Below are 138,786 nucleotides of genomic sequence, written 5' to 3'. Positions count from 1 at the left end.
GGTCCAAATCCCAGCTCTCTCGCTTCCTGGCTGTGTGGCCTGGGGCAAACGACTCAGTCTCTCTGAGCCTCAGTGTATCTTCAAAATAGGGAAGCTAATATCTACCTCGTAGGATTATTCTAAGGATTAAATGAGATAATGTGTGTGAAAGTGCCTGGCATTTGGGAGGCCCTTGTGGCCACTAGCTATTCCTATTATTAGCTCTACTTTTCGGAAGGGGATGACTCAGGTACCACTGCCCTGGGGGTTCTGGGAAGCACAGAGGGGTGAGGCGAGGGGGGAAGGTGAGACTGAGGTCTTAGTGGGAACAGGACCTGTCTGTAGAGCAGTGGGAGGGCCAGACACCTGGTCCCGGCTGTGGCCTCAAGGGGTGAGCAGCAAAAATGAGAGCCTCTCCTCTCTCCCATCCCCCCTTGCCCAGGTGGGACCGTCTGTTGGGAGGCCTGGAGCCCAAGGGTGAGAGTGGGGCCCACAGAAGAGGCCCTAGTGGCCAATGGAGTAGGCGCCTGAGTCCGTGGACTGCTTCTCCTCTGTGGTCTGGTCGCTGGGGTACACCGGGTTGGCCGAGGCCGTGACCTGCAGCGTGGTCTCGTTCACCTGCAGGCAGAAGGGCTGGCATGATCGTGCTCTGACTGTGGGCAGGGTCCTCCTCTGGGCCCCCGTGGGACAGACTCAGCCTTTGGGGCTCACAGCCCGGTCATAAGGGAGCTAGAGCGAGTCTGTGACCCCAAGACTCTTCCCATGCACCTCAAGGGCAAACAGACCTGAGCCAACCAGTAGCAGGATTTGTCCCTCCCCGAAGCAAAGAGGGGACCGTGAGTGGATGCGGACGATGACCACAGAGCCCACTCTTGGCCAGACCCCCTCTTCGCACTGAGGCCCAATGAACTCCCCTTCAGAGGCCCCCAGAAAGTGGGTCCCTGAGAGTCTGGGGTCCAGCTCCCCTCTTCCTCTCGTGGGTGCACCCACCCCCCCGACTCACCTCCTCAAACTTCTTGGCTTTGTACTGGTCGGCCCCCTTGAGGAAGTTGAGCAGGATGATGTCGCAGAGGACAGTCCCCTGGAGGAGGAGAGCAGGGCGGCTCAGAGGGGCCGCAGGGTGGGAGCGGGGCGGCGGGAAGCCCGGGCAGCGGGCAGGACTGCCCTCGGGGTCGGGGTGAGTCCTCCAGAGACACCTGACTGATGGTTCCTCTTAGGAAAACATCGAGGGGCTTTGCAGAATATCTCCAGAACCCACCTCCCCAGCTCCTGGGGTGAGCCCAGACCAGAGCACAGAGGGAGGACTTGGTGGGAGACGCAGAGGGACCGCGGGGGTCCAAGTCCCTGGGGACGGGGCTCTGTCCCCACCTTGCCAGCTGGGCTCTGTTCCTCGACCGGGCTCTCAGGTCTGGGGACCCTGGAGTCTCCTTGCCCCCCTTCACGGTGGCAAACGGGGACTTTGTAGCAGCGGGGGGGGCTGCCATGGAGGGAGTGAGCTCTCCAGGACTGGAGATGTTCACGCAAGGGCTGGCCCAGCAGGGAGGTGAGGGCGAGAGGTTGGGCTCACGGTCTGGGAAGGAGAGGGTCATCGCTTGCCCAAACCCTGCCAGGCCGGGCTGCACCCTGAGTGGCCTCCGGACTGAACCCAGAGGGGCTGCACTCACCACTCCCACAGACGTGAAGGCTGCCACGGAGCTGATGATCGTGGGAATGATGTCAAACTTGCCAGCCTGTGTGCGCAAAGACCCGGGTGGGTGGGCACAGCTCCAGCAGGGCCGGGGTGAGGCCTGACGTGGAGCTTGGACTCCCAGCCAGGGAGACCCTGGAGCCAGGAGGGCTCTTGGTGGATCAGCAGGCCTCACCTGCTGTGGACATGTGACCAGCGAGGGTCTCAGAGCTGGTCAGTGGCAGGACCCTGCCCCCAGAGGAGCCTCTTTAGGGCCCAGGATGGGTCCGGGTTTCCTCCCCTATCCCCCGTGTCTGCCTGGCCCAAGCACTCACATTCCCATACACCAGCACGTCGAAGCGGATGCCAAAAGCCTTCAGAAGCGTGCGGTACTCACTGCCGTTCTCCATCTTGTAGTACTTGGCAAACCTGGAGGCCAGAGGGGAAGGTGGGTCCCACTGTGGGCTCCTGTCTCTCTTGCCTGAAAATCCAGGGGCCTCTAGAGCCCTATGACCCTCACCTACCGAGCAACCCTTACTGATGGTTTGGTGGGACACCCGCCGTGGTCCTCCCTGTGTGGTGAGCTGAACCCCTGCACAGGCATCACCTTGGGGGTTTGTTAATAAGGCAGATTTCCAGGCCCCACCCTGAACCCATGGCATCAGCATCTCTGTGGGTAGAGCCCAGGACTCTGTCTTTTATTGTGTTTTTTTTTGTTTTTTTTTTGCGGTACGCAGGCCTGACACTGTTGTGGCCTCTCCCGTTGCGGAGCACAGGCTCCAGATGCACAGGCTCAGTGGCCATGGCTCACGGGCCCAGCCGCTCTGCGGCATGTGGGATCTTTCCGGACCGGGGCACGAACCCGTGTCCCCTGCATCGGCAGGCAGACTCTCAACCACTGCACCACCAGGGAAGCCCAGTCGTCCCTTTTGAGACCACTGACTGTTTCCTCCCAGGACACTGACCCTTACCATCCCCGTTTTTACAGAGCAGGAAGCTCAGGCCTGGAGATGTTTAGCTGGGTCAGGACGGAGTGCAGGGGGAGGGCGACCCATCTTCTGTCTTGCCTGTGCCTGAGCAGGGCTGTCGCCACGTGCCCGAGTAAAGCACCTGTTACCTGGCTAAGGCCTTAAAAAGGCCTTCCCTGGTGGCGCAGTGGTTGAGAGTCTGCCTGCCGATGCAGGGGATGCGGGTTCGATCCCTGGTCCGGGAAAATCCCACATGCTGTGGAGCAACTAAGCCTGTGCTTCACAACTACTGAGCCTGCGCTCTAGAGCCCGTGGGCCACAACTACTGAGCCCCTGTGCTGCAACTACTGAAGCCCGTGCGCCTAGAGCCCGTGCTCCGCAACAAAGAGTAGCCACCACAATGAGAAGCCCGTGCACCGCAGCAAAGAGTAGTCCCTGCTCGCCTCAACTAGAGAAAGCCCGCGCGCAGCAACGAAGACCCAACACAGCCAAAAATTTTTTTAAAAAAAGAAAGACAGAAAGAGGTAGAGACAAATACCGAGAGAAAGAAGGAAGGAAGGTAAGATGGGAGGGAGGGAGGAAGGGGAAAGGAAAGGGAGAGAAGAGAAGAAGGGAAGGAAAGAGGGAAGGAATGAATGCATGTTTGAAGGAAGGAAGGAGCCTCTTTAACCTTCCACCACCCTGAGATTTCCGTTCCCCACCTGCAGGGATTTGCCTGTGGAAACCTCAGGGTGACTTGAGCCAGGAGGCTTTGGAGAAGTTTGGGGTATTTCTGGGAGTATCATGTTGGGGGAGGTGATGAAATAAAATTTATATTTTATGACAAGAAAGATTTAAACATAAAAATGTTCTCAGCCCATTTGGGCCTCCTCCCTCTCCTAATGAAGATGTGTGTTGTGCATCTGCATTAATCAGACCTCCTTAGGAGATAACCTTCCTTCTTGATCTTGTAAGGGGTCACAATGACCCACGACCCACTACTCACTGTACGTGTAGATCTGGATGGTGTAAACTGTCAATAATACGTCATTTGACATATAACCCTTTGTCTCAAAAACTGATGTCATTGCTTTGATCCCTAACAGGTGGAACAGACCTCAGAACTTTCTGAAAGACTGTCTCCTGGGTTATAACCCTCAGGTTGGCTCGAATAAAATTTTCCATTTCTGGAACTTCCCTGGTGTCCTGGTGGCTAAGACTCCGCGCTCCCAATGCAGGGGGCCATGGTTCGATCCCTGGTCAGGGAACTAGATCCCACATGCCACAACTAAGAGTTCGCATGCTGCAACTAAAGCAAAGATCCTGCATGCTGCAACTAAAAAGATCCCGCACGCTGCAACTAAAAAGATCCCGCATGCCATAACTAAGACCCAATGCAGTCAAAGAAATAAATATAAAAAAATTAAAATTTCTATTTTTTTCTTAGATTGGCTATTGATTAATTTCTGTCAACAAGGGGATGGAAAGATGCATCCATCCTTAGCATCAGAATGCCTTCCCTCCACAGCTGGTCAAGAGAGAGGAGGTCTATCTGGGGGGAAGACCCTGAGGTACACAAACCCTCTCCCACCGCAGGACCCCTCAGTCATCTCTAGGAGTCTTTCTGGGGCCTGACAGAAGCTGCTTCAGGGTTGGTTTGTGTGTCCAGCCTGACGCTAGACCAGCAAACGTGAAAGCCCATTACGCCAATCACCATGACCAACTGCCTTTCCCACTCATTACCAAATCAGCGAGTCAGCTTGTATCCATAGGCCCTCACTGCACAGGCACTAGCTCCCCTGCTGTTTCTGTGAGACCCCAGTTCAGGGCTCTTCCCACCAACTGAACCTCCATCATGGCTCTGAGCTTCCAGCTGGGAGAGCAGAGCTATATCTCCAGGTGCTCAGGACCTGGCTCCTCTTGGTGGTGTCTGTGATTGGTCCCATGCAGTGTTGAGTACGTCGAAGATGCTCAGAAAATATCTGCTCATTAGAATTCTCTTTTTTTAAATTTATTAATTAATTTATTTATTTTTGACTGCGTTGGGTCTTCGTTTCTGTGCGAGGGCTTTCTCTAGTTGCGGTGAGCGGGGGCCACTCTTCATTGCGGTGAGCGGGCCTCTCACTGTCGTGGCCTCTCATTGCGGAGCACAGGCTCCAGATGCGCAGGCTCAGTAGTTGTGGCTCACGGGCCCAGTTGCTCCACAGCATGTGGGAACTTCCCAGACCAGGGATCGAACCCGTGTCCCCTGCATTGGCAGGCAGATTCTCAACCACTGCGCCAACAGGGAAGCCCCTAGAATTCTTTTTTTCAAGTTCCGTCGTTTGCCAGTACATGAAATTTGGACCATCACTTAACCTTTCTGAGCCTTGCTTTCTCTATTTCTAAAATGGGGAGAGTATTTAGGATTGTTTGTTCAGGACCTACCATGTGTCAGATTAGATTCTTGTGCAACCACCTACTCAGTGAGTCTTCCCCAAACCCTGTGAGTTTCTCATCCTTAACTTGCAGATGGGTAGACAGAGAACGGGAGATGAGGCACCTACCAAGCTCACGTGGTGGGCCAGCTCACGAGTGACAGAGCCAGGAATGGCCCCAGGATCCTTTGAATCCCAAGGAGCACATTCTTCATATTTCCTATATTATCACCTGCCCCACTAACTTACAGGGTGGCTTGAGTGCCACTCACGTTGCTTTGAGCTAATTAGTCACCACTATGGGGAAGTGAGGTGTGGAGGATAAGAGCTCAGGCTCTCCGTTCAAATCCTGGCTTTGATGCTTACCTGGTAGGCAACTTCACCATCCTGAGCCTCAGTCTTTTTGTCTATAATTTACAGATGACAGTGGTACTTGTCTGATACAGTTGTTTAGAAGATTAAATGATATGGAACACTCAAAACACTTAACACATAGAAAGTGCTTCCTGGGACTTCCCTGGCGATCCAGTGGTTAAGACTGTGCTTCCACTGCAGGGGGGGCAGTTTCCATCCCTTGTCAGGGAACTAAGATCCCATATGCCACGCAGTGTGGCCAAAAATATTCAAAAAAGAAAAGAAAGAAAGTGTTTCTTAAATGTTAAATGCTGCTGCTGTTATTGTTCTTAAAATTCCTGCTTAAGATCTCATTTCAGGGAGCATCTGCTCAACTCATCTTAAACAAAAATTTCTTTTCATCATTCATTCGCTTATTCAGCAAACATGAATTGAGCCTTTGGTATGTTTCCAGGACACTGCAGGTACCAGAGATACACAGGTGAGAAAGGGAACGCTGCCAGTCTTCTGGGGAGACAGCAAGAAGACAGTTGCCATGAGATGGGATAGGGGCGGGGCTAGAGTTAAACCCCATGAGGTTCCTTTCTACTTCTCTCTGGGAGAATCAGGGCAGGCTTCCTGGAAGAGTTGATCTTTGGCTGAGACTTAGTAGAAGAGGAGGGTTAGCACAGTGGTTAGAGAGGAAAGGGCATTCAGGGCAGATGAAATGGTATCTGAGAGCTCACAGAATATTAGGGAAATAGCAGGGCGTTCAGTATGATTGGAGCAGAGTGGTGTGTGTGTGTGTGTGTGTGTGTGTGTGTTTGGAGAGTTGAGGTTGTAGACCAGTGGCTCTCAACTAGGGGGCAAGTCTGCCCCCAAGGGGACATGTGGCAATACCTGGAGATATTTTTGATCGTCACAACTTGGGGGGAAGGTACTACTGGCATCTAGAGGGTGAGGACATTGTGCGAAACACCCAACACTGCACAGGACATCCCCCTGCAACAAAGAAGTATCCAGTTCCAAATGTCAATAGTGCTGAAGTAGAGGTAAGGAGGGGCCAGATCAGGAAGAAAGTATTTGCCCAAGAGCAAGAAGAAGTGATTGAAAAGTGTTTGTGTGATGAGCTCCGGGTTTTAGGAGCTCATTTTGGCAGCAGACAGACAATGTATCAGAGACGTGGGGGTGAGGGGTGGACTTCCCTGGTGGCGCAGTGGTTAAGAACCTGCCTGCCAATTTGAGGGACATGGGTTCGAGCCCTGGTCCGGGAAGATCCCTCATGCCGCGGAGCAACTAAGCCCGTGCGCCACAAGTACGGAGGCTGTGCTCTAGAGCCCATGTGCCACAAGTACTGAAGCCTGCGTGCCTACAACCCATGCTCTGCAACAAGAGAAGCCACTGCAATGAGAAGGCTGCGCACTGCAGTGAAGAGTAGCCCCACCGCTCGCTGCAACTAGAGAAAGCCCGCGCACAGCAACGAAGACCCAATGCAGCCAAAAATTAAAAAAACAAATAAATAAATAGATAAATTAAAAAAAAAGAGATGGGGGAGGTTATGGTAAGAGGAGGAAGGGAAAGTGATTTGAGAGCCACTGAAGTGATCCAGGTGAAAGACAGTCAGCAGTTGGTTAGGAGAGCAGCAGGGGAAGTGGGGTTGGGTGGGTAGACGAGATGCGGAAGGAGGACCACTATGACCGTGAATGTGTGGTGATGAGAAGATTGTGGAAGGTGGCCCCAGAGTCCCGGCTTGGGGGTTTGGGTGCAAGGTGATGATTCCTCCTGAGAAAGGGACCAGAAGAAGAGGAGCAGTTTTGTGTAGGGGTGTGTGTGTGTGTGTGTGCACGTGTGTATGTGACGAGTCAGTCTGACGTGTTGAATTCATAATGCGCATGGGACATCCAAGTTGGGAGGCTTATTTGGTGGCTGTATATGTGAGTCTTCAGTTGTGGACCAAACCTGGTGAGGAGCAGGTCTGGAGCTGGAGATGAAGGTTTGGGAGTGATCTGTATATATTTCATAGCTTGAGACGTGCGGGTGGATGAGATAACCTATGGAGCACGTGTAGAGTTAGGAAAGAAGGGCACCAAGAGACCAGTTGATGGGGCTTCCCTGGTGGCGCAGTGGTTGAGAGTCCGCCTGCCGATGCAGGGTACATGGGTTCGTGCCCCGGTTCGGGAAGATCCCACATGCTGCGGGGCGGCTAGGCCCGTGAGCCATGGCCGCTGGGCCTGTGATCTGGAGCCTGTGCTCCACAATGGGAGAGGCCACAACAGTGAGAGGCCTGCGTAACGCAAAAAAAAAAAAAAAAGAAGAAACCAGGTGATGGCCAACATTTAAAATTCCAGAAGAGGAAGAGGAGCCCACCAGCAGAAATTGGGAAGGCATGGCTAGAGAAGTTGTTAAGAAAAGAGGCTGTTTTTAAGAAGGAGGAAGTAAAGAGGTATCAGACACTGTAGAGGTCAAAGAAGACAAGAACTGAAGAATGTCTGTTGGGTTTGGCAATTAGGTGGTCAGTGGGGACCTTGGCAAGAGTAGTTTCCGTGGAGCGATGCGGGGTGGGCAGAAACCAGATTACTACGGTGTAAGGAGTCGAGGGGGTTGACGCACTGGCCAGCAAGTCTACACTGCTCATTGGAGGAGCTTGGCTTTGGTGCCGAGAAACGAACCCACCTCGTTCTTTGACAACCTCCAGGAAACACCAATCCTCCATATCCTGGCTCAAATTCCAGCAGTTCAGGGCCATGGTTTGGCTCCTAGAATGCCTCCTACTTCTCTTCTGCCTCTCCTCTCCTGTCTGTCAATCCTTCAGAGCCCAGGCCAAGGAACACCTTTACAAGGAAGCCCTCTCTGCCTGCCCTTGCCCTTAATGTGACTCTGGTAGCACGGAAACTTGGTATCTTCTAGCAAGTGAAAGTTTTATCCTTCTAAGTGTCCACTCAATACAGTGCCTTGTTTTACTAAGAGGTTCATTTTGTTTGTCTTGCTTTATCAGCTACATGAAGCCTCCCTGAGATTAGAGACCACCTCTGAGTATTTACTGAATGAATGAATGTATGACCCAGTGCACAGAGCCTGGCCCACGATTGTGTCCATGGCAGGTGGGGCTCAGAAAGACACCTGTAGAATTGAAATTAATGGACTTTGACTTTAACTCAGCTGGACTTTCTCCAGGAAGTAAATTTCAAGTTGATTAATCAACTAATTGAAAAACTCCTTCTATGATCTGGGTAGAGTTCTAGACAGTGAGCAAGAAAGATGAGGTCCCTGTTTTCTTAGAACTTACTTCCTACTGGGAAAGACAGACAGTAAACAAGAAACCAGTGAAAGAGCAAGATTGTATCACTTTGGCAAATGTTCTGATGGAAGTAAATGAATGGTGTGCACCAGTGTAACTAGATATGCGAATGGGTTGGGTGGGCTTTTTTAAAAAATTTAATTAATTAATTAATTAATTAATTAATTTTACTTTTGGCTGCGTTGGGTCTTCATTGCTGCGCGCGGGCTTTCTCTAGTTGCAGCCAGCAGGGGCTACTCTTCGTTGAGGTGCACGGGCTTCTCATCGTGGTGGCTTCTCTAGTTGTGGAGCACGGGCTCTAGGCGCACGGGCTTCAGTAGTTGTGGCTTGTGGGCTCTAGAGCGCAGGCTCCGTAGTTGCAGCACAGGGGCTTAGTTGCTCTGCGGCACGTAGGCTCTTCCCTGACCAGGGCGCGAACCCGTATCCCCTTCATGGGCAGGTGAATTCTTAACCACTGAGCCACCAGGGAAGTCCCCAGAGTGGGCTTCTTTAGAAAGAGTCATCAGAGAAGACTTCTCTGAGGAGGCGACCTTGGAGCCGAGACCCGCTAGATGAGAAGGAGCCAGTACCAAACTTTAACTTGGCCAATGGAGCAGAAACCAGTATGACAAGGGTCACACACACCAGTGAGGCTGGACAAGTAGACAAGAGCCAGACCATGGAGGCCCTTGAAGGCAATGGTAATGAGTTTGGGTGAACTCCTAGCACAGAAGGAAGACACTGAATAGCAAGCATGGGGATGATGGGCTCGGATGTACGTTATCAAAGGTTGGCAGCTTGGGCTAAGGAGGTGGCAGCAGAGATGGAGAGAATTAGATGGTCTGGGGAAGTATTGAAGGTGGAAGGTGGGGTGGGGGATGGGCACTGACTGCAAAGACGTATTCCTTCTAACCTTGCTGTGTGTACACAGTCCCTGGGAGAGGAGATGCCTGGAGGCCAGGGGGGGTTCTCTCACCAAGGGCGAAGGAAAAGCACTGAACTGGGAATCAGGACATCTGAGTCCTCCATATCTTAGGCATGGAGACTGGACTGGGTCAACTCTAAAGGCCCTTGCAGCCCTAGCAGCCCAGGCCTTGGTCTATGTCAATTGTTGGGGCATCTAAAGGGGGAAGTGTCAAAGGAGCTGTAAATCAAGGTTGATTTCACAGAGCAAAGGCCCAGGTCTCTGTCTCCTGGGCTGCTTACCCTGGGATGATGTTAGTCCTTTCACCACCTCTTATCTGCCCCCAGGGAGATGTTGGCTAAGCCCAGGCAGCAGGCAGTTGATCAGCTCTGAAGTTCTGGCTCCTGCAGCTCATTGCTTCTCTGAGGGCAGAACTTGGAGCTAGAAGAGGCTAACCAGCCTCTTATGGCCTGAGGGGAAGGGTGGTGGGACCTCTGGCTGGAATCAAACCTCCCTTTCTCCCTGTCCATATTTCCTGACCTTCTTTCCCTGGGTTCTTTAGAAGGTCCTCCAGTCCATTCCTTTGGGACACTCCCCTGTGCCAATCAATCCCCCACCATCAATTGCACTAACTGTAAGTTTCATCCTGGGAAGGAAATGGGCCTCGAGGGTTGTATGTGTCTTCTACGCCACATAACAAATTGGCACAGATTTAGTGACTTCAAACAGCACACATTTATTAGCTCATAGTTCTGTAGGTCAGAAGTGTGGGCATGGCAAGGCTGGATTTTCTTTTCAGCATCTCTCAAGGCTAAAATCAAGGTGTTGGCTGAGCTGTGTTCTCATCTAGAGTTCAGGGTCCTCTTCCAAGCTCACATGGTTGTGGTAAAATTCTGTTCCTTCTGCTGTTCCTGGCTGGCTGTCACATGGGGGCTGCTCCACATTCCTTGCCCTCCGTCCTCAAAGCCAGCAATGGAGAGCCTCCCTTGGGTTGAATCCTGCTCATGTTTGTAATCTCCGACTTCAGAAGGAGCCCAGTCACTTTAAAGGGCTTGCCTGATTAGATCAGACTCATCCGGGATATTCTCCCTTTCATAAGGTCAACTGTGCCATATAATATAACACAACCATAGGAGTAAAATCCATCCTCTGTCCCTATGTGCAGTCCCAGGGATTATGCACCATATGTGCACGGGAGTGGGAGAAGGATCTTCAGGGCCGTCTTAGAATTCCGCTGATTACGAGAGCCAAGGAGGACGTTTTTGGTGGAGAAGGATGGAGGTCATTCCTGGCAATTTGAGAACAGATCATCCAGTAAAGTGAGAAGTTCCTTTGCCTTTTGGGAGGCCATAGAGCCATCTTATGGATGGTTTGAACACTCACCCGAGAAACATCACACCATATGTTGTCTATGTTTGCAGAGTTCATGGCCCCTTGAATCCATTCATCGTTTCTAGGTTGATAAACCCTGGGGCAGGGTGTGGGGAGGGTGCAAGTGGAGATGAGGGCTGAGTAGTGTGAGTTGGGTATTTGGAGCTGCAGTGCTTTCTACCTTCAAGCTGCTCTGTGTTGGTCATGGGAGGGACATAAACCAGACCTCCTTGGTATTGGCCACCTTCGCCAAGGTGACCTCTGCTCAGCGCCCTGTAGACACGTGTGCACATTTGTGGCAGGGCAGATGCCTCAGTGCCAGGTCTGCCCCTGCACAGGCTGTACCGGGGCTACAGCAAGCTCTCCCATGAGCCTAAAGTTGGGATGAGTCCCTGAGAATGAGATCAGGAAAGATGAAATACAGGGGTTGTCTGCTGGGATCCCCCATGGGAGTGCTGATAAGGAAATGGATGACTGAGTCTGTTTAGGGTCATCCAAGCTCTGGAGTAACTTTGGGAGGTAGAAAGGGGGATTCCTAAGACTCAGGATCTTGCAATGTTTGTCCAGCACTTCTTGGGGGAAGAAGGCAGGCCTGAGGCTGAAAGGCACTGGGCCCCGAGACCTCCAGCTCTCTGCTTCCATTCAAAATCCAGGTAAACTGAGCACACTGTAGCTTGGGATGCAGGGAGAGAACATGCTGATCAGAGGGCCCTAAGTGGGTCCCTTGCGGATATAGGTCAACCTAAATTATATCATCGGTACCGGATGTAGACATGGGTCTCTTGAGAACTTGATTAATGTGGGTCAGCCCAAAGACCTCAGTCACTTACACAAGTAGCTGTCATTTGTTGAGCAATAACTGAATGCCAGTTTCTGTGCTAAATGCTGTATCTGTTAGGGCTTTTAGTGGCAGGCAAAAGAAACTCTCCCTGGCTGATCTGAGAGAAAAACGAATTTATCAAAAGGAAATGGGGGGCTTCCCTGGTGGCGCAGTGGTTAAGAATCTACCTGTCAATGCAGGGGACACGGGTTCGAGCCCTGGTCTGGGAAAATCCCACATGCCACGGAGCAATTAAGCCCAAGCGCCACAACTACTGAGCCTGCGCTCTAGAGCCCGTGCTCCGCAGCAAGAGAAGCCACCGCAATGAGAAGCCCGCGCACCACAACGAAGAGTAGCCCCTGCTCGCTGCAACTAGAGAAAGCCTGCAGGGAGCAACGAAGACCCAACGCAGCCAAATAATAAAAATAAAAATAAGGAAATGGGGTTGAGACTTCCCTGGTGGTCCAGTGGTTAAGAATCTGCTTTCTAATGCAGGGGATGTGGGTTTGATACTAAGATTCCACATGCCCCGGGGCAACTAAGCCTGCGTGCTCTAGAGCCCGCATGCCACAACTAGAGAGAAGCCCGTGTGCCACAACGAAGTGCCCATGCACTGCAATGAAAGATCCCGCATGCCTCAACAAAGATCCTGTGTGCTGCAACTAAGACCTGATGCAGCCACATAAATAAATAAATATTATTAAAAAAAAAAAGGAAAGCGGGTAGATCATAAGTTTGCAGGAAGGGCTTAGAGGACCAGGTGTGAGGCCAAAACCAGGCCACAGATCAGGTCTGGGGAAGATCCCACTGCTGCTGCTGAGATTCAGACCTTGTGGCTGGCACCCGGGGTGCGGTAAGGCTTGGACCTTGGGTCCATCCTCTAGCCCTATGACCACTGCAGCCCCAGGAGCTCAATCTCTCTTTTTAAAAAAATATTTTATTTATGTATTTTTGGCGGCATTGGGTCCTAGTTGCAGCACTTAGGCTCTCTAGTTTTGGCGTGCGGGCTCAGTAGTTGCAGCGCGTGGGCTTAGTTGCCCCGTGGCATGTAGGATCTTAGTTTCTCGACCAGGGATTTAACCCACGTCCCCCACATTGGAAGGTGGATTCTTAACCACTGGACCACCAGGGAGGTCCCCAGGAACTCAGCCTCATCATTACTGCCACCAGAGAGCGGTCTTCCTGGCCCCCACTGTTTGGTCCCTAGCTCCATTCGAAGTCTTGAATAGACGCTTCTATTTGATGGAGCCTAGTCGTGCCTTAGCTATGAAGGAAGCTGGGAGTCTATCTGTCACATCTGTCTTCCATACTAAGAGGCCTGGCCCCCACCGAGATCCCTAGGAAATGGAACCCCAGAAGCCAGAAGGCAAGGCGGAGGCTGTGCAGCTCACGGCGTGTCTGCTGCAAACGTGCTATCTCATTCGTTCCCAGCGAGGCAGATGTTGTTATCCCCACTTTATGAACAATGACAATGAGGTACAGAGAGGTTAAGAAGCTTGTCCAGTGTCACACAGCTACTAAGTGGTAGAGTCTCAATTCAAACTGGGACTGTCTGATTCCAGAACCGACACTCTCAGCCACTGCTCTATACCTCCACTGGATGTCGAGGAAATGGAATTTCTGTGTTCACTGAGCCGTGGATTTCAGACTGTGGATTGTGTGACCTAAAGGAGAACTTCCCAGGACTTCCCCGGCGGTGCAGTGGTTAAGAATCCACGCTTCCACTGCGGGGGGCACTGGTTCGACCCCTGGTCGGGGGAACTAAGATCCCGCAAGCCGCATGGTGTGACCAGAAAAAAGCCAGCGCCAAGCCACCAACTGGGCTCTAAGAGTCGGCTCCATCCTGTCCTTGTCTGCCTGTAATAGCTCTCTCCACATACATGTAAAGTGGCCCTGCCAGGGCGGCCCGGGATGGGAGTGAACAGAACGCAGCTCAGAGCTCCTGTCTTGGCTCTCGTTGAGTCGTCCCCTTATTCCTGTGTCTGTCTCATTAAGTCAGTGGATACAGGAGAAGGATATCTCCATCCTTGGCTCAAGATGGGATGTACTGGTTCCCTGTTTTGCCCACCCTCTTCCAAGGTGCATACTATTATTGACTTGAGTTATGAAAGGACCCTGTCCTGTGCACATGCCAATGTCACACCACTTGCACACCTTGCTCATGCCCTTCTTTCTACCCGGACCACCTGTTTCCTTCCCTTCGATTCACCACAAATCCATCCAGATGAGACTCAGCTCCTTGTTTTCCTAGAGCCTTACCTACACTCTTCCACTCTGGAATTTCTTCTGAATCAGCAGAGAGTGCCTCTTAGCTTGGGTCTTAACCCATCTCCTCTTGTTTTATCGGGATGTGTCTCCCCTTACCAGTTAGATTGCAAGCAAATTGAGGGCAAGGATTATAATTTACTGTGTTTTGTCTCCACCTAGACAGCCTAGTTTTTGACATACAACAGGCACATGGAAGGGAAGAGAAATTTGGTGCCAGAGAGAACTGGATTTGAATCCCAACTTATTTACCTGAGCAATTTGCTTAACTATTCATTCGTTTATTCATTCAACAATGTTTATTGAGGACCTACTATGTGCAGGCACTACTATGTGTAGGCACCAAGGCTACAAAGGTGAGTAAACGGACATGGTCTCTGCTATCCAGGAACTTGTAGTCTAGGGAGGGAGATAGATGTTGACCCATTGACCAGATAATTTCACAATAAAGAGAGAATGACTAACTCCAGAAAGCACTCTGAAGGACAAACACATGGAGTTTGATCCAATATGGGGAGGGGGTGTGGGGAGTGGGTTAGGAGCCGCATGGAGCCTTGGATTTCTCACCTGAACCACGGAGATATCACCTACCTAGCACACTAGGCTGTTGTAAGTGAGGTAATAGATGCAGTGCACAGAGGTTTAAAATGTGCAGTAAATGTTACCATAATCAAGGCTGGTACACTGGCCAACTGAGTGGCTAAGTTTTGAAGGAAAGTGGGGTTAGGCAGATGTGAGCATATCCTGTGCTCAGACATCCCCAGGACAGTGATTCTCAGACACATTTTCCATCAGAATCAGCTGGGAAGCTTTTTAAAAAGGCATACGTCTGCCCTGCACTCTAGATCTACTAGCCAATCAAAATTTCTCAAGGTGGGGTTTGTGTATTTTTAAATTATTTATTTATTTATTTAGTTGCAGCAGGTGGGCTCCTTAGTTGTGGCATGTGGGCTCCTTAGTTGTGGCATGTGAACTCTTAGTTGCAGCATGCACGTTAGATCTAGTTCCCTGACCAGGGATCGAACCTGGGCCCCCTGCATTGGGAGCTCGGAATCTTAACCACTGTGCCACCAGGAAAGTCCCTAGGGGTTTGTGTATTTTTAAACTCTTTAATAAGGTCTCTTGCAAAATTTCAGAGTGAGTACACACATCGTAACCATTGAAACATGCAGAGCTATAAAGAGAAGGAAAACAACAATCTCCCTCCCCTTTCTTCCCTCTGCTTCATCTACTCTTGGAGGCCACCAAAGTAAGCAGGCTGGTGTGAATCCCGTTTAGTACGCCAGCTCTACAGTCTGTGGTTATGTAAAGGAAACTCACAGATAGATACTCACATATGTTTTTATTCTTTACAAAAGTATTCTCATACTTTTGTAAGTATTTCCCTGTATTTTGCTTTTCTTTTTTCACTTCACAGTACAGCATACACATCTCTTCAGGTTTACAGATATAGGTCCATATCTTCTTTAAAGAGTCACATTATATTCTGGGGAATTCCCTGGAGGTCCAGTGGTTAGGACCCTGCACTTCCACTGCTGAGGCCTGGGTTCGATCCCTGGTCGGGGAACTAAGATCCCGCAAGCTGCGCAGCACGGCCAAAAACCAACCAACCAACCAACCAACCAAACAAACAAGAGTCACATTATATTCTGTAGAATAGATGAGCCACATTTTACTCAATGCTCCACTGATGGATATGGGTTGTTTTGATGTCTGTAAATGGTAAAGCAATACCCAACTTTGTAAAAGTGTTTTTATTTATAGGTACTTTTATCTCCAAAGGATAATGTCCAAAAACTCAAATGGATCAAATGATCTATGCACGTTTTTTTGTTTTGGCTGCCCCTTGCGGCATGTGGGCTCTTAGTTCCCCGACCAGGGATGGAACACCCACCCCCTGCAGTGGAAGCATGGAGTATTAACTACTGGACCACCAGGGAAGTCCTGATCTGTACACTTTTAATTTTAATAGATATTGACAGATGTGTTTCCAAAGTATCTGTGGCAGTCACATCCCCATCAGTAAAGCCGGAGAGCTGTGTATTTTGGAAAACTCCCTAGGAGATTCTGAAGTGCAGCCCAGGATAAGAACCACTGGCCCAGAGCAAGCCCAGAATGGCCCCCAGGTTCCTGAAAGGGGTGTCAGGAGAGAATGAATGGGCTCCCCAGAGATGTGAAGAAATGGTTCTTTTCAGCCCTCCCATCTCCCTCAGGCTGTGAGGCAAACCCTCCTGCCTCTGGAGAACTTCCTAAAAAGCTCCTATATAAAGCATCATTGTGGGATGGAGTGAAGGAGGACGGAGTTTGGGGTGCGCCTCGGGACCCAGGAGGAGCTCTGGGCTAGTGCGTGCCTTCCCTGTTGCAGTGGAGCTGGTCCTAAGTAAATGTTCAATCTCCTGGGAGGTGCCTGACTCAGGCTGAGAGGTTCTAGAGGGCTGGCTGGGACTGTGTGTGGCTCTCAGATGTCAGCAGGGTCAGGACTTCTCAGCCTCAGCCTATCACATTTCTTTTGAGCTCTGTGAAAGCTCTCCTTGGCTGGGGAAGGCAGAGCATGGAGGATGCGAGGGTGTGTGTGGCTTTCTGAGCTTTGAAGAGGAGACATGCTTTCCAAGGGCTGCGAGTTCCTAAGAAGGCCAACAATCATGTTGTCTTGATCCTCTCTTTTTTCGTAGACTCTGCGGAGACCATTAAGTACAAACAAAGAAAGGTAATACTCCCTTCTTCCCATCCAAGCCCACAGGAAAGTCAGCCTTGGCTGCCCCTCATGGTCTGCTTCACTCTATTCAGAAAGAGGTCTCAGTGTCCTAGAGCATCAGGGCGTGGGCACAGCAGTAGCTTTTCCATCCCATCTTGACTTCTATTCATGCTTTCTCTTTCTCCACCTCCCTCTCAAGGTCCCCTAATGGTGTGGCTCTTGTGTATGTGTGTGTGTGTGTGTGTCCAACTCTGTTCTCCATTGCAGGATAAAGCCAAAATGAAACTCCACCTACTTCTGGCTCTTCTACTTGGGAAAGTTTCAGCTCTTCATCTGAGAAAGTCTCCTTGACCGTGAGCCTTTCTTTCTCTACTTGACTCCTTTCTATAGTTTATACGGTCAGAGTCACATAGCCACCTTCCTCTCTGGCCATCCCCTATTTCAGGATCTCTGCACAGAAAGGAGCGGGGACTCTAGAGCTGGAGTTGAAGGGATTCCTCAGGGCATCTGCATGTCTGCAGTCTTGGTTCTACTGTGACGTTCTCAATGTTGTCCTTTCTGCAAGATGCAAACGATGATCAAATGATCACTTCTTTTACTTTGAGCTCACCGAGTGTGCTGTGCTAAGCGTCTTCTATGCCTTATCTCCTTTAATCCTCATAGCATCCCCATGAGGTATGTGGTGTGCTATACCCATGTCACAAATGAAGAACTAAAGCTAGTAGATGATGGAACCAGAACAAAACCCACAACTGCCTGACTCTAAGTTCATGCCCGTCACCACCAGGACCTCATGTGGGAGGTTGGCTTCTCCTGGGGTGGGGTGGGCTCTGTTCCGGGTTCTTCTTCTTCCAGGGCTCAGCTTGCAAATGCCTGGGGCCAGGAGGGAGCTGTCCGTGGTTCTGGGGAGGAAGAGGGGAAGATGTGAAGGAGGGGCACTTGGCCTTTCTTCTTGCCAGGAACTGAAATGTCCAACATTGAGAGCCCCTTGGGAGATGACACCCTGCCTCAGGTTGGGGAGGTGCCAGAAAGTGAGGCAAAGGGGGTCCCTGTGGAGGAGCCGATGCTGCTAGAGGAAGAGGAAGACAGGGGCTCTGGAAGTGAAGATGCCCCCAGGGAAGAGGGGGCTGTTGAGTCCATCGCAGCCTTGGATGAGGTAGACAGGGACCTTCAGTGTCCTAAGGATGAGGACACAGTAAAACTGGAGGGCATCCCTGGATGCAAGACCTGCCGCTTCCTCCTGGTGGGGAGGCCCTGAATTTTATTCATGCTCAGGTGAGTGGCCAGTGGCTGAGGCTGAGGCCCAGGGTGGCGATGGGGAGCTGGTGGCTCCAGCCTCTGTGTCGCTGGTCATTTTCCGCACTGAGGACCCTGGGGGTGTTAGCAGAGGCTGAGACCCGCAGAGGTGTTGGGGGTAAGAGGTGAGGGTCATGCGGAAACAGAAGTTTCATCTTAATCTCTAGCCTTCAAATGTCTGTGGGGCTGGTGGGGTGGCGGGTGAGTTTTGGAGACTTAGACACCCAGGACTAAGGTGACGTGAATTCCTGTGGGACAGGCACTCCATTCTTCCTCTTTCATTCTGCCCTGCAGTTGACTTGCCAGAGGTGCTACCGGGGCAGACTCATCTGCATCCACAACTTCAGCCTGAATTACCAGATCCAGTGCTTAGTCAGACAGATCGACCAGGGCCAAGTCTGGATCAGAGGCCAGGTCACCGGCTGGGTAAGAGGGGTCCCAGGTCTCAGTGGGGAGCACCCCCTGACCCCAGCCCATGTTCAACCTGCTGCAGATTTGTCTGTGCTTCTCCTCTACAATCCCCTGAAGAACTGGGGATAGATGGACACCTGGGTGAGACAACAAGGGGGCTGCCTAGGCATCGGGAACAGCCAAGCATTTAGAACCAGGATGTTTAGGTGGGAGTTCTGCTCAGTCTCTGACTGTCTATAGGACCTGGGCAAGACCGTGAGCCTTGTTCCTCGTCTGTAGGGTGGGGTTGGCACTCCTGCCCTACCTCTTGTTAGAGCCAAAAGGATGGGGGTGTCACTGGAATGCATAGAATGTGATGGTGACAAGCACTGTGGATCTACATTTCAGTTGACCAGAACTGTGTCCATTGTGGTCCAGCGGTCCTTTAAGGACCAATGTCTGGCAGGCAGCGGGAGGGTCAGGTAGGGATAGTCCCAGCTCTGCCTACCTGCTTTCCCTTTGCCCATGTCCCAGCCCACCTCTTTCCCTCTTGCCTCCCCTAGGGTCGCTGCACACGCTTTTGCTGGCTTGATGGCACTCTCTGGAATTTTGCATACGGGGCTGCTGGCCAGCTCTGGGGCAGTGCTGGTAGATGTGTGATCCTGTGCACCGGAAGTGAGGTGGGGGGAGTGGGGATGAATAATGGCAAGGCCTGGCAGGGAGGAGGCTCCAGGAAGAGCCAGACCCTGCACAGGAGAGGCCTCCTGGCTCTTTAGACTCACCTCCACTGAGGTGTGGGGTAGGGAGAGGGGAAGGCCCTACTGGTGCTGAGTCAGGGAGAACAAGAGGCTGAGACTCCTTCCTGTTGCGTCTTCACAGGAGGCCACTGGCGTCGAGCTCCCTGTGGCGTGGGCCTCCCGATCATCTGTTCCTACTGAGCTGGAGCTTTGTGGGCAGCCTCCTCCCATCCCCTCCCCTCCAGCCCCCAGCAATAAAATTGTTTTCCTGAAACTGATTTCTTTTTCTTCCAATCATTGATCTACTCTGCTTAGCCCCACCCACGAGCTTTCTGCCATACAAGGACCACACCTCCCCACCCTACTGTCTTTCATGAAAAGGAACAGAAGTTATCACCCTCAAGGAGGATGGAGCATGGGGTGGGGTCTGTGTGGCCCGAGACAGAGGAATGGGCTCAGGTGGCTCTTTTCATAGGACACCCAATTACCGGGCTCGTGCATTGCAGGTGCTGCCAGGACACCACGCATCTCTCTCCAGACTTTCAAGGTGAATTCTCAATGTACTGTATTTGCATCTCCACGTCTGAGGGCCTTTTCTTCCTCTCCCACAACCTGTGATCGCCTTAATGTGCCAGGATATTAACATGTCCCTGGGAACAGCCCACAACTCTCAGGAGTGGGTGTATGAGTACCCCAGTCCTTTGCCCCCTCAAGTGGAATAATTCTGGGGCAAGTATCGGGCACTGCTTCCCAGCGTTTCCCAGTGGGATTAACTTCCAGTTATCCACTGAGGTAGCTGGCTTTATAACACACATTTTATTGGCTGTCTTCTCTTCCCCACATGAACTCTCCTCTTCCCTACGACTGTCCCAGCACCTCCCATATAAACTACTTGCACTCAAATCCTTGCCTCAGGGTCTGTTTCCGGGGAATCTCAATATAAGACAAACTGCTATAGGTCCAACTCTGTGTAAGGTTTGGGAATATGACAAGACACAGCTCCCTGCCATTCGGGAACATACAGATGTTTGTAATACAAGCACAACAGCATCTACTAATTGTTACCTCTTATTGTGCACCCACAAAGTACCCCCTGCTGTGGCAGGCATCTTACAAAGATGACCTTGTTTTTTTTTTTTTGGTTTTTTTGTTTTTATTTCCGGTACTTGGGCCTCTCACTGTTGTGGCCTCTCCCATTGCAGAGCACAGGCTCTGGACGCGCAGGCTCAGCGGCCATGGCTCACGGGCCCAGCCGCTCCGCGGCCTGTGGGATCCTCCCAGACCAGGGCACGAACCCGTGTCCCCTGCATTGGCAGGCGGACTCTCAACCACTGCGCCACCAGGGAAGCCCGATGACCTTGTTTGATCAGTAATTATTATCCCATGGTACAGAACCAGGCTCAGAGGAGTTATGACCTGCTTTTTTACCCAAGGCTGAACATCTAAATGTGACCCGTGCTGTGATTCAAGTATCTCCAGAGCGTGTTCTTTCAACCATTAGGATTTCATGTCTGGAAGTGTCGGCTGCTTCCAGGACATGATCATATGGGGACAGAGCACAGAGGGGAGGCACGAGAGACTCATCTACCCTTGGGTTCATCTTGGGGCATCGGACTCCAACCCAGCTGGAGATGAGGGAGTCCCAATCAGAGGTGAGGAAGGAAGGCATTCTGAACCCTCCCTCTAATGGGGAGGTGAGCAGAAAGTAAGGCATCAATGCTCCGAAGCCCATTTCCTCCAGGGCTCCTCAAATTCTTAGAAGTACAGATGGCCCCAGGGATTCCGTTCTATCTGGTGGCCCAGATAGAAGAGGCTACTTATGCAAGGTTGCACAGGAAGTTGAAAAAGATAGAAATCACACTGAGGTCCTTTGTAACTGCTGTTCTCTTGGTTTCAGTGACGGTGGAATTCTGACACACTCTTACGAGTTCAGCCCTGTGCTGTGTGCCGTGGAGGATGCACTGGGAGAACGTTCCCTCCTTGCCCTCATGGACTTTGTATTCTGGTGTGGGGAGGCATTGCTTCTCTTTATTCCAGTACTACTAATAAAGAGTAACAAAATCTCTCATTTAATTGTTTATTGATCTTTATTGGAGTATAGCTGCTTTACAACGGTGTGTGAGTTTCTGCTGTACAGTGAAGTGAATCAGCCATACGTATACACACATCCCCTCTTTTTTAAAACCCCTCATGTATTAAGCACTAAATAGGTGCCAGTGTCTGTATCAGGAGACTTTGTGCTCAGGTGAGACCTTGTTTTATTCCTCACAAATCCCTCTTGTTGGCAGTGGTTTGTGACAGAAGCGTGACTTCCAGTCCACAAAGGTCTCCTTTGGGGGATTAATGTCAAGAAGGGGACATGAAGGAGCATTTGGGCTCCTGGTAACATCCTGTATCTTAACCTGGCCTGGCTTACGTGGGTGCATCCCCTCCGTGACAACGCCTCAAGCAGTGCACGCTACAGTGCACATTACAGGATGCATGTTAAAGATGCATCCTCAAGAAAAGCTTTAGGGCTTCCCTGGTGGCGCAGTGGTTGAGAGTCCGCCTGCCGATGCAGGGGACATGGGTTCGTGCCCCGGTTCGGGAAGATCCCAGATGCCGTGGAGCGACTGGGCCCGTGAGCCATGGCCGCTGAGCCTGCGCGTCCGGAGCCTGTGCTCCGCAATGGGAGAGGCCACAACAGTGAGAGGCCCCTGTACCGCAAAAGAAAAAAGAAAAAAAAAAAAAAAGCTTTCAATGAAATAAGAGGACTGGCCTTATGTCCCCAAATAAGGGCTTGTGTGGTATTTTTCCTGTCCAAAATGACGCTAACGAAGCTCTGGGAAGCTCAGCTTGTGTCTTTACAATGGTAACCCTAGTGTTCCTTGCATCGTCATGCCGGACACAGAGCGGGAGCTCAAGCAGCTCTCAGCGCTTACTTGCTGATGAGGGTCACAGTTCGGTCTCAGTTTCCTGACAAGGGCTACCCCCAGCTCCACATGCCAGGTGCAGTTCTGAGGGCTTTACTGGAGCTGATCTCATTTGAGGTAGGTCCTGTCCTTAGCCTCAATTTACGGATGGGAAAACTGAGACCCAGAGGGGCTGACCCTGGAATGGTGATTCCATTCTATCAAGACGTCACACTATGCTGCCCTCTGCATAACGTGGGGCTGGATGGACATTTGAGACGAGAGACAGAGTTTGAAACCCCTGTGAAGATAGATGCAAACAGTAAGCCAGAGAGTTGGCGTTTCATGGATGCTGAAAAGGTGGGCACCATTGGCTAGTCTGGGAGTAACACATTTGGGTGAATCAAAGAAAGCAAGGATGTAGGAGTCAAACAGACTAGGGTCAGACATGCCACTTCTAACTAGTTGTGTGAGCTTGGGCAAGTTATTTCACCTCTCTGAGCTTGTGTGGTAGGTCTGCGCGCTGGGATGGCAGTGTCTAATTGGCAGGATGATTGTAAAGATTAAGTAAGTAGGATAATGGATGGGAAAGCCTTAATGAAGCATAGTGTTTGGCATGTGGTAGACCTTCAAAAATGTCATTTCCGGACTTCCCTGGCGGCCCAGTGGTTAAGACTCCGCGCTTCCACTGCGAGGGGCGTGGGTTCAATCCCTGATCAGGGAACTAAAATCCTACATGCTGCACGGCATGGCCAAAAAAAAAAAAAAAAAAAATAGAGTTATTTCCAGTTTTACATCAGACATCACCGTGGTGACTGAGCAGGGCCCTGAAGTCCCTGGGATGTCTTTGCCCAAGGTCAACCCCGGGGAGAGGCAGGCCAGAGAGAGGAAGTAGAGGGAAGGCAGGCGTGGGGGTGACTAGGGAGCCGAAAGGTCTTGGTTTAGGCCTGTCTCTGACTTGCTGTGTAATCTTGGGTAACTTATTTAAGTTCTCTGAGATGCCGTTTCCTAATGTGTAATACAGGGACGTTTAAATGAAACAACGCTTGTAAAGCTTATCGTGGTGCTGGCTAACGGGAGTAACCAACCTTATTGCTCATCCCAACCACTGAGTGAAATGAGGCCCCTGGCCTGGGCCCCAGGACTGGGGAGAATAATGGGGAGGGGGGCTAGTTTTCCACCCCTCCCCAGCTAAGGAAGTCTCCTGCTTGAACTCTGGAGACCAGGCTTTTGGGCCCTGGAATTAGACAATCAACCGCCAAGTCAGGTAGATAAGCTGAGGGTTGCGTCCGTTGGGCCAGGGAGATAACAGCCGAGACCGTTACTCTGAATTCAGGCCCAGAAGTGACCACTCAGATACTTCTCCATTTGTAGGTCCCCTGAGAGGGCAGAGGAGTGGAAGGAATCCAGGCCTTTTCACCCTCTGGGTGACCTGTCCCTGATGCCCTGAGCGCTGGAGGGCTGGGCTGGAATCCAAGGAACAAATATGCACTGCCCAGCTAGGATATCACAGAGTGGAGTCACCCACCCTGACAGGGCCCCAAGCTCTTGGCAGTGATGTCTGGCAAAATCAAGGCTCAGCACTTGCTGGCCTCTCCTTGGATTGCAGTGAATGTGGCTGGAACTTGGTTGATTAATATTTTGACGTTTTGTTCATCATGGTAGCTTTACATCGATTCTGATTTTTAAGAAAGATGGCATTAAATATTTATTTATCTTGACTACTGAGTTCTTTAGCGTCCCCTTAAATTTTGCAACTGAGGCAAGTGCCTTCCCCTTAGTCTTGACCTTGGTCATGAAAGAGGGCTGGTGGGAGATGGGGAGTCGGGGTGGTGTGGGGAGGCTGGCCCACAGAGCATCTGAATGACTCTGCAGGAAGGTTTCCATTCCAGCTGCTGCCTCCCCACCAGAAAGATATGCCTCAAGGTTGGACAAAATAGCATGTTCTAGATCAGTGATCCTCAACAGGGGTACTTCTTCTTTCCAGAGGACATTTGAAAATGTGTGGAGACATTTCTGAGTGACATGATCTGGGGAGGCACGGTTGACATCTAGTGGGTAGAGACCCAGAGATGCTGCTAAACTTTCTACAAGACACAGGACAGCCCCTCCCCCAACCTTCAACAAAGAATGATTTGACTCCAAATAGTAACAGTGCAAGGGTTGAGAAACTTGATCTAGAGCCACAGCATAAAGGAAGGAGCATAAGTTTTTCACATATTAAAGATAAGAAAGAGATGGAGAGGGAGAAGGAGAGAGAGAGGAAGAGAGTGAAGGAGGGAGGGTGGGAGAGGGAGAAGGAGAGAGGAAGAGAGTGAAGGAGGGAGGGTGGGAGAAAGAGAGAGAGAGAGAGAGAGATGGGGTGGGTAGAGAATGTTGGGAGCCCCAAAGACTTAGAAATCCCAGTTCCCCCACTTCCTGCATAACCTTGGCAAGTCACTTTCCCTCTCTGAATCTCATTTTTCACATCTGTGCAGTAGGGCTAATCATACATTTTCATGGGACTGAGGTTAGGAAGGTGAGCTTTCAAGGATGCAATGCACATAACGTACTTGGTCTAGATAAGAGCTCAGAAGGGCTGAGTCTCCCCTTCATCTCCCACCTCCTCTCCTGTGGTCTCCCTCTCCCTGGGATTCTCCACTTCATTTGCTGGAATATTGACCAGAGGAAGACTGCTCCTGGGGCTAAAGAGTATTGTTCAGACTGGGACCCTTTAGGGGTGCTGATAATCATGCCTGGACAGTAGTCATCTGGGGCTTTCTCGAGCATACAAGGATGTTTGGGCACCTGCATATGGCAGGAGTCAGGTCCCTGATGTCCCAGCAGAGAGCAGGGCCCAAGGGTGGGAGGACAGAGCAAACCTCTTATCAGCTCCACTGTCCCCCCCACCGCCCCCACCAGCCCAAGCCTGGGGCAATCGTCCTGGCTTCTTCCCACTTCCCCAAAAGCCCAGTATAAGGGTTGCCTCTGGCACCCAGGAGCCAGAGGCACTGCGAGTGGAGGCTCCAGACTCTGAGGACGTAAGTGCTCCCTCGGCTGCCCGGGAAGGAGAGGGCCAGGGCTGGGGGAAGCAGGACCCTATATGGCAAACACCCTGGAGGCCTGTCCTTAGGACCATTATGGCCACTATCCTTCCCCTTTCACCCCCAGTGTGAGTGAAATTGGCCCTCAATGTGAGCAGACCTGTTCCCATGGCGGCTAGCATCTGAGCTAAGTGCTGCCCCAGGGAGCAGTGATGGAGCTCTCAGGATAAAGGGTCTTTTGTACTTGAGCTGACAACCCCCTGTTCTTTTCTTGACTCTCCAGCTCAGGGTCTGTTCACGGGGGGAGAAGGAAGCTCTCTAGTTTGCCCTTTAATCCACCAGTGAAGCAAACACTACATCTCCACTGTGTGCCAGGGGCCGTGCAGACACGTGAGAAGTCCCCAAGGAGGAAAGGTGAAGCTGTGTCCCTGTCACAAGACTGAGGGGATATGAAATGCCTCCTGCTTCTGCCTCTTGTCCTGCTGGGGACAGTTTCTGCTCTGTATCTGGGTAAGTCCTCCCCTTCCGCCCTCATCCATTTTTCTCTTTTCTCTTCTTTCCTGCATCTGTTTTTGCTCTTGTGAGCCAGGGCCACAGCCTCCCCTCTTCAGCTGACCCAGCCCACCTCTAGTTAGATTTCTCCTGGACTCAGAACTGTGACCTGAACTTTCCGTCAGGGCTCTTCTGCAAGGAAAAACACCCACCTGTGAAGATGAGGGCTTCTCACAGGTGCTGCCTCCCACTCCCAAAATACCCCACCTGTGGTGTCAGCCAGGTTCTCATGCCTTTGGGTGTGTGATGCAAGAATTCTGGCTTGCCCAACCCCCAAGGGATCCTTCCAGTCTTGGTTCCAGATGGCGTCCCTCGGAAGGCTGAGTGGGGCCATCAGAGCTGTCCGTGGTCCTGCAAGAACAGAGAGCCCGGCCTGAGGGCAGGTTACCTCTTCTCTTCTTTCCAGAGAATGATGCCTCCCATCTGGGCAGCAGAGAGACACAGGCTGACCTGAGCCAGGATCTGGAAGGTTCGGGGGAACAGGAGGGAGAGCTGGCCCTGAATTATGGAGTGCTTGAGTCGGAGGAAGAGGACGCTGTGGCTTCCAGCTATCAAGATGCGTTTGAGGATGAGGGGGCCATGGAGTCAGACCCAGCTGCCCTAGACAAGGATTTGCAGTGCCCTAAGGAAGAGGACACAATTCAGCTTCCAGGCGGTCCTGGGTGCAAGACCTTCCGCTTCATGTTGGTGCGGACCCCGAGGAAGTTTTGGGAAGCTCAGGTAAATGGCAGGGAGGTTACTATGGGGGACCAGGTGGAGGAGACAAGAGTGGAGGCAAACTTCTGTCCCCTGTCATTTGGACCAATGGTTCTCCAAGCCGAGTATGCATCAGAGTCTCCTAGAAATCTCATTAAAACACAGATTTCTGGGTCCCATCTCCTCAATTTCTGATTTAGCAAGTCTGGGGCTTAAGAGTTTGCATTTATAACAAATTCACAGGTGGTGATATTTTTGGTCAGGAGACCGCACTTTGAGAACCACTGGCTTAGATAAAAAGCTTTGGTATAAGATATGCCTGTGCTAAATCCTGGCTTTGCTTGTCACCAGCCATTTTATTTGGGCAAGTCACTTCACCTTTCAGGGCTCCTGTATCTTCAATTTGTAAAATGGAGGTGTACCGTACCACCTGTTGGAGTTGTGGAGAGGATTTAAATAATACATGGAAAGTATTTAGAATAGTCCCTGGGTCATTGTAAACTCTCAGTAAATGGTGGCTGTAGTTATTCTGAATATTATTCTTTTCTGCAAGAAGTTCCTGACACCAAATAAAGGAACAAGAGACGGGATTCAGGGGGGCGATAGATCCCTGATTTCTGACCTGGAAAGGGATGAGGGGGTCTCTCCTGGAGACTCAGGGACTTGAGAGAATACAGTGAATTTTCTACCCCACCTCTTCTCTCTGCAGAGTATATGCAGGCAGTGCTACCGAGGCAACCTCGTCTCCATCCACAACTCCAATTTCAACTATCGCATTCAGGTCTCGGTCAGTAGGATCAACCAAGCACAGGTCTGGATCGGAGGCTTCATCAAGGGCTGGGTAAGCGAGGGCCCAACTCCCAGGTACACGAAGGTCTTTCTGATTGCCTCAAGGGACCACCTGCTGGCATAAAGCCTCATCCCAGCAGCTGAAGCTGGCTCATACCGGCTTAGGAGAACTGATGATTGAGTGCTTCTCTTCCTAACTCCATGTTCAGTGGCTTCATGCTTGTAGCTTGAAATCTGCCATGGTGGATGCATTTACACCAAGGAAATTGACAATTATTACAAATCAGGTTTCTTTCTTCCCTCTAGCCTCTCACCTTCCCCCAAAGCTGGTTGTTACACGTTTACCAGCACACTCCCGGCGTCAGGAGATAGATTCTATATCTAGTTTGGTCCCTTACTAGCTGAATGACGGCCTCCAAATTTCAGTTTCCTCATCTCTAAAGTAGGGTCCTTCTCTCAGAGTGGCCTTGGGATTGTGGACAAATAAGTGCCATTATATTTGCTACTCAAGTGTGGTTCACGGACCAGCAGTATCAACATCACCGGGTAGCTCATTAGACATGCACGATCTTGGGCCCCGCCCCAGACCTCCTGAATCAGAATCCGCATTTTTCACTAGATCCCTAGGAGATCTGTGTGCACAGTGAAGTTGGGGAAGCCTACTCTGTGTGATAGCCGGAAGTGATGTTTGCTCTTCCATTGTCATTGCCTGCGAACGCTCAGGGATGGGTCTCAACGGGATCCTAGGCAGGTAGTCAGTGAGAGGAGATTATATATACAGTGTTCAGGAAGGGATACCCAGTGGGCTTTCTGGAGACCCAGAATCTGTCTGTCTCTCTGGACCTCTGCCCTCTGACCCAGCCTCTCTTTTCTCTAGTTCTGGTGGAAGAAATTTCACTGGACTGATGGCAGTGCCTGGAATTTTGTACACTGGGCCTCGGGACAACCTGGGAATGGGAGCGGCCACTGTGTGGCCCTGAGCAACAGAGGTGAGGGGGGCCGGGCACCAGGACAAGGGGAAGGGGTGGCAAGGTGGACTCCCACACATGTCCCTTTGAGCTGCCTGAACACACCTCCCCAAACCCACACCCTCCCTCCAACTGGAGAACCAATGTCCCTGTCTGTGAGCAGGGCTGAGATGTAGGGATTCCTTAGAGCAAAACCAGGTGATGAGGCTCCCAGTACAGGGGCTAGATGGGGACTCTCCATCCTCCCAGGCAAAGCTGGGCTCGGGGCCTGGGGGCTCCTTTCCTTCCTCTGATATGATGGCGACAAGGAGTGAATATGGGACAGATGGGAGGAACAGATGTGAATGTAAGGTGTGGACGAGGCATGAGGTGAAGATGCGGGCATTAAGGATGGCTGACATAATTTGCCAGCTTTGAACAGCATGGCTGCCAGATGTGAGGGAACTTATTACAATGGCTGGACCATATGGGTTGGAGTAAGATGGCCGAGATTCACATCCCAGCTGTGCCACTTGCCAGCTGAGACACAGGCAAGTTTTCACTCCCACTAAGCCTCAGTTTCCTCATCTGTGAAACGGGAGTGATGACAGCACTGACCTCTTGGAGAGTCATTGTGAGGATTAAACGATAGTCCATATAAAGCACTTAGCACATTGCCTCTGCAAGGGAAGAGATCAATGGCTAGTCCGGATGTGTGGGAAACCTGTGGCCATCGGATCATGACTACGGCAGGCAAAGGTGACATATGAGGTGCCTGAGGAGGGGAGGAGGGAGCACAGGCCACACACGCAGGTGGGCAGCTGACATCACTGTGCTCTCTACCGCTAGGGGGTCACTGGCGACGAGCTCAATGCAAAACACCTCTGCCCTTCGTCTGCGCCTTCTAAGCCAAGCCAGAGGCACGGAGATCCTCCCTTCACGCCCTCCTGGTGGCCTCTGTCCTACCCTTGGCACTTGTCCCCAGCCTCTCCGGATCATAAAGCCAGACTTCCCACAGCATCTCCTGACTCTTGTTTCTTCATTGAGCACTTTAGAGGAGTTGGACTCTGGGTTGGAAAATCCTGGAAGCATTCACTCCGGTTTCGTGGGGAGTGGGGTGGGACTTTGAGGAAAGGAAAAGATGTTGGAGTAGGGCGCCGGATTGGGGGGGGCGGGGGCGGGGGCGGGGCCCCGGGGTGTGTCTGCAGCGCCACCTGGGGGCGGAGTGCGTACCAGGCGGCGGTCCTTCTCGTTCCGGCTCCGAGGATTCCACACCGCGCGCCCCACCTCCCCCAGGTTCTGGGAGGAAGAACTCCTTTGGTGAGGGGGTGGGGAACTGACCCTGTTGCTCTGTTTGGATTCAGTAAAGTGTGCGGGGCGGGGTGGGAGTGGCGGCTTTCCAAAATGGAGGCTCTGTGGCGGATTCAAGAATTGGATGGACCACTGAGGTGCCACCTGGGCTAACCACGTAGCGGGGAAGAGAAAGTAGTCTGTCGGGGCAGCCGGCTTCTCTAGACCTGTGTCTGTGTCACTTATGACAATGGCCCCTATTTTCCACTCTCCCAGCCACCTGTGTGTGAGTTCAGAGGCCCCAACTTCTTCTGAGATGGTTCTCCACCCCATTCCCAGGAGGGTGGCTATCCTCCTCACTGCACCCCGAATCCTTCGTCCCCTCCCCGGTCCCCAGCCTACCTCCCCTCCCTAGAGGGGCCGCATTCTCAGGAAGGAGCTGCCTCTCATCCCAGGGCCCTTTAAAAAAAAAATATTATTATTATTTTTATTATTATTTTTGGCTGAGTTGGGTCTTCGTTGCTGCGCGAGGCCTTTCTCTGGTTGCAGCGAGCAGGGGCTACTCCTCGTTGCGGTGAGCGGGCTTCTCAGGCTCTAGGCGCGTGGGCTTCAGTAGTTGTGGCACACGAGCTCTAGAACGCAGGCTCAGTAGTTGTGGCGCACGGGCTTAGTTGCTCTGCGGCATGTGGGATCTTCCCAGGCCAGGGCTCGAACCCGTGTGCCCTGCATTGGCCGGCGGGTTCTTAACCACTGTGCCACCAGGGAAGCCCCTCATCCCGGGGCCTTGGGCCCAAAGTCAGGGCATCTGTAGCTGTGTGGCTCCAATGCTGGTTCTACAGCCCCAGGTCTCCTCTGCTTCTCCCATTTTCTCACATCCTGGGGACATTGAGAGAGAACACTGTTGCTGCTCTTAACTTTGCTCCAGGCTGGGCTCCAGGAAGGATCTGGGCTTGATGAAGCGAGAAACTCAGACTGGAAACTGGGTATTCAGAGGACAGAGAGCCCCGGGTTGTGAGAGAGAGAGAGGGATAGAAAGAGAGACTTCTTTGGGGGTGTAGTTCTACATGGGGCACAGGGAGAATGTACAAGTATTTCTGGGGGCGCACACATACACGTGTGTATACGTATCTTGGTGTGTACAAGAGTCAGTCTTTGGATACCTGTGTATATGTGAATCTATATTTGTAAATATGCATAAATCTGTGCGTGAGTCAGCATGTATTTATGTGTTGTGCGTACGTTTTATACATCTCTATTTATGGATATGCCTTTATGTCTGTGTCCATCTTTGAGTGTGTGTATCTGTGTAGCTTTGTACCTTATACTCCTGAATCTGTATATGCATACATATGTGTGTACCGCTGTGTCTTTGGCCAGTATCTTTGGGAGTATGTGTACATGTCAGTGTGTCTGAGCATACCTGTGTACAGGTCTACCTTTGTGCATGTATGTGTGTGTGTATCTGTACAGCTACCTGATGAAATGTGGAGTTGTTTTTTTTTTAAATTGATCTTTATTGGAGTTTAACTGCTTCACAGTACTGCGTTAGTTTCTGTTGTACACCAAAGTGAATCAGTCATATGCATACATATGTCCGCATATCCCCTCCCTCATGAGCCTCCCTCCCACCCTCCCTATCCCACCCCTCTAGGTCATCGTAAAGCACCGAGCTGATCTCCCTGTGCTATGCTGCTGCTTCCCACTAGCTAATTATTTTACATTCGGTAGTGTATATATGTCGCTACTACTTTCACTTAGCCCCAGCTTCCCCCTCCCACCCCGTGTCCTCAAGTCCATTCTCTATGTCTACATCTTTTTTTTTTTAGATTCCATATATATGCGTTAGAATACGGTATATGTTTTTCTCTGACTTCACTCTGTATGACAGACTCTAGGTCCATCCACCTCACTACAAATAACTCAATTTTGTTTCTTTTTATGGCCGAGTAATATCCCATGGTATATAGGTGCCACATCTTCTTTATCCATTCATCTGTCAATGGACATAGGTTGCTCCCATGTCCTGGCTATTGTAAATAGTGCCGCAATGAACATCGTGGTACATGACTCTTTTTGAATTATGGTTTTCTCAGGGTATATGCCCAATAGTGGGATTGCTGGGTCATATGGTAGTTCTATTTTTAGTTTTTTAAGGAACCTCAATACTGTTTTCCATAGTGGTTGTATCAATTTACATTCCCACCAGATGTGGAGTTTTTGGAACAGAAAATCCAGTTTTGCCAGATGTGCTTTGTTTCTAAAGATGCTGGAGTTGATGGAGCAGGACAGGATCGGAGAACCCCAGGGGAAGTGGCTGGTGACGAAGCAGCAGGCTTGAGTCCCTTGAACATGAGCAGGCCTCTGGCAGCAGGAGAAGGAGCCTTGACATTGCTATGAACCTCACCAGTGCTGGGCCCTGGGGACTGCCTCTAGGTGAAGAGGCCTGTCCTCAGTAGAGGGGTCTGTCCATCTGCCTTGGATAGAGATTGGGTCAGGAAGCTCTTAATCACAGCATGTCAGTCTCCCCAAGGGCATGGAAGGGGAGCTGCCTGGAGGTCAGGCTCCTACCCAAGTCCCTGCATTGTGTACTGCAACAAGCTAATCTTGGTGCTGTACTTCTAGAAGCAGCAGAAGCAGTGGGGGGTGGGAAGGATGAGCTCTGCACAGGTAGCTCTGGGACTGGTATTTCTGGCACTTGCTGAATGGCAAGCCCCCTCTTATCAGCCTCCACTTATCTCCTTGGTGGGGAATGGGCTCTAGCTAATCCCAGTAACCAAATACACTGCCAGCCAAGGCCAGAGGTAGAGGGAGGGAGGAGAAAGGGGCGGGGTAGGGTGGTGCTCAGACCCTTCCAGACTGAAGCTTGCTTGAGGCAGGCCAGGGTAGAAAAGATGTCCTTCAAATATCCAGTACTGTCTGTTAGTGGGCCTCCGGTTCAACCATTATATATTCATTCCTTTGGCTGCTTAAGGCCTTTCAGACTTGAAGCCCTTGATTAAAAAGCAAATATTCTTAGTACAAGAAACTCCTGAGTGTGTTGTCTATCAATACCCTGGAAGATTGATTGGTAACTTGCCGAGAACAAGGTTTTGTGAGGAGGAACACAGAAGGGAAAAATGTGTGTAACTGTTAGCGTGCATGGGTGGGGGGTTGTGGAGAAGAAAAGCTATTAAAAAGGAGATAATGAAGCAGAGAGTGCTGTGCTCACAGTTTTCTCTTCCTGGGGACCTAGGAAGACTATATTCCCCAGTATTCCTTGCAGTCAACCTGGGCTCTGCAGCATGATACCGAGTCTGGCCAGTGCAATGTGGTTGGATGTGATACAAAGGCCAGACCTGGCCTTTATATGATCCCCTATGATCGTCCATGATCCTCCAGTTCTCACTTTCCTTGCCACAGTGATCTGGGGGTCCATGTATCTCAGATGGCATAGCTGCCAGGTGGAAGGGGCTGACTGACCTACGTTGTTGTATTAAATCCTGAGGTTTCACAATTAACTTGTTACTGCACAAAAATCTGCTTTAGCCTAACACATATAGAAAAGAAGGTGCCAACAAATTCCCAGGCAGATATGGCCCAGAAGTCAAGATCCCAGACTCTGGAGTCATAACGGTCTGGGTTCAAGTCCCAGCTCTACCACTTCAGTTTTCAAACCTTACTCAGCCTCAGTTTCTTCTATAAAATGAGGGTTGAATGAGACAATGCCTGTCACACATTTAACTGATTGCTTGGCGATGGTGAGTTATCACTAAATGTTAGCTTTGATGCTGCGCTGTTAGGCATGAGCGTGGGTTTCAGGTCAAATGTCCACATATTGCAAATTTCTTTTTCTATTTCTAGGATTAACGACAAACCATAGCAAGCTTACCAGGGTTGGTGTGAGGGGTCACGTGATTATGTTGGTGACTGTGCTGAGTACACATGATGCAGCGGAGGTGAGTCAGTTACTGGGATCAGCCCTAAGTCTTGCACAGGGAGCCATAACCTAGTTCAGCCGCGGGGAAGACAACATCAGGCTCACACATACAGAAGCTCAGGCTCGGGATGGGCTGGCAGTCTCAGGACGGGCTGATGCGCCCGTAGGAGGACCACCCCAGTCTGGAGGAAAGGGTCCCCCCAGGACGGAGCTGCCTCTGTCTCCTCCTCAGACAGTATCCCTGTGACCCCAGCCTCAGCCCATCCTCCTGAGAGCTGGATTCACCGGGGCTCCTGGTGGGAGAGCTCAGCGCTGTCTTCACTGATGTCTCTGCTGGTCAGATCTCCAGATGCTGCCTGATTCCCTAGGCCACCCAGGGGGAGGTGTTACCCCATCCTCTTGAGGATGGGGCTGGGGGTGAAGGCAGAGTGGGGAAGGTGGTGATGGGCCTCATGTGGTGTAATCTCACCCCTTCTCTCCCTGGGGTGGGGGATCAGAGGGGTTGGGCCTTCCCGAACTGCCCCCCAAGCTGCCTGCACCTTCTGTAGAGGGGCCAGCCCTCCATGTACAGTTAAGCTCGTCTCTGCTAAGACCTCATGATCAGGCCTGTGAGCCAACCTTTCCAAGGGATTTACCACGAAGCTAGTGAAACTTACACTCCACGGCCGCTCACCTGCCTGAGCCCCTTCTGATCCTAAAAGATGACCCACATTGCATATGCTTCAGGCTTCATAAAACCTGGATCTGCTCCTGGTGAGATTTCTGGGCCTCCACTGTGGAAGAGCCCAGAAGGGGAGGGGGCGTCGGGGCAAAGGAAGACGGGGCGGGCTTGGCGTGCTCTCAGCAGCCTTCCCAGCTGCCTGTTCCTTCCTCCTTCCCTGAGTGGCGGGACACCTGCTTCTCTTTGTGCCACTAACTGTGGGACACTGGACGAGTCATTTTCCCTCTCTGGCCTAAGTCTGCTCATCTGTAAACAAGAGAATCAGACAAGATGGTTCCTAAAGCCCCTTTAGTTTCTGACATTAGAGGACCGACCACCTCATCAGGGCCCCGCGGGGACTGGCCTGCAAGCCGGCTGCTCGCCGGGCGCTGGGTCTCACCGGGCCTTTCCGTCAATGTGCTGGAGGAGACCTGCTGACTTCCTGGAACAGGGCACCAGGTTGGGGAATCCTGTCCCGCCCTGGGGGAGCCTAATTGGGCTCCCGGAGTGAGGGGCCTGGAATATGTATGAGCACGTGGAGGTCCCCAAGAAAATGAGAATGGTCTCTTCTCTCGCTTGGGGTGAGGGAAGGAAAAATTCACTGACAGTTACGCCTCCTATTTCCTTCTGAATTTGGGACCCACCCATGTCAGAGAGAGACCCCGCACCCCAGTCCTACTGATCTCCCCTAAAACGGGGCCTGCCTGCGTTCCTGGGGACAGCATGGGGCTTACTCTTGACTAAGCTGAAACGAATCATGGTCAAGGTGGAGGAGGCTGAAGCAGCAGGGCAGACGGCCCCCGGGGGTTCATTCTCTCCTTGTGGGGTGTGGGCGGTGGAGTTAGTCAGACGTGGGTCCAAATCCCAGCTCTCTCGCTTCCTGGCTGTGTGGCCTGGGGCAAACGACTCAGTCTCTCTGAGCCTCAGTGTATCTTCAAAATAGGGAAGCTAATATCTACCTCGTAGGATTATTCTAAGGATTAAATGAGATAATGTGTGTGAAAGTGCCTGGCATTTGGGAGGCCCTTGTGGCCACTAGCTATTCCTATTATTAGCTCTACTTTTCGGAAGGGGATGACTCAGGTACCACTGCCCTGGGGGTTCTGGGAAGCACAGAGGGGTGAGGCGAGGGGGGAAGGTGAGACTGAGGTCTTAGTGGGAACAGGACCTGTCTGTAGAGCAGTGGGAGGGCCAGACACCTGGTCCCGGCTGTGGCCTCAAGGGGTGAGCAGCAAAAATGAGAGCCTCTCCTCTCTCCCATCCCCCCTTGCCCAGGTGGGACCGTCTGTTGGGAGGCCTGGAGCCCAAGGGTGAGAGTGGGGCCCACAGAAGAGGCCCTAGTGGCCAATGGAGTAGGCGCCTGAGTCCGTGGACTGCTTCTCCTCTGTGGTCTGGTCGCTGGGGTACACCGGGTTGGCCGAGGCCGTGACCTGCAGCGTGGTCTCGTTCACCTGCAGGCAGAAGGGCTGGCATGATCGTGCTCTGACTGTGGGCAGGGTCCTCCTCTGGGCCCCCGTGGGACAGACTCAGCCTTTGGGGCTCACAGCCCGGTCATAAGGGAGCTAGAGCGAGTCTGTGACCCCAAGACTCTTCCCATGCACCTCAAGGGCAAACAGACCTGAGCCAACCAGTAGCAGGATTTGTCCCTCCCCGAAGCAAAGAGGGGACCGTGAGTGGATGCGGACGATGACCACAGAGCCCACTCTTGGCCAGACCCCCTCTTGTCGGGATCCCCAGTACGCACTGAGGCCCAATGAACTCCCCTTCAGAGGCCCCCAGAAAGTGGGTCCCTGAGAGTCTGGGGTCCAGCTCCCCTCTTCCTCTCGTGGGTGCACCCCCCCCCGACTCACCTCCTCAAACTTCTTGGCTTTGTACTGGTCGGCCCCCTTGAGGAAGTTGAGCAGGATGATGTCGCAGAGGACAGTCCCCTGGAGGAGGAGAGCAGGGCGGCTCAGAGGGGCCGCAGGGTGGGAGCGGGGCGGCGGGAAGCCCGGGCAGCGGGCAGGACTGCCCTCGGGGTCGGGGTGAGTCCTCCAGAGACACCTGACTGATGGTTCCTCTTAGGAAAACATCGAGGGGCTTTGCAGAATATCTCCAGAACCCACCTCCCCAGCTCCAGGGGTGAGCCCAGACCAGAGCGCAGAGGGAGGACTTGGTGGGAGACGCAGAGGGACCGCGGGAGTCCAAGTCCCTGGGGACGGGGCTCTGTCCCCACCTTGCCAGCTGGGCTCTGTTCCTCGACCGGGCTCTCAGGTCTGGGGACCCTGGAGTCTCCTTGCCCCCCTTCACGGTGGCAAACGGGGACTTTGTAGCAGCGGGGGGGCTGCCATGGAGGGAGTGAGCTCTCCAGGACTGGAGATGTTCACGCAAAGGCTGGCCCAGCAGGGAGTTGAGGGCGAGAGGTTGGGCTCACGGTCTGGGAAGGAGAGGGTCACCGCTTGCCCAAACCCTGCCAGCCCGGGCTGCACCCTGAGTGGCCTCCGGACTGAACCCAGAGGGGCTGCACTCACCACTCCCACAGACGTGAAGGCTGCCACGGAGCTGATGATCGTGGGAATGATGTCAAACTTGCCAGCCTGTGTGCGCAAAGACCCGGGTGGGTGGGCACAGCTCCAGCAGGGCCGGGGTGAGGCCTGACGTGGAGCTTGGACTCCCAGCCAGGGAGACCCTGGAGCCAGGAGGGCTCTTGGTGGATCAGCAGGCCTCACCTGCTGTGGACATGTGACCAGCGAGGGTCTCAGAGCTGGTCAGTGGCAGGACCCTGCCCCCAGAGGAGCCTCTTTAGGGCCCAGGATGGGTCCGGGTTTCCTCCCCTATCCCCCGTGTCTGCCTGGCCCAAGCACTCACATTCCCATACACCAGCACGTCGAAGCGGATGCCAAAAGCCTTCAGAAGCGTGCGGTACTCACTGCCGTTCTCCATCTTGTAGTACTTGGCAAACCTGGAGGCCAGAGGGGAAGGTGGGTCCCACTGTGGGCTCCTGTCTCTCTTGCCTGAAAATCCAGGGGCCTCTAGAGCCCTATGACCCTCACCTACCGAGCAACCCTTACTGATGGTTTGGTGGGACACCCGCCGTGGTCCTCCCTGTGTGGTGAGCTGAACCCCTGCACAGGCATCACCTTGGGGGTTTGTTAATAAGGCAGATTTCCAGGCCCCACCCTGAACCCATGGCATCAGCATCTCTGTGGGTAGAGCCCAGGTCTCTGTCTTTTATTGTGGTTTTTTTTTTTTTTTTTTTTGCGGTACGCAGGCCTGTCACTGTTGTGGCCTCTCCCGTTGCGGAGCACAGGCTCCAGATGCACAGGCTCAGTGGCCATGGCTCACATGCCCAGCCGCTCCATGGCATGTGGAATCCTCCTGGACTGGGGCACGAACCCGTATCCCCTGCATCGGCAGGTGGACTCTCAACCACTGCGCCACCAGGGAAGCCCTCTGTCTTTTAAATAATTTCCCTAAATGATTCTGACGTGTATGAAAGTTGGAGCCCAGCTGGACTCCAAGCGTCTTCAGTTCTCTTTGTTTGGGTATCCCAGGGCCCGGCAGGGGCTCCTCTCTCCACAGGCTTCTCAGCCTATTGGGTTCAAAACCTTGTTCTGCCACATGTCAGCTGTGCAACTTGGGCCAGTTGCTTAACCTCTCTGATACTCCATTTCCTCATTTGTGAGTGGGAATAATACAGAAGTCCCGCTTCAAAGGGTTGCCATGACAATGGAACGAAACCACATGTGTCAGGGGTTTAGAACAGTGTCTGGAACAAAGTAAGCACCCAGGAAATGCTCGCGTTGATTTCTAGAGCAGTTTCTAGAGCAGTTTAAGCAAGGGCCTGTAGACACCTCATCTCACACACATGTGGGGTAGGGATGTGGCTGCTCTGTGTCTCAAATGAGGCTCCAGGGGCTCAGTGACTGGTCCAGGTTACCCAACTGGCTGAGACCTGGTGCTGGATTTGCCCCAGTTCAAGGATTTGTCCCCTGTACCTTCTCTGCCTGGGCTGCTGGCTGCCAGGGACCGTGCTGGAGACTGAGAAGAATGATCGCAGGTAATTCTCACCAAACACAGTGAGGTGGGTGTTCATACCCCCACTTGGAAGATGCCTGTGGGGTGAAGGGACCCGCCTGTAGTCTCACAGTCAGTAAGGATTCGAATTGCATTTGGCTTTTGGCTTCTAAAGCCAGGGCATTTCCCCTTACACGGCTCTGCCCACCACGGGCCAAACTCTAACATTAGCAAAGTGCAATCTCTTTGGGCTACTGTCCCAAAGCTGTAACACAGGCTCCTGAGGCCAGCATCCCAGGAAGGTGGTGAGGATTAAGGGGGAGGATGGTCGAGAACGAGCTCAGAAACCTCCGTAACTGTGTGGCATCGACATCGGTCTCATTCGGTGCCTCCCTTTCAGTGTTTCCAGTCCCCAGAGATTCCCAGGCCAGTCCCAGGCCTCTCCCAGCACAAAGAGGGCATCTGAGAAACTCCTTCCCTGGAAGTGTTCCGTGATTGACGTGACACCCCTCCGAGGGATGTTTGCCTTCGAAACTGTCCAGCAGGGAGAATGAAGTGCTGAGCCCAAGGGGATGAATAACGGAGAGCTCACGGGCAGAGGAGGAAGGTCATTTGTGGCGGGGAAGAGCCTCCTTAAACTGTGAGTATCGGCCACTGTCTGCTCTGGCTGCCAGGGAACTTTGGGGTCAAGCAGAAATGGGTTTAAATCCTGGCTGCACCACTTGCTGGCGATGTGGGGCCTTTTAGGGGACTTAGCCCTCAGGGTTTGACTTCCCACGCCTATAAAATGGGGGTGCTCAGGCCCCCTTTGCAGGTCTGTTAGCGAGAAGGCTGAGCCCTGAGACCAGCCCTTCGAGGCAGGTGCTCCCCTGATTCCCACGTTGGACATTTTGCCTGCCCCTCCACACCCAGGCTTGGCCCTTCTCTGCAGGGCCTGGGAGCCTGGTCTGCAAAGACTGCTTCCTCCCTGCGCTCTGGTTCCAGCTGGGTTCAGCCAGTGGGAGGCACCCACAGGAAACCAGACGGTGGGAGGGAAGAAGGGCGAGGGCTTTTCCTCTCCCAGTTCCTCTGCTGGGCCTCTAACAAAGCTGACTTCCCTCCTGAGGCCCAGAGCCTGTCGGGCGCGCCCCTCTCCAGTCCTGTGACTGCTCTCTCCCCTTGCCCTGCCAGCTTAGCTGGTAGCAGCCTTCCTGTGGTGGCCGCTCTGGTCCTGCCCCAGGCTCCTAGCTTCCTTTAAACTGCCTGCACCTTTGCACACAGCCGTCCCTTTTTTTTTTCTTTTTCTTTTTTTTGCGGTACGCGGGCCTCTCACTGTTGTGGCCTCTTCTTTTGCGGAGCACAGGCTCCGGACGCGCAGGCTCGGCAGCCATGGCTCACGGGCCCAGCCGCTCCGCGGCATGTGGGATCTTCCTGGACCGGGGCATGAACCCGTGTCCCCTGCATCGGCAGGCAGACTCTCAACCACTGCACCACCAGGGAAGCCCAGTCGTCCCTTTTGAGACCACTGACTGTTTCCTCCCAGGACACTGACCCTTACCATCCCCATTTTTACAGAGCAGGAAGCTCAGGCCTGGAGAGGTTTAGCTGGGTCAGGAAGGAGTGCAGGGGGAGGGCGACCCATCTTCTGTCTTGCCTGTGCCTGGGCAGGGCTGTCGCCGAGTGCCCGAGTAAAGCACCTGTTTCCTGGCTAAGGCCTTAAAAAAGCTGTAAGGGCTTCCCTGGTGGCGCAGGGTTGAGAGTCTGCCTGCTGATGCAGGGGACGCGGGTTCGTGCCCCGGTCCGGGAAGATCCCACATGCCGCGGAGCGGCTGGGCCCGTGAGCCATGGCCGCTGAGCCTGCGCATCTGGAGCCTGTGCTCCGCAATGGGAGAGGCCACAACAGTGAGAGGCCCGCGTACCGCAAAAAAAAAAAAAAAAAAAAGGCTGTAAACTATTCAGTGAGAAAGTAGTTTCTGCGGAGCCTGGGCTGGGAATGTATTTCCTGTGGGCTTAGCGTCTGGAGGGAGAGGCAGGGGAGGCAGGCTGATCTTCCTGAAAGTGAGACCAGAGGAAAACCCGAGAGCGGCCCTGGGAAGGATGCCCAAGGAAGGAACTACTGAACCCTAAGAACAAAGGCTTGGTGAGGGAATTCCCTGGTGGTCCAGTGGTTGCGACTTGATGCTTTCACTGCCATGGCCCGGGTTCAATCCCTGGTCAGGGAACTAAGATCCTGCAAGGTGTGCAGCACGGCGAGAAAAAAAAGAACAAAAGAGGACAAGGAAAGCGGGCAGCAGCTACACCATCCTTAAACATGTGGGAAGTGTGGTCTGGGTGGCAGCAGAAGAGAGCTTCACAGACCAAGGCAAAATGCAGTGAACTTAAGCTGTACCAGCAGGAGAAGAATAGGACAGACACCAGAAAGGAAATCGTTTCTGTAAAGATGAAGAGGCCCCAGAACGTAATTCTCCCAAAGAAGTTTGCGAAAGAAGTATGTGGGATGGGCAGAAGGCTTCAGGAAGTCCTCACTGTGGCTTTTTCGGGTTGGTCTGAGGCTAAGTATGAACCATTGCCATCTCCACACCCACTTTTACACAGCACCAGAAAAATATTCACGTCTATTAAGATAAGCCTCTCAGGTAATCCCGTGAAGAAGGCACCATTGGCCGATTTTGTAGATGGGGAGACAGATAAGAAGGTCGCTTGCCTGAACTGGAATTTTGATCCACCCTTACAACTCCAAAATCTGTGCTCTTAACCCAGAACTGTCCTTCCTCTGAGCTCTAAGTGGCCGTTAAGGACACAGGCAGCCCTCGTGCTGGATCTCAAAGCCCTTCTGTAGTCTGTGTTCTGCCTCACATCCTGGGAGGATTCAGGGCCCTTGTCTGAGACATGTGGCAACTGAGAGATGGGGACCAGGCAAGGGTGAGAGGTGGGTCACAGATGTTAAGGGCCGGGCAGAGCCTGGGACTGTGGTCCTGAGGGCTACATCCCTGGCCTAAGGCTGCAGCTGTGGAAAATGCTCTGACATGGACTCGAACAAAAAGTCAGCATCCTGGGCACTGCCGTTCAAAGCAGGGCTGGCTAAATTTATCTTGGGAAGGAATGTGAAGGGAACAGGGAGAAAAACCAAAGCAGACTTGGTTTTCCTCCAGCACCTGCCTTCCAAGAGGCAATAAGCATGATAAGATCATATCTCACCACCCACACACGCTTGGAGGGGGTTTGGCAGGGACCGGTTCTCTACCCGGGAGGGCAGGAGGAGGGACAGCTCTTGGTGGGTGGGGGGAGGCCCCCCGCTGCAGACAGGGGAAGGACCCGGACATCCTGACTAATGCACTCAGTGTGGCCAGTGGAGATCACAGAATCTGGCCCAACCCTGTGGCAGAGATGGGCTTGGCATTCACCAGGATCTGGGTTATCTTCTCTCCTGGCACCTGGCTGGACCACATTTCCCAGCCGCCTCTCCTGGGCCCTGTGACTAGTTCTTGTCAATGGACTGTGAATGGAAGTGAGGTCTGTTACGTCTGGGCTGACGTGTGTTAGAGTTGGGTGCCTTCCTCATCCTCCCTTTCCTCGTGGCCAGGTGCTGAAGAGCCAGGGGAGAACTCAGGCCCTAGAGGAGACTGATCCATAGGTGGCAGGAGCTCAGATCCCTGAATGACTGCACGGAGCTCCCCACCCACCCTGACTCACAGGGCACTGTGCCATGAGCAAGACACAAACCTTTGTGCTGAGCCACTGAGATGCAGGGGCTGTTTGTTACAGCAGTTAGCAATATTTACGCTGACCATTACGAACTCTTATAATGTTATCGCTGAGAAGACTGAGGCTCAGGGAGAAGAAGTCTTTGCTAAAGGACAAAAAATGAGTTAAAATTGGGAGTAATTCAAGATTAGACAGAGAGGGGGTAAGGATACCACATTCCTAGGAATAAACCTTCTAAGAAAGTCCAGGAGATCTATGTGTGGTCCTATGGCTGTCTTTAACTAGCTTTTTGACCCCTGGCAAGTCACTCAACCTCTCTGAGCTTTTTACCTCGACTGATAAATGAGAGTAAAAAGAGCTACAGGAAAGATGAGATGAGATATAGTACGTGCCCAGATATAGTACGTGCTCAAGGCATGTCCCTTTCCTTTCTTATCCTGAGATCAAGGTAAAGTGAAATAATAGTATCTAGACTTGTCTGAACCATTACACTCTCTGGCCTCCTGGAGATAATAACATTAGTAAGAATAATGGCCAACATACATTGAGTGCTTACTGTGTGCGAGGCACTGTGCTAAATGCTCTACACCTACTAACTCACTTAATACACATGACCACCCCATGAAGTCCAGTACTGCTGCAATTCCCATTTTACAGATGAAGAATCAGGATCAGAGATGTTATGCCACTTGTCTAAGGTCACACCACCAATAGTCAGTGAGTGGAGATGGGATTCAAAGCAGGGCAGTCCAGTTCTAGAGCCCACACTCTTAGCCAGTATCCTAGACTGTATTTTTTTGTTGTTGCCTGGTTTCTGTTCGGTCCTGGCTAATGTCTTTCAAGTTCCCCAGCTGGGAGCCCCTTTTGCATTTGCAAAATGACCCAGAGTCATCAGGTGGGAGTAGAACAGAAAGCACAGGAGAGCCATGAAGTGTACGAAGGACCCCAGCCTCCTCATCTAAAAAGGGGAAGGGGCCTTCCTTGGCCTGGCTCACCTCTCTCTTGACGTTTTCCCTCTGTTCTCTCCTTATCGTCAATAAACTCTCTTGCAACAGGGGAAAAAAAAAGGGGGGGGGAAGGGCTTGGAATTCCCTGGTGGTCCAGTGGTTAAGACTCGGTGCTTTCACTGCTGTGGGCCTGGGTTCGATCCCTGGTTGGGGAAGTAAGATCCCATAAGCCACACAGCGTGGCCAAATAAATAAATAAATAAAAGGGCTGAGCTACCCCATGCCTGGGCCCTGATTTCTCCCAAATCCTCCAACTTCTACCTCTCTGGCTTTGTTTGGTCTTCTCGTCTGGGAAGTAGAGTTGGTGAGAATGATACCTCCATTCAACACCTTGGCCTGGAATACCGCCCTCCCCCCAACCTGGCTGGGTCCACCTTCCCAGCCTCATCTGCAGAACCCCTCCACTGCACATGCACCATGCTACCTGCTTCCTGTAGTCCCCCGAACACACTCCATAGACAGACTTCTGTGCCTTTGCCCATTCTGTTCCCCTCTCCTCCCCTCTTCCACCGTGCAAACTTCTATTCATCCATTAGGGCCCAGCTCTGTGGCCTCTCATTTTTTTCTGTATTCAGCAGATCTTTAGAGCACCCTACCCTATGCCAGGCATGGTGCTAGGCACTGATGATCCATTGGCAACCTCTGTTCTCAGGCGAGGAAGAGAAATACGAATGAACCATGCAATCCCATGAAGAGGTAAGATTGGAAGTAACCCATAAATAGGTAATATCGGACATAAGGGCTAGGAAGGAGAAGAGCGCCATTCTAGAGCCCAGGTAGTCAAGACGCCGGATGGAGGCTGGCGGGTCAAGGTAGGCTTCAGTGGAAGTGACATGAAAGCTGAGACTTGAAGGATGGAGAGCTGAAAGGTAAGACGGACAGAGCGGGGGGCAGCTTTCCTGGCTGAGGGATCTGCAAGCCCTGTCAAGGGAAAAGACGTGGTGTTGTGAAGAAGCTCAGAGAGAGCCCTGGTGGGTGGAGGACAGAGCCAGATGGAAGTGGCCGGGGCTGCCACAGCCAGTGTGTGTCTCTCTTCCCACTTCCACGTTCAGGGGCTTCATGCTTTAGCTTGAAATTGACCATGGTAGAGTATTTCCACTACGGAAATCGGCAAGCGCTACAAATCAGCGCTGTTTTCTTTTTCTCCGGAGGAGAGCCGGCTTACCAGTGTAGCACTGAGGCTGTAAAATCCCCCTAGGCTATCTTTCCTGTCTCTGCTGGGATCCAGACCTCTACTCCAGTACCTGCCACACCAGACTGTAGTTAATAATTGGGACTATTGACTACAAGCTAGATCTCACTGTCTCTCTTTGCCCAAGGGGCTACCCAGCGCAGCAAGGAGTGGGGTAAATGCTTGCTGGAGGGATGAATGGATTTCGGAGGTTCTCGACATCTCACAGATGGAGCTTAGCGATGTCAGCCTCCAGGTTTCCTCCTAGTGACTCGGCCTTCTGCATTCCTCACTGCTGTTCAGGTAGAGCTAGTTCGAGGTGGTAACAAAGGCTGTTTCCCTCCCCAGCAGAAACATTTAGATCTGGCAGCTGGCTGGGTGGGAAAGTAGGTGCTCTTGGTGGGAATAGCGCCTGTGGAGGGGAAATGGGGAAAAGAGTAGGGAGATAATATATGTGCAGCGCTTACTCCAGCTAAGTGCTAGGCTGGAGACTTCCACACCCATTATTTCATTGAGGCCTCATAACAACAGCTCCACGGCATAGTTGCTGGCTTAGGGGCTCTGAAACGAGACAGTCCTGGGCTGGAATCCTGGCTTTGCCATTTGAATGAGCTACCTAACCTGGGGCACAGTGCTTTATTTCTCTGAATCTCAGTTTCCCCAGGTGTGAAATGGAATATAGCAACAGCTGCAGGCTTATTAGAGAGGATTCCATGAACTGCTGGAGGTGAAGGCTGAGCACAGCCCCAGCTCGCAGCTTTCTGTGAATTATTATCTATCACCATGAGAGGACGCTGTCCAGACTCCCAGGCTGGAGGGAAGCATCGCAGCTCTCCTCAGGCTACTGGGCCTGCAGGGGCACAGCTAGGATCTGAACTCAGGCCTCTTGAATCCTGCTCACCCACTGCTCACCCACTGCTGCTTCCCTGAGAGAAGATCCAGAAAAGAGAGTTCACTGCAGCCTCAGCGGTGGGCAGGGAGCTTGTTCAGCTGGTGCCTGAGAAAACACCTCAGCTGTGGAGGGAAGCAGAGTGTGGCTCTGACTGTGATGATGCCAGAACTATCTGGGGAGAGATCAGAGCCCAGACACCGCCCAGACACCTGGGCAATTATTAAAGCGATGGCTCCTATGTAACTTCAAGGAGTCTGGATAAGAATAGCTGCAATAGCAAGTGCTATACGGCTGACGGAAGAAGTGCTGAGCTGGGAAAGGGAAGGAAGCCTGGGGGCGGGGGGGGGGCACTGGCAGGGATGGCCATTGGGGTTGGGAGGCCCCCTGAGCCCGGGTGTTTGAGTGAAGTGGGGACGATCACCTGGTGTGCTGACTACTCTCCACGATCCCAACACCCGTCTCTGATCGTGGGCCCCTGAAGGCTGACCTCTTCAGGCCACGTTCCTGCCCCTCTTTGCCTCGGGTTTCTGGGGGCGTGGGTTGGTTACTGGGAAGCACTGGCCAGCACTGGCCGGGGATCAGAGGGTGGGAAGGAGAGAGATGGGGTATTTATTCCACCTGCTGTTTCCCTGCTTCGCTGTGGTTCTGCCTGAGGCTGTATTGCTCTGTGGCCGCTCCTGCCAGGGACCCCAGCTCTCGGCCAGGCTCCCATTCTTTCTCTACTAGGGGTGGAAACAGCTCCCACGTTGTTAGGCCCTGTGTGTGAGTTTCTTCACAAACCCCAGCTGAGCCTGCTTTCCCACCAGGCCCCTCACTGAGATACCCGTTCTGTGACCAGACAGGAAGCCCCCAACACAGGACTGAATTGAACACTTCTGAGGCCTGACAGTACTGAGAAGCTTGTGTGTGTGTGTGTGTGTGCGCGCACGCGCACACACACATGCACACGTGCTACCTCTTGCCTCAAGCAGCAACAGATAAAGAATGAGTAAGTTACAAATGTCAACTACCATAATAAGTCACTTGTCAGAGGTATCGCTGCAGGGCAGTGTGGAAGCTACATTCCACTGTGATATATATATATCACAGGTCTATAAATAAGAGTGCATGCTTCAGCAGCCCAAGCTTCCAAAGCCCTTCCCCAGATGCCCACATGCACTGATTCAGACTTTTAGAGCTTAGAGATGATCACCTTTAACCAACCCATTTTACAGAGGAGGAAACTAAGGCCCATGGAGGGAATGAGACTTGTCAAAAAAAATCACACTGAGTTTCTGTGGCGAGACCTGAACCATAGCCTGTGTCTCCTGACCCACAGCCTGGACACTGCTGTTTCACCTCTGCCTCATCTGAATTATTCTTGGCTCACCCCAGCATCAGATGTTTTTTGTATAAACATTTTTGTTATTTGGGTTCAGTTTTACCATCTCCACTAGATTAAACATTCCTTGATCATAGGAACTGGTCCTGTTCACCTCTGGGTCAGCCACAAAGCCCAGCACATGTCAGCCACAAAGCCCAGCACATGATATAATTAGATGTTAAAAGAAATCCTCAAAGCCCTCCCGCACTTTAGCCACGAGAGGTTCCCTGCCGCTGCCTGCATACCTCCAGTGAGAGGGAACCATTACCTGTGGGAGCAGCCCAATTCAGCTTTGGACAGCTCCAACCCTTAGCAGCACTTCCCCACGCTGAGCTGACATTTGTAGTTGTCGGCAGTCAATAAGCTGAATGGAGAAGGGTTTTTATCACCACATTCAAATCCCTTGGAAGCTCTCAGACATCTGTTTAGAAACGATCCATCTCCCAAGAAGTGGTGGAAATTCCTTCCCAAAGCAGGGACACGTAACTGTTACAACAGCAGGAAAAACAGCAACAAACTTGCGGGATCTGGGTTGGGCCTGCAAGGGAAAACTTGGGCCTGGAATCTGGGCGTCTAAGTGAGGGAGGTGGTGTTCTCAGCAAAGCTTTTGCCTGGTAGGAAGTAACTTTGCCAGCTGAAATACACTTTTACAGTTGATTTTATACTGATGGGAAAATATCTCCTGGCAGACTCATTGCATGGGGTTGAGGCAACATCCTTCCAGCAGGCGGGACTCTTCCCCTTAGAGAAGGGTCCCAAGCTATATTGATTTACTCATGTTCTAGGAATCTAATCCACCTCAAAGGAAAACATTTAAAATACGGTTTGTTTGATCTTTTTTTAAAAATTTAACATATTACTATTAATCTATCTTTAATGAGGCAGGGAAGGCTCAATGGACACTGAGCTAGAAGATATACCAGAGAGCCTGGTTACTAGCTGTCTTATCCTGGCAGCAATCTTTTTTTTTGGCCTCAGTTTCTTCATCTGTAAAATGGAGGAGCCAGACCGGTCCTGCCAGGATACCTGTGGCTGTGAGCACATGCTCTGGAGCTAGCCTGCCAGGGTTTGGATTCCAGCTCCAGCACCATTTGCTGTGCGGTTTGGGGCAGATAAATGCAACCTCTGAGCCTCAGATTTCCAGCTATAAAATTCTCCCTCTTTAGAGTCAATGGGATAATCCACAAAGAGCACTTGCTAAGTCCCAGGCTCACAGGTAAGTGCTCAGTGAGTGTTAGCCAATATCTTCTACCCATAAGGTTGGTTGTTGTGAAGATAGGGTAGACATGGAAATTAGCAAGGGCTGAATAAATTCAGGATTGCTCTAATTGCCTCGCCTCTCACCGTAAGCTAAAGAAAGTGAAGGGGAAAATGGATCAGGGAGAATTCAAGCAAGTACGCCCCATCCAAGAGGGCCTTCACATGTTTCTGTGGAAATGATGGAAATGGCTGCATTTGACACATATTCTATGGCTTTTGAAAGGAGAAAAATCCAGATTGGAGAAAGAAGGATCAAAGCCAAGGGTGCAGTTCGATTCTGTCTCTGTCAATTGGCCTAAGATCTTGCTGATCTGCATGTTGCAACATGGAAGCAGAACACACGCCAAATTTCAGAGCTTCGTGAAAGCTGCTGTGGGTACATTTCCAACACGAAACGATCACTAGAAACACCTACAGCACGAGGAACATCTAGCAGCTGAACGGGTGTTTTTTGTCCCAGACACCGAGAGAGGAAATCCAAAACTGCGTTGCCTTTTAGTAGCAAAGCTGTCTTAGGGACTCTCAGGGGAGGAACAAGAAATCAGCCATTGCTAAACGCACCATTTTGCTTCCCTCCTATCATTCCAGCAATCAGGATGGAAGGGGGGAGGGTAGGGGGGTGGTATATCCCTTATAGCTGCTTTTCTTTTCTTTTTTTCTTTTTTGCAAGCAATGTGTTGGTGGAAGGTGTGCTAGAAGCAATGGCGATAGATCAGGTCCCTGGCTTTGAGGACCAGTGTTCCTCTTCATTAGGCTGTGTAACCTTGGGCAAGTCTCAAAATCTTTCTGAGCCTACCTTGGGGGTGAGGGGTAGACAATGAGCTATAAATCCTGTCGAAAATAGGGGTGAAAGGGCTTTGCAAACTTAACTCTAGAGGTTCTTAATCTGAGGTCCAGGGATAAGCTTTTAAAGGCCTTCAGAGTCCTGGAATTTTATGCTGCAAGAATATAAATGCAGAGAAAAAAGATGGACAAACTGCCTAAGTGGTTAACTTCCTGCAAAAGGAGTAGGACTGGGGGAGGGAGGAGAGTTTTCATGTCATTACTCTGTTTGGCTTGGATGTATTATTCAGAGAATGGATTTAATCTTATTTGTAGAAATAAAGTAGCCTTCATAAAAAAGAAATTGCCTGCAAAATTGCTCACGTGTATGAATATGTGCATTTTTCTTGGGCAATCAGTGCTTTCACCGGGGGGCATGAAAGGCTCAGAGACCTCCAATAGTTACGGCAGGGCTGTGATATCACAAAGGAAAGTTGTCAAGACTTGTGCCGGGTATCTCCTCTGACCATGCTCCTCTCTACCCCCACACTTGGACAGTCACCAACGTCCCCTTACTGCCCCCAGACACTGCACTATCCTTTGTGGTTTCCCTATAACTTTTGAAACAGTCTCTTTATTCAACTCTCTTCAAATTACCCAGTTTGCATGTGCCATCTGTTCCCTGCTGGGACCCTGACTGATTCAGTATTTTTTTTTTTTTGGCCACGAGGCACGTGGGATCTTAGTTCCCCGAAGAGGAATCGAACCCATGTCCCCTGCATTGGAAGCGCAGAGCCTTAACCACTGGACTTCCAGGGAAGTCCCCTGATATGGTATTTTAATAGACGCTCACACAGACGCACATGTATTTACTGACACACTTACACACACCAACTCACACAACTGATGCACACACTCACACCCACATGTCCACACTCACACATACTCATTCACAAACATACACACACCCATTCATGGGCAAATGCACACTCAGTACTCCCTCAGCAACACTGCCTGTTCCCAGCACTTTGGGGAATGCAGTGCTCTGGTTAAAGTCCTGCTCTGGTGAGCTGAGGGTGCACCAGCCATGCAGGAACCCTGCCTCTGGGGCCCATCACCCTGCGTACCATGGAATTCACGATTCTTGCCAGTTCTTATTTTTAGAAATGCTGCACTTTGTCTGGGACTAATGTGGACGAACCCACCAACTGCACACCCTCAAGGTACTTGGAAAGGTTAATTTAGATGGACAGCACCAGGTGCTTTGGGTGGGAGTTGAAAGGAGACACGTTTTAGTTCAATACGAGGTCACCTCTCCAATAATCGGAGCTGTCAATGATGGACAGACGTTTTCTGAGGCTGCATCGCCAAGAATGATGTAGGACTTGGGATCAAATGACCTCTAAGGCGACTCTAAGGTGCACCCGTGACCTTGGGCTCATCATTTCCCCCTTTGGAGGGTCTGCTTCCTTATCTGCTAAATGACCGCCTTAGTCTAGGTCTCTTCAAGGGGTCTTTAACAGCTATAAATTCTCTGAGTCTCTGAGTCTGCAGGCAAAGATCCCTCAAGATCCACAGGGGTGGGGGCAGCATTTGGAAAGGAGCTGCAGACATAATTAGTGATGGAAATGCGAGTCTCTAGCTGCCTCTGGATGTCGGAGTTTTCACATTAAAACAAGGCTGAATCTTGGCTGAATGATTCCATTCCCTCCAGAGCAAATGGCAACAGCAGAACGTTGAAAAAAAAAAAATCTGGCCTCAGTTGGAGAGGGAGAGGCAGATGAATTTGTTTGGGAGACAAAAGGCCGGGCAAGGAATGGTGCCTCCAGCTGCTGCTAGTCTTTTAGCCTCCCAGGACCTCAGATTGTTTGTCTTTAACTGGGGATCAGAGTATCAACCCCACTGCCCGTGTTTTTCTGAGGATAAACAAAAGCGAATGACCGTAGCCTTCCTATGCGGTGGAAAACAGCCAAGAAAATAGGTTTGCGTTCAGGCACCCATGCTTGCTGGCTCTGTGACCTTGAGAGAATTACTTAACTCACAAGCCTCCGTTTTCTCATCTGTGAAGTGGGGGGATGGAAGCTCCTCCTTGGCAGGGGGTGAGGAACCTTGAGCCAAAGCACATGGGACACTTTGTACGTGGGGTGGCCAGTATCGGGACTCTAGCAAGGAGCCTTGCGGGATTCTACAGAGCAGACACATTCTACCGCGTCATAGGAACCGCACCGCAGCTGTGCTGAATCTGGCCGTGACCCTTTTTCTCTTAACCGAGGATTCGGATGGGTGGCCTGGAGCCTCCCCAGCGGGGAGTCTTAACTTAGTCTTGGGTGTCCGTGTGGTGCCAGCAGCTTGAAGGCAACATGAGGTAGTGGGTGGTCGCCCAGGGGAGGGATTTGAGGAAGCTTGGGTACAGCCCCCCGCTTGCCATGGCCACAGAGATTCCCCCATGCCCAGGCTACTCCTCGGGCCCTCTGGACACTCTTAAACCATAGGGTCAAATGCAGCAGCTTTGCCTCTTCATACTCTGGCCTGGAGGTTTTTGGTGAGGGGGTCAGTCATCCAGGGCCCACACCTCTCAGATGGTTTCCTTTAGGCCCCCGGGAATTGAGCTTGCAGGGTCCTTAGGGACCCTCTGACCTGTCTCCCCAAATTTTCTCTCTCTTTTTTTTTTTTGGCCGCCCTGCGTGGCATGTGGGATCTTAGTTCCCCGACCAGAGATCGAACCTGTGCCCCCTGCAGTGGAAGCGTGGAGTCTTAACCACTGGACTGCCAGGAAAGTCCCTGTCTCTCCAAATTTAACCCAAGCTTATTTAGGACCAAATCCATCTCCTGCTCTCCTGCTGTGCCTAGGAGTGATAGAGGGTAGAGGGTGGGGGCAGTGTGAGTGTGTGTGTGTGTGTGTGTGTGTGAGTGTGTGTGTGCGTGTCAGCCAAGCCACTACAAATTGGAAATAAGGAACTCCAAACCAGCTCTTCTTTAAATGAAAGATTTTGTTCTAAAGCTGTATGAGACCAAGAGTCGGGGTCTTCAAACTAGCTATATTCTTCATAAGCTCTCCTGCCAAATGAGTTATTTGGAAGGTTGAAGAATTCCCAATGGCCAGAGAGAAGTTATGAAGATGAAAACTTGCATTTTAGATCACGAGGATTTTATTAATTTGTTACTATTTTAAGCCACCATACAAATATCCTTTGTATTGATTTCAGTGTGATGTACTGACTGAATAAATATGCCAGTTTCTGCCAGGGAGCCAAACAGTATTTTTAACCTACTTTAAAATATGTGTTGTTTCCTATGGGTTTTTTTTTTAAGTTTAGAGTTGATTATGAAGGCATTTTCAATTTTAAAAAATTCTTCTTTCCAGAGAATACACATATATTTTAAACTATTAAATATAAAGCTTAATGGGGCAGATAATTATTTTTTTAAACTACAAATAAAGGTGGGAAAAAAGGTGAAATGATTTTTTTTTGCTTATGGATACTATTATATTAGATAATACTGCTATAACAAAGGAAATTTGAATATATAACTGAAATATATTCTTATATATATTTTTTCCTGATACCTACCTATTTACCTAATTTAGCTTGTTTAGTGTATATAACACTGTGTACTTAATCAGGGCCCTGCCAGAAACTTCAGGATCTTAAAAAATTAAGGAAAAAAAACTCGCAAGAGCTGAAGCTTTTCACACAGTGGCTGATAGGCTCAAGATAATAAGGATATCATCACCATTTCATAGATAAGGAAATGAGGATGGGAGAAGGTCAAGGGCTTTCAGCTGTTTCCCAGTAGTTTACCCCAAGTTCTTCTCTTTCCCTTTCTTCAAAATGGGGAGAGGGATCCCTTATGTCTCCAGGCCATTGGGAATATAACTGAGATGCTATTTAAAGACTGGCATGAGTTCTTGTTTGGAAAGGCACTGAAAAACTAATGGCCATTGTAATTGTTATTTGTGACTCAGATGAAATCTCCTGGTTATGGAGAGAAATGTAAAATTTCCACCTTGTAAAATGATACCAACTATCGCTCTTGCTTTGTGAAGTGAGAAACCTCAGAAAATTCAGGGACAGGAGACGAATGGGACTACCTGCAGCTTCAGAGCCGGAGCTAAGAATAGGCTCAGAATCACAGAACCCAGCATTTCAGGAGACCTGGTCTTGTAGTCTAACTGCCGGCTGGGAGCATGAATCCTCCACACGGTCCCTCCCTGTGACGGGGAACTCACAGGATGGCCTGTTCGTCTCTGAGTGGCCGACTGCTGGAAAGTCCTTCCTAATTTTGAGCTGAAACCTGAGGGGGAGGAAGTGGGACCGTCTCTGCCCAGGATGCGTTGCTGCCTGAAGTGTCATTCTCTAGGACAGCCCTGTCTCCTTCTCCCGAAGTCCCAGGGGACGGGGGTTACCTGAAGTTGTAGCCTGGGGAGACGCTGCTCTTCTCAGAAACGCTGTCGAGCCGGGTGAAGGAATATTTGGGGATGCACTGGTCCCAAGCCTTGTCCAGGTCGCACACCCAGCCGATCTTAATGCCCAGAACTCCCCCCTGGATGGAGAAAGGGGGCAGATGTGAGTCCTTCCACAGCCCCCGACTCCCGGTCCTCAGTCAGAGTGGAGTGGGTCCCGGTGCGGGGGGTGCATGTCATGACAAATGGACAAGTGATTTCTTTTCATTCTCCAGGTGGAGGACAGAGGTCGGGAGAAAGAAGAGTGGTTTGTCACACGTTGCTTAGTAAAGAAGTTCTGTAGTTAAGGGTGACAGCCCTTGAGCCTCTAAATCCTGTTTTTGGTGTCTTTAGTCCCTTAGCTACAACCCAGAAAAGTGCCCACAGATCCACTTTCCCACAGTGTAGACCTTCTCGGAGATCTGAGACCTCTGCCTGCAGGTGAAGCACGAAGACAGGAATGGGAAACTGAGGCTGGGCGGGAGGCAAGACCACTCAGGGCAGGGGTGGGTAGGACGGGCACAAAGCCGGTCGCAGGCCTGGGATGCTCCCACCAGGTGGCGCTGCGCCGCAGGCAGCTCCTCTTCCCCGGTAGCCGCTCCCCCTGCCCGAGGGCCCCCAGGCCAGGGAAAGGAAGAGTGGCTCGTTCCTCACCGTGCTGGCCAATTTGGCAAAATCCTGCCCCGCGAACTTGACCACATCTCCCACCCGCAAGATAGGGCAGAAGGGGGCCTTGTCGGGGTGGAAGCGGCATGCCTTCAGGTCGGCGGCAGTCAGGTTGGGAAGGAGGTTTCCCCTGGGGAGGAAAGGGCAAGGTCCAGGGTTAACGCGAGGACAGTCACGCTGGGATCTTCCTCTAGCCGTCCGGAGCCTCAGGGCCCCCGCTGTCTTGGCCACTCGCCTTCTCCCTTACCTCTGTCCCTACATCTTTCTGGTGATTACCCCTCCCTCCCGTAGAAGGTTCTGTGTGCCGGGGCTCCCAGAGGGCAGGAGTCTTTACCCATGGCTCCTCTGTTGTGCCCGCCTTGTGCTTTGCATGTGGCCGACACCCACCCAGGAGTCGCCAAGTGGGGAAGTCACTGAAGGGGGGCTGAACTAAGAGAAAGGGGACACCCACACTGGACTTGAGGTGGGGAGAAGAGAGATGAGAGGGGCGCCTCGGGCCCCACCTTTGGAGGCGTCCGAGTTCCAGGCCCAGGTTCAGCTTGTCCCTCCCCTGCTCTGAGCAAAAGCTCCCGTGAGTCCCGAGCCCCAGGGCAGGAGGCTGGCAGAGAAACTGGCCCCAGGGTCCACCCTGGGGAGGTTGGGAATAGGAGCCCCCCCGGGAAGCTGGGGGATGGGGGAAGGGTGGGGTGGCAGCATTGCTTCTAGGTTTTAGGGAGGGAGCTTGAACTCACTTCTCAAAGTTGAAGAGGGGGAAACGGATGCTGTTCTTGATGAAAATAGTGAAGTTCTCAGCTTCCATCATGACAGGCCTGTGGGCGAGAGAAGGAGGTCTCAGCGCCTTGGAAAGGAGAGGGGAAAGAGGAGGAGCTTTCACCCCAGGGACCACCTTCCTGGGAGCATCTCCCAGTGGGCACTGCCCGCCCTGGGAGTGGTCAGTACTGGGGGTGCCCAGAGATGCAGAGCTCCCCCTGCTGGCAGAGCCGAGCTGGGGTGGGTCCTCTTCCCGCCTGCCCTCCTCGGGTCCTCACATCTCCACCGTGTCCACCTCGGCGGGGCACCAGCCCTGGATCTCACAGGTCCGGAGCTCAGAGCTGTAGTTCACGCAGCGGCCGGTGAGGATCCCTGCGAGGGTGGAGCCAGAACTGCTAGGTGCACGCCTGGCCCTTCCCCCCTTCCTCCCCCCACCCGTCCATCAGGGACACCCCCCCCCACCAACGCACACAGCGACCCCGCAGGTGGAGGGAGAGGACAGGCAGGGCCAGGGACTGGGGGTCCGTTAGCCCTGCAGGGCTCTCCCCTCCTCACCTCCTGAGCCCTAGACAAGCCGGAGGGAGGTAACAACCCTCCCCTCACACGTTCCAAGCCCCAGTCTCCCTGAAGACCCCTTCACCGCTTGCTCTTTCTTGCCTCTGAGCCTTTGCTGCTTCTGTTGCTTCTGCCTAGAATGCCCTTTATGAAGCTTCTCTCTCCTGCCAAATCCTACCCATCCTTTAGGGCCCATCTCTAGGAAGCCATTCGGGGTCACCCGCCAGGAACCAACCTCTCTCTCTCCCTGCCCCACCCCCCAGGGGTCTCAGGGTACCTCCGTGACAGCACTTGCCACCTCATGGCACACCTGTCTGCAGCACCATCCCTGGCCTGGGAACTCTGGGGGCAGCCCCTCTGGGCTGGCCCACAGTGGGCATCCATCAGTGCTGGCAGCTGACATGGAACAAGCCCATTCCCACCCCCTCCCTTAGGGTGGCCTCTCCCCTGGGGGGGACATGCTGCCCCAGGGCCCCACTGACAGTGCGGGGCAGTGAGGGGTGGGGAAGAAGCTGCACTCACCCACCCCTGGGAAGCGCTCGGGCCCGCACTGGCTGTCTGACACACAGCGGAACTTCTCCTCGCTCTGCAGGGAGACAGGTGCGTGCAGGATCTGCACTGGCCCCTGGGGGGGCGGGGCCTGCCCATGGGCAGCCTCTGGAGGGTGGAGGTCCCCGGACACAGCTCCAAGGCTGGGCCCTGGGACTCTGCTCACACCCTCACCCCACCCCCTGATCATGCTGTCCTCCCCTCACCTCTGGGCAGAATCCTTGCATCTGGTTTTCGGTTACAATCATCTTTGTGATTATGACAAAGACGGAGGTGCCCTTGGGAGGAGAAGGGAGAGGAAAAATGCAACAGTGCTAATTCTGTTATCCCCACTGTACAGACAAGGAAACCGAGGCTTGGACTAAGATCTGGCCAAAGTCACGGGGCTAATAAAAGGCAGAGGTGGGGTCCAAGCCAGGCTCTTTCCACCCACCTGGCCCTTCTTGCTCTGTGTGTTGTCCTTGATTTCAGGACAAGTTGTGCCAGGGCTACAGAGAAACCCAGCTTCCCCAGTACCTAGTGCTGCCTAGTGGGAAGGCAGGCCCAAGCCCCCAACACCTCCCAGATGCTGGGGAAGGGGTTCTCTGGGTCACTGATGCCACAGAATCTGGTTTGGGAATCCCATTGGCACTCTCCTTGTCTTGCCCTCTCCCCTTCAACCTGCCCAGTGTCTGGGCATCCACAGCGCCCTGGGGTAGGTAGGGGGACCCTACCTGGGGTGGGGTCACATAATCAGGCACGTCCATGACTTGGTTGGCATAGTGTCCAAAGCCCTTCACCTTGGTCACCACCGAGGACTCGATGGCTGTGTCCCGCACCTGGTATGCCTTCTCGTGCAAGAAAACCCACCTGGGCAGGAGAGCAGGGGCGGAGAGCAACAGAGGAGGGGCTAGACCCTTCAGACAGAGGCTGGGAGAGGTCCCCTTCCTGTCAACATCAAGAGGACCTGGGGTGCCTGGCAGGGGGTGCTGGAGGCATGGGCCCTGCGAGTGAGCCCTGGGTTGGCTTAAACTCATGTTTCTCTACCTTTCCCCTCACTTCCTCCTTAAAGAGCCCTTTTAGACTTTTTCCCTAATTGTACCCCCCTGGAAACTTTAATACCATAGATATCATTTATGTACTGTTTGTGTTTTTGTGCTTTATACATAAAAAGAGTGATTTTTTTTTTTTTTTTTTTTATTCTCCAAGAACCAATTTTCACCCCTGTTGAGAACACAGTCTTTCCCTCTTTGGCTGGCATCTGGACAGAGAAGGGAGAGGATCATAGGCCTCTGACTCTGTGCATCCCAAGCTTTGTTCATGGCTGTATCCTAGGTGCTGGCACATAGTAGGTGTTCAGCAAACAAGTCAGTGAAGGCCCTGGGAGCTGGGCGCTTCGCAGAGGCTCCGTCTGTGCACGGGTCGGGTGAGAAGGGGCGGAGGAGGAAAGGAGGGGCCTTGCCAAGCCCTCACCTGGCAGGTAAAGGGAGTCGGGTGGGAAGGGAGGAGGGGCCTCTAATCTTATTCGTTGGATTCTGCTGCCACCCAGTGGGCATTTACCTGTACTGGCTTCTCCCTGCAGCTTCAAGCCAGTGCGGGACCACGTGGATCAGGGAGGGGCCCCTTCCCTTCTTCCCTGCAAGCCTCCCCCAGCAGCAAGAAGGGCCTGCCGACACATCACTTGTTTCCCTCTGCGTTTCCGCGAGGTGCCCGCCTTTCCACGTGAAATCACCCATCCCAGCCCTCGAGGCTCAAGCCACTCTCAGCCTCAGTACCACGAGGGGCCTCAATACTTGTTCCTGACAGCACGTGGGGAGGCACATTCACTGTCCCTGCCGTGCAGACCAGAAAACCTCTTCAAATACGTTTGGAAAGTGCTGCGTATGCTCAGCTTTGGAGAAACACTGGTGACATCTCAGGGAATCTAGGAGCGCACTTTTGGAAATGGGGGGTTAGGGTCATTTTCTGATGCTAACCAGGGTGGTATCTGGCTGCAGAACTCCATCAGACGAAGCTGAGTGGCAGAAACGGAGACTGTGGCACAGAGGAGACAAAGCTGGGGGGCTCCCAGGCTGGGAAGCGGTGAGGGCAGCTTGCAGGCTGACCCAAGGAGTTTATAAGGAGGTGTTAGGACATCAAGCCCAGGAGTTTTCTGACCTCTGGGGCCTCCTGATGTTGGTAGATGCAGAGGGGAGCAGCTCCTGGGTCGTGCTGGGGTCACGGTCACTTGTGGGGTCCTGTTTATGGGAACACAGGCTGACGTTTGCAAGCGGCTCCCTGTTCCGTTTTCAGAGGGAGGCCTCGGAGTCATCCCCCACTGGGGCTTCCCGCAGGCCCCTGAATCCTGAATGCTGTCACGAGTGGGAGAGAAAGGCTGGTCACAGCCAGCCTGGCAGAGGGCTCCTAACCTGTCACCTGTTTTACGGTTGCTGCCTTATCCCAGGCAGCATTCCGAGTAATGCACCATTAAGAGTTATTCGCCTGCTTGTAAAACGCTCCCGGCAACGCCACGCCTCCGTGGAAGTCTGCCATGCTTTACTTCCCTAGCACTTTTCTTCTGTTTTTAAACTGGGAGGGGTTTCATCAAGGTCTCCGAAGGGAGTGTGGCTCCCATAAACATCCCACCTGCCGTCTAATGTCCTGGCAGAAGGGAAGGGAGCATCGCTATTACGGAAAACAGTGAAGTCATCCAAAAGAGCGCCGCCAGCTCCCGGGCTGGGGCCCTGGGAGTGAAGGGAGGGAGGTTGCAGCTGGAGCACCTTTGCCGCTGCCGTGCCCTCACCCGGGTGGGAGCCACAGATGCCGCACACCCTTCTGGAACCTCCGTGTGCCTGGCCACGGAACGGACACTCCTCTGAGTGTTGATCAGTGAGATGGTCTCCTGGGGGCCCTCCCCTGTCCTTAAAGTCTGGTCGCATTCAGAACTCTGAGAAGCAGAGTTCAGATGGTTGTTTACCACCGTGTAATCAACACAGCACGCGGAGTGCTGTACGTGCTGAGGATTCATTGAATCCTTACTCACAACCCAACGAGACACCTGTGTTATTATCCTCATGTTACAAACGAAGGAACCAAGGCACAGAGCAGTGTGCTAACTCGCCGAGCTGGTGTGCGGGTTCCAACGCCGGCGGCCACCCCGGGGGGGGGGGTCCCCAGCTGTGTTCCACTCAGGGCCTGGCCACAGCTGGCCCCCTGAACTGGACCCTGGTCCTTGTCCTGCTGGCCCTGCCCCATCCCCAAGGACAGCACCTCCTAGCTCAGGGGAGCCTCAGGAGGAAGAGCCCAGGGCTCGAGGGACAATTAACCAGCCTCTCTCCTTCTCGTCCTCCACCCTCATGGCTCCTCTTGTGCCCAGTCGGGAGGTGAGGCCACGTCAGAATTCTCTCTCCGAGTTAAATAACAAGCGGAAGAGTTTCAGTGGCCCCGTGGGGCCCGAGGACATCATCAGGGCAGCTCAAGATAAGGGGATGCTTCATTTCCAGAAGAGAGGGACTGAGTCTGTCTCCAGAGGCCAGGGCTGAGGAGATGGGGCAGGACTGAGCCTTCAGTTCTTGGCATTTACTCTGCTGCTCTGACTTGTTTTTTTCTTGTGTTCCTGGTTCATTATTTATAGAGCGGAAGGCGGGTGGCAACTCCTTGGCAGGTGGGATGGGCAGGAAGGAGGCCAGAGTAGTGTCCCAGCACCCTCCTGTCCACCCCGACCCGGGAGTCAGGGAGGAGGCCGGGGAGGGTATGTGTGTGTGTGTGCGGGGAGCAGAAGGGTCTCTTAGGAAGGTGTGAGCTGGGCCGAGCGAAACGGGGACATGCAGGGGAATCTGAGAAATAACAACTGTCACCATCTTCCTGAGTCACCCGTCCAGGGCAGGCACTGGCTTATGTCACCTCCCCTTCCCAGGACTCTCGGAGGGGGCATTCCTACGCCCATTTTCCAGATATGGGGACTGAGATGTAGAGACGTAAAGCGACCTGTCTAAGCTCCACTCCTGTCGGTGTCGGAGCCAGGCTTCTAACCAGGTCTCCCCTTCACGGGGCTGCGGTGAGGGGGCAGGGGACACGAGAATGAAAACCACTCCTCTCTCCTGACCTGCAGGAGGGGCTTCAACACTTCTTCCCACCATAAGGCACCTGGTGTGCCGTCCAGGTGGCTCAGGGGCTACCTTGGGCCGAGAAGGCGGGATTCCACGTCCCCCTCTTTAAACTAGAGAGGCTCCCCCTTTTAACTGCTTTGCACGTTGAGCTCCGTAAGATTTTACACGAGGCTGAATATCATGAATCAAAGTGGGTGGCTGTGCAGATGGGCCTCGTAGGGGGAGGAACAGGGCGGGAAGAGCAGGGTTGGGATGGGTCAGGGGCGCCATCAACCTCCACAGGCCCTTCCCATGGATGGAGCATCAAAGGGCCGGGAATGCCCTCCCTGCTGGTTTCCAGGAAGGTGGCTTCCCTGGAAACCAACCTCAGGCCAAGCGCTGCCCGCTGCTTCTGGGGACTCAGGCCCCAGGGATCTTCTTCCTCCACCTCAGGGGCCCACAGGATACAGGAAGGGGGTTGCCTCTTAGGAAGTCCCACCCCCAGAGGAGACTGGGCATTACCACCTGGGCCTGAAAAGAGAACGTGAGAAACACCTGTAAGTCCCGGCCTCTCGTGTGTGTGTGTGTGTGTGTGTGTGCGTGTGCGTGTGCGTGTGTGTGTGTGTGTAGTTGAGTAGGTGGTGTGTTGCTGTGTGAAATGGTTAGCTCATGTCACATACGTCCTAGGTAAAGCTGTGCATCTGGTCTACCTGGCTGAGCTCATACAGAAGAGATTCAAGCTAAGCATTAACATCAAAGCACTAAAAATCCTTTCAGATTCTCTTGAGTCTAAGCCATGATCATCTCTCTTCTCATGACTGCATGGACCCTTAACAGGTTTTCCTGTATCCACTTCCACCCACTCCAATCCTTGGTGTATCAGCCAGAGCAATCTTCCCATCTCTCTCCCTCTCTCTTTCTGTCTCTCTCTCTCTCTCTCTCTCTCACACACACACACAGAGGTTAAAACGCATCAATAGCTTCCCATCCACATCCATCACTCTTCTGTAAAACCGAAAGATCTGAGGGTGTCTGATCTGAGGGCCTCTGCCTGTGAGAGCACCCCCATCTTACACCACCCTCGCCTTTGCTCTCTCTGCTCCAGCCACAAAGACCTTGTCTCCCCAGCGTTTGCCAGGCTCTTTCTCTTTGCAGAGCTGCGTTTCCCTGCCCTGAACCCCCTTCCCTCCCTTCCTTCACCTGGGCTGCTTCTACTCATCCTTCCGCTCTGGGCTTCAGTGTTACGTCTCCAGAAAGCCTTCCCTTACTTCCCCAACCGGGTCCAATTCAAACACCTCTGCGCTAGTGGCCCTCCTAGCTCTGTGCGGCCCTTCTTCAACCCTAAGCCACAGCTGGAATTTTACATTTGTTTGTGGAGATGATTTGGTTAATATCCGTCTCTGGCACTGTAAGCTCCAATGAGGGCGATGACCCTCCTGCTTTTGCCGACTGCTCTCTCCTGGGCGCCTAATGCCTGTCATGAAGAGATGCTTGATACATTTTTTTGCTACATTCATGACAATGGATTCGTGCAGTCCTAACAGCGCATGGGCTCATGTGCACAAAGATGGGGCTCAGGCCAGGGGCTGGGCCAAAGAGCGCACTGATGTAACTGCCAGGCACTGCTCTGCGGGGAGCTGTCAGGCTGGGAGATCGATGGGGTTGGATATCAAGACGCCAAAGAGCCTCTCACACCCGCCCCAGCAGGCTGGGCTCCAGCGCTGAGGATGGAGCATCAGACTGGATCAGCATGAGGGAGAGACAAGGGCAGTGGGGGGGCTGGAGCCTGCTGTGTCTACCCTCCATCAATCTCCTGCCTGGAGCCCACTGGAGCCAGGCCAGGCCGGAATGTGCTGAGGCAGCTTTTGCGCTCACCTGGACCAACGTACCATTCTGCGGCTATAAACAACCACAGCCTCACATATACATGGGAACACGGAGCCTTTAAGAACCAACTTTGCCCCAGGCGCTGGACATGCAGCTGGGGAACATTTGCAAACATCACATCTTGTGAAACCACAAGTTGGAAGGGAACTTGATTTAACGCCATTTAATCCCACCCCAGAGCTTGAATCCCTCCTCTAATTATCTCCGAGAGGAGCACTGGCTGTGCAGCCCTGCCTACAACATCCACGGGAACGGAGCCCACTGCCTCTCACCAAGCACGTGGAGCAAAACAAATCCCTTAATCCACGTCTGCCCACCTTTCCAGGCACACGCTCGCTCGCATGCTACGACGGCTCTCGCAGCCCCGCCCACGCGCACACAGGCCTCCTTTGATCTCCTTGCCTTAACTCCTGGCACTCATCAGTGGCTTCCTGTCTCACACGCGCGCAGAACTGTTGTCTCAGGGAACAGCATGAGCCTGGAGACCCGAGCGCCAGGAAAGAAACTCCCCGAGGTTTCTGCCCAGCTTTCCTAACGCAAATGACCACAAGAAGGACAGAACCCGTGTTCTCCCCCGGCTGTCGTCTGCTCCATGAACCTCTGTGCATATGTATCTGTGTGTGTGTGTGTGTGTGTGTGTGTGTGCAGTGGGTCGCCTCCAAGAGGTGGGGGCCGAGAGGGGGTGTTCGGACCTTGATGGCTCTTAAGCAACTCCCAGGATGGGTTCTAGGGTACAAAGTCAGGTAGATGTAGGGAATTTATGCTTTCTGACAAAGGGGAGCGTTTCTGGATTCTTGAGGGGAGTCCTGACATCATGTTCAGAAAAGCCACTTCTCTCCACAGTAACTCTCCCCTTGAGTGGCATTTGCACCTGTGTTTGTCCCCACCCCTCCCCAGGGACAGAGGCCCTCACCCAATGCCCCTCTTCGTCCTGCCCTCCAAGAGCGAGGGCTTCTCCCCTTCCACGTTCTCTCAGCATCTCCCCCTGCCAGACAGGAGCTCCTCACTCCACAGCGGGTCCGTTCTCTCCTTCCCCCTCTGCCATCCACCTGGTCAACCCGTCACCATCTCCCTTGTCTCAGCGCCTTCCCTTCCCTTCCCCTTCCCTGGCTCCCCTGTCTTTCTGAGACCCCCGAAGAGTTGACTGAGGGGAATGGGAAGATGTGTGTGTGGGGGGTCTGTCTGTTCTCTGGCTTGCTTGGGGCGGGGGCAGATGAGAGCGGGGAGGGGAGCTGGTCACTTGGGACCTCTCCTGCTGGAGGGTGGTGCAGGGGCAAGGGCTCCCCTCCTCGGGGTGTGTGCATAGAAGCCACTGCCCAAGTCTGGAGGATTTACTGGGAAAAAGAACGCATCTGGGGACCAGATCCCCGATGGCGGCAGCAGAAGCCAGTTTCTGGGACGTGGCCCCATGGAAGAGACTGTGGGCCCCGAGAGGGGAGAAGCTCAGGCAGCTGGGCAGCAACACTGAGGGGAGGATGGGGAGGACAGGACGCCGGGAAGCCCTCCTTCTTGGACCTGAGGGCCACAGACTCACCCCACGAAGTAGGAGATGATCAAAAGCTGAACGGCTCGGTTGATGATCCCAATGGTCCAGCTCTTCACAACCACCGACTTGGTGGTCTCGTAGGTGAAGAAATCTGAGATGCAGTTCATGCTGAGAGAATGACCCCTCAGAAGAGACCCGACGGTGGCCTCAAGAAGGAGAGGTCATAGGGATGGGGAGACAAGGGATGGAGGCCTGGAGGGGGCAGCTTAGAGGGTCTTGAGGAATGAGAAGCCTGTTCCTTTAAGTCGGGCAACCCTAGCCCAGTGCTCAGCCTTTCTCTGCTCTTGACACTCTGGGCTGCCAAGAGTCCAGGGCCAGGGTGGGGGACCCCCTTTTTGTTCGTCTCCACCCCACTCCCCTGTGATGTCATGGCAGGGGTGGGGTCTCCAATCCCAGGCTCCTGATTGCCCAGGATGCATCTGGCTAGGGCCCTCTGGGACTCATGTTTTATCTGCACTCTGTCTACCGTTTCTGTTCCATTCTCTTATGCTGCATCTTCAGCCCGGCTCACCAGCTGCTTCATGCTCTCCTGAAAGCCCCTTGCAATATCCCACCCCCCAGCCACCTAATAGTCTGCTTGAGCTGAGTATCCCCTTCACTCCTGAGTGTCTTCCTAAAGCTGCTCGACTCTACAGCCATCCCCTCCTTTCTCGAGTTGCCACTAATAGCATGGGTCATGGGGAGGGGGTCTCTTGGTCTCCTGGGAAGGGGTGATTAAAGAGTCTTATAGTTCCCATTTCCTACTCATGCTGGCAGTGGCTGAAGCTCTACCTCTAACACTGCATTATCATACTGGGTTTTTTGGGGATTTTGTTTTACTGTCAGTTTACTTATGTGAATCATTTGTTAGATTACATGGTCCTGGAAGGCTGGTGCTGTTTCCATCTTGTTTACTAGTTTCCTCAAATCTTATCACTGCATCAGAGCTCAATACATATTTATTGAATCTAGTTGAATTTATGTTGCTAGATAGTGTGGTAACAGCCATTACCCAGAGGTTAAAGTTATGAGTTCAGGGAGCAACAGAGCATTCACGTTGTCTCTTGTCCCAGGATCAAGTTAGCAAGCTGGTGTAACAGTAGTTCAGATTGTCAGAGAAATCTTGAGTTTAAATATTCTGTCCTGATGTCTTCATACACGACACATATTATCAGTCATTCTGAATGTAGGGTCATGGTGAGGATGACAGAGGAGAACTAGACTGGGGTAAGTAGATTTGGATTCTTGGTCTTCAGCTTTGTTGCCAACTGAGACCCTGGGCCACACCTCTTAGGGCCTCAGCTTTCCCATCTGCAAAAGGAGGTTGGAGCAGACGAACCCAAACATGTCTTCTAGGTCTGGCCTCCTCTGATTTTGCAAGACGCACCCTAGCACTATATAAGGGGGGCCCTGGCTTCTGCAATCCCAGGCTGATGTGATTTCAGATCAGTTCCGGCTCCATGGTGAATCTGACACCAGCACTTAACTTGATACTGCTGCTGGCCAGCCCCTTCCAGGCGACTCACAACTTGCAGTTACTGATGTGAAGTTTTTGGATGCAGTGAACTCATTTCAAAAAGGATCCAATCCCATGTGACAGGGGAGGGCAGTACAGTCACAGAGACACCAACACCCGCACTCTCAGAGAAGGCAGTGGGAGGGGTCATTTCTCTCCACAACTCATGAAATATTTTCCTTCTGGTCCCACAGACTCCTTTCTACTCCACGAAACCACTATTGTGCAGGAGAGAAAGGACACACATCATTCCAACACGTACACACGCATTTGTGGAAAGTCTGATAAAATACAACTACACAATTTCTCTTTAAAACCTAGTCATCCCCTGAAGTGCCTGTAATTTTTAAAGAGCCCGACGCGCTCCCACTTTCTAGTCGGATGCCAAGCGGGTGAGACTTCAGCGCACCCCTCTCCCCTCAGGTCCTCCAGCGCCGACGACGCTCTATGTGTCCGCCGCTAAGGCGGGCCGGGCTCGCATCTCTCTAGCCAGCTCGTCTGCTCTATGGTCTGTGCAGGGCTTCCGGTGGCGGGACGCTGGGTCGCGCACGCGGGAAAAGCCTCCCCAGCGTCCCCCCCATCCCCCGCATCCCCACCCCCGCTCCGCGTCCCCCAGCGCGCCCACTGCCCGCACCCGGGCCGTCGCGAGGCGACAGCTTGAGAAGGTGGGTGGTCGCCGTCCCCGTTCCCCAGGAGGGCGCGGGCCCTGCTCCCCCGCGGGATGCGCGTGATGGACCATTCCGCGTTGGAATCCGCGGGCAGCGGGCGAATCCATTTTAGGGGGAGGGGAGAACTGTGGGTCCGGTACCGCGTCGCGGCGGGGGCCCCGGGAGGGAAACCCTGCACTCTGAGCTGGGTTGGGGCGCGGGCGAGGTGCGGCCTCCCGGGCAGGCCCTGGGGCTCCGCTGCTTGTTGCCATGGCGCCCGGTGGAGTGCCCAGAGCGGGTGTCTGGTTGGGATGTAAGCGCTACTTAAGGCAGGCCCGATTTTTCAGCCCAGGCTGGGCCTGGTCCCTGGAGTTCGGCAGAGTCGGCCTGTAGGTTCCCAGGCAGAGGAGATCTTGAGACATCCCAGGCAGAGCAAGGGTTGCCACTTAGCTCCATCCGTGGGCAGAATGAGGTGTTGTCCTTTGTACTTACTTATCTTCCTCTCTCGAATTCAGATTCCCAGTTTGCCGTGTATCTGCACACCTAACAGCGGCAGGTCAGCATGGCAGAAACACTGGAGTTCAACGACGTGTATCAGGAGGTGAAAGGCTCCATGGTAAGAAGGGTTTGGGTTTTTAATACAGGTAGAGGGAGGGAAGTGGAGTAGACGTTTTGTTTACTAACAAGAGCTTGTCTTGATGATGTAGTAATATCATCAATGTAGCGACTTTGGAAAAGGAGTCAGAGTGTACTCGGTGTTTCCTCAACAAAAAGCAATACTGAGAGAGTACAAAAATTATACAATGTTAGAATTTGAAGGGACCACACCTGCTGCTCAGCCCTGAATCCCGAAACTGAGGACCTGCAAGCGTTCTGGATGCCAGGGCCAGGATTAGAATCCACATTTTCTGGCTGCTTGTCTCTTACTGGCCCTCACCCCTTTAGCTATTGCTCCTGCGTTGCTATCTGGCCAGCCCAGAAGGGGTGCTGGGTGGGACTGACCCTGGTCTGCACTGTGTGCTGTTCCCGTGCATTTGGACCTGTTTTTCCAACAGAATGATGGTCGGCTGAGGTTGAGCCGCCAGGGCATCATCTTCAAGAATAGTAAGACCGGCAAAGTGGACAACATCCAGGCTGGGGAGTTGACGGAAGGTATCTGGCGCCGAGTAGCTCTGGGCCACGGACTTAAACTGCTCACGAAGAACGGACATGTCTACAAGTACGACGGCTTCCGGGAGTCGGTGAGGTGTCCTGTTGCCATAGCCCCCTTTTTACTGTGCCGTCTTCTTGATTTTTAACCTTCTAGAGAGAAGTGGGGCTCCTTTTTCTGATAACCATGTAAATGCTAGCTTGGGCTCCTTAGTGCAGGACCATTGAAGCTATTAAGCAATCAGTGTTCAGCCTTGGGTGTCAGTCTTGGGAGTTTCTTTGTGCCTTGACTCCTGAGACCGGAAGTGTTTCTACTGTTTTGATTTTTTGGTGGTTTCTGCCTGTTGCCTCTCTCCAGGTTCCGGGTCTTACGTGATGCTTTAGTTTGGGTTTTGTTTTTTCATTTTGAACTGCTTGAGTTAAAGACTTCACTTCATCTTCATTTCCACTTTCACTAAAGCAATACCTGTACAAAGTCAGAAAACCATTGTGAGGTGCATAGCCAGGAATGTCAGTCCTTTACTCCTCCCCCAGCCTGAGAGCCGGCCCCCAGAAACAACCTTTATCAAAAGCCTTTTTTTTTCTTGCGGTACGCGGGCCTCTCACTGTTGCGGCCTCTCCCGTTGCGGAGCACAGGCTCCGGACGCGCAGGCTCAGCGGCCTTGGCTCACGGACCCAGTCGCTCCGCGGCACGTGGGATCCTCCCGGACCAGGGCACGAACCCGTGTCCCCTGCATCGGCAGGCAGACTCTCAACCACTGCGCCACCAGGGAAGCCCTCAAAAGCCTTTTAAATAGCTTTATAGCTGAGACTTTAAGTCAGTATGGGTTTCTGATAAAAGGTATGTTGGGGCAGTTTCTCAGAAATAGATAATCCCAGAACGTTCAAGTTTGTGTTAAGGCCACTGGGGTTTACTGGGCTTGTTCTCTCCCTTCTCACAGGAGTTTGAGAAACTCTCTGATTTCTTCAAAACTCACTATCGCCTGGAGCTCATGGAGAAGGATCTCTGTGTGAAGGGTTGGAACTGGGGAACAGTGAAGTTTGGTGGTGAGTCTTGCGGAAGATTGAGGTCTGGGGGGAGAAGGAAGGATGAAGGGTTTCAACCTTTAGCTTGTTTTACTCTCTTACTGCCCCTGTTTCTGATTTCCTGTCAGTTTGTAATTTATCATGTACTTAAATCGAGGACCAATGGTGCACTGTGCCTAGTCCCTGGGGTACAGTATTAACAAAATAGCCTCAGTGCCCTGTCCTTAGGGAACCTGTAGTGTGGCGGGACATAGTTTATGCAGATCCAAGGGAAGAGCTTATGGCTCCATACGCCTTTTCCCCCAGGGCAGCTGCTTTCCTTCGACATTGGTGACCAGCCGGTCTTCGAGATACCTCTCAGCAACGTGTCCCAGTGCACCACAGGCAAGAATGAGGTGACACTGGAATTCCACCAGAATGACGATGCAGAGGTCTCTCTCATGGAGGTGCGCTTCTATGTGCCTCCCACCCAGGAGGATGGCGTGGACCCCGTTGAGGTGAGGCCTTCCCCGGTTGCCTTGGCAGCAGGTGGTGTGGAGCAGGCCCCAGATAGCCCAGGGGTGGGGTCTCTGCTGCCTGATTACCAGTGTGTGCTTTTGCAGGCTTTTGCCCAGAATGTGCTGTCGAAGGCGGATGTGATCCAGGCCACCGGAGACGCCATCTGCATCTTCCGGGAGCTGCAGTGTCTGACTCCCCGAGGCCGTTATGACATCCGTATCTACCCCACCTTTCTGCACCTGCACGGCAAGACCTTTGACTACAAGATCCCCTACACCACAGTGCTGCGTCTCTTTCTGCTGCCCCACAAGGACCAGCGCCAGATGTTTTTTGTGGTAAGCAGAAACCGCTGGGGGTGCGTTGCCCTGGGTTTTGTCCGAGTCTTTGGTAGACGTATCTCACCAGCGTTTAGTTCACCAGCACGTTCTTGCGGAGCGCTGACTGGTGCTGAACTTGGTCGGCTCTTCCTTCCCAGATCAGCCTGGATCCCCCCATCAAGCAGGGCCAGACCCGCTACCACTTCCTGATCCTCCTCTTCTCGAAGGACGAGGACATCTCCTTGACTCTCAACATGAATGAGTGAGTGTGTCCCTGGCCCAGGCCGGAGGCAGGTGTGCCGGCAGGAGGCAGCAGTGCTCGTGACCACGTCTTCCTGTTTGCAGGGAAGAGGTGGAGAAGCGCTTTGAGGGGCGGCTCACCAAGAACATGTCAGGGTCCCTCTACGAGATGGTCAGCCGGGTCATGAAAGCCCTGGTGAACCGCAAGATCACAGTCCCAGGCAACTTCCAAGGGTGAGAGTGCAGGCCTGGGCCCGTGGCCTGCTGGGGATGGGCTGTGCCGTGTCTCCGTGGTAAACCTGTCCTGGGATGGGAATGCAGCTCTTTGGAGGCCTGGTTGGGTTGTAGCTTGATGGTGTCCGTTGCCTCCATCCTAGCAGCTTAGTGAGGTTTACTCACTTGAGGGCCTGAGCACACACTGTATACCCCCTGCTGCCGAGGCGGCGCTGACTGGGCTCCCTGCACCTTCCACCAGGCACTCGGGGGCCCAGTGCATCACCTGCTCCTACAAGGCCAGCTCGGGACTGCTGTACCCACTGGAGCGGGGCTTCATCTACGTCCACAAGCCACCTGTGCACATCCGCTTCGATGAGATCTCCTTCGTCAACTTTGCCCGTGGTACCACCACCACTCGTTCCTTTGACTTTGAAATTGAGACCAAGCAGGGCACTCAGTATACCTTCAGTAGCATTGAGAGGTGAGAGTCTGCCAGTCACTTCCTGGGCATGTTGGTCCTGACCCAGCCTCGACCGGGAAGGCTGGCATGGCCTGGGGTACTCTCCAGGGTTGGGACTCTTCCCTGACTCTTCAGGCCTTGAGCAGAATTTTTCTTTCGCTTCCTGGAATTTGGTCCTCCTCCTCCTTGGAGTGCTCAAGCTTTGGCTGCCTCTCCATTGCTTTCTTTCTGTAGTTTAAAAAAAAAGGTCGTTCTCCGTATTACGAAAGTTCTATGTGTTTGGAACTAGCCTTTCTCCTCCGCTCCCCCCACGATGGAAATGCTATCTCCCTCTTTCCTGGAATGAGCTTTGTGCCCGAGAACACGGCAGCTAATGTTTATTGAGTGCTCGCCGTGGGCTAAACGTTTTACAAACGTCTTCACGTTAATCCTCATAACAACCCTGAGAAGTATGAGATACAGACCAGTAAAAAGATGAACACATCCCCTCCCCCTGCATCCTCCCCTTGCTCTGTGCATATTGGTAAACAGGTGCACCTCCTTCCCCACCTTTAATTTCCCAGAACTCTTGAGACCATTATGGTTTCCTTCAAGGCTAGTGACTGAGTCTTCCTTCCTGCCATCTTCCGGGAGTCTCTGAGCTGTTGGGTTGGATAGTGCGGTCAAGAGCTCCAAGCCCCACAGTCTGTCCTGGCCCGTGGGTGTCAGGACAGCGTGGGGTCCACCCCTGTGTTGGCCCTGCCTGTCTAGTGATGTGGTACATCTCTCTCCACAGGGAGGAGTATGGAAAGCTGTTTGATTTTGTCAATGCAAAAAAACTCAACATCAAAAACCGAGGATTGAAAGAGGTACCTGTGTGTGTGGAAAGGATGCGCCTCTCTCCTGTTCTTTCTGTGGGGCGAAGGGGCAGGGGTTTGTCTGGCTTCTTTTTCACTCTCTTTTCTCTTCTCACTCTTATAGAAAAAAGAGGTGCGTGTGACCCCTTCCCCCTCCTGGTGCAGGTTTCCTCAGCATGACCTTAGAGCAGTCTCTGCAGCCCCTCAGGAGCCCCCAGTGGGGCTGGGAGAGGGAGGGGCTTGGACTAACCCCGTCAGCAGGAAGTCTGGGGCAAAGGCCCTGCACGTTGGCTGCGTGTGGACAATCCAGCCCCAGGGTCTTCTGGGCGCTGCTCTGATCTACTCACAGGCATGGGGTGCGCTTTTTTGAGTCTGCAGGCGCCAGGGTGGTTTGCCCCTCACTCTCACCTCTGCCCTGACTAGGGCATGAACCCCAGCTATGACGAATACGCCGACTCCGACGAAGACCAGCACGATGCCTACTTGGAACGGATGAAGGAGGAGGGCAAGATCCGGGAGGAGAATGCCAATGACAGCAGTGATGACTCAGGAGAAGAAACCGGTGGGCTCACCTTGGCAGTGCTGTGCATGGGGGCGGGTCGGCTCTTCCGTGGGGCGGGGGCTGGGCGTCTGGGATTTCCATGGGGGCAGAGTTGATGCCTCCTGTGCTCTTTTTCAGATGAGTCATTCAACCCAGGTGAAGAGGAGGAGGATGTGGCAGAGGAGTGAGTTTTGGGTCCACCTCGTGGGGGTGAGGTGGCGGCCTATAAACTTAGGGCACCAGAATATTTCTGGACGTTCCCATGTGTCAGCGTTACCTACTGACCGAGGGTGGAAAAGTGACCTCCCGTGAAGTGATACGTGGAAATGTTTGGAGGTTGTCAAGATGCTTTGTGAGTGCAAGGCACGTTGTGGAGCCAGAAAATGACAGTGGAGAGAGAATGGGAGTAAGGATCAGTGCTTGCCAGCTTCCCAGCTGGGGATCATTGGGTCAGGCGTTGCATCGCGGTGTCCTCGCCTGTGAGACGGCAGTATTCTCCCCGTGCCGTATTCATCAAGACTCTTGATCGCTGATGTCAGAAACACGACTCAGACTGACTTTAGTGTAAGAGGGAATTTTATAAGCTCATGTAACTGGAGAGTCTGGTGATAGCATTGGCTTCAGGCACTTGGACCCAGCTGCTTAGAAGCTGCGGGGAGTCTTTTTCTTTCTTCTGATTTCCTTATTTTTAGTTAGGTTTGCCCCATGCGGTGTTAAATGACCCTGAGAAGCTTTGGACAGGCTTAATCCTCCTGGTTGAACACCCAGAAGTGCCAGTGCCTCAGAGCAGTGGTAAACAGTGAGGTGACTGCCCCGTCCTGAGTCTGAGTCATTAGGATGTGCTCTGATGGGCCAGAACGAAGCCATTTACCCGCCCTTAGAGCCTGTGGTTGGGGTGAGCCCCTCCTGAATGGGGCAGGGTGGTTCCCAGCAGGAAATTGGAGCTCTCTTAATCCAGAAGAATTGGGAATGAACGTTGGGCGGCAAAAAGAAAAAAAAATCTGCTAGAGTTCACTAGTTCTGCTCGCCGCATACTTCCGAGGTCAGTGAGCAAATGCTTGTGAAAATGCCTTGAAAACGGCTCAGCACCATTCAGGTGTAAAGCAGCTCCACCTTCTGAGGAGCTCCAAGTGTAACAGGTAGGAGTGTTTGTTGTTTGCGTAGGTACTGGGTTGGACTGAAGTTGGTTTTCCCCACTTTTTATATAGTAACTAATTATCTCTTCATCGGAAAAGACTATAGGGCAGATTAAAACGATTAGATCAAAGGAAGTGGTGAAATGGACTTGGGGCATGTTCTGGGCAAAACAAGACAGTGGTTTTGTCCCCAGGAATGTGGGGACAGCGTAGGACCTGGGTTAGGTAGGCCATGACCAAGGAGAGCCACTGAAGCACATTGGTTCATTTGTTTCTCACTGATTGATTCAGCAAGTAACCCATGGCCATGGCTGGGTCTGGAGAGGATGTGGTTGAAGCCACCTCAGCACGGGGGAGGAAGCAGGGTTGGGGCCTGGTTGGGGGAGGCCACGGTCCTCCTCCCTCTCTCCTTTCTGGGCAGGTATCTTTGGGCTCATTTTCCTCCTGTCCTGAGGTTGCGGGGTGCTGCCCTCTCCCCCCGAGTCTAAGCCCCACTCTCCTTGACAGGTTTGACAGCAACGCCTCTGCCAGCTCCTCCAGTAATGAGGGTGACAGTGACCGGGAAGAGAAGAAACGGAAGCAGCTTAAAAAGGCCAAGATGGCCAAGGATCGCAGGAGTCGCAAGAAGCCTGTGGAGGTAGAGACTCTGCTAAGTGGGAGGGCGCTGGGGAAGCCGTTCTCTTTACCTTCTCCTGTCCTCCACCAGTAGGGCCTGCTGACCGGTCCTCCGGGGCTGATTTTTATAGTCAGTGATGATGGGCTTGAGGAATGAATATCTTGGAAATTTTTCACTCTGGCCCTTGAGATAATCAGCTTCTGGGAGATTTGAATTGGGGGCAGGCTTCTTCTGTGCCAGGAGCCCAAGGAAAGGGGCCCCTAGTGAGCTTGACCCTGGGGTGCAGAGGGGAGGAAGACATGGTCTTTGCCCTTGGGGAGCTCTCAGTCTGGCCTGACGCTACTTAGTCTTCTCTCCATTTTATCCCCCTAAGAAATTGTCCAGATAAGTTCTTTGGGAGAATGGGGGGGGTTTGTGGAAATAGATGGCCAAAGGCATTTGGGTTCTTACGTAGGTAAAGAAAGGCAAAGACCCTAACGCCCCCAAAAGGCCCATGTCTGCCTACATGCTGTGGCTCAACGCCAGCCGAGAGAAGATCAAGTCAGACCATCCTGGCATCAGTATCACGGATCTTTCCAAGAAGGCAGGCGAGATCTGGAAGGGAATGTCCAAAGAGAAGAAAGAGGTAAGTAGCAGCAGACATGAGGGGTTGGTGGGACTTTGCTGTATTGGTTTAGCCTATGTCAGGGAAGAGGCCTCATTTTTCCCTCTGTTTTTCCTCTGTGTGTGTGTGTGTGTGTGTGTGTGTGTGTGTGAGTCAGGAGTGGGATCGCAAGGCTGAGGATGCCAGGAGGGAATATGAAAAAGCCATGAAAGAATATGAAGGGGGCCGGGGTGAGTCTTCTAAAAGGTGAGTATTGGGAACAAAATGGCCCAGTAACTGCTTTCTTGGCAGATACTTTTGCAATTCCAGGTTGAGGATTGGGGTGTTAAAGATAAGAGATATGCTTCTGACTGTGTTGGGCAGTGCTTCCCAGATCTGGGTAGGCAGTTGCCCAAGTATGGGTAATGTGCTAGAGAATTTCCTAAGTCACTTGGATAAATATGGCTCATTTTCCTAAGAGGGTCAATTTTATTTGAAGGTATGGGGAAATTAAAAATACTCATTATTATGGAGCATAATTCACATGGATTTTTAAAGATAAAGTAAGAGGTTTTAAGTAAATTTTGCATATAGGGCTGCTTCAGGGTAGCCCCTGATTCTTCCGGTTATTCATTTATGATGTGCTCCCTTGGGGCACTTGGGGCTGAGGTGGCTGGCTGTGCACATTGAGAGTGAGCTGGGCAGTGTGGCTGGGATTGGGAAAGGCCCTGTTAAAGCCAGGAGAGATTTGGCCTTGGCCGTGGGTGGGAACTTGAGGGCCCAGCCCCTTTCCCCTCTTGCTAATCTAGGGATAAGTCAAAGAAGAAGAAGAAAGTAAAGGTAAAGATGGAGAAGAAATCAACACCCTCTAGGGGCTCATCATCCAAGTCTTCGTCAAGGCAGCTGAGTGAGAGCTTCAAGAGCAAAGAGTTTGTGTCTAGCGATGAGAGCTCTTCAGGAGAGAATAAGAGCAAAAAGAAGAGGAGGCGGAGTGAGGTGTGTGCAGCAGGAGTCTGGGGCTCTGGAGCCTGGGAGGGTGAGGGGCCTCTGAGTTGGTGGGGCAGGTGTTTCTGGACCAAGGGTTGTGGTTGGCCCTTAAGGGAAATGAGAGGTGGAATTCTGTGGTTCTGAAGGCTAGTGCTGGAGTCTAGGGAGGGGGTTGGGAATTGGGGACTCTTCACGGAGAAGTGTCTGGGGGGCGCACCTGGACTCTACACCTTTCCATTTAAGAGACCTTTGGTTTTCAGGACTCTGAAGAAGAGGAACTAGCCAGCACTCCCCCCAGCTCCGAAGACTCGGCGTCAGGATCTGATGAGTAGAGAGGAGGAAAATTCTCTCTTCTTGGGCTTTACCCTGTCACACCCCCAGTCTCCCCGTCCCGTGTTTTGGTACCAGTTTCTCCTCGTATGAAATGTAGTCCTTGGATTCCGTGCCATCTGAACAAGCTCTCCTGCTAGTATGCACTTCCCTGGGGCAGCAGGGGAGGCCTCTTACTCTGCTGCTTCACAAGGATGGCTCTTTATAATTAGGGGAGAGATTGGGTGGGAGGCAGGGCAGTGCAGGATCCAAACCCTTGTCTTGCTTTCCCTACCTTTGGGATATAGCTGCTGCTTGTCCTGGTCCAAGTTGCTGCAAGCAGGGGTCATGTGAGGTCAGGTCTGTAGCTCCTAACCGGGGCCTATTTCTACTTTTATTTTGTATTTCTGGTCTGTGAAAAATCAACATTTAATAAAGGGAACTGACTTTGGAAACCATGTCCTTATGCCTTCTCTCTAGCCCTGTTGTATTGCTGCCACTTTTGTGTTTACTGCACTCTTCTGACCCTTCATCTGGGAAGCAAGTCTCCAGGTACATCCTGTTCTGTTCCCGGCTGGACAAGCATCGTTTTTCACTCTCTTCTGCTGGGATGGGCCACCTGAGAGTCTAGAAATGAGAGCTGATCTGATTAGGAAGTCTCTCTCATAGTTGCACTCCATTAGCCAAGCTGAGGGGGCAGCTCCGGCTCCATCCTTAATCACCTATGAGTCAAGGGTTTTCCAACTCTTTAGATAATGGAATCAGGATTGACCAGCTTCCCTGCAGCAGGGGTAATGGAAACCTGAGCCCGGAGAATTGGGGAGGATGAGTGGTGTGTATGTGTGTGGGGGTGGTGGTGTAAGTCTGATGGAGATGTAGGAACGGTGTGGAGTATGTGTGAAGCTTTTCTTACGGGAGGAAATGAGTATGCCGCATTTTTAGGTTGGGAGGAGTTTATATATGGGAAGGGAGCATAACAGGAGATAAATGAGGATTAGCGAGGAAAATAGAGCTTCCAGTCATCCCCGCGGTGGCTCTAAACCTGAATTTATACACGTGGAGTGGCCACGTTGCGTAGGCCCTTAGGTGTTCGCACAGGAAGCCTCTCTAGTCGGCCAATGGTTACCTTTTCTCTAGCCGTGACTCTATGGTGCTGCAATCAGTACAGGCGGCTGGGCCTGAGAATTGGGCCGTCCTAAGGCAGTCTCCTCTCTAGGCAGTCGTCTCGGTGGCCATTTTGCCCAACCGCACTTTAGCAGCTAAGTTGCGTCAGTTTCGCCGGGGTCTGATCCTGTGGCAGGCCCCTCATTTGCAAGACTCATTAATAATTGAGTACCTGGGCTGCACCTGTTTGTGTACGACCCGGCGGATTCTGCACGGTCTATCCACTCCCGGTTTTCACCGGTTCATGGATATTCATGAGGCGCTTTGGGGGCGTGGTCCTGGGCGGAGCTAGGGGCGGGGCCCCGCCACAGCTCGTACTGGCTTGGTCCCGTGGTGACGGCGGCGGCGGCAGCGGTAGTGGCGGCGGCGGCGGCGGCGGCGGCGGTAGTGGCGGCGGAGACTGGCATCGGGGTGCCGAGCCCGAGCACGGCGGAGCCGGATCCTGGGGGAGCGCGTGAGTGTGCGGGGGCGGGCGGGAGGGCGAAGGAGGGGGCGGGGTCCGGCATTGGGGGCGGGGGAGAGGCATGGAAGGAGTGGGCGCTTTTCAGTCGGGACCTCGGTTGAGATTGGAGGGGGGGTCACCAGGAAAGTTTGCAGGGGGCGGGGGCGCGGGGTAGGCGGGGGACACAGGGGAGCTGCCGCGTGTGCGCGGGGGCGGTGGGTGCACGGTCTGGAGCTCGTGCTGACCGAGCCAGAAGAAAGGGGGGAGGGGGCGAGGGCTTGAGGAGGAGCCGGGGGCGGGCGGAGCTGCTGGAGGGACCCCCGCCTTTCCCTACCCCCGGGCCTGCGCTAGCCCCCTCCCCCGACTCCCTCGGCACGCCCCCAAGCGCCCCAGTCCGCCCCCACCCGGTCCTTGTCCCCAGTCCCTCGTCTGTTCGCCGGCTGCTCCACATCCCGCGCGCAGGTTCTCTGCTTTTGCCGCTGCCGCCCCCTCCTCCGCCTCTTCTACCCTGTTCTCCTCTCAGGCTGCAGCCGTCCCTCTGTGTCCAGAGCTCCCCACCGGGCCCCTCCAGACGGCCCCTCGCCCCGGGCTGTTCCGTCTTCCCGTTGGCCCTCCCTCCTCCAGCAGTTTACAGGCTGTCCCTTCCGACCTCTCTGGCCCCAGATCCGGCCGGAGATCCCAGGTCCATAGGGCCGACCCCGCCTGCGGCGATGCTTCTCTGGGCTTCTGCCCCCGGGGCAGGAGCTGCCTGGCCTCTCCCCTGCCCTTCTGGCGGCCTGTGCTCCCAGGGGTCAGCTAGTCTCCTCCTGACTCTTACGGATTGGGAATGCTCAGAGCCACTGAGATTTTACAGCTTTTGGCTCTGGCCTTGGTCACCTGGGTTTCCTGTCTGGGGCCTCTGAACTGCTGCGACCCCCTCCTCTTGGGGAAGGCGAGCTGCAGCTTCTTTGCTGCAGCTCCTCACACTGCTGAGGTGTCCACCAGGCCCCCAGCTGAAGGGTTTTTCGGTTCTGGACCAGTTGGTCTCCATTTCTAACCACCCACAGCATGTCCCTGGTACTAATGTTCAGGGATGAGGAAGCAGTCTTGTGTTTTTTTTAATTTTATTTTTTTCCTGTCATGGGCCCCTCCTCCATGCACACTTGGACCGGCTGTGCACAGTTACTCACCCACCCACCCACAGGGAGCATCCTGTGTGGTAGCTGGCTGACCAAGGGATTGACAATCATGGGTATCTCTCTACCTCCTTCATATCCCCTCCCATCTTTGAAACAAGCTGGGGCAGGGTAAAAGTGAGAGGTGGGTAGGTTTTGCAAAGGTTGGGCACCTGAGGTCCCTTCGGATTTGGTGCTGTCTTGCCAGACCAGCCGGAGTGGGTGACTTTGAGGAAGGCAGTGCCCCTTGCAGGTTGGAGAAGGTTGGGTCGTCCTCACTGACGGTGGGCACACCAGGTGATAGGAACTACCCTTCTTCCTTTGGAACAAGAGGGGCAGGGCTCTGTCAACCTGCGGGGGGGGGTGGGTCTTGAGGGTGGGATGGTGCTTCAGGAGCCAGGATGGGAACTGAGGAGGTGGTGAAGTGTCTGAAGAGCAGGTGACATGACTGGGGCCTGCAGGAGAGAAGGAATGGTCTGGAACAACGGAAGCCTGTGGTTTGGGGGAAGGAGGGAGGTGGTCACCAATGTGTTAGCTCGTCGGTGACGCTAAATAGAATCATACTAGTAATGGCCAACATTTACTGGACGCTTATTAGGTGCTGGGCATTGTGCTCAGCAGCTGTGTGCATCCCTGACCAGGGATCGAACCTGTGCCCCCTGCAGTGTGCAGTGAAAGCGCGGAGTCTTAACCACTGGACTGCCAGGGAAGTCCCTCATGTAAGCCTCTTAAGAGTCTCAGTGACTGTGTTTTTCACATAGGGAAACTGAGGCTTAGAGACATCAGCAATGTGCCTAAGGTCACAGAGCTAGAAAGTGGTAGATCCACCCAGCATTTGAATCCTGGTGTAGCAGACCTGAAGCTTCTGTTACAAGCTTAGAGGAGGGGCACCCGTTTGGCTTCTACCATAGGGTTGTGTCATTAGGTTTAAAATTTCTACTTCAGCCCCCCTCAAAACCCCTCAGGTCAAGTCTAGGCTGCTGAGTGATGCCCACATACATTCCTAGGCTGTGGCTGTCCCACTGTGACTGTCCAAGAAAGGGAACCCTAGGGAGTTTTCCCCCAAGCCACCCCGCCCCCCGGGTGTTCTCAAGCCCTGTCCCATTCTCCCGGCCCAGGCCTGGGCCGGCGGCTCCTCCTTCCTCTTGGCGAGGCTCTGGAAATCCAGTGGGAGGCCATTGCTATGGCAACAGGACTAGGCCCTGACTTTACCTCATCAAATTCCAAGCTGAAGCCAAAGCGATTGAGAAATTAAAGAAAAAAATGTATTCCAGATGTTTACTTTTTATTCCTTATTTTTCCGTGTTTGGATGAGACAGCTCTGAAGGAGGCGGGAGTGGGGCAGGGATGTGGAAGGAGGAGGGGGGAAGTGGGGGGAGAGGGAACCACTCCCAGCTGCCGGAGGGAGGGAGAGAAGGAGGGTGAGCAGGAAGGGGGAGGCAGGCAGGCAGGCAGGCAGGCAGTGGGGCGGAGCCCCAGGTTGGGGAGGAGCGGGTTTTTCCCGTCTCCCATGAGGTGATTCACAGAGAGACTTCAGACTTTGTGGACCTCTTACTCTGCCCCTGAGTAGATACCTCGAGTGGGGCCACCGGACCCCGGGGGGTGCCTTGGGAGAGGTAAGTGGGGTGCCCCGGAGAGCTGGCCGCAGGAGGCAGCAGTGCGCGGCTCCCTGAAGCTTCAGGGCTTTAGGGTTAGGAGACGAGAGTTGGAGAGTGATCTGGGAAGTGCGGAGGGTGTGGCGGCTGGGGACCTCCCTTGACCTCCCCCAGCCCCCCTCCTGAAGTTCCCTCTTCCTGTCCCACACTCTGCCTCTGCCAGAAGTCGGAGAGACGTCCCTCGCCACCGAGCCTACTGCCAGCGCCCAACCCTTTTGCTTTCTCTCTTTTCCTGGGTCTTCGGCCACCCCAGCTCACACCCCTCTGCTTCCCACTTCTCACGCAGGTCCGCCGCATGCGATGGAAGTATCTGCTCTCAGGGAAGGCACAGCCATGGCTTCCCTACCGCCCCGGGAGCCAGAGGAGGAGCTGGTATCTGCTGGCTCTGAGCCAGGTACCTATGGGTGCAGGGTGGAGCAGCGGGGTGGCTGGGAGGAGGGTGGGAGGGTCGGAGGCTTGAACCCCCATTCTGTCTTGGAGCGGTTGGGCGAACGATGACTCTGTGCAGTGAGAGGGAGGGAGGGAGGAGCACTGAGGACGGGCAGGGTGAGTCTGAAAGGTTCTCAGCTCCCATCGAGACCCTTCAGAACTGTTTGAGATCAGCGCTCTCCAGCAGAGGAGAGCAGACTAACCTTCGAGATGGTGTGGATCAAACACGTTTGACAGAGGAGGAAACTGAGGCCTAGGGGGGAAATGGCATGCACCTCTGGATTTGAACCCAGGCCTCCTGGCTCCCTGTCTAGACGCCTTTCTTGCCCTGAGCCAAATGAGTGGGCGATGAAGGATTCTATTAAAAGGGCCGTGGCCATGAGTAATTCAAGGTCTTTTTATTTGGTATTGAAATGCCTTATGTAGAAGGTAGGTTTCTGGTCTTTTTTTTTTTTTTTTTTCCTCCTGTACCAGGTTTACTTCTGTTTGGCTTAGGTCAATAGTAAGTTTGCATTCCTGATCACACACCGGATGACACTGGGGAGGTGGCCTGGGTGTGCGCTGGGGGAGGGGGCAGCAGGGTGGCAGAGTAGGGACGCTGAGCTGGGATAACAGGTTTACTGTGGATGATAGTATAGCAGACGTGTAAGAGGGAAGGACTACCTTGGGGAGATGGTGGGCTGACTACTTGATATGGGTAGGCAGGTACTCATTTATTAGCTCATTTGCTCATTCATTCGTTTGTTAAGAACGTGTACTAGGTGCACAGTGGGTACAGGGAGAAATAGCTGCCAGCTGGACCCTTAAATAGCTTTAGGTTATAAGGGGGATTGACTAGACATTTTGGGAATTTGGAGATGGGAGAATATGTTTCTGGCATGTATATGGAAAATCAAGGAAGGCTTCGTGGAAGAGGTGACATTTGACTTGTACCTAGAAGGATGTGAACATTCTGAGTTTGTACGGTGGGAGATGAAGTTCTGCTTGCTGTTCTTCTGACATCCCCCCAACCAACCCTTTCCTTCTGGTAGGTGACGCTCGGGCCAAACCCCCTGTCAAGCCCAAACCCCGAGCCCTGCCCGCCAAGCCAGCCCTGCCTGCCAAGCCCAGCCTGCTGGTGCCTGTTGGACCTCGGCCTCCCCGGGGTCCTCTGGCCGAGCTGCCTTCTGCCCGGAAGATGAACATGCTGGCGGGACCCCAGCCCTATGGTGGCAGCAAGCGTCCCCTTCCGTTTGCACCAAGACCTATGGCTGAGGCCCCTACTGGAGGAGAAGCCACCCGAGAGACTGTGAAAGAGGAGGCTGGGAAAGAAGAGGTAGCCCCCTTGACACCTCCAGCTCGATGTGCCGCCCCGATGGGTGTGCGGAAGGCGCCCGCCCCCTTCCGTCCAACCTCGGAGCGCTTTGCAGCCACCACGGTGGAAGCGATCCTGGCCAAGATGGAACAGCCGAGGAAGGAGGTCCCGGCCAGCGCTGACCGCCTCTGGGGCTCCCGCCTCACCTTTAACCATGATGGCAGCTCAAGATATGGCCCCAGGACCTATGGTGTGGCCACAGGTCCCAGGGATGAGGATGGTGGGACCCTCTCCAGGGAATGGGCCCAGGAGGGGCCGGCAAAGTCTGCCACAGAGTGCCCTGAAGAGCCCAGCAAGACCCCCAAGGAGAGGTGAGGGGGTGGGAGGCTGTATGTTTGGTTGCAGCCTGGAGGACAAAGTGGGTAGTGGGTAGTTGCATCTGGGATTGTGATCTTCGCTTTTAGGTTAGGTCTGAGTCACTAAACATTCGCCTAGCAGACAGTGCTACTATGTTGTTTTTACAACGATAGTTCTTTATACAGAATTGATGTATGTTTATAGTAGAGTTCAAATGTACGGTATGGAAGTTTATTTTCAGGTTTTTTTTTATACCGAGAGCCAATCTGTGCCTCACTTAATCCACAGCCATGCTGTTTAGTGAAGGGAATATTAGACCCATTTTAGAGATGAGGAAACTGAGGCTCAAAAGTGACTTCCCCTGGTCCCTTAGCAAGTGAGAGAGACAGAGCTGGGGTTTGAATTCGGGTCTGTTTTCTTCCAGTGTGTGCTTTTAACTTTAACTGCTAGCTCGTGCTGTGGGTGCAGCCGTGTGCCAGGTGCTTGTGTGTGTGTGTGTGTGTGTGTGTGTGTGAGTGTGTCAGTTTGAGGAGGGCACAGTCTGGCTGTGAGGAGGAGTCTGATGGGAGAGGAAAGACATGAACACACCTTGATGCCAGGCCAGCTAGTGTCAACGCACAGGAAGTACAGCTAGGTTGGAGACTGTTGGGTATGGTATACTTGCCTAGAGTTGGTGCCAGTATATAAAAGAAGGCTGACCAGGAGGTGCCCCTGGGCACTGGAAGAGGCTAAGGGCAGTCAGCTGCATGGAGGCCATCCTCAGGGCAGGGAGAGCTGCTTGAGGCACTTGGCAGCTGGGGCCCTGGCAGCTCTGCTGGGCCCACAGGCCCCTTCCCACTCCTGCTGCTGTGGAGGGCAGGGCCGCTGTGGTCTGAGCTGAGTTGGAAGGTAAGACCCTTGCCCTACCCTGCACTGCCCTGCCCTCCAGCCTTTCCCCTCTCTCACCTTAAAGTGCCTGGAAGGCAGGGCCTCCTATCAACTCTTTTGTCCCAGGCCTGGGCTCCCAGGAGGTCACACCGTATCCTGGCTGGGTTCCGCCTGTCATCTTCCCCTCCTTTGCTCCAAGCCAGACTTAAAAATGAACAACTTCAACCTTGGAAAATCACTCTTCCCTCTTCCCCCTTTCCCTCCCCCTGCAATTCCTCAAGAAGTATTGGCAGGGCAGCAGGACCAGCTGCATTCTCCCTGGTGGCAGGAGAACATTAACCCCTTAAGGGAAGGGGGGCGGGTATCTTTTTGGGAGCCATGGAGGGGTCTGGGCAAGCTGCATTCTCTTCCCAAAGGAGTTGGGGGAACTTAACCCTTGGTGTGCAGGTGGGGAACAGGCACTGTCTCTCGGGCACTTTGTGGAAACTGCATAGCGTCTCTGCCCCCCAGTAGGAAATGCCTGTGGGAGGTGGGAGGCAGTTAACATTGGATGCTGTTGCAGTCACTCAGGCAGACCCGTGATCAGCTCTCCCTTATCTACCCTGTGACAGACTTTTCCATTCCAGGCCTCCATTTCCCCTCTTTCTCCCTCACAGGAACCCCCTTTCGGACCTGGCCTTCAACGGGGACCTGGCTCAGCTGGCCAGCTCTGAGCCCCCTACTGACGTGAGTTACCCACCCTCCAGTTACAAATCAGAACCGTGGTATTTTAGAGCTGGAAGGGTCATCTAAGATCATCTCTTTCACCTCCTTGTAGTTTAGATGGGGAAGCGGAGGCCGTGGAGGAGGTGACTGGCCCAAGGGCTGGCCCTGGGACTCAGATTTCTCAACTTCCAGGCCACCCTGGCTAAGTGTGGCTCAGGCCCTGAGGCTCTTACAGTGTCCAGAACAACTGTCCTTGATTATCTACTGTGTGCTGGGCACATCCCAGGAATGTTGACTAACTTAATCCGTGTGATAACTCTAGCTAGCAGGCCCCTTTGGTCCCATATGAGAGAGGTGAGGACACCTGGGCTTGAAAGGTTCAGTGACTTACCCAGGAGCTGAGGCAGGATCTGAAGGGCCTGAGTCCACGGCTCTCCCTGGCCGGATTGCCTTCTCAGGGCTCAGAAGAGAGGAAGAGTCCTTTCTTGGGGGGTTTCCTGTTACACCCCCTCTCCCGACAGTGTGCTCAGAGGGCAGACGGCCTGAATTTCTGAGTACGTGATGTAAAGGGTGGTCCTTCTTACTCGTAGAGCCCTTGCTAGCCAGAAGCTGTCCTATCTGCCCCATGAGGGAGACCTGACTCCATTCATTTGTCTGTCCAAAAGTATTTATTGAGCAACTACTGTGACCTGGGTACTGGGGAAACAGCAGAGAACAAAACAAAGACCGCCCCTGCTCTCAGGGAGCCCACCTTCCAATGCGGGAGGCAGATGCCAACACAGACATCCCTGGGAACCAGCAGACGTGTAGTGTGTCAGACAGGTGCTGGGGATACCTGGAAGGGTTCTGGGGTGAGGGTAACAGGGGAAGGCCTTGCTACGAAGAGGGGGAGGGAGTGAGCTATGTGGATGTTGGGGAGTAGCATTTTTGGCAGAGGGAACTGCAAGTATGAAGGACTTGGTACCTTCCTGGCCAGGAAGCCTGGATGTCTGGATCGCAGTGAGAGAGGAGGAGTTGGGCGATAGGGAGGACCCAGAGGTGATAGCCTTGCAGGCCCCTAGGGGGACCTTTGCTTGCGTGAGGGTATTATGCCATTGAGGGGCTGGAGGAGAGGAGTGACCTCTGCTGTTTTAGTTGTGAAGGGTCACCCTGCCCTCTTGGTTGCAGGGAGCCCAGGGCAGCAGCAGGGGCTAGTTAGTGGGCTGTTGGGATAACCCAGGTGAGAAATGATGGTGTCATGGACTCTGGAGGTATAGCCCGTGGTGGAGATGGCGAGCAGTGGTGGCCTCTGTCTAGGATCTGAAGGTGGCGTGGACGGGATTTGCAGATAGACTGATGTGAGGAGAGAGCAGAATCAAGCATGACTCCAGGGCTTCTGATGTGAGCGATCAGAAGGTTACCCTTTACGGAAAAGGGGACTTCTTGGGGTGAAGCAGGATAGGGGGAGATCAGAGGAGCTGCTCCTGGATTTGGTGAGTGGGAGATGCCTTGTAGACATGCAGGGGGAAACATCGAGGGGGCAGTGGGATATTTGAGTCTGGAGCTGCAGGGCCTTGTCAGTGTAGAGATGGTAGTAAAGACAGCTGAGATCACCAGGGGAGTGGATGAGGCGTAGGAGGGAAGAGGACGAGGCCTAGCGGAGGAGCGTGGAAGAAGCGGGAAGGAGCAGCGGTGAGGTAGAAAATCCAGCCAGCGTGGAGTGCTCTGGAAGCCAAATGAAGCTAGTAGCTTGCAGGACTGGGGGGTGCGGGGGCACTGGAGGAGGGCGGATTCGTGGTCAGACGCTACCCACACGCGGCAAGGAAGATGAGCACTGAGAAATGGGAGTTAGCTGCAGGGCGCCATGGGTGACCTTGGCCAGAGCCGTGGGATGGCGGGCGAGGAGAGAAGCCCATTTGGAGGGGGTTCAGCAGAGGATGGGCGAGAGCAGCTGTGGGGCTGGATACTGAATGGAGAGCCCTGTGTTTAAGAAAAAGGGGTGGTAGCCAGAGGGCGAGAAGGAGTCAACAGCATTGTGTTGTTGTGTTTTTTTTTTTAAGCCAGAAGGAACGAGAGCAGTTTGTGTGCTGATGGAAATGATCCAGCAGAGTAGGAAAAATCAGTGGTGCAGGACAGAGAGAGGAGGAGTTGGCCTTGGCTCTGGGCAAGGACAGTTCATGGCCACGGCAGGGAGCAGGGTGCTTGGGCTCCTGTGCAGGCGGCGGGGCTGTGGGTGCTGGTGTGGGTGTCCTCCGCCCACGGCCTCTTCGTTCTCAGGGAAGCGGGGCAAGGCCGTCAGCTGAGAGAGCCCGGGAGGAGCTGTGGACTTTTGAGGAGACCAGATGGGAAAGCGTTGCCTGGGGGGTGGGCGGGGTGTGTAGTGGGATTGCTGGGCCGCAGGGGGGCCCTCTGAGGGCAGGGGGGTGAGCCGCAGGGGGCCCAGCCATCCTGGGTGCAGTGCTTTTCTCCAGCCACCTCCAGCATGGCTGCCCGGGTGCAGCCTTGAGGTGGGGAGAGCTGTGTATTTAAACAGGTTAAGCAGTAGGGTGAGGGAGGGAGCTGTGTAAAGAAGTGACATCAGTGGCGATAAAGAGAGAAGGGAGGGAGTGGGACGGGCAGAAGGAGGGAGGGTTAGTGGCTGTGCTGCTCAGAGGGGCTGAGGGATGAAGCGGGGTGGGGGATGGAAAGAGGGAGGTGGACAGACGGGGGTGGGAATGGGTGAGCGGGACACCTGAAAACGAGGTGATGGAGGAGCAGGCGTTACACGTAAGGACAAGGTCTAGGGTAGGATCCTGGGGACAGGTGGGTCACCTGTAAGAATCGGGGAAGAGGCGGGCAAGGACCGGAGCCAGGATGCTGGATGGGTTGACGGTGTGACTGTTGGAATCACTATGTGTTATAACAGGGGTAGCGCTGGGGAGGGTGGCAGTGGTCCAGGAGCTCTGCTCTTGAGGGAAGGAGGGGTCTGTAAGGGGCTCTAACAGGAGGGGTTCTGGATGGTGTAGTTTAAGGGCATGAGCTTTAAATTAACCAGAGATTTGTAGAGGGGTCAGAGGGTAGAGGGAATGGAAGTTGGCCTTGAAAAGGAAGCAGGATGCCTCCCCCTGCCCAGACGCAGTAGGTGAGACGATGTGGCAGAAATAGCCCCATTGGCGAGAGGGCGGCAGGGGAATCGTGATCTCTGGGGGTGGGCAGAGGTCAGGTAGAGCAAGACGCGCTCTGCCGTCTGGGGACAGGCTGAGTGGAGGGGTAAAGGAGTGCCAGGTGTTTGGTGGCCCCAGTGTCCCACAGCATCCATTCTCCCTCTGAGTCCTCTCCTGAAAGGCCATGGGCACAAATCTTACTTAATCCTCACCTAACTGTGAGACGGACATTGTTGCCACCAGCCCCAGGGTACAGAGGGGGAAGCTGAGGCTCAGAGTGACTTCTGTGCAGGAGGGCGTACAGCTTACAAGGGCCGGGGCAGGGGTAGCTCTGGGCCGGGTGCTTTCCCGACCCCTGGGCCTTTCACCTGAACGCTGAGGTCGGCCTGCCTGCCTCCTTGAGTCAGGACTGTGATGCACAGAGCAGGGTGGAGAGCTCCACGCCGCCCCTGGGAGGTAGGAGCTGCTCCTGGGAGCTGGTCTGGAGCTGCGTGGGTCCTGGAGTCCTGCTCTGAGGCCGAACCTCCCCCACACCCAGACAGCCAGAGTCCCAGTTTTCCTTTTCCCTTTGTAAAGCCAGTGTTCTTGACCCATGAACCCCGGACCCTTTAGAAGATCCTTAGGTGAGCTTTGGGGTGGGTGGGTGTAGGGGGGAGGGTTTGAACCACCTGAAGTGGTGTGAGTGATACTGTGTGAATAAGGCGACATGCATTTTGTGGGGAGAGGGCCAAAAGGAGGGGTGTGTGGACCCTGAGAAGTTTAAGACACTCGAAGTCATCTGGGAGCCTCTTGCGGCCATCCTGGGTGGCTGACCCTCTGCGCCCGGGTTTCCTCTGTGGAGTGTGAGAGTGTGAGGCAACCGCTGACCTGAGGTCTCTGTGGGGTTGGCAGGGGGCCCCCCACCCAGCTGAGTGGTGAGTGATGGCTCTTGACCTTTCTCTTGCAGGTTTCCAAGCCCCGGGTCCCCTCCAGTCCAGGCTCCACCTTGGAGAATGGAGGCTCCGCCAGCCCAGGCCTCCTTGCTGAAGCCTCGGGCTCAGCCCCCGAGTCTCCCCGTCTTTCCTCACCTGATGAGAGCTCTCCCCGCCACTCACAGCTTCCAGAAGCCCAGACCCCTGTAGCTTCCAGCGCTCCTCCCTGCCTCCCCAAGACTCGGGCATCCCCAGCTGCGGCCCCTCCTGATGAGGGCTCCTGCCACCCCCCTAGTCCGGGGCTTCCCTCTCTGGGAGCCCCGGAGGCCCCCAGACCCGGCAGCCCTCCCCTCCAGGAGCTCTTGGGGTGCCGCAGTCCGGAGCAGCCCCCAGCCGCCTTGCCCCAGCCCCTGACGGAGGGGGGTGAGTTGCTAGACCTCCCTTGGACGTTGCCATCTGGGGAGGTGGCGGCCACAGGGAGCGAGGACCTCCGTCCCGTCAGCCTGCCTCAGCGCCGATTTTCTGAAGGTGTGCTCCAGCCGCCCGGCGAAGACCAGGAGAAGCTGGGGGGCTCGCTGGCTGCCCTGCCCCAAACCCAGGGGAGCCAGTCGGCCCTGGATCATCCCTTTGGGAGTGGGACACAGTCCAGCTGGAGCTTGTCACAGTCCTTTGAATGGACCTTCCCCACGCGGCCTTCGGGTCTAGGGGTGTGGCGGCTGGACTCCCCGCCCCCCTCCCCCATCACTGAAGCCACTGAGGCCGCGGAGGCTGCAGAGGCTGGAGACTGGGCTGCATCCAGCAGGGAGGAAGGAGTGTCCCAGCAGGCACGAGGGGCCCCGCCAGCTCCAGAGGGCCCAGGAAGGCCTGGTTCCTGGGTGCAGGCGGATGATCCGGGCACCTCCCCAACCCAAGAGGGCGATGGGGAGAGCCATCCTCAGCCCCCAGCTGTCCCCCTCGAGCCCCTGCCAACAGCAGGGGACCCGCCTGGACCAGTCTTGCTGCAGGCAGAGGAGAGGTACGAGGAACGGGAGCCCCTGCCTGGACAGGGATCCCTGCTCCCTCTTCCCACCAGGGAGGCCGCCCTGCCCATCCTGGAGCCGGCCCTGGGGCAGCAGCAGCCGGCACCCCGTGACCAGCCCTGTGTCCTGTTTGCTGCCATCCCCGACCCCGGGCAGGCACTTCCTGCCAAGGAGGAGGCCGTGACCCTGGCCCAGGCTGAGACCACCCAACCCAGGACGGAGGTTCAAGTCCCATGTAGGGCGTCCCCCGAGGCTGCAGGCCCTGAGAGCAGCTCCCACTGGCTGGATGACCTCCTGGCTTCACCACCACCCAGTGCTGGAGGTGCAAGGCAGGGAGCTGGATCTGAACTGAAGGACACAAAGACCCCAAGTGCCTGCTCTGAGGTGAGGACGGCACGGGGCGGGGCTTGGGATGGAAGCCAGGGCTTCGGAGGGCTTTGTTCTTTCAACATGGGTTTTATGTGATCAGAGCTTGGGATCCAGCCATGATCAAGGGCACCTAGGACGTGCCCCTCAGAGCTGTACCGTCTGGCAGAGCTGGCAGAGCAGAGGGTATGGGACGGTGCTTCGGGTTTAGTGTGGGTTCTTATCTGACTCCAGCATCCACCGGCTGACTTGTCTTGGGAACATACCCTAACCTCTAAGCTTCAGAGTCCTTTCACAATGATAACGTTTGCCTCTTAGGCTTGTATTGTGGGTAAGATAGACGTGGAAAGCGCTGGGTGCAAAGCTTGGCAAACACTTGAGTGTTTGGTACATTATTACGGGTGGCATTATGAAGGGCACCAGCATAGCCAGTTAGAGCTATGGGCTCTGGACCCAGACTGCCTGGGTTCGTGTCTTGGCCCTGCTCTTTGCCCACGTGTGACCTTGAGCAAGTGACTTTTCTGCCTGTGCCTTGGTTTCTGCATCTGTAAAATGGGGAGAACAGTGATGAGCTCTACCTTGTCGTGTGACGGTTACAGTACCTGTAAAGTACTAAGAATAGTGCCTGGCTCATTGCGAGTGCTTGGTGAGTGTTGCCTTTTATGAAGTTACTATTAAGCTCAGACTTGTCTCTGTAGACAGGCAGCTGAGGCCCAGAGGAGGCAGAGCCTTGTGCACAGGTTACTCAGCAAGTTGGTGGCTGGGCCAGGGCCAGAGCGCCAGTTCCAGGGCCAGTGCCCTTTCTCCTACCAGGCTGCCCCGGAATCTCAGGGCTGGGGTCCAGGTGGCTTTTGAAATGTATTTTTCAAGCCCAGCCTGGGCTGGTAGGGGTGGGGCTCGAAGGAGGGAGGAGCCTGGGGGCCTCTGGGGGCAGAGGTGGGGGGAGGAGGACCAGCAGGAAGGAGTTAAGACCGGGCTGGCTCCTGAAGTAGGTGTGTCTGTCCCAGGATGTGGGTGACTCAACTGGCTTCTGGGCGGGGCTGCCGGAGCTGCAGCTGCTCTGGAGGGAGCGGGGCCAGGGCCAGCCAGAGCCAGAGCCGGAGCCACCGGACAGGTCCGGACGAGGGGAGCGGCCCAGCCCTGTCCTGGCACCCGCCGCGCCCAGTAGCCCAGGACGGGCAGGGGGCAGGAGGCAGGGGCCATGGCCCGACCTGGGGACGGGGAGTCCAGCCTGTCTGTCTTGGAGAGGCTGCTGGCCAACGCAGCGCTGCGGGATGAGGCTGGCTGGCTCCGCAGCCCTGAGCCCAGGGCTCCCCCACCCGCAGGAGTGAGTCAGGGAGTGTGGGGTGGGGTGGGGTGCCGGAGCCCCGGCTGGGTCTTTTCCCCTGTGCAGGAGGAGGCTGTCCCTTCTGCCTCCCAGGCGGGCAGGCGGGCGAGGACTGAGAGGTCTTTCCGGGGAGGCCTAGGCAGGAGGGTGCTTTCCTTAGGGAGGAAGGGGCTGGGAACTCCCGGGGGCTAGAAAGGTGTTGGGTGGCGTTGGGACTTTGCCTTGGAAGGGAGATCGTGGAGGGGCTTAGAGTTCTTGATCTCTCCTCGCTGAAAGTATAGCCGCATACCCATGTGAAGACCATTCTGCCAGGCAGCCTCTCTCCTGGCGGTTTGCCAAGTGTTGCCCAAGGGCTGTAAACACGACCATGGGATCATCGATTGAGTGTCCATGGGGCGCCAGGCACTATGCTGAGTACTTGGCTTAAATGATTTTGTTTAATCCTCTTGTACCACCCTACGCAGTAGGAATTACCCCATTTAGGGAGGAGGACCCTGAGGCCCAGAGTGGTTAAGTGATTTGTCCAAGGTCACACAGCTGGGATCCAAACCCAGGCTTTCTGTAGCCAAAGTGGGGCTCTTGGGCACTAGGCAGTGCTGACTCTCTCATTCTGGACTGATTCTTACCCTGATTGACTCTAAGCATAGTTTCTTTGTTTCTCTATTTTTTCCTGATTCCCAGGGACTCCTTGGCTGGGCCCAGAAAGATCTGCAGAGTGAATTTGGGATTGTAGCAGACACACATCCCAGCAGTTTTAGTCCTTCCAGCTGGTCCCAAGACACTTCTCAGGACTATGGCCTTGGGAGTGCGAACCCTAGAGGGGACCCAGGCCTTGGAGAGAGGGACTGGACCAACAAGTGCGGGCACGGAGCGGCGGAGGGGAGCTCCAGGGAGTGGACCGGCAGGTGTGGCATCGGCCAGGAGGGGATGGAGGTCAGCAGCCAAGATGGGAGTGGAGTGTCGGCCCCGGGGGGGCTCGCGGCCCAGGAACGGGCGATTGGAAAGCCAGCCCAGCCTGGCACTCCGCAGGGCCAAGAGGTGGGCGTTCATGGCTGGGAGTTCAGAGAGAGGGATTCCCAGGGCTCTTACCCGAGCCAGGGTGTTGAAATCCAGGGCCAGGAATTCGGGAAGAGAGATTCTCTGGGTACTTACAGCAGTCAGGATGCAAGCCTTCAGGACTGGGAATTCGGGAAGAGGGATTCTCTGGGTGCTTATGCCAGCCGGCGTGGAGATGAGCAGAGCCAGGAATTGGGGAAGAAGGACCAGCTCGGCAGGTACAGCAGCCAGGACGCAGATGAGCAGGACCAGGAGTTTGGGAAGAGCGATTCTTCACGGAACACCTACAGCAGCCGGGGCGCAGAGCAGCCGGACCAGGATTTCGGGAAGAGCGCCTGGATGAGAGACTACAGCCGCGGTGGCAGCTCCACGGCCCTCGGCTCCCAGGACAGAGGCTTCGGATTGAGAGCCCTGAGTGCCGGGTTCAGCCCCGAGGAAGCCCAACAACAGGACGAGGAGTTTGAGAAGAAGATTCTGAGTGGCAGAGAGAGCCTGAGCGAGGCCAGCAGGGATGTAAGCTGGCCTGAAGAGACTGAGTCTGGGGGCTTGTTCAGCCCCAGCAGCCCCCAGTCACAGGATGGGGTACTGGGACAGAGAGACCAGAGCAGCTGGCAAGGTGGTGGTGCCAGCCAGGAGGTTGGAGGGCTGCAGGGAAGACAGCAGGCAGGGGGCCAGAGCCCCAGTGATGCCGACCAGGAAGACAGGGAGGTGGGGCAGCGAGGCTGGGCCGGTGACTTCAGCCTCGGCGTTGTCCCCCGGCCAGAGGCGGCCTTCAGCCCAGGGCAGCGGGACTGGAGCGGCGACTTCTGCCTGGAGGCTGCCGAGAGGAGCCATCAGTTTGGCATCATTGGTAACGACAGAGCGAGCGGCGCTGGCCTGAGCCCTTCTGGCAAGATAGGAGGCGGCCACTTTGTGCCTCCCGGGGAGCCCTTGGCCGGGACCATGGACTGGAGGGACCAGCTGGGCCTCAGGAACTTGGAAGTGTCCAGCTGTGTGCGTTCTGGGGGCTTGAGTGAAGCCAGGGAGGGTGCCATGGGACAGGTGGGCTGGGCAGACAACCTGGGCTTGAGAGACGTGGAGCTGGCCGGCCGTCTGGAGACTGGAGGGTCTGTGGAGCCCAGGGGGATTGGAGTCGGGGAGAAGGACTGGACTTCTGAGGTCGGGTCGAGGGGCAGAGATTTGGTGGCAGTGGGGGAGGTAGGAGACCACAGCCAGGCCAGAGAGAGTGGCGTGGGGCAGACCGACTGGTCAGGTGTGGAGGCAGGAGAGTTCCTTAAATCAAGGGAGCACGGAGTGGGTCAGGCAGACTGGACACCTGACCCAGGGCTGAGAAACAGGGAGCTCAGGGCAGGCCAAGTGGACTGGGGCGACAATCTGGGCCTGAGGAATTTGGAGATGCCCTGCGGCCTGGAGTCTGAGAGTTCCCGGGGGCCACGGGGATGTGGAGTGGGGCAGATGGACTGGACCCAGGACTCGGGGCTCCGGAACGTGGAGCTCTTGGGGGCCCTGAGTGAAGCCAGGGAGCACGGGGTAGGAGAGGTCAGCCAGTCCCCTGAACCAGGCCTGAGGAACGACGGCGTCTTGTCCCCTGGCCTGGAGGCCAGAGACCCCTCGGAGGCCAGGGAGCTGGGAGTTGGCAAGACAAGTGGGCCAGAGACCCAGGGCGGAGACGATCCCCTGCCTTCCGTGGCCATCTGCCCCGAGGAGCCTGGATCAGAGGCAGGGGGATCCCCCGGCTTTGGAGCCAGGTAAGGGAGCGCCATCCCAGGGTGGGGAGGGAAGGTGTGATGGCTGTCCGAAAAGTGCACCCTTTCTAAGGGGGATAGAAACTGCCTTTCCCCAAGAACTTCTAGTGTTTGGAAAATTGAGATGGTTTGGACTGTGAATTTTTACTTTATTTTTTAAACTGAACTCTGACACACATACAGGTGAGTCCCTTTTTTGAACGATGAATGTGATGGTTGAGATGTGACTTTTGCAACTCGTACTTTAGGCTTCCTTGGTGATTGTGAGTATGCTGGAAGATATGTCCTGTCTTTGGTTGGTTTCTGGTGGCTGTTCCCCAGGCCTCTCGGTCCTGAAGCCGCAGGTGCTCCAGGACCAGGGAACACGGATGCTTTCATAGGCTTGGGGAGGAGGACTCCACATCATCTTGGCGTGAGCACTCCAGGTCATGGTGGAGCGGGCAGTGGCACTCGTTGCTTCTTGCAGCGGGTAGGATCCCTGTGCTTCTTGCCTGCCTTGTCTTAAGGCCCAGAAGAGCATCAGTTTTAAGAACCTGAAACAGGAATTCCTTGGCGGTCCAGTGGTTAGGACTCTGCACTTTCACTGCTGCGGGTCCGGGTTCAATCCCTGGTCAGGGAACTAAGATCCTACAAGCCTTGTGGCACGGCCAATGAATAAATAAATAAATAAATAAATAAAGTAACAACAACAGAGAATAAACCCTGGTTTAAAAAAAAAACAAAAAACCTGAAGGGCATTGGGACCTGGCTCCTGGCCCCATGACCTTGGCCTCCATGCACAGAGTTTCTGAAAAATAACTTTCCGAAAGAAACCAAACCGATAGTTTTCCGAGCCAACCACAGTCTGTCCCTGAGATTTTTCTGTTCTAAAACCAACTGAGGTGATGTTGCACCTGGTAAGGGTGCTAAAAAGGCATTGTTTCTATTTCCCTCACATTTCCATCCACTGAGGTTGGGTTTAATTCTCTTGACTGAGGAGCAGGTTTGACCTTTTCCAACCCTGGAGCTTCTCACCTGGCGTGAAGAAGGGAGGGGGTGTTGGATGGGATCTGTGTTAGAAGTGGAAGGGGCTGATGGCAGTGGGAGGGGGGCAGGAGGGACCAGGAAGTGTCTAGAGGGAATCGGTGGGGTGTTGGAGGGGTCAGGAGAGGCATTTGGGGTTGAGGAGGAGGGAGAGGGGAAGGTGGACAGAGCCTGGGGCCAGGACGATGCCCCGGGGAGTATTCTGGGGGCTCAGGCTGCTGAGGGGGAGATGGAGGCGTGTGGGCAGAGGTGAGGCCTGCAGGAAGGGCTTGAGTGCCTGGGACTAGGAGTCCACAGGCTCCTGGGATCCTGCACAAGTTTCTGGACCTCTCTGAGCTGTAACATTCCTGGGGGGAGGAGAGTGCAGGCTCCCCGCAGTTGCCCCGGATCCCTCTTCCCTCTTCCCGGGACTCTCAGAACTTCTCAGAACTCCGCAGTGCCCCGTGCTCAGCTGCACACTGCATCTCACTGATCTTCACACCTACCCTGTGAAGCGGGAAAGAGATTTTATCATCTCCGGTTAGCAGGTCGGAGAGCGGTGTGACCCACTTAAGGTCACCGGGTCAGCAATGTCTCTTTCTGACTTCTGCGTCTTTACTGCGTTCAAGGCTGTTAGACTACCACGCAGTGGGACCCACAGCCCTCTACCTTTCCCCGAAGATTGAAGTGGGCCTTGAGAGGGGGAAAGCCGGAATATCTCCCCTTGTTTAGGATGGAGGGAGAGGCTGGCTGGGGGACTGGACTGGGGAAGGTGAAGGGTATCGGCAGAGAAACTGGGAGTCCTCAGTGCTCAGCTCTCTGAGCTCCGGTCTCCATCACACCTTGAAAACACTTGGGTTTTTCCGGCCATGTTGTGTGTTGGAAAACGCCACTGTGTACTCAGTGGGTGTACAGGAGACTTAGGGAGTATGGATACTAGTACTGAAAGCACAGGAGTAAGGAAACCTGTGTACCTTTCTCTAATGTGATGTTTCTCAAGCTTATTTGACTAATATCCAAGGGGCTGGTGTTCTGAGTATCTGACTTAGGGAAATTCTACCCTCTGGAAAGTTGCTCTTTAGAGGAAATTGTGGAGGTTCTCCTGGTAACGAGAAGTCCTTGAGGACAGCTCAGAGCCGGCTGGCTTTGGGCCTCTGTGCCAGGTTTGGGTCCTGATTCTGCCACCACCCCTGTGACCTTGGGCAAGTCCCGTCTCTGCTCAGGCCTCCTGTGTCTCGTCTGTAATTGGGAGTAATCGACCCCCGACACCCACAGCATTGATCTTCACACCTACCCTGTGAAGCGGGAAAGGGATTTTTTTTTTTTTTTTTTTGCGGTACGCAGGCCTCTCACTGTTGTGGCCTCTCCCGTTGCGGAGCACAGGCTCCGGACGTGCAGGCTCAGCAGCCATGGCTCACGGGCTTAGTTGCTCTGCGGCATGTCGGATCTTCCCGGACTGGGGCACGAACCCGTGTCCCCTGCATCGGCAGGCGGACTCTCAACCACTGCGCCACCAGGGAAGCCTGGGAAAGGGATTGTATCATCTCCGGTTAGCAGGTCGGGGAGTGGTGTGACCCGCTTAAGGTCACTGAGTCAGCAATGTCTCTTTCTGGAGTTGGTCTAGGAGTTCATACACAGGAAGTGATAGAAACCTGCCTGGCACGTGGTTGTCACTGACCGAATGCTCACCACCAGTATTTGTATCTGTTTTGCAAGTGTGGATGGATGTGAGGAACTGTCCCGAAAGTGAGGCCTTGGAAGACATTTTGGTCATCATCCTGTGTGGGACAAAGTTTCCCCTGCTGGTGGTCATTGGCTATAGCACTGTCCATATAACTGGGACAAGAGCAGCGTTGGGGAGAGCTCAGGCCCCTCCCCTCTGTGTCTAGGTCACCTTGTCCTGGTGGGAGTGGTGCTCCTGGGTCTCCTGAGAGCTGTTGCACTGCCCTCTCCTCTCTCTGGCCTCCTGGTCATCTCCTGCCCCTGCACCCAGGCCGCAGCGAGGCAGAAGCCTCCCAGCCATTGGCGGGAGGGGGTTTCTTCAGAGAGTGAGAGAGGACCCTCAGAGATACTGAGGCCAGCTCCTTCATTCCGTGGGTGGGGAAGCAGGCCCAGAGAGGCAGTGTGACTTTCTCAAGGCCCCACAGCTTGTGAATGTGGGGTCCTTCACGTTCCCTTGGGCCCCAGCCCTGTAACCATCTCTCTGGGTGCTCTTCCTGTCTCCCTGGGGTCAAGGTCAGCTGCTCCCCCTTTAGACACATCATTCCAACTTCAGTCCTCACCTCTCTCATTTTTGGTCTTGGAGTCTTGAACACAAGGAAACTGAGTTTTTGTGCATCTACTACATGCCAATCCCCGTGTTTACACCTGGAGTGGCTGTGGGGTGGGCTTGGATAGAGTCCCGGCCCTCAGGAGCCTCTAAGTCCAGGTGGGCGAGGGGTAGAGATGGTGTGAGACAAGTCCTCAGGCCGGGAACCTGTGTTGAGCACGAGGATGATTATCCTAAAAATTCATCAAGGGCTAACTATGTGCTTGGTGTATATTTCTGCCAACAGACCCGGCAAAGTATAGGTACTTATATTATCCCCATTTTACAGATGAAGAAACTGAGGCTCAGAGTGGCTAAGTAACTTTGCCAAGGCCACAGGCAAGGGGTGCAGTCCATATGTGTGCTGGAGTGGGCAGTGCTCAGGACGCGTTCCTGACCTGCTTCCCTGCCAGGGAGCGGCTCAGGTTATAGGTGTTCTGGGTGCTCCCAGAACAAGGAGAAGGAAAGCTTCTCCCGGGATGGGGAGAAGGGTGAGTGGGGTTTAGACAAGTCAGCAGGGATGAATGCTTCCCTCCCCCACCCCATGGTCACCCCCAGAGCCCACCGAGCTCCTCCACTGCCCTCTGCCCACGTGGCTCTGGGCCAGGGCTCGCTCTGGAGGTGGATCTTTCCACCCACCCATCTGCTGTTTCACATCCCCTTAGCTCTCGGGGCCTGCCCTCAGCCTCCTCCCTACCTCACCCCGGGAGAGGCTTTGGGCAGGGCCTCCTCAGGCTGGGTGGGGTGCTGCGGCCGCCCCCTCCCTCCCTGGCCTCCCTGATTTTAAGCAGCGGGGTAAGCTGCCTTTGGCCCCCCTCCAGGGCTGCTCCTGATTCCACCGCCTTGCTGCACTTCTGCTGCTACCTCCGCCTCCTCCCTCCCTCCCTCCCTCCTGAGACTGCTTTAATTTCCATCTGTCAGCAGCTTGTGGAAGGACAGACTGACACACGCTCTCTCCTGCCCTATCCCCTTCGAGCCTGGTACTGACTCACGTGCCTCACGCTCTTCCCATCCAATCTGGGACTCATGGCCTGGCTTCGGGGTACTGTCCTGCCCGCCTTTCCCATGGCTGTGTGCACGGTGTGTGTGTGTGTGTGTGTGTGTGTGTGTGTGTGTGTGTGTGTCGGGTGTGGCTCTGCTGTGCTTGTGGTGTGGTGGGTACGAGGTGTGTGTGGAAGGAGTGACCGATGAACAGTACACACTTCCCTGCAGGAGATGTGCCGTGAGAGTGTGCAGGTGTATCTGTGTGTTTCAGGGGGGCAGTGGGCAGCACAGGCTCCTCGTGTGAGGAACGTGAGCTAGTGAGAGTGTGGTGTGCTGTGCCTGGTGTGTCCTTGTCATGCTTTGGGGGAGCGGCGGGCAGAAGACGCAGATGCTGTGTCGAGGTGCAAGGTGACCCAGCCTCTCATTCCCTCGGCAAATATTTGCTCAGTCCCGCTCCTGACCAGGACCTGGGCCAAGGGCTGGGAGCGCAAAGGTGACAGGGGCCCCGTCTTTGCCCTTGAGTTGCTCACAGATGGGCAGTGGGGACAAAGAACCACGGACTCTGAGGCCGGGGCTGGGGCAGGTAGAACCCAGGGCTTGCAGGGCTGGGGAGAGCGCTGGCTGCGGGAGGGGAGCCAGCCGGCTTCAGAAGAGGACTTGAACTGCAGGGAGAGCGAGCAGAGAGGCAGTGGGGGAGCCTTCCAGGCGGGAACAGCTTGTCCAGACACACAGTCGGATACATAGCCATCTGTGAGGGCCGGGTGTTCAGTGAGACTGGGGCGCGGGGAGGGATGACCTGGAGGGTGGGGGCCGAAGAGGCAGGATGGGCAGATGGACCGGTGCCTGGCTTATCCCAAGAAGAGTGACCACCCAAGCTGGTGCCCTTGGGAGGGACACACTGACAGCATCAACAACAGTGACGGTCGTGGTAATAGTAACTTATTTATAGGGCACATACCGCGTGCCCTGCACTGTGCTGGGGGCTTTAGAGTCTCGCTGCGGTCCCGCAGTGATTCCGTAGTCAGGAGACCCTGAGGCTTTTATAGGTGAAGGCACTCATCCAAAGTCTCAGTAAGTGGTAGACCTGGGATTTGAACCCGCCAGGCTGGCCCAGGTCCTGCCCTCTGTGCTGTGTTGTATGAGGCCCCTGTCGGGAGAAGCATGGACAAGAGGGAGAGCGCGAGAGGTTGGGGAAAGCGCCCTTCGGGGAGGGAGGTGTGGTCCCACGTGACCTTAGCCTCTGGTCCTTTGCAGCCCTGGCGGATGCCTGGCCCGCTCCCCGCCCTCCGGCTCCCAGGGCCCGCTGGAGGAGATGCTGGCTGCCAGCTGCTCCAAGGCAGCGGCCCGGAGGCAGTCAGCAGCCTCGGGCCTCAGGGAGCTGTCAGAGGAGGAGGGGGCCACAGCAGGCGCTGACCAAGGGGAGCCTCTGGAGCCTGGCCGGAACCGTCTGCCCTCGTGGAGACCCCAGCCTGATGGTGAAGCCAGCCAGACAGAAGAGGTGGACGGTAGCTGGGGCCCTGCAGGGACCGGGCAGAGAGAGCAGGACCGGACGCCGACCCCCCAGTGGTCCCCCCAGGGCCCTCCCGCCAGCTCTACCAGTCAGGATTTCTCCTTCATCGAGGTCAGTGGAGGGGAGCCCAGGGCAGTGGGTGGGATGTTGTCGGGGGTATGGGAGCGGTGCTCGTCCCTTGGGCCTCCCTCATCTGTGTGAGCCCTGAGCAGTCTCAGTCTGGGAGGCAGAAAGCAGGAAGCTCCGGCCCGAGGCTGTTAGGGGCTCCCCTGGGATGGGGCAGGACCACGAAGACGATGGCAGTGGTGTTGCCCTTGTCCCGAGCAGGACACCGAGATCCTTGACAGTGCCATGTATCGGAGCCGTGCTAACCTGGGGCGCAAGCGTGGGCACCGGGCCCCGGCCATCCGGCCTGGGGGGACGCTGGGCCTGTCGAAGGTGGCAGAATCGGACGCAAGGCTGTTCCAGGACTCTACAGGTGGGGCTGGGGTGTTGTGTGATGACATCCGTGTCCATGTCTGAGGGTGGTGCAGGGGCGGGGAGGTCTGGGGTTGCCGCCTGTGCTGAGCCCTCCTCTGGGTCCTTGCAGAGCCGCGGGCTTCGCGGGTACCATCTTCAGACGAGGAGGTGGTGGAGGAGCCTCAGAGCCGCCGGACACGGGTGACCAAGGGGCTGAAAGTCAACCTCTTTCCTGGCCTGAGCCCATCAGCCCTGAAGGTACCATCTGAAAACGGGGCCATCTGACCACCTTGCATCCAGCCTGCCTTCTCTCCATCCGTCTACTCATTCCCTATCCCCTTCCTCCCGTTCTTCCTCTCCCTCTGCTCTCCCTGTGCTGGGCGCCAAGTGGGATGGAAGGAAGAACAAGGCGTGTTTGTGTCCCACAACTTCCCAGGGTGGTGGGGGACATGAGCCATGCCATCGTTAGCCCTGGTGAAGGGAGAAGTTTAGGGGTCACTGGGGGGTAGAGGTAAGAGGCGGGCCTGCTCAGAGAGAGGGAGAGACAGTGGGTGCAGGATGGGAGGGTCGATTGGGGGAGGCCTCATGTGATGACTGTAGCTTCGAGGCACGCAGAGGAGGTGACTGTGCAGGGTGTGAGGCGGGGAGACATTGGAGACGGAGGGAATGGAAGATGCAAGGCACAGGGGCGGGAAGTCACTGCTGGCTTTGTCCAGCCCAGTTAGTCTGGATTCATTTCAGCAGTGTCTCTTTGAGGGCCTGCTGTGTGCCAGGCATGGCTCAGCTCTCGGGGGAAGCTCATCTCTAAGCGACTTCGCATCCACTGGGGTGAAAGGTAAAGGGGGTCTGAGCCTGACTCTGGGGACGGCACGCTCTGGGGAGAAGGCCTAGCCTCCTGTGGACGCTCTTCCCTGCGCCTCTGATATCCGCCTGCGCCTGGCTTGTCTCTCAGGCCAAGCTGCGCTCCCGGAACCGCTCGGCTGATGAGGGGGAACCGACAGAGAGCAAGTCGAGTCAGAAGGAGCCCGTGATCCATCGCTCCAAGTCCTGCAAAGTCCCGGGGCTGGGGAAGCCCCTCGCGTTACCTCCCAAGCCAGAGAAATCCTCAGGGTAGGTGACCTAAGCGCCGGGCATTCACTGGCCTCACTACGTTGGCCTTCCCAGGAAGACCCTGCTTTACAAGAGAGGAGAACTGAGGCCCTGACATGGTTGGCGTGAGCCCAGTCTGCTCTGTTCAGTCGGTGCCCGAGCACTGGTCTCTAACCAAGCCCGAGGTCACCTCTCCCGGTGGGAGCTGCCTTTCTGTCCCTACCACTCCCTTCTGACCTTCGCCCTCTGCCTTCAAGGTCAGAAGGATCATCGCCCAACTGGCTGCAAGCCCTGAAGTTGAAGAAGAAGAAGGTCTGAGGAGTCACTGAGGTGAGGGCAGGAGCTGGGCTTGGGCCTGTCTGGGGTTGGGAGTGAGTTCAGGGCTGAGGAGGGCCTGCCCTGGAGGACTCGGGAGGCCCCAGATCCTCTTCTAGACCTGAGCTCTCCATCCCTCTTTCTCTGTGAGACTGGAAGCAGGCAGCTGAGGCCAAGTTCCAGAGACCTGGTGGGTCCCTTGGCTTGGGGACATCCATCCCCACCTTCCTTCTTGGGCTCAAGGAGGGTCCCCCATGCCCTGTAGGTGGCCTGAGGGTGGTCTGCCCACCCTTCCAATCTGGGACCCTGGGGTCCATTCACTAGGCTCCAGGTGCCCAGCAGGGTCTCCATCATGCCGGGCTCCTCTGGGGGAGCCAGGCTGCGGTGTGGCGAGGCGGGTGCACGGTGGAGGTGGAGGTGGAGGTGGGGGTGGGGGTGGGTAGAGACGCCGAAGCACCTCCTCTACTCCCGCGTCTCTGCCTGACCTCTTTCCTCCTGTTGCAGGTCCTTCCCATCTGGCAGTCTCAGGCAGTGCCCGTCCCTGTGGGGTCCCCGGCAAGGAGACTGCTGAGCCCCCACGCCCCAGGCTGCAGCCTCTGCCCCCTCCACCTCTGGGGGCCGTCTGGGGAGGCACAGTTATGCACTTTGTATCACCGTCCCAGCTCCCCTCACACCTCCTTCCCAACCAGTTGTTAGCTGTCGAAGGTTTAGGTCCCTCCCTCCTTCGCTGTCTTCCCGCCTCCCTCTCTGCTTCCTCCTCCAGCCTCCCTTGGGTTTTCTTTTGATACCAGTTTATAGCATTTTTTATAAAAGCCTTTGATTTTTGTAACGGGCGGAGCCCAGCCCCACCCCCGGTCTCCCTCCGCTCTGCCAGGTGCCCCACAGAAACTGATACCGTTTTGCCACTTGAAACAATAAAGTTTTTTGGGAATTGGTGCTGCCCAGGTTGTGGTGTGTCATCATGGCACCGCATCCCCTGTCCGAGGCTGTACCTGGGGAAATGCTGGTTCTAGCCCTGGCCGACCAGGAGCTTGCTCTGACCTTGAACCCGTCACTTCCCTGGCACTCGCTGGGCACCCACTGAGGAGGGTGTATTGGTTACAGTAGGCTGATTGCCGATTCACACAACCCCCAAATCTCCGTAGCTTAACACACAAAGGTTTATTTTCCATTCATGGCCCCGTCTGGGGTGGATTAGTGGTAGGGACACTCTGCACCTCACAGTCATTCAGAGCCCAGGCTCCTTCCCTGTTGTGGCTCAGCCATCTGCAGGGGCCCTGGAGTCTCTGCAGCATCCAATGGAGAGAGGGCAGGATCCTATGGGAGACCTGTAGTCCACTGGTCGAAATTCAATTAATGCCCCCTGCTAACTGCAAGGGAAACTGAGAAATGTAGTTTAGATATGTGGCCAGAGAGAGAGAGAGAGAGGACCAGATATTGGTAAAAATTCACCCTTCTTAGAGCGGGGGTGGGGGAGCATTGTGTTGGTTTCTGTGATCCCTAAGGGTCCTTTGAACCCATGCGGTCTAGAATGTCCCCCGAGCTCTGCCCTTTCTCACCTAAACCCCTGACCATTGGCATCCTCCTGTCCCTCAGCCTAGTCCTCTGTCATCCTGGGTTCCCCAGACTGGCCAGCCTCTTTCAGAGCTGGCATCATCTTTCCCTGAGGTTTGGGAAAAAGAGAGTCTCCTGTGGACTCACCTTAATGGGGGCCAAACAGAGTCACTTAAATTGTAGCTATAGCTGAATTTAGAAATCATCCCATTCACCAGAGCTTCTTAGCCTTTTGGGTTTTTTTTTTTTTTTTTTTTAGGGAGTATGGGGGATATTGACCTAATTTGAAAATTTGACCAAAGCTGTGGACTCTTTAGAAAAATGCGCAGATGAGGCTGGAATTCCCATCATTGACTAGAGCAGCGGTTGTTAGCCTTCACCCTGCATCACGATCTCCTGGGGATGCTTACTAAAAATGCACATTCCTGGGCCCATCCCCGGATTCCAATCTAGACGGTGTGCCTAGGAACCTGCATTTTGGGAGGCCCCCTGAAGTGGAGGGGAAAGACAGGGGCCCTCAAGTAGGTGCCTGGCTGTGCCCCTGGGTGGGTCTGTGCCACACAGCCCCTGCGCCGGCCCTCCTGGGAGCCAGCGGAGCCGAGCTGGCATAAGCTTCTTCCGGTTCCTTCTCTCCTACCGCACCGCCCTCTTACCCATAGGGGGAGGACTGGCAGGAGGCCAAGCCAAACACTTAAGACTCATTAGTGGGGAAAGTGGAGCCTGGGCCGGTCCCAGTGCCCGGGCTCTGCTGGGAGGGGGAAGAGACGGGGCCCTGCTTCCAGAGAAGGCCAGAGCCAGGTCTGGTGGGTGGGGACGGCACACTCTCCCTCTGTCTGAGGACCGGTTTGGGGGCCTTGCTCGGAGTCAGAGAGAGAAGAGGGCAACATACATGAGCTTTGAACGGCCTGTAAAGCGTTTGACAATTCTTAACAACTGGGAAAGTGTGATCTTCTTAGCATGTAGTCATTTCTCAGACTGTGCCTGGGGTTCTTGGGAGTGGCCTCAGAGGGGCAGGTCTTGGTCTTTGGAACGTGGCTTTGGAAATGGCTGAAAGTCACTTGGATGTCTGTATTGGGGAATTCTTTGGGCAGTCAAGCGGGCTGATCAATTTTGGTCAAAGGTGGCTCTGAAGGCGATTTCTGAAGAGTTGAATGAGCTCTAGAATAAGTGTACAGCCCTTGAGGGCACCACTTTAAAGGCAACAAGTCCATGTGTTTATAAACGAATCCACCCCTTTCCTACATGTCAGAAAGCTGAACTGTCCCTTCCCGGGATTTTTGTTGATAACTCTCAGAGGATCTGGTCCCAATCCCGTTATAATTAGAAACACTCAACACGGTCTCTCCCTGATTCCTTGCTTCCAAGGCCCTCACCCAGAGCCTGTCCACGTGTGAATTTGGAGGAACCAGATTATGGTTCAGATAATGATTATGAACCAGATAATGGAGGAAGCTTTTGGGAACTGAACAGGAATGGAGTCCACGGGGCAATCCCACATTCCCTACGATCCAAGGCTGGAATTGGCGTTTGGGTTGGGGTTAAGCCTGAGAACGAGCTGGCCGTTGCCCACGGAAGCCTTTCGCTGTTTGGGTGGTAGTGGTGGGTGTTGTGGGAGATCTTCTACCCACTGTTGCTGCCCATTGTCCTTCCTCCAGCATCCTGTACCCCAAATGTGGTCCAGCCATCTGCCATGGGCACAGCCCATCCCCGAGAGGGCTAGAGACAGGCGGTTCTGGTGGAGGGGTGAGCAGGTCAGAATTTATCTGCGGCTTCTGACCCTCAGGGACGCTCTCTGAGCCTCAGCTTTAAAAGAGGTGAAAAATAGAGGATCTCCTCTACAGAACTGTTTGAGGTCTAAATGGTGGCAAATGAACATACCTGGGACAGAGCAAGTGGTCCTGGCTAGTTTTGTCTTCTTTCCTTTGTTTATATGTGGGAACAGAGGACCTTTTTTGGATCTCTTGACTCCTAGGCTCAGAGGAGGCTGACACTTGGCCTGGAAGCTGGTGGATGGGATTTTCTTGGGGATGATTTGCCTCTGGGGTCTCTCTGAGCCTGAAGTGTAGGTTCACCTGGGATAAGCCTTTGGCCACTGAGCAGCTGCCCTGACTCCCTGCCCCTCCCCTGCCAGAGAGAGCCCATCACAGACAGGAAACATGCTGGCGGGTTTCAGAGGCACACAGCTCTACCCTGAGGAGAGTGCCAGGCCCTCGTGGCTGGAGCCTTCTGGGTGCAGAATGATCAAGTAGGTTTTAATCGCTGCCCAAGGAACAACTCTAATTATACTTTCATTTATATAGCACTCTGTCTCCAAAGGGCCGAACACCCATTCATTCATTTTTTTAAAGACAAAACTTGTTGAATTTTTTTTGATGACAAAAGCAAAACATATTCATTGTAGACCACTTAGAAAATACAGAGAAGTACAATTAAGAAAAGAAATTGCCTGTAACTTCACCACCCAGATATACCATTTATTAAAAGTTTACTTTCTATTTTAGAATAGATTTAGATTAACAGAAAAATTGCAAAAATAGTACAGAGAGTTCCCCTCAACCCACACCCAGTTTTCCTTAATGTTAATATCTTAGACTGGTCTGGTACTTTGGTTACAACAAACAAAATGGTATTGATACATTTTTATTAAAGTCCAGACTATGCACATTCCTTAGTTTTTACCTAATAGCCCTTTTCTGTTCCAGGATCCCACCCAGGATCCCACATTACATTTAGTTGTCATGTTTCTTTTTTTTTTTTTTTTTTTGCGGTACACGGGCCTCTCACCGTTGTGGCCTCTCCCGCCGCGGAGCACAGGCTCTGGACGCGCAGGCCCAGCGGCCATGGCTCACGGGCCCAGCCACTCCGCGGCACGTGGTATCCTCCCGGACTGGGTCACGAACCCGTGTCCCCCGCATCGGCAGGCGGACTCTCAACCACTGCGCCACCAGGGAAGCTGTAGCCTAGACAGTTTTTATTTTCTTATTTTCTGGAAATCTTAGCATGTAAGCACATATTACCATTTAAAATGAGTCTGTGCTTTGGTTTCATCAATTAAAACGTAGTTTTCGAGCATTTATGATGTGCCAGGCGCTGTGCTAAGTGTCTTCCATGGCTTGTTAGTCCACGTACCACCTGGTGGTAGAGATACTTTTCTTCTCCTCATGTTGTGGGTGAGAAAACTGCGATGCGTGGAAGTGAAGTAAGTCGCCCAGAGTCACACAGCGGGCAAGTGACAGAGTTGGAATTCAAACCTTGGTCTGTGACCCCAGAGCTCAGCCCTAAACCATGCTTGACTGGACTGGTGAAGAAGAGCAATCATAGGGAAGGGAGGTCAGAGTACAGGCTCAGGGGTTTGGATCATAGTTCTTCCATTTACTAGCTGTGTGGCCTTGGGTAAGTCACTTCAAGTCTCTAAGCCTCAGTTTTCTTAACTGTTCATTGGGAGAGTAACATTATCTTCCTCAGAGGATTAAATTACTTAAACAATGAGGATTAAATTACTTAAACAGCGCTTGGCTCAGGGTAGGAAATCAACAAGGGTTATTATAGTTATTACTATGCTGTTTTCTCATTTTCACATCCATCCATCTTTCATTCATCCATCCATCCATTCTTCCAACCATCCATGAAAAGCATTGCTTGCTCTGGGCCTTGGTTTCCCCATCTACAGTGGGCGTTAAACAAGAGTGGGAGTTTTTAACCTTTTTTGTGCCACTGGACACTTTAGGTGGTCTGGTAAAGTTAAAGACATAGGATGACAAAGGAAACTAATTATATCAACAAACAGTCGTCAAAATATTGAAAAACGAATTTGTGCCATAGTAATACATACATTTATTTATTAATGCATTAAACAAGATCTAGTGGTAGGTCCGGTCACTGCTACAATTTTGAGGTAGTCGTATGAATAATGTTTTGAGAATTCTGCCATGACCGTAATGAGCTATGAAGATACTTGTCATTATTCTTTTTTTTTTTTTCTTTTCTGGTACGCAGGCCTCTCACCGCTGTGGCCTCTCCCGTTGTGGAGCACGGGCTCCGGACGCGCAGGCTCAGCGGCCATGGCTCACAGGCCCAGCCGCTCCGCGGCACGTGGGATCTTCCCAGACCGGGGCATGAACCCGTGTCCCCTGCATCGGCAGGCGGACTCTCAACCACTGTGCCACCAGGGAAGCCCTCTTGTCATTATTCTTAGTGACAAAGTCTTAGGTCCTCCTAATTCTGCTGGGGCTTGATGCCTGTGTTCATAATAGAAACACTCAATCTCCGTTAGCATTGCTGAACACTTAGCAAACATTTATTCCCTCACTCCAAGTTCACAGATGGCTGAATTCTTAACATGGACCCCAGGTTAAGAAGGGAGCCAGTGGATGCCCGGGGTCCCTTCCAGCTCTTACAATGTGTGATTCGAGTCTGATCCCGAGGGGTTTCCGGGGGTGGAGAGAGAGGAGCCCTGTGTTCCGAGGATATCGACCACAGGACAGACATACCTTGGGGCCTTTCAAGCCTCAACCTGGCTTTCCCGGAGTGCTCTGTTCTAGATGTTTCAGGGAAACCAGCTGGCAGCTCCCCGTGGAGGCTTTGCCCTCACTGATGAATGGCTGCTGCTGCACATCTATTGACCGGGCCCTTTGTTTTCGAGAAGCAACCTGCCTTTCTCTTGTTAACCCCTGCCGGCCTGGCCCCAAACACGATGCTTTCTGTGCTCCGGGCTCAGCACCAGGGCAAGACAGCCATCAGGAGAAGGTTAACATCGGGGATGAAGGGCACCCACCAAAGGCCAGAAGCTGTGCTGGGCCCTCTCATCTAAGTGTTTGGCTCATTTAATCTGCTGGCAGCACAGGAGATAGGCTTCAAACCCCAGGTCTGTCTGAACTTCAAACGCTGTGCTCTCTCCGGGGCTCCAGAAGCTTCTATCCCTGCTTCACCACACAGGTGAGCTTGGGGTCTTTTCCACCCCAAGATACACACATAACCACCCCCCTTCCCACCCCACACACACACACACACACACACACACACACACACACACACACACACACACACACACACACACACACACACACACACACACACACACACACACACACACACACACACACACACACACACACACACACACACACACACACACACACACACACACACACACACACACACACACACACACACACACACACTTTCTCAGATCCACAGACAGATCGGGGTTGGTTTCACCCAGCATGAGAAGGAGCCATTGACTCAAGCTTTGGGGTGCTGGGAAGATGGGAAAGGCCCTCCCTGCCCCCAAGTCTGCTAGTTTTCAGCCCCTGGAAGCCAGCATTTTCATCACTAGCAACCCATATCTTTGGGTTAAGCATTGCCTTCCCTGGGGCTTTGGTTTCGAATATACTATCTCTAAGGCAATGCTAATTCTTCCGACCTTAAATCCTTTGTTAGTGTTTGTGTAGGGAGCAGGACAAAAGCACGGAAGGGGAAGCCATGGGGTCTGAGGGCCCGGGACCCTGCTGGGGCTATGCTGAGACACTCAGCAAACTCCTCCATGCAATGCAATCCAACAGACATTTTATCGAGCCATCTGTTACTCATGCTGGGGAAGTGGAGATGAGTCAGGTACAGCCATCAACTCAGGGTCAGAAAGTCTGGCAAGGAAGACAACTACAGGAGATAAACCAAAATATGGTGTCACAGAGATAATAATGGTGACATATGTACAGTGTGAGACAGTGCAGAGCAATTAGGATGGGAGTTGTGTGAGTCTGCTCTGGCTGCTGTAACAAAATACCACAGGCTGGGCAGCTTAAACAACAGGAATTTATTTTTTCACTGTTCTGGAAGCTGGAAGTCCAAGGTGCTGGCAGGGGTCGTGTCCTCAGAGGTCTCTCTCCTTGGCTTGTAGGCAGCAGCCATCTCCCTGTGTCTTCCCATGGGCTTCCCTCTGTGTGTGTCTGTGTCCTAATCCCCTTTTCTTAGAAGGACACCAATCATATTGGATTAGGGCCTATCCACATAACCTCATTTTCACTTAATGACCTCTTTAAAGACCCTATCTCCAAATGCAGTCACAGTCTGAGGTGTTGAAGGTCTTCAACATGTGACTTTGGGGCCTGGAGGGGGCACAATTCTGGTTGTGAGAACAGGAGTTGCCCATGGAACACGGGAGAAATGAGGCTGACGGGGGTGAGGGTGGACAGAGCAGGGTCAGGAGAGGCCTTGACTGTCAGAGTTAAGCTTCATGTTATAGGACTTAAAGGTGCTGGCGCCTGTTCTGTAGTTGGAAAGCGAAAGCATCTCATCTTCTTGTTCCCAGCGCTCTGGAGATTCTGGGAGGGGTGAGAGCTCTCAGGCCTACAGCCCTCAGGGCTAGGCATTGGGGCCACGCCCCAAGGAGGGGCCAGCACTGTCCCTCTGCCCGGGCTCTGTGGGAGCTCCGCCCAGCTGGGTGGGTCGCAGAAACTCGTCAAGGAGGAAACCTTCCGGCTTTCCAGAAAATCCCATCTGAGTGGGCATGGTTGTACAAAGACCTCACTAAGCAGAGTCTGATGAGCAACCAGAGTTCAGGTCATGCTCTCAACAGGCAGGAAGAGGGGTGGAGTTCTGCCTTTAGGGCTTTCACCATCCTGGGGCCCTGGTCAACGGAGGAGGTATGAGGTCCCATGCTGTCACATTCAAATCCCTTCATCTCGCTGCTTCCTGCTTCCTCTTCCGTAAAAAAGAGGGCCTGGCCCTTCTGCCACTGACTTTAGGATCCTGAAACTGAGAAGGAAATGGGGGCACAAGGGCCAGCTGAGGGCATGGAACAGGCCCCTGCCTCTGGGGAGAGCCTCTCTGCTCCATCCACCGACCAAGATGAGGAGGCATAGAAAGCTGGCTGGGGCAGGGATGGAGGATGGGGTACTTCTGCTGGATAATTAAAAAAAAAAAAAAAATCATTTATTGACCTGGTGTGTCCAGTTCATGAATTTTAAGCATAGAGCTTTGATGGATTTTTACATATCAGCACGAGAAGGAGCCATTGACTCAAGCTTTGGGGTGCTGGGAAGATGGGAAAGGCCCTCCCTGCCCCCAAGTCTGCTAGTTTTCAGCCCCTGGAAGCCAGCATTTTCATCACTGGCAACCCATATCTTTGGGTTAAGCATTGCCCTCCCTGGGGCTTTGGTTTAGAATATACATGTGTGTGTTAGAATATACGTGTGTGTTACCACCACTCAGATCAAGATATAGAACGTACAGAGCCCAGAAAACTCCCTCCTTTGTATCCCTTGCACCCCACCCCCCAGGAACCACTATTCTGACCACAGATTAGTTTTGTCCTTGAATGTCACATAAAGGGAATCACACAGGATGCACTCTTTCGCGTCTGGCTTCTTTCGACACTCGTTATTATACCTGAGATATTCTCCTTCTGAGTTCTGCAGGAAACAGGGCAGACCCTCCTCAGATAGTCTCTTCCACATATGCCCCCTGAGCTTGGCCCCCAAATTCCTTGACATTTCTCATGGCAAGGTGTCCCTGCCTTTGAATCTGGGTGGGGTTGTGACTGCTTTGACCAATAGAGTGTGAAGAATGATGCTGGACTTCCTAGGCCGAGGCGTAAAAGGTGGTGCACCTGCTGCCTTATTTGCTGGAACACTGGTGGTTGGAGTGCTGGGTAGCCACGTAAGAAGTCTCACTACCTAAGGCCGCCATGTTGTGAGGAAGCCTAGCCTCATGGGGAGGCCATGGCAGGTGCTCTGTCTATCTCTGAGTCTACCCAGCCCAGGCACCCGGCATGTGAGTGAATAGGCCCCAGAGGGTTCCAGCCCCCACATGTCAATCATTCCCTGCCTTAGCATCCCCCCCCTGCCCCGATTGACCCATTTACCAAATCCCTGACCCACGGAATACAGGCACATAATAAATTGGCTGTTGTAAAAGCAGCCAAGTTTTGGTAATTTATTACCCCAATAATAACTGGAACACACAGTGAGAAGTAGATTCAGGAAGGCTGAGTTTAGCTTTCTTGTTGGGTGGGAAATGGCAAGAAAATCCGCTTTCCTGAGCCTACCAGCTGCTTCACAGCCCTGCCTTGGCCTCATTGTCTGGTCCATTCTTCAGACCTGCTCCTCTCGGTTTTAGGCCAGTTGTCAATTAATTCCCTGCCTCCCTGACCCCAGAAGCCAAAGGCTTCTCCTGGTAAGGGTGTGATTCCTCCCACACATCTTTGCCTTCTTATCAGGCTCTCCCAGAGAGAGGAGTGCATGGAATATTTGGGGCTATAGACAATCTCTGGCCGCTGCAAGGAAATCACATGACAAGTCCCAGGCCCATAGTGCTCAAGAGATGTGTGTATCCAAAGCATCATCATTCCTCTTCTACGACCAGGGGTCCTCTCTGTGGCCTCTGGATGGAGACACTGCTCAGGGGGCAGGACTTTGGCATCCTGGCTCTTGGAACTCTTTTCTGAAGGTGCAGCTCTGAGTCAAGCTTTTTACCTACATTATGAAATGTCATCCTGGCTGTGGGGATGGGGTAGATTATGGCACTTAAAGTGATAGATTTGGCACAGTTGCTCTGCTGCTTACTAGCTGTGTGACAATGGAGAAGTTGACGTCTCTGAGCTGCAGCCCCCAATTTTGTAAAAAGGGCATAATAATAAATAGTCCTTGCTTTGTCCAGGGCTGCAGTGAAGACTGAAAGAAATAATAGTGCATGGACAGTTTTTGCTTGGTACATACTAAGCTTTCCATAAGTGTTAGACACATGAAACAAAACTAAATGGAATGGGGGGCGGGGAGCTGATGTGATAGGCATTATTATTGAATTTTTTCAGGTGAAGAAAAAGGCCTGAGGTCATGGAGCTAATAGGTGGAAGAGACGTGGTGCCAGGTCGGGTCTGGCTGCGGCCAAAGCTCATGCTCCTTTCACTCTGTCTCTTTGTCTTCAGAGCAAGTGCCTGTAGGTCTGGAGCCCACGCGTGACCTTGCAGAGCTTCGTGCCCCGTCCAGGCTCACGGCTGCATCCAAGGCTGGTAGAACTGGGTTGCTCTCCTGAGGCATGGTGGCAGCCCACGGCAGTGCCCCCTCCAGCCCCAGTGAGCCTGGCCATGCCAGGCTGCAGCCACTGAAGGGTTCACTGAAGGGTCCAGAAGGTTGCACTGCAGTACCACTGCCCTGCCTCCCAGAAGGCCCCGCTTTTTTTGTTGTTTTCCCTGTGATCTAGACTGAATGCAGGTGCTTGGAAACTGCCCTTACCTCAAGCAGGTGTACAAGGAAGAGTCTGATTTATATATACATTTTAACAACTTTATTGAGATATAATTCACGTATCATACAAATCACCCATTTAAAGTGTACAGTTCAGTGGCATTTACGATATTCAGAGTTGTGCAACCATTAAGCAATTTTAGAACATTTTCGTCACCCCATAGAGACACATTGCACCCCTTAGCCATAACCTTCTACCCTCCCCTGGCCCCCAGCCCTAGGCGACCACTAATCTACTTTCTGCCTCTATAGATGTGCCTATTCTAGACATTGCATATAAACGGAATCATATGGCATGTGGTCTTCTGTGTCTGGCTTCTTTTCCTTTGCATGTTTTCATGGTTCATCCATGCCGTAGCAGGTACCTTTCCTTTTTATTGCCAAATGTTATTCCTTGTATGGCTATACTCCATTTTATTTGATAGGCTTGGGTTGTTTTCCCTTTTTAATTGTTGTTCTGAATAATGATTTTGTAAACATTTGTGTACATGTTTCTGTATGGACGTATGTTTTCATTTCTGTTGGGTACATACCGAGGAGTGGAGTGGCTGACTATACGGTAACCCTAGGGTTAACCTTTTGGGAAACTGCCAGACTGGTTTCCAAGCAGTTGCACCGTTTTACCTTCGACCAGCAGTGTAGGAAGGGTCTGATTTCTCCACCAACGTCTGTCTTTTTAATTAATTTATTTATTTATGGCTGTGTTGGGTCTTCGTTGCAGTGCACGGGCTTCTCACTGCGGTGGCTTCTCTTGTTGCGGAGCACGGGCTCTAGGCACACAGGCTTCAGTAGCTGCAGCACTTGGGCTCAGTAGTTGTGGCTCGCGGGCTTAGTTGCTCTGAGGCATGTGGGATCTTCCCGGGCCAGGGATCGAACCCGTGTCCCCTGCATTGGCAGGAGGATTCTTAACCACTGCGCTACCAGGGAAGCCCAACATCTGACTTTTTGATTCTAGCCATCCTCATGGGTGTGAAGTGGCGTATCTTTGTGGTTTTGCTTTGTATTTCCTTGATGGCTAATGATGCTGATCACCTTTTCATTTGCATATTGGTCTTTTGTATATTTTCTTTGGAGAAATGTCTGTTCGGACCCTTTTCTGATTTGTCTTTTTTTATTGAGTTGTAGGAGTTCTCTATACACTCTCCATACAAGTCCCTTATCCTGGTTGATTTTTAAGACTCTTTAGGAAAGGCCATTTCGTAACTTCCCAGATCGAGTGTTTACTGGCTGGAGAGCTGCGTTAGAAACAAAACATTGCCTCATTCTGGAGGCAGAGCTGACGCTTCTTGGAAGCAACATACTTTCCTGGTGCTGGCGAAAACAGACAGGGTCCTCCTGGTTCTCCTTTCCCCTCGTTTCTCTTTTCTTGAGCTCCACCTAAATCAGTGGGTCTCAAGTGGAGTAGTGTAGAGGTATGTGTCAGAAGCACCGGTGAGACTCTTTCAACCCTCACAATCCTCACCTTCCCCCCAGAGGCAGATGTGCTTTCGTCTTTCCTCCATTCCTCACCTTCTGTTTGAGAATCACTGTCCTAAAAGGAACGCTTTGAGAGCAACCCTGGCATGGCATGATATGGCCCCTGGGTGGCAGCAAAACTGAGATGAAGACCCAGGGATTGGTGGCAATGGCCACTGCTGATCCTGAGACAAACAGCATAGAGCTTCCTCCAAAAATTAAAAATAAAACTACTCTATGATTCAGCAATCCCACTTCTGGGTATATAGCCAAAGGAATTGAAATCAGGATCTTGAAGAGATATCTGCATTCCCTCGTTCACTGCAGCCTTGTTCACAATGGCCAAGACACAGAAGCATCTTAAATGTCCATCGATGGGTGAATGGATAAAGAAAATGTGGTATACACATACAATGGAATATTATTCAGCTGTGAAAAAGAAGGAAGACCTGCCATGTACAACAACATGGATGAACCTGGAGGACAGAATGCCAGTGAAACAAGCCAGTCACAGAAGGGCAATACTACATGGTATCACTTATATAGAGAATCTAAAATAGTCAAACTCATAGTAGCAGAGAGTAGAATGGTGGTTGGCAGGAGCTTTTGGGGAGGGAGAAATGAGGAGGTATTAATCAAGAGGTAGAAAGTTTAGCTTATACAAGATTAATAAATACCAAGGACTACTGTATGGCATTGTGCCTATACTTGATAATACTGTATTTTATACTTAAACATTTGCTAAGAGGGTAGATCTTGTATTAAATGTGCTTATCTCAGACACACACACACAATAATGAGGACAGGAGGAAAATTTTGGAGGTGATGGATATATATTAATGGCATAGCATTGATTATGGCGATGGTCTCATGGGTATATACTTACCTCCAAACTCATAATTACACACTAAATATGTGCAATATTTTGTGCACCAACTATACCTCAAAAAAGTGGTGTAAACAAAAACGAAATAATAAAAAAAGGAAGAACATTCTCTTCTTGCAGACTGCTGCCTCTAAGGCTGGTTAGGTGCCAGATTGTTCTGTGGCTGAAGCCAAGGGAGTAATGTAGTGAGGCACCTTCATGCTCTAGGGAGGAAGGAAGGGATAAGGGCATCATTTTGTTTCTAAGAAGGATCTCAGCAGCACCATCGAGTATTTATTAAGCTCTCCCGTTGAGCCAGGCCTTGTGCTGAGCATTTTATATTTGTTGTCTCATTAAGTCTCCATCATAACCTTATGGGTTAGGCACAGTTCATTCTTGTTTTCCAAATGAGGGAAGTGAGCCCAGATAGATGAACCTGCCATCCCTCACCCAGATCCCAGGTGGCAGAGCGGGGATTCAAACCCAGGCTGCCTGCCTTCAATACCTGCACGTTTAAATTCCTCCTTCTCAAGTACCCAGAATGCCCAGTTTCTTGAAATCAAATCCTGCTGACGTTCATTTTCACCTTGTCAATTTCCATAGAAATTTGCATGGGAGTCATCCGAGCTGTAGAAGAATTTCTGAGCATGGGTTCAGAAAACTGGCACTGAGAACTACTCTAGGATACTCAGGTTTTGTGTGATTTTGGTCCATTATATCACCTTTCTCTAAACTTCCTTACCATACAATGGAGATAACATGCCTACATCACGGGGTTATTGGGAGGGTCAAATGAGATTATGGCTGTGAGACTGATTTGTAAACTCTAAAGTTTGAAAAGTCAGGAATTGTTATTCTTATTACATTGTTCCCTTAACTCAGGTCAGATCCTGTAATTAGCAGCCCCAAACCTAGATAACAAGAGTTCCAAGTCTTAGCCAAGAAGTTCAGTGTTGGCTCACTTCTTTGGAACAATATTTGGGACAATAGAAACGGGGCCCCGCCCAAGCATTGGAGTGTGGAGCTTGTGGTACTCGGTTAATCCCTGAATCCTACCCATCACTCCCCACTTCCCAACCACCAGCCAGAATCTTGGTCTTTTTGCCTTCATCCCCCTACTCCCATCTGCACTGGTAGGCTGAGCTGGCTGAGTCTTTACCTTTTTTTTTTTTTTTTTTTTTTTTTTGCTTGCCCCTTGGCAGGAACTGTGTGGTTCTTTGTGGCAGAGACAGGATGTGTTCAACAAATGTCCACATATTCCTTGGTTGGGGCCGGTGAAATGTAAGCAGAAATGACACGTGTTCTTTCCAGGCTGAGGCAGTTAAGAGCCCACGTTCCCCTTCCATCTCTTTTTCCCCTGTTGGAAGCCATCTATAAGAAATAAATCTTTGTCATGGTAAACTACTGAGACTGGGACTCATTTGTTCAGCGATGTAGCCTAGCATGGCCCCAACAAATCTATTTCCTGCTATCAGTGTACATAGAGGGGAGAAGGGAAAACCCTACTCCAGGCAGAGCAGCATGAATAAGATATACCATGTTAAAGGGAGAATGAAAAAACTGGGGTGGATGGAGCTGAGTTTCCTTGCACACAGGGCCCTACAGCATAGCTAAAGTCACATGTGTTGAGTCTTGGCTCTGCCATTGACTGGCTGTGTGCCTTGGACAAATTACTACTAAGTCTTGGTTTCCTTAACCATAAATTTCAGACAATAACAGCACCTAGACCAGCCCGTGGAGATGTGGTGAAGATTGAATGAGTGCTTAACTCAGTGCCTGATAAAAATCAGCCATGGTACGTCTCAATCATTGTTATGACAAGGGAGGAATGTGAACTGATTTCAGGACAAAGAAAAGTGTGTTCTGTGCTTCCAGGAATCTGGAGCCTAAGATGGTAAATAGGACAAGACATGGAGATAGGGTGTTCTGAAGGCACCTAAAACTGATTCATCCAGCCTGCATTCCATTCATCCATCCATCCATCCATCCACCCATCCATCCATCCATCCTTGCAACAATGTAAACAAAACCAAAAAAATCGTTCTCTGGATCTTGCAAGGATGTCTCTTACCAATAGAGAGATAAAGCCTGAAATACTGGGGTTACTGGAAAAAACTTTTTACACTTCTGCTGCCTCCTTAACAGGAGCTAGAAAAAAAATAGAAATATCAGGAAGGGAGCCAAGACCAATGACGTCTTGGTAGGAAGGGCGGCAACAGGAAGCCAGCATCGAGGTTAAGTGCCTCTCCTTGGGGCGAGTCCTCCCCCGTGTGAAGAGCTTGGTGGGGAGGGGCGGGGGGACTCTGCATCCCAGGGCACTACGGTCCAGGGGTCTCTGGCTTGCAGTCCACCAGGCTTCTGGGCTGGTGTGAGGAGAGCAGGATGGTGGGAAGCCGGGTGGTGCTTCCCTGAAGTTACATCTCAGAACCAAGCAGGGTAGGAAGGACCACCATTTGCAGCAGCATTGCCGGCAGCCTCATAGGAGTGTTAGGAGCACGTGTGAACTGAGTTGTAAACACTGGTCAGAGTGAACAGGGTGGGTCTTTTTTGCCCAGCATCTATTGCCCTGTCTCCTGTTTACTCAGTCAGCTCTAAACCCATAGGTTCAGTCACGCTGATTCCAACTCCAGCTCCAGAGCTGGGCAAGTGACCTGGGCCTGACCAGTCACAGCATCAGTTCGTTCAGGCCACTGTGGTTGGTTCAGGGGTAGATATGTGACCCAAGTGGTCAAATGGGATTTGATTTCTGCACTTTTGTTTGAACTTCTGGGGAATAGAATCTCTCTTTTCACTGGACTCGCAGCTGGGAGGATATGGGCCTGGAACTTTTAGAAGCTAGTAAGTACAGGGAGAAAGTCTCCCTAAGGCTAACCCAGAAAAACGTAGTGTTGAGAGAAGGACAGAGGCCACATCCTGATGCCATGGTGTGTGAGCCCCTGGATCCAACCATACCTGAAGGACGGCTGAATTTTTCAGTGATTTGAGAGTCCTGGTTGGTACAGTGGTTCTCCAAAAACCGTATCTGTCTCTCTGAACCACGTTTCGATGGGGGAAATCTCACCACCAGGATGCATCTGCACTCTCCCCCTTTCCTCTCAATTCACAATGGATTACTTACTCTGCAGCAGCTTATGAGCTGGGCTCCTGGCATCGAAAAGGAATAGGACCTGGACCTTATCTTCAAAGAGTCATGGTCTAGAGAGAGTGACAAACAGAACTAGAACACCTCAGTGTAAGATGTGCTGAGAGAAAGTAAAAACTAACTGTCATAGGAACTCATTGGAGAAAGGAAGCCTGGATCTCAGAGGGACAGGAGTGTCAGTTAAGGCTGTTCAGAGGAGGTAGTATTCATTCATTTCCGTAGGTATTGATTGAGCATCTGCTATGTGCCATATACCGTGCTAGGTGCTGGGAATATACAAACAGGTGTTTACAAACAGGTACGGCCCCTGACCTCAAGGAGCTGACAGTCTAGTGCAAACAGGGGGACCAGCCTTCTTAGAACAACCCATAAGGGCAGAAGGATCACGGTGATATGAGAGAGAACAACCTTCAGAGAACTTTGGGATTCAGGGGAGGCCTCTCCAAAGAGGAAATGCTTGAGCTAATAGTTGAAGGGGGAACAGGAATTAACAAGGACAGATGAACTGAGAACACGGGGAAGCATCCTTGGCTGAAGGGAACACATCTGCGCAGGTTCCAGAGTGTGAAGGAACAAGGCAACCAAACAAACAGAACAAATCATTTGGCTGTTTGACTGAGAAGTTAGGACCCATGATGCTTAACTCCATGGCTTTCTCACCCACCATGGTTTTTTTTTTTTGTTTTTTGGCCGCACACGGGCCTCTCACTGTTGTGGCCTCTCCCGTCGCGGAGCACAGGCTTCCGGACGCGCAGGCTCAGCGGCCGTGGCTCACGGGCCCAGCCGCTCCGCGGCATGGGGGATCTTCCCGGACCGGGGCACGAACCCGTGTCCCCTGCATCGGCAGGCGGACTCCCAACCACTGCGCCGCCAGGGAAGCCCTCACCCACCATGTTTTTTGAATCACCTTGAGGATTGTTTTCCTCATCTATAAAATGGGATAGCAATACCCACTTTGCAGGCTTGTGGAGGAGATTGAAGGACATGATGTGTTAAAGGGCCTGGCAGAGAGAAGGTAGTCAGTAAATAACGTTTTCCTCCTCCTCAGGTCCCATCCCGATCACTCCAGCTGAAGTGTGATGTGGGCTGTCATTTGGCTCCCAGAATGTTCGCTCTCCTTCTGGGAACCCTCCTCCTTATTCACCTGCTCCCCACAGCTCTGTCCTGAGAACCCTGCTCTCATTGGCTCCTCCAGGTGGCCAAGACCTGGGTCGGGCAGTGTGGACAGGGATAGGGCATGTTCTGGGCTGAATTGTGTCCCCTCACTCCTGAATTCCTATGTTAAAGTCCTAACCCTCAGGACCTCAGAACGTGATGGTATTTGGAGATAGAGTCTTTAAGGAAGTAATCAAGTGAAAATGAGGTCATTAGGGTGAACCCTAATCCAATACGGCTGATGTCCTAATAAGAAGAGGAAATTAGGGTGTTATATGTGCAGAGGGAAGGCCATGTGAAGACACAGGAAGAAGATGTGCAGCTACATGCCAGGGAGAGAGGCCGGAAATAGATCCTTCTGTCACAGCGCTAAGAAGGAACTAACCTGTGGACACCTTGATCTTAGACTTTTAGCTTCCCAAACTGAGAAAATACATTTCTGTAGATTAAGCCACCCAGTCTGTGGAACTGGTTATGGCCACCTGAGCAAACTAATACAGGGTGACAGTGACAGGCACAGAAAGGCATCTGGGCCACGGGTCATTGCTACACGCCTGAGAGAGGACTCCTAGCTGCTTCACCTCCCACGTCCCACAGGCAGCCCTCTGAGACTGGAAGAGGCACCTTCACTCTCCTCTCCTTGGACACAGACGATAGAGAAAGAGCAGGAGAGAAAAAGAGGCCCTGGGAACAAAGAGGCTTTGTCCTTCTCCTGCTGCCTTCACCTGTGCTGGGATGCAGGTGAGTGAAGTGTAAGATCTCTAACCAGGCTGGAATCAGACTGCTTGAGTGTTCATGTCCTGACTCCACCACTTCCTGGCTGTGTGACTTTGTGAAAGTTAATTACCCTCTCTGTGCTTCACCTTCCTCATTACTAAAATGAGAATACTCAGTGTCCCTACTCCACTGGCTTGTCATGGAGATTAGATTTGTGTTTAGGCCAGTGCCTGGCACAGAGTAAATGCTGTGTGTGAGCCTTAGAGCCTTGCTCTTAAAATGGGAGGAATATTCTTAACCTCATGAGGTTAGGCTAAGGCTGAAATAGGACATTTCATGATGTTTCAGAACATCGGACATGAAAGAATCCACAGAGGTTAGCTGTTGAATTATTAACTTAGTGCAAATCTTAGTTCTGCCAGCCAGTCAAGAGGTTGGGTAATCTCGGGGGTCTCGGTTTGCCTGTCTGTAAAATGGCTCAGCTGGCTCCTCACGCCCCTGCTGGTCTCATAGAGCTATTGTGAAATGCAAATCAGGGGACAATTGTAAAACAGCTTTGTAAAATGAAAGCCTCACATCCGTGGGAACATACGCTCCCAGACATAATAAGAGCTAATATTTAAGTGCCTACCGTTACCTGGCATTCTTCTAAGTGTCTCACATAGATTTCTCATTTAGTCTTTAGAACAGCTCTATGAGCTGCACCCTATAATTCCCCATTTTACAGGCGAGAAAACTGAGCATAAAGAAGATTAAGTAACTTGCCCAAGATTACCAGTAAGCGATGGTGCTGGGGTTTGCATCCGTGAGTCAAACGTGGGTGCTTATACCTTTAATCAGAGGGCAGTGCTGTCCAATAGAACTTTCTGTGATGATGGAGATGTCCTAGAATTGCCCTGTCCACCACAGTAGCCCCACTGAGCCCTTAAGTGTAGTTAGTGTGATGGAGGGACTAAAATTTAAATCTAATTTAATTTTAGTTAATTAAAATGAAAATAGCTACATGTGGCTCATGGCTACTGTACTGCATGGGCACAGCACTAGGCTCTACTGTCTCCTGGTTTATGCACTAAAGCTAAATTTCAGACAGCATGCAAATGAGAAAAAGGGGATTCTCCAAATTCTCAAAGCTACTAAGTCAGGTTGCTGGGACTCCAACTCACTGCTCCTGGCTTTCACCCCAGACTTCAAGCCAGTCCTGACTCTTCCCTGCTGGACCTGCAGAGGACAGACTGTCCACTCCTGAGAGATGACAAAGGTCAGGGGATTTTTGACGGCAGGGACCAGACCTCATTTCCCTGATGGCAGGTGCTGGTGGAGGTTGAGCACCCCTCCCTGATCCCCGGACCCCCTGGTCCTTACAAGCCACCAGCTATGAGCTCTGCTTCTGCATCCCGCCCCCACCCTGCGCAAGACCAAAGCTGGAGCAGAAGCCGACATGAAGCTCCTGCATTCCCTCTCTGGGCTGGAAGCCGAGCTGGCTGGCGCTCAAGGCTTAATTAGCTGAAATAACTGTGAATAATAATCTTTAAAATGGTAGTGGTTAAAGCTCAGGCCGCGTTGCTTCTGATTATTCAGCTGCCCGGCAGGAGCATCATGTTGCCAGCTCAGTCGTGCCAAGTCTGCCAGGGCTGAGCAGGGTGACTGGTGTGCCCTGTGGAAGAAGCTCTCTGCCCTGCCCGCCCTTGCCTGAGTGATGGGAGAGGCGAGGCTCAAGGGCTTGGGGGGCCTGGCTCTGCATCGGCGAGATGGAGACCATATCCACCTGGCAGGATGGTAGCGAGAGGTCGGCGAGATGTTTGCAACCCAGAAAATAGTCCCGGAGAACGCCCGTTACACGGGCTGCATGGATGTCACGGACAAGGGGACACTAGCGCTTGCTGATGAGTGACCTTGAGCTTGGCTCTTCCAGTTTCTGAGCCTGTTTCCCTCTCCGGAAAACCGAGGACACTCACTTTGGAAGGTCCTCGTGGAGGAGTAAAGGCCCATGTGTACACGCAACGCTGGCACACAGCAGATGCTCAGCAAATACTACTTTCTTCCCTTTTTGGTTTTCTCTTGTCTTTCTGCTGGATCTTTGGAAATATTCCTAGTGCAGGATAAGAGGGAAGGACTTGTTCAGGAGGTTGAAAGAAGCTGATGTTCCAGAAACAATCCTCTCCCTTAATACCTACCAACACTCTCTGAGGGAGGTCTGTGTCACTGAGTGCTGGGAGTTTCAGACCAGAGCAGAAAGGGCAGCGGGCGGGACCTTGTGAGGACAGGTGGTGAGTGTTCTCCCCCAGAGACCTCCAGAGCCAACGGACCACTTTTCATAGTAGAACTATCGGGTCAAACCATAGGAAATTGCCATTTTTCTAGGTCTAAAGTTGGTTGAACTTAAGTCTTGTAAGATAACTGAGGCTTGACTTTGAGTCTGCATCATACAATGTGCTGTTTCTATGTGCCTGTTTAAGGATGTAACACAAAAAGCATAAATCTTTTAATAATGAGTTTTAAATAGCCCTTTGGAACACAACAGGAGAGAGGCCGTCAGGCAGGATATAACCAATTGCCAAGAAATTTGTGAGAACGTGACTGGTGTAGGAGTTGAGAGGAGGGGCGGAGTGCTCCAGAGTAAGTGGGGTGATAGGCAGGTGAGCAGAAGGAGGTGAGGTTTAAGTTGTGTCAGCTCAAATAAGCAGAAAGGGGTGAAAACGATGCTCTTGGCAGAGGGAAATGGCATGACCAAAGGTCTGGGCATCTTGAGAATCACCAGTGCAGGGAGATCATGTCTGGTGAACATTTCTGCATCCAGCACAATCCCCAGGAAAGAGTAGGTACCAGTATATATTGGGTAAAAGAATGAATGGATGAATGAAAAAATGAAAAGTGTGTGGAGATGAGTGAGCAAATCAGTTGTTTTGGGGGGTAGTGGAAGATAAAGCTGGAACGATTGATTGTGGAGGGTTCTGAATACAGACAAAGGAGTTTGGATATTACTCCAAGGAAACAGAAGTCCCCGACTATGAATTCAGCAAGTATTCAATACATACGTGTCAGGTCAGGCTCTAGGGGTGAGAGAAAAGACCTCTAGGATCTCATAATTTGCTGATTTTAAGTCGATGTGGTCCTGGAAAACAGAGGCTATTCTGTATTAGTCTGGATAAGTTAGATTATGTTGCAGTAACAAATAGCCTTAGAATTTCAGTGGCTTAAAGAACAAAGATTTATCTCTTGGTCACTTCACAGTTCCATCCACTCTAGCATTACCCCACGGTATTTTCACTCCAGGATCAGTTGATGGGGGCAGCCCTATATCTGGGACATTAGTGCTCTTGTAGCAGAAGGAAAGTAAGACATGGTAAACCACGTGCTGGGTCTTACAGATTCTGCTTAGAAGTGACACATTTCCTTGACTAAAGCAAAACTATGACTAAGCCAGTTGTCAGTGAAGTGGGGAAACTAATCCTCCCTTCCCAGGGAGTGGCAGTAAATGTTTCTGAACGGCAAAAGTACCACAGTTCCTCACTGAAATTTTGGGTAAAGTAAGAGTAGGTAGGCTAGGGAGAAAGAGATATGGATAGATGGTAGGGAGATAGATGATCTTATCTGGGGATTCATTCTTGGGTTAATCTAAGTCTGAGCTTTGTAATTTTTTTTTCCCAGCTGTATAGAAGTCATTTTTTCCTCGTGTAGCCATTCTTGGCCGTGGTCTGGATGGAAGAGCTTTATTTATGGGGTAGAATGATTTGTGGGGCCCATTGCAAAATGAAAATGTGGAGCCTCTTGTGCAAAAATTATTAGGAATTTCAAATACTCTGTAATGGCTCATATGGGAAAAGAACCTAAAGAAGAGTGGATATACATATATGTATAACAGATTCACTTTGCTGTACACTTGAAACTAACATGACACTGTAAATCAACTGTACTCCAATAAAAATGAAAAAAAAACCCCAACACCCCCCCCCCCCAAATTGTTAACAATTTCAAGACAGGGACAGTAAAGCAGTAAACCAAGCATGGAGCTACTTTCAGTGTGGGTGCTGTGCAACTGTTCAAGGTGCGGCGCACCCAGGAAGCTGGTCCTGTGTGTGGGTGACCCCTGGCTCAGAGGCTGGCTAGCGCTTCCCTCGCCTTTGCTTTTCACTCTGACTTTCTCCTCTCCTTTGAGCTCCTCCCCCCTCATTGCTTCCCAAATCTGAATAAGCTTGTCCATTTCTCATTGGTCAGACGGCCATTCCCCTCCACCCACTAATAAATGCTTAAGCTTGAGAAGCCTTGCATGATTTGAGTGAGGACCACAGGAGGAAGCAGGAAAGAGGCGAGTCAGAGGGCAACGTCAGGCTGCAGCCTGCCCAGCCGTCCTCATCTTAATGTCCACAGCAGCTCCTTCATACCCTCTCGGTTCTCTTCAGACCTCTGTCTTCCGGCTCTTCTGTCAGATGAGAACGGCTGTCTTCTCAAACCCAAATCTTCTGACCTCCCATCATCTGCATCCATCCTAACCCTGTGAGGAAGCAGTTTCTAACCTTCCACCTCTGCCTCGGACCCCTCCCTCCCCTATCTTTTACCCCTTTTCGCCTTCATCTGTTTTACTTTCTTTCAACAGGATCTTTTCCGTTGAATTTTACTTTTCAAATAACACCATTTTTTGAGATATAATTCACATACTATACAATTCGCCTATTTAAGAGTACAATTCAGTGGTTCTTAGTGTATTCAGAGTTATGCAACCATCACTACAATCAATTTTATTTTATGTTATTTATTAAATTTTTTCTGATTCTGTGGACGAAATTTATTTATTTATTTTTACAGAAGAGACTACTTAGGAGAACAAATCACAACAAATTATAAATTTTAAAAAGATGGCAAATGCTATAAACCAAAAAAATCCAGAAAAATAACACCACAATCAACTTTAGAACACTTTGTCACCCTGAAAAAATTCTCATACCCATTAGCAATTATTCCCCCTTTAACCTCCCCTTCCCAACCGCCCTAGGCAACCACTAATATACTTTGTCTCTATAGATCTGCCTACTCTGGACATCTTAAGTAAATGGACTCCTACACTTTGTGATTCTTTGTAACTGACTTCTTTCACTTAGCTTTCATTCTTAATGCTTTAAAGAATCAGCCACGTTGTACCATGTATCAGTACTTCATTCTTTTTTTATTGCCCAATAATATTCCATTGTATGGCTATGCCATTATTATTTTTGACCATTATGAATAATGCTTGTATGAACATTTGTGTACATGTTTTTGTGTGGACATATATTTTCATTTCTGTTAGGTATAGACTGAGGAGTGGAATTGCTGGGTCATATGGTAACTCTATGTTTAACCTTTTGAGGAACTGCCAGATTGTTTTCCAAAGTGGCTGCATTATTTTACATTCCCACCAGCAGTGTGTGAGGTTTCCATTTTCTCCACATCCTTGCCAATACTTGTTATCATTAGCCTTTTTTTTTTTTTTTTTTTTTTTTTTTTTTGCGGTACGCGGGCCTCTCACTGTTGCGGCCTCTCCCGTTGCGGAGCACAGGCTCCGGAAGCGCAGGCTCAGCAGCCGTGGCTCACGGGCCCAGCCGCTCCGTGGCATGTGGGATCTTCCCGGACCGGGGGACGCAGGTTGGGGCACGAACCCGCGTCCCCTGCATCAGCAGGCGGACTCTCAACCACTGCGCCACCAGGGAAGCCCTACATTCTGGATACAAGTCCTCTATCAGATATGTGATTGCAAACATATTCTCCTGTTCTATGGGTTGTCTTTCTTTTTTTTTTTTTTTTAACATTTTTATTGGAGTACAATTGTTTTACAATGTTGTATTAGTTTCTGCTCTATAACAAAGTGAATCAGCTGTACGTATACATATATTCCCATATCCCCTCCCTCTTGTGTCTCCCTCCCACGCTCCCCATCCCACCCCTCTAGGTGGTCACAAAGCACTGAGCTGATCTCCCTGTGCTACGCGGCTGCTTCCCACTAGCCATCTATTTTACATTTGGTAGGGTATATATGTCCATGCCACTCTCTCACTTCGTCCCATCTTACACTTCCCTCACCCCGTGTCCTCAAGTCCATTCTCTACATCTGCGTCTTTATTCCTGTCCTGCCCCTAGGTTCTTCAAAAACATTTTTTTTTTTTAGATTCCATATATATGTGTTAGCATACGATATTTGTTTTTCTCTTTCTGACTTACTTCACTCTGTATGACAGACTCTAGGTCCATCCACCTCACTACAAATAACTCAATTTTGTTTCCTTTTATGGCTGAGTAATAGTCCATTGTGTATATGTGCCGCATCTTTATCCATTCATCTGCCAATGGACACTTAGGTCGCTTCCATGTCCTGGTTATTGTAAATAGTGCTGCAATAAACACTGTGGTACATGTCTCTTTTTGAATTATAGTTTTCTCAGGGTATATGCCCAGTAGTGGGATTGCTGGGTCACATGGTAGTTCTATTTTTAGTTTTTTAAGGAACCTCCATACTGTTCTCCATAGTGGCTGTGTTGGTGGGAATCAGTTTACATTCCCACCAACAGTGCAGAAGGATGCCCTTTTCTCCACACCCTCTCCAGCATTTATTGTTTGTAGATTTTTTGATGATGGCCGTTCTGACTGGTGTGAGGTGATACCTCATTGTAGTTTCGATTTGCATTTTTCTAATGATTAGTGATGTTGAGCATCCTTTCATGTGTTTGTTGGCAATCTGTATAACTTTGGAGAAATGTCTATTTAGGTCTTCTGCCCATTTTTGGATTGGGTTTTTTGTTTCTTTTATACTGAGCTGCATGAGCTGCTTGTATATTTTGGAGATCAATCCTTTGTTAGTTGCTTTGTTTGCAAATATTTTCTCCCGTTCTGAGGGTTGCCTTTTTGTCTTGTTTATGGTTTCCTTTGCTGTGCAAAAGCTTTTAAGTTTCATTAAGTCCCATTTGTTTACTTTTGTTTTTACTTCCATTTCTCTAGGAGGTGGATCAAAAAGGATCTTGCTGTGATTTATGTCAAAGAGTCTTCTTCCTATGTTTTCCTCTGAGAGTTTTACAGTGCCCGGTCTTACATTTAGGTCTTTAATTCATTTTGAGCTTATTTTTGTGTATGGTGTTAAGAAGTGTTCTAATTTCATTTTTTTTACATGTAGCTTTGCCAGCACCACTTATTGAAGAGGATGCCTTTTCCCCATTGTATATTCTTGCCTCCTTTATCAAAAATAAGGTGACCATAGGTGCATGGGTTTATCTCTGGTCTTTCTATCCTGTTCCATTGAGCTATATTTCTGTTTTTGTACCAGTATCATACTGTCTTGATTACTGTAGCTTTGTAGTATAGTCTGAAGTCAGGGAGCCTGATTCCTCCAGCTCTGTTTTTCTTTCTCAAGATTGCTTTGGCTATTCAGGGTCTTTTATATTTCCATACAAATTGTGCAATTTTTTGTTCTAGTTCTGTGAAGAATGCCATTGGTAGTTTGATAGGGATTGCACTGAATCTGTAGATTGCTTTGGATAGTATAGTCATTTTCACAATGTTGATTCTTCCAATCCAAGAACATGGTATATCTTTCCATCTGTTTGTATCATCTTTAATTTCTTTCATCAGTGTCTTATAGTTTTCTGCATACAGGTCTTTTGTCTCCTTAGGTAGGTTTATTCCTAGGTAATTTAATCTTTTTGTTACAGTGGTAAATGGGACTGTTTCCTTAATTTCTCTTCCAGCTTTTTCATCGTTAGTGTATAGGAATGCAAGAGATTTCTGTGCATTAATTTTGTATCCTGCTACTTTACCAGATTCATTGATTAGCTCTAGTAGTTTTCTGGTAGCATCTTTAGGATTCTCTATGTATAGTATCATGTCATCTGCAAACAGTGACAGCTGTACTTCTTCTTTTCCGATTTGGATTCCTTTTATTTCTTTTTCTTTTCTGATTGCTGTGGCTAAAACTTCCAAAACTATGTTGAATAATAGTGGTGAGAGTGGGCAACCTTGTCTTGTTCCTGATCTTAGAGGAAATGGTTTCGGTTTTTCAACATTGAAAACGATGTTGGCTGTGGGTTTGTCATATATGGCCTTTATTATGTTGAGGTGAGTTCCCTTTATGCCTACTTTCTGGAGGGTTTTTATCATAAATGAGTGTTGAATTTTGTCAAAAGCTTTTCTGCATTTACTGAGATTATCATATTTTTTTTTTTTTTTTTTTTTTTTTTTTTTTTTTTGCGGTACACGGGCCTCTCACTGTTGTGGCCTCTCCCGCTGCGGAGCACAGGCTCCGGACGCGCAGGCTCAGCGGCCATGGCTCACGGGCCCAGTCGCTCCGCGGCATGTGGGATTTCCCCGGACTGGGGCACGAACCCGTGTCCCCTGCATCGGCAGACGGACTCTCAACCACTGCGCCACCAGGGAAGCCGTATCATATTTTTTTAAAATAAATTTATTCATTTATTTATTTTACTTTTGGCTGCATTTGGTCTTTGTTGCTGTGCATGGGCTTTCTCTAGTTGTGGCAAGTGGGAGCTACTCTTCCTTGTGGTGCATGGGCTTCTCACTGTGGTGGCCTCTCTCATTGCGGAGCACAGGCTGTAGGCGCGCGGGCTTCAGTAGTTGTGGCATTCGGGCTTAGTTGCTTTGCGGCATGTGGGATCCTCACAGACCAGGGCTCGAACCCTTGTCCCCTGCATTGGCAGGTGGGCTTGTAACCACTGTACCACCAGGGAAGTCCCTATCATATTGTTTTTATCCTTCAATTTGTTGATATGGTGTATCACATTGATTGATTTGTGTATATTGAAGAATCCTTGCATTCCTGGGATAAACCACACTTACATGGTGTATGATCCTTTTAATGTGCTGTTGGATTCTGTTTGCTAGTATTTTGTTGAGGATTTTTGCATCTATGTTCATCAGTGATATTGGCCTGTAGTTTTTCTTGTGACCTCTTCGTCTGGTTTTGGTATCAGGGTGATGGTGGCCTAGTAGGATGAGTTTGGGAGTATTCCTCCCTCTACTATATTTTGGAAGAGTTTGAGAAGGAAAGGTGTTAGCTCTTCTCTAAATGTTTGATAGAATTCGCCGGTGAAGCCATCTGGTCCTGGGCTTTTGTTTGTTGGAAGATTTTAAAACACAGTTTCAATTTCAGTGCTTGTGATTGGTCTGTTCATATTTTCTATTTCCACCTGGTTCAGTCTCAGAAGGCTGTGCTTTTCTAAGAAGTTGTCCATTTCTTCCAGGTTGTCCATTTTATTGGCATAGAGTTGCTTGTAGTAATCTGTCATGTCATGTCATTTTGTATTTCTGCAGTGTCAGTTGTTACTTCTCCTTTTTCATTTCTAATTCTGTTGATTTGAGTCTTCTCCCTCTTTTTCTTGATGAGTCTGGCTAATGGTTTATCAATTTTGTTTATCTTCTCAAAGAACCAGCTTTTAGTTTTATTGATCATTGCTATTGTTTCCTTCATTTCTTTTTCATTTATTTCTGATCTGATCTTTATGATTTATTTCCTTCTGCTAACTTTGGGTTTTTTTTCGTTCTTCTTTCTCTAATTGCTTTAGGTATAAGGTCAGGCTGTTTTTTGAGATTTTTCTTGGTTCTTGAGGTAGGATTGTATTGCTATAAACTTCCCTCTTAGAACTGCTTTTGCTGCATCCCATAGGTCCTTTTTTTTTTTTTTTTTTTTTTTTTTTTTGCGGTACGTTGGCCTCTCACTGCTGTGGCCTCTCCCATTGTGGAGCACAGTGCCAGACGCGCAGGCTCAGTGGCCACGGCTCACGGGCCCAGCCAGTCCGTGGCATGTGGGATCCTCCCGGACCGGGGCACAAACCCGTGTCCTCTGCATTGGCAGGTGGACTCTCAACCACTGCACCACCAAGGAAGCCCATCCCATAGGTTTTGGGTCGTTGTGTTTTCATTGTCATATGTTTCTAGGTATTTTTTAAAAAAATAAATTTATTTATTTTATTATTTTATTTATTTATTGTTTCTGGCTGTGTTGGGTCTTTGTTCCTGTGCATGGGCTTTTCTCTGGTTGTGGCAAGTGGGAGCTACTCTTCACTGTGGTTCGTGGGCTTCTCATATTGGTGGCTTCTCTTGTTGCAGAGCACGGGTTCTAGGCACACAGGCTTCAGTAGTTGTGGCACGTGGGCTCAGTATTTGTGGCTCATGGGCTCTAGAGCTCAGGCTCAGTAGTTCTGGCACATGGGCTTAGCTGCTCTGCAGCGTAGGGGATCTTCCTGGACCAGGACTGAACACGTGTCCCCTGCACTGGCAGGTGGATTCTCAACCACTGTGCCACCAGGGAAGCCCATGTTTCTAGGTATTTTTTGATTTCCTCTTTGATTTCTTCAGTGATCTCTTGGTTATTTAGTAGCATATTGTTTAGCCTCCATGTGTTTGCATTTTTTACAGTTTTTTTTCCTGTAATTGATATCTAGTCTCAGTGTTGTGGTTGGAAAAGATACTTGATATGATTTCAATTTTCTTAAATTTATCAAGGCTTGATTTGTGTCCCAAGATATGATCTATCCTGGAGAATGTTCCATGAGCACTTGAGAAGAAAGTGTATTCTTTTGTTTTGGGATGGAATGTCCTATAAATATCAATTAAGTCCATCTTGTTTAATGTGTCATTTAAAGCTTGTGTTTCCTTATTGAATTTCATCTTGGATGATCTGTCCATTGGTGAAAGTGGGGTGCTAAAATCCCCTACTATGATTGTGTTACTGTCCATTTCCCCTTTTATGGCTGTTAGCATTTGCCTTATATATTGAGGTGCTCCTATGTTGGGTGCACAAATATTTACAATTGTTATATCTTCTTCTTGGACTGATCCCTTGATCATTATATAGTGTCATTCTTTGTCTCTTGTAATAGTCTTTATTTTAAAGTCTATTTTGTTTGATACGAGAATTGCTACTCTAGCTTTCTTTTGATTTCCTTTTGCATGGAATATCTTTTTCCATCCCCTCACTTTCAGTCTTTATGTGTCCCTAGGTCTGAAGCGGGTCTCTTGTAGACAGCATATATACAGGTCTTATTTTTGTATCCATTCGGCCAGTCTATGTCTTTTTGTTGGAGCATTTAATCCATTTACATTTAAGGTAGTTATCAATATGTATGTTCCTATTACCATTTTCTTAATTGTTTTGGGTTTGTTATTGTAGGTCTTTTCCTTCTCTTGTGTGTCCTGCCTAGAGAAGTTCCTTTAGCATTTGTTGTAAAGCTGGTTTGGTGGTGCCGAGTTCCCTTAGCTTTTGCTTGTCTGTAAAGGTTTTAATTTCTCCATCGAATCTGAATGAGATCCTTGCTGGGTAGAGTAATCTTGGTTGTAGGTTTTTCACTTTCATCACTTTAAATATGTCCTGCCACTCCCTTCTGGCTTGCAGAGTTTCTGCTGAAAGATCAGCTGTTAACCTTATGGGGATTCCCTTGTATGTTATTTGTTGCTTTTCCCTTTCTGCTTTTAATAATTTTTCTTTGGGTTTAATTTTTGATAGTTTGATTAATATGTGTCTTGGCATGTTTCTCCTTGGATTTATCCTGTATGGGACTCTCTGAACTTCCTGGACTTGATTGACTATTTCCTTTCCCATGTTAGGGAAGTTTTCAACTATAATCTCTTCAGATATTTTCTCAGACACTTTCTTTTTCTCTTCTTCTTCTGGGACCCCTATCATTCGCATGTTGGTGCGTTTAGTGTTGTCCCAGAGGTCTCTGAGACTGTTCTCAATTCTTTTCATTCTTTTTTCTTTATTCCTCTCTGTGGTAGTTATTTCCACTATTTTATCTTCCGGGTCACTTATCCGTTCTTCTGCCTCATTTATTCTGCTACTGATTCCTTGTAGAGAATTTTTAATGTCATTTATTGTGGTGTTCATCATTGTTTGTTTGTTCTTTAGTTCTTCTAGGTCCTTGTTAAACGTTTCTTGTATTTTCTCCATTCTATTTCAAGATCTTGGATCATCTTTACTATCATTACTGTGATTCTTTTTCAGGTAGGCTGCCTATTTCCTCTTCATTTGTTTGATCTGGTGGGTTTTTACTTTGCTCCTTCATCTGCTGTGTATTTCTCTGTCTTCTCATTTTGTTTAACTTCCTGTGTTTGGGGGTCGCTTTTTTGCAGGCTACAGTTTCGTAGTTCCCATTGTTTTTGGTGTCTGCCCCCAGTGGGTAATGTTGGTTCAGGGGCTTGTGTAGGCTTCTTGGTAGAGGGGACTTGTGCTTGTGTTCTGGTGGGTGGGGCTGGATCTTGCCTTTCTGGTGGGCAGGACCACATCTGGTGGTGTGTTTTGGGGTGTCTGTGAACTTAGTATGATTTTAGGCAGCCTCTCTGCTAATGGGTGGGGTTGTGTTCCAGTCTTGCTTTTTGTTTGGCATGCGGTGTCCAGCAATGGAGCTTGCTGGCCATTTAGTGGAGCTGGGTCTTAGCATTGAGATGGAGATCTCTGGGTGAGCTCTTGCTGATTGATATTAGGTGGGGCTGGGAGGTCTCTGGTGGTCCAATGTCCTGATTTGGCTCTCTGACCTCAGAGGCTCAGGCCTGACACCCGGCTGGAGCACAGTCATCCACACAGCTCAGAAGAAGAGGGAGAAAAGAAAGAAAGAAAGAAAAAAGAATAATTAAAATTTAAAAATTATTAAAATTAAAAAAGTAAAAAAATAGTAATGAAACAAGAGAGAAACCAAACCAATAGACAAATCTCCCAATGATATCAAGTGCTAAAAACTATAGTAAGATAAACATAAAAGTTAGAAACAAGTCAGTCGCATACTGCAAATCCCAAGTCTACAGTTGCTCCCAAAGTCACCTCCTCAATTTGGGATGATTTGTTGTCTATTCATGGATTCCACAGATGCAGGGTACATCAAGTTGACTGTGGAGATTTAATCCGCTGCTTCTGAGGCTGCTGGGAGAGATTTCCCTTTCTCTTGTTTGTTCTCACAGCTCCCGGGTCTCAGCTTTGGATTGGGCCCCGCCTCTGCGTGTAGGTCGCCTGAGGGCGTCTGTTCTTCGCTCAAACAGGACGGGGTTAAAGGAGCAGCTGATTCGGGGGCTCTGGCTCACTGAGGCCGGGGGGAGGGAGGGGTACGGATGCGGGGAGAGCGTGCGGCGGCAGAGGCCGGCGTGACGTTGCGCCAGCCCGAGGCGCGCCGTGCGTTCTCCCGGGGAAGTTGTCCCTGGATCCCGGGACCCTGGCAGTGGCGGGCTGCACAGGCTCCCGGGAGGAGAGGTGTGGATAGTGACCTGCGCTCGTACACAGGCTTCTTGGTGGCGGCAGCAGCAGCCTTAGCGTCTCATGCCCGTCTCTGGGGTCCGCGCTGTTAGCCGCGGCTCCCGGCCGTCTCTGGAGCTCCTTTAGGCGGCGCTCTGAATCCCCTCTCCTCGCGCACCAGGAAACAAAGAGGGAAGAAAAAGTCTCTTGCCTCTTCGGCAGCTCCAGACTTTTTCCCGGACTCCCTCCTGGCTAGCTGTGGCGCACTAGCCCCCTTCAGGCTGCGTTCACGCCGCCAACCCTAGTCCTCTGCCTGCGCTCCGCCAGAAGCCCGAGCCTCAGCTCCCAGCCCCGCCCGCCCCGTCGGCTGAGCAGACAGGCCTCTGGGGCTGGTGAGTGTCTGTCGGCACCGATCCTCTGTGCGGGAGCCTCTCCGCTTTGCCCTCCACACCCCTGTGGCTGCGCTCTCCTCCGCTACTCCGAAGCTTTCCCCCTCCGCCACCCGCAGTCTCCGCCCGCGAAGGGGCTCCTAGTGTGTGGAAACCTTTCCTCCTTCACGGCTCCCTACCACTGGTGCAGGTCCCATCCCTATTCTTTTGTCTCTGTTTTTTTTTTTTTTTTTTGACCTGCCCAGGTACGTGGGGAGTTTCTTGCCTTTTGGGAGGTCTTAGGTCTTCTGCCAGTGTTCAGTATGTGCTCTGTAGCAGTTGTTCCACGTGTAGATGTATTTCTGATGTTTTTGTGGGGAGGAAGGTGATCTCCACAGCTTACTCCTTCACCATCTTGAAGCACCCTCCTCTATGGGTTCACTTTCTTGATGGTGTTTTTTTGCAGCACAGAAGTTTTTAATTTTGATGGAGTTCAATTTATCCATTTTTTTTTTGTTGCTCTTACAGCTTGTGCTTTTGGTGTCATATTAAGAAACTGTTGCCTAATCCAAGGTGATGAGATCTACACCTATGTACTCTACGAACAGTGTTACAGTTTTAGCTCTTAGAGTCAGGTGTTGGTCCATTGTGAGTTAATTTTTCTAGATGGCATGAGATAGGGGTTCAACATCATTCTTTCGCAGGTAGATATCCAGTTGTCACAGCACCGTTTGTTGAAACGATTTTTCTTTCCCCATTGAATTGTCTCGTCATGCTTGCCAAAAATCAATTCACCATTAATGTGAGGGTTTATTTGTGGAGGCTGTACTCTAATTCATTGATATATATGTCAGTCCTGTCTGTCTTTATGGAGCTCTCCATTCTTCCTAACTGCCTTTCCTCCTGGGTGAAATCTCTGAACCGTGTCTCCAGAGCTGGGGGCAGGGACAGCAGTCCACTTTTTCAGAGTGACACCCCTGATTTATGAGCAGGGCACTGAATGAAGAGGGTGGCCTCAAGTCTTCTCAGCTTGCCTCTCTTGACAGGACCCCCATATTCTTGGCCTGCAGCGCCTGGGATTGAGCCTCTGATCTATAAGTGTGGACCAGGTGGAGCAAGTGAGCCACTGATATTTCGGTCACCTTTGCCAGGAGTTTAGCCTCTGCACCTTGGAGTTTGGGGGAATGAGAAATGACAGTGGTTTGCCTTTCCCAGTGAAATACTTTACCCCTTTACTGGGAACTTAGGGGATAGGAAGGTCCATTTTCTCAACCACACCTTCTCAGATTACAGCTTTCATTGTCTTGTTGAGAGGTGGAGGGAAGGAGTGTGTTATGGTTCAAGTTTCACAGACTCTTGCTGTTCTTCCTGGGATTTAGTTCTTGCATAATTGTCTCTTCATTTGCTGTCCTCCCTTAGGACAATTTCCAGAGACTTTAAATGGTTGGGCTGAATCATTTTCATTAGTTATACTTGTTTCCTGGGGAGCAGGTGGAATTCCTCATCCTGCCATCCGGGAAGTCCCCACTGGTCTTAAACAAGCTCAGGTCTTTGCCACTAAAGAAAAAGAATTCTATCCTTCTCCAACTGCTGCTCTATCTCTTTTTGCTTTCACTGTAAAAGTTCTGTATTTCCTCCATTGCAACTTTCTTCTCAAGGACCTTAAACAGGTTTTCCAGGCCCAGCTGTCCTGACAGAGCTGCTTATAGTCTAAGGTCAGCAGTGACGTCCACATCTCAATGTCCTTCGGGTGTCCCTCTCTCCTCCTATTTGATCTGTCAACAGCATCCCACTGCTGTTGGCTCTGCCCTCCTCCCTGAATTGCCCTCTGCTCCTGGGTGCTGTGACTGGACACCCACCTGGACTGCCTCTTGCGTCTGCTTTGCAGGCTTGTTCCCCTCTGCCAGCCATTACAACAGAGGAATCCTCAAGGCTCTGGCATGGGCCCCACCTTAGTTATCCATCGCTGAGAAACAAATGACCCTCAAACCTAGCAGCTTAGAACAACAAGCCTTTATTATCTGTTTCTCTGGGTCAGGAATCTGACTCTCACATAGCTAGGTGTCTCTGGGTTAGAGTCTCATAAAGCCGCAGTTAAGATGTTGGCTGGGGCCGAATCATCACCTGAAAGCTCGACCAAGACTGTAGAATCTGCTTTCAATCTCCCCCATGTGGTTATTGGAAGGATTCTTTCCTCACAGGATGTTGGACTGAGGGCTTCAGTCTCTCATTGGCTGTTGGTCAGTGGCCTCCTTGGGTCCGTGCCACCTGGGTCTATCCATAGGGCAGCTTGCACCATGGTGGATGTCCCTCAGAGCAAGTGATTGAGAGAAAGGGCGCCCAAGACGGAAGCCAGTTTTTGTCATCTTGGATATGACATCCCATCACATTTACCATACTCTCGGTTTTAGAAGCAAGTCAGTAGGTCCAGCTCACATTCAAGAGGCATTGCCCAGGGTATAAATACCGGGAGCTGGGGATTATACTGGCCATCTTGGAAGCTGCCTGCCACAGGTTCCCTTCTCTTCTCACTACACCTTGGACACATTTAGACTTTAATTACCAGCCACCCATGAGAGGGAGATGATTTACAAACTTACATTTGCAGTCCAGACCTTCCCTCTCCATTCCAGACCCATGTCCAACTGATCACTTGTCATTTCACTTGGATTTCTTGAAGGCTACTCAAATACAGAATGTCTAAAGCTGGACTCATGGGTTTCGCCCAAACCCGTGCTTGTTCCACTCTTCCCTGTATGTGGGTTATGGGACAGGCTAAGGTGTGAGACAGAGAGGCAGGTGGGTGGTCCAGCCCCCCTCCACGCAGTGGCCAGTTGCTCTGACCCCTCTGCAGATGTTGTCTTCAGCCACATGGTCAAAGCTGGCTCACCTGCCTGATGCCCATGTTCCAGCCCAAGGGAAGGGAGGGAAAGAAAGAAAGAAAGTGAAGAGTAAGCAATTTCCTTTTTAAAAGATCTGACCCAGAAAAACACGTCACTTCTACTCACATCCTGTGGACTCATCATGAAGCTGCAGCTAGGGAGTCAGCTGTAGTGGGAGGGCTGAGCACCCCGTGTCTAGTGCAGCTGTGTTCCCAGTTAAAATATGGAGGGTTATTCTACTGCCTAGACTGGGTCCTCCCAGGAGAAGGGTCTGAGGCAGGGAACCTATGTGCTCTTACTTTATTATGGAATAAAGTCCCAGGGAATAAGAGTAAGTCACAAGAGGAGTGAGGCAGGAAGGAGGATGCATATTATGAATTGGCCCATCTGTAGGACAACTACTCCAAGTTATGTAAACTTCCCCTGAGGACCAGCCCTCTGGGAGAGAATGCAGGAAGAATTTTTCCACTGGCTTCTGTCTCCCAGTGGTCAAACTTGGTCCCCTGGGGTGCTAACCCTTTTGTTTTTCTGACTGCCTGCAAGGACACGGGCACCAGCCGTATCAACAGGAAGCCCCAGCGTGGGAGGCGAGGAGGTGTGGTCGGGCCAGTGGTGAGAAGCCCTCCATCCGGCTGTGCCTGTGGGTCCATTGGAGCCCTTGGTAGAGCTGGAGCAAAAGGGAGTGGAGCCCGAGGAGATCTGAACTGGCCCATTCGAGGACTCGATGCAATCACTAAAGGAAGGAGAAAATAGACACTGGGGTTCTCTTACCACTTTCTGCCACACCCTGTTTCCGTGAATGACACCCCTATTCATTTAGTTCCAGCAAGTGAGAAACCTAAGAGGCACCCTGACAGCTCCCTTGTCCTTAGACCTGCATCTGATCCTCAATATCTCCGTAATCTATTCGCTTCTCTCCATTTGGACCACCACGCTCTTAATCAGAGCCTCTATCATCTTCCGTGGGGACAAACGTCTCCTAATTGAACTCTTGTCCTCCTTCATATCCATTTCCCACATACAGCCTGAGTGGCTTTTCTGTAACACCAACTGGGTCTTGTCACCATCTCCTGCTAATGTAAACCCTTCGACAGCTTTCCATTGCTTGGAGGATAAAGACAAAACACCTCAAGGTGGCCCACAAAACCAGTGTGGCCTGGCCCCTCATTGTCCTCTGTTCCAGCCTCACCTGCCTACTTTTGGCCTTGGCTTTCTGAAGCTCCAGGCTGCCACAGGACCTTTGCACATGCTCTGCCCAGTGCTTGCCATCCTTTTCTCCTACCCGCCTTCTCACCTTGAAGCTCTCAGAGCAGTTACCTTTTCTCAGGAAAGTCTTTCTTGATTTTCCTGACTGGGACAAACTCCTATTACCTATGTATCCAGTCCTGGATTCCCCAAGAAGCAGACTAACTATGTATTTTACATAGTTAGTTACACCAGAACAATTCGGACCATCACCAAGTGAAACTGTAGTATTTCAGGCGTTAACGAAACACGGTCACTCTTAATTTTTCGTAAGATGCTAATTTCAAAGAAGTCATCATGGGAAAGACGAGACTTTTTGAAATTTCACTACACTTACTTTTTTTTTTTTTTTGCTGTGCCATGAGTTTGTAGAATCTTAGTTCCCCAACCAGGGATTGAACCTGCACCCTCGGCAGTGAAAATGTGGAGTCCTAACCACTGGACCACCAGGGAATTCCCCTACAGTTATCTTTTAATTCTGCTTGTTTTTATTCTAAATTGATTATGGAAGAGGTCATAATCTTTTCAGTACTTAAAGCCTCTAAGAGCCAGCCTCTAAAACTCTGGCTGTGGGAAAGGAACTCTCCTTGTAAGGCTTCCTAAAGTTGCAGCTTTGCTTTTTTACGTCGTTAGTAGATGTTTGTTTCCCCCACAAGGCTCTCAGTCTTTTGAAGGTAGAGGCCTAGGCAGTGTTCTGACTCACCAGTGAGCTTAGCGCATACAGAGGAGAAATGCAGTAAACCTTGGTTAAGTGAGTCACAGGCGCCTGGAGCTCCAGCCTGGCTCAGCCACTTACTGGCTCTGTCCCTACACCTGTCTGTGCTGAAGATCACTTCTTATCTGAGTGGCTGGTGCCTGAGAAATAGGGAAATGTATTTCCAGAGAGAGAAAGAGGAAAAAAGGCATGCACATATTTTAAGAGATATGATTAGTTAAATTTCTATGTGGCTAGGACTGGAATAGCTAAGAGGCGTTGAATGAAGAATATTTCTAGATTCGCACTTCTTGCTTGGGCCCATTCAACTGTATTTCCACTTTTTTTTCGTGCTACAATAAGTGGGTGTAATAGGAGAGGTTTCAGTACAAATTTGATGGAGATAAACGGTTCTGAGGAGAAATTCTCGGTATGTCTTAAACGGTGGATGAAGCAGGTAGAGTGGAGGTTGGGCTTGCTATCCTGAAAGTAACCACAAGGTGGCGCTAGGTGCTCAGCAATGCGAGTCTTGCCTCCAGGGATTTGACTGGCAACCTTTTTCTCATCAATTGTCAGTTTATTTATTCTAACAAAGATTCCTTAGTCTCTTTCTAGTCCATAATTTTCTTTAATAAAACAGAGTTACATTTTCCCCTTTCATGTGTATCTACAGAGTGACATGCTTGATGGAGAGTCATGAATAATATTGAGGATGATTCAGTGTCTCTGGGTTTTACTCCTGTACCATCCAAAGAGAAAATGACAAGAACATTTCTTTTCCTATATCAGTGTCATAACATGATATTGGATAATTGCAGTGCAATGTAATCACATTTCAGGAGAGAATACATAGCTTAAAACACTGAGCTGGGTGTAGGGGCCTAGTGCTTGATTCTCCAGGATACTGGGGGGCCCGAGCTGGTTTCTAAGACTTGCTCAGCCCCAGAATCTTCAGCCGATTTGACTGTAAGTCCTCTTTGCTAAGGATTCCTAGCACAGCCCCAGAACTGGAAGATTCTGGGGATGGCAATTCCAGATGCCATGGGAAGGAGAGGTCTGCCTTACCTGAGCCCCCCTAACCCAGGGGCTCAGCTTGTGGGGTCTCTGGACCCAAGGCAAGGCCGGAAAGCCAGTGCTGGGGGAATCGGGCTCCGAGGAAGGTCAAGGCTGAGTACCAGCTCATGACCACCAGAGGGCAGCATCGCCCAGCAGTCAGAAGCATTGTCGCTAACAGCCAGGCCCAGGACAGACCTCAGGAGGCCGCTCTGCGCTCCTGTCTGGCAGGGACACCCGTGACCGGTGCTTATTTCCATCTCCCCAACCACTCCTGGGCCTCAGTTGTCACAAAGGTGGGAGATGCTGTAGCACCTGCCTCGTGCCTTCTTGGCAAAGGTAGTTGCCATTGGATACCTGTGGTACCATTGGAGCCCTGGAGCTGATGGGTGACTCATCAACCGATCCCTGTAGCATCCAGAGACAGCCACCCCTCTGTGCTCACAGCAAGTGGTTGACTATCCCACTGGATGCTATCCAAGCGTTGGGCAGGTAGATCAGGCAGCTTTCCTAGCTCAAGAAACTAAAGAAATGTCATTAAAAAGGAGCAAGAAAAAAAAATGATTTCACAAATTGTTCAAAAAATATGACTTCACAAACTGTATACCATGGTGATTAAGACTGCAACCACTTCCGGGTAAGATGGCGGAAGAGTAAGACGTGGAGATCACCTTCCTCCCCACGGATACACCAGAAATACAGCTACACGTGGAACAGCTCCTACAGAACACCTACTGAATGCTGGCAGAAGACCCCAGACCTCCCAAAAGGCAAGAAACTCCCCACATACCTGGGTAGGGCAAAGCGGAGAGATTCCCGCACAGAGGATCGGTGCCGAGCGGCACTCACCCGCCCGAGAGGCTTGTCTGCTCGCCCGCCAGGGCGGGCGGCGCTGGAAGCTGAGGCTCGGGCTTCGGTCAGAGCGCAGGGAAAGGACTGGGGCTGGCGGCGAGAACTCAGCCTGAAGGGGGCTAATGTGCCACAGCTAGCCGGCAGGGAGTCCGGGAAAACTCTGGAGCTGCCGAAGAGGCAAGAGACTTTTTCTTCCCTCTTGCTTTCCTGGTGCGCGAGGAGAGGGGATTAAGAGCGCTGCTTAAAGGGGCTCCACAGACGGGCGCGAGTCACGACTGAAAGCGCGGAGCCCAGTGACGGGCGTGGGACGCTGGGGCTGCTGCTGCCGCCGCCAAGAAGCCTGTGTGCGAGCGCAGGTCACTGTCCACACCGCCCTTCCGGGAGCCTGTGCAGCCCGCCACTGCCGGGGTCCCGGGATCCAGGGGCGGCTTCCCTGGGAGAACGCACGGCGCGCCTCGGGCTGGTGCAACGTCACGCCGAACTCTGCCACTGCAGGCTCGCCCCGCACTCCGTGCCCCTCCCTCCCGCCCGGCCTGAGTGAGCCAGAGCCCCCGAAGAGGCTGCTCCTTTAACCCTGTCCTGTCTGAGCGAAGAACAGACGCCCTCCGGCGACCTACACGCAGAGGCGGGGCCCAATCCAAAGCTGAGACCCAGGAGCTGTGAGAACAAAGAAGAGAAAGGGAAACCTCTCCCAGCAGCCTCAGAAGCAGCGGATTAAAGCTCCACAATCAACTTGATGTACCCTGCATCTGTGGAATACATGAATAGACAACAAATCATCCCAAATTGAGGAGCCAGGAGTCAGTGCTGTGCCTCTGAGGTGGGAGAGCCAACTTCAGGACACTGGTCCACAAGAGACCTCCCAGCTCCACATAATATCAAACGGCGAAAATCTTCCAGAGATCTCCATCTCAACACCAGCACCCAGCTTCACTCAACGACCAGCAAGCTACAGTGCTGGACACCCTATGCCAAACAACTAGCAACACAGAAACACAACGCCACCCATTAGCAGAGAGGTGGCCTAAAATCATAAAAAGTCCGCAGACACCCCAAAACACACCACCAGACGTGGACCTGCCCACCAGAAAGACAAGATCCAGCCTCATTCACCAGAACACAGGCACTACTACCTTCCACCAGGAAGCCTACACAACCCACTAAACCAACCTTAGCCACTGGGGACAGACACCAAAAACAACGGGAACTACGAACCTGCAGCCTGCAAAAAGGAGACCCCAAACACAGTAACATAAGCAAAATGAGAAGACAGAAAAACACACAGCAGGAGAAGGAACAAGATAAAAACCCACCAGACCTAACAAATGAAGACGTAATAGGCAGTCTACCTGAAAAAGAATTCAGAATAATGATGGTAAAGATGATCCAAGATTCTATTTCCCAGATCCAAAATCTTGGAAATAGAATAGACAAAATGCAAGAAACAGTTAACAAGGACCTAGAAGAACTAAAGATGAATCAAGCATCGATTAAAAACACAATACATGAAATAAAAAATACTCTAGATGGGATCAATAGCAGAATAACT

General features: G+C 52.1%; 5 protein-coding genes across 7 annotated transcripts; 4 read left to right on the top strand and 1 right to left on the bottom strand.

Annotated features, from left to right (window-relative positions):
• Positions 1-16,751: 16,751 nt before the first annotated feature.
• Positions 16,752-19,539, top strand: LOC308620834 (bone marrow proteoglycan-like). Its single transcript, XM_081240726.1, has 6 exons — positions 16,752-17,015; positions 17,530-17,573; positions 17,634-17,917; positions 18,062-18,095; positions 18,206-18,396; positions 18,924-19,539. Exons 1-6 carry the CDS (start codon positions 16,843-16,845, stop codon positions 19,134-19,136), a joined length of 939 nt encoding a protein of 312 aa, XP_081096852.1. The 5' UTR covers positions 16,752-16,842; the 3' UTR covers positions 19,137-19,539.
• A 5,451-nt stretch (positions 19,540-24,990) lies between these two features.
• LOC308619904 (proteoglycan 3-like) lies at positions 24,991-29,296 on the top strand. Its single transcript, XM_081239161.1, has 6 exons — positions 24,991-25,008; positions 25,387-25,521; positions 25,970-26,283; positions 26,969-27,100; positions 27,926-28,037; positions 28,845-29,296. The coding sequence occupies exons 2-6, from the start codon at positions 25,461-25,463 to the stop codon at positions 28,901-28,903; spliced, it is 678 nt and encodes a 225-aa protein (XP_081095287.1). The 5' UTR covers positions 24,991-25,008; positions 25,387-25,460; the 3' UTR covers positions 28,904-29,296.
• A 4,732-nt stretch (positions 29,297-34,028) lies between these two features.
• On the bottom strand, positions 34,029-62,586 carry P2RX3 (purinergic receptor P2X 3; the record flags this gene model as incomplete). Its single annotated transcript, XM_081239871.1, has 12 exons — positions 34,029-35,352; positions 35,752-35,829; positions 36,412-36,477; positions 36,749-36,842; positions 52,445-52,581; positions 53,135-53,276; positions 53,878-53,955; positions 54,175-54,268; positions 54,974-55,037; positions 55,207-55,278; positions 55,714-55,849; positions 62,468-62,586. 12 exons carry the CDS (start codon positions 62,584-62,586, stop codon positions 35,239-35,241), a joined length of 1,194 nt encoding a protein of 397 aa, XP_081095997.1. The 3' UTR covers positions 34,029-35,238.
• Positions 62,587-64,480: 1,894 nt separating this feature from the next.
• SSRP1 (structure specific recognition protein 1) lies at positions 64,481-73,990 on the top strand. 2 transcript variants are annotated; one of them, XM_081238792.1, is made up of 17 exons: positions 64,481-64,639; positions 65,137-65,237; positions 65,677-65,862; positions 66,712-66,817; positions 67,103-67,293; positions 67,399-67,629; positions 67,770-67,873; positions 67,957-68,085; positions 68,327-68,548; positions 69,303-69,375; positions 69,787-69,925; positions 70,043-70,088; positions 71,548-71,677; positions 72,111-72,281; positions 72,418-72,506; positions 73,049-73,235; positions 73,487-73,990. In XM_081238792.1, exons 2-17 carry the CDS (start codon positions 65,184-65,186, stop codon positions 73,556-73,558), a joined length of 2,130 nt encoding a protein of 709 aa, XP_081094918.1. In that variant the 5' UTR covers positions 64,481-64,639; positions 65,137-65,183; the 3' UTR covers positions 73,559-73,990. The 2 variants fall into 2 exon arrangements, with proteins under 2 accessions (XP_081094918.1, XP_081094919.1); XM_081238793.1 differs by lacking the exon at positions 64,481-64,639 and adding an exon at positions 64,914-64,934.
• A 1,072-nt stretch (positions 73,991-75,062) lies between these two features.
• Positions 75,063-99,746, top strand: TNKS1BP1 (tankyrase 1 binding protein 1). 2 transcript variants are annotated; one of them, XM_081241493.1, is made up of 12 exons: positions 75,063-75,153; positions 78,237-78,344; positions 79,411-80,044; positions 81,554-81,623; positions 85,671-87,038; positions 89,029-91,151; positions 96,697-97,063; positions 97,280-97,430; positions 97,542-97,669; positions 98,364-98,521; positions 98,758-98,830; positions 99,320-99,746. In XM_081241493.1, the coding sequence occupies exons 2-11, from the start codon at positions 78,251-78,253 to the stop codon at positions 98,816-98,818; spliced, it is 5,154 nt and encodes a 1,717-aa protein (XP_081097619.1). In that variant the 5' UTR covers positions 75,063-75,153; positions 78,237-78,250; the 3' UTR covers positions 98,819-98,830; positions 99,320-99,746. The 2 variants fall into 2 exon arrangements, with proteins under 2 accessions (XP_081097619.1, XP_081097618.1); XM_081241492.1 differs by lacking the exon at positions 75,063-75,153 and adding an exon at positions 77,746-77,911.
• The last annotated feature ends 39,040 nt before the right edge of the window (positions 99,747-138,786 follow it).

Source organism: Mesoplodon bidens (genome assembly GCF_964165515.1).
Source record: "Mesoplodon bidens genome assembly, chromosome: 7".
Taxonomy (NCBI): Eukaryota; Metazoa; Chordata; class Mammalia; order Artiodactyla; family Ziphiidae; genus Mesoplodon; species Mesoplodon bidens.
This window is presented reverse-complemented; position numbering and strand designations above follow the sequence as displayed.

What these genes read in the sequence shown, in the direction of transcription:
- TNKS1BP1 (XM_081241493.1), top strand. Translation starts at nt 78,251, where the DNA reads ATGGAAGTATCTGCTCTCAGGGAAGGCACAGCCATGGCTTCCCTACCG. An exon ending in AGCAAGACCCCCAAGGAGAG is followed by an intron (nt 80,045 to 81,553) that starts GTGAGGGGGTGG and finishes TCTCCCTCACAG; the next exon opens with GAACCCCCTTTCGGACCTGG. An exon ending in TCCCCCGGCTTTGGAGCCAG is followed by an intron (nt 91,152 to 96,696) that starts GTAAGGGAGCGC and finishes GGTCCTTTGCAG; the next exon opens with CCCTGGCGGATGCCTGGCCC.
- LOC308620834 (XM_081240726.1), top strand. Translation starts at nt 16,843, where the DNA reads ATGCTTTCTCTTTCTCCACCTCCCTCTCAAGGTCCCCTAATGGTGTGG. An exon ending in TCAGCTCTTCATCTGAGAAA is followed by an intron (nt 17,016 to 17,529) that starts GTCTCCTTGACC and finishes TTCTTCTTCCAG; the next exon opens with GGCTCAGCTTGCAAATGCCT. An exon ending in CCAGGAGGGAGCTGTCCGTG is followed by an intron (nt 17,574 to 17,633) that starts GTTCTGGGGAGG and finishes TCTTCTTGCCAG; the next exon opens with GAACTGAAATGTCCAACATT.
- SSRP1 (XM_081238792.1), top strand. Translation starts at nt 65,184, where the DNA reads ATGGCAGAAACACTGGAGTTCAACGACGTGTATCAGGAGGTGAAAGGC. An exon ending in ATGGCGTGGACCCCGTTGAG is followed by an intron (nt 67,294 to 67,398) that starts GTGAGGCCTTCC and finishes GTGCTTTTGCAG; the next exon opens with GCTTTTGCCCAGAATGTGCT. An exon ending in AGAAGAGGAGGCGGAGTGAG is followed by an intron (nt 73,236 to 73,486) that starts GTGTGTGCAGCA and finishes TTTGGTTTTCAG; the next exon opens with GACTCTGAAGAAGAGGAACT.
- LOC308619904 (XM_081239161.1), top strand. Translation starts at nt 25,461, where the DNA reads ATGAAATGCCTCCTGCTTCTGCCTCTTGTCCTGCTGGGGACAGTTTCT. An exon ending in GGAAGTTTTGGGAAGCTCAG is followed by an intron (nt 26,284 to 26,968) that starts GTAAATGGCAGG and finishes TTCTCTCTGCAG; the next exon opens with AGTATATGCAGGCAGTGCTA. An exon ending in TGTGGCCCTGAGCAACAGAG is followed by an intron (nt 28,038 to 28,844) that starts GTGAGGGGGGCC and finishes CTCTACCGCTAG; the next exon opens with GGGGTCACTGGCGACGAGCT.